The 144,179-nt window shown below is 34.0% G+C and overlaps 2 protein-coding genes and 2 pseudogenes across 7 annotated transcripts; 1 reads left to right on the top strand and 3 right to left on the bottom strand.

Moving 5' to 3' along the window:
* Window positions 1–3,006: 3,006 nt before the first annotated feature.
* PSMA8 (proteasome 20S subunit alpha 8) lies at window positions 3,007–31,569 on the bottom strand. Its single transcript, XM_016160073.2, has 7 exons — window positions 31,392–31,569; window positions 23,847–23,973; window positions 18,405–18,529; window positions 15,341–15,463; window positions 5,776–5,895; window positions 5,598–5,660; window positions 3,007–3,576 (listed from the first exon to the last, which is right to left on the bottom strand). The coding sequence occupies exons 1-7, from the start codon at window positions 31,491–31,493 to the stop codon at window positions 3,484–3,486; spliced, it is 753 nt and encodes a 250-aa protein (XP_016015559.1). The 5' UTR covers window positions 31,494–31,569; the 3' UTR covers window positions 3,007–3,483.
* Window positions 31,570–45,722: 14,153 nt separating this feature from the next.
* SS18 (SS18 subunit of BAF chromatin remodeling complex) lies at window positions 45,723–112,945 on the top strand. 6 transcript variants are annotated; one of them, XM_016160088.2, is made up of 11 exons: window positions 45,723–45,831; window positions 48,979–49,055; window positions 55,820–55,904; window positions 78,418–78,571; window positions 81,917–82,138; window positions 92,535–92,702; window positions 93,363–93,467; window positions 96,191–96,283; window positions 96,994–97,116; window positions 99,342–99,475; window positions 111,208–112,087. In XM_016160088.2, the coding sequence occupies exons 2-11, from the start codon at window positions 48,979–48,981 to the stop codon at window positions 111,232–111,234; spliced, it is 1,188 nt and encodes a 395-aa protein (XP_016015574.1). In that variant the 5' UTR covers window positions 45,723–45,831; the 3' UTR covers window positions 111,235–112,087. The 6 variants fall into 6 exon arrangements, with proteins under 6 accessions (XP_016015574.1, XP_016015573.1, XP_016015578.1 ...); XM_016160087.2 differs by lacking the exon at window positions 45,723–45,831 and adding an exon at window positions 46,124–46,430 and having other exon boundaries at window positions 111,208–112,945; XM_016160089.2 differs by lacking the exon at window positions 45,723–45,831 and adding an exon at window positions 46,936–47,053.
* Window positions 75,646–76,180, bottom strand: LOC107518426 (annotated as a pseudogene).
* Window positions 112,946–123,517: 10,572 nt separating the features above from the next.
* On the bottom strand, window positions 123,518–123,636 carry LOC118610214 (annotated as a pseudogene).
* Window positions 123,637–144,179: the final 20,543 nt, after the last annotated feature.

Genomic DNA, 144,179 nt, shown 5'->3' with positions numbered 1-144,179 from the left:
GCTTAGATTTCCAAAATAAAACAAAGCAATAAATAGTCAGAATCTCATATCCGTTACAGAAGAATAAAGCCAGTGAGATATAAAAGCTCCTGCATCTCATGAAAGAGCTTTGGGAGGGAGATTTAGGCAAAATGTGTCCATTTTGATGGTGGCAAAGCACTGTATCAGCACCATGGACATAAATTAAATAATGTGTTTCATGACAATTGTTAAGAGAATTAAATGAATTAATATTTGTAAAGAACACAGAACAGTGGCATGTAGTAAGCACTATATGAGTACTTGTTAAATAAGAATAAGGAGTAGAATTATAACCATATCATTTGGATGATGTATCACTATTTCCCCTAGATAAGAAATATGAGATCCATACAAGTAAACTATGGTACAGAAGAGAGTCTTTAACATTATATCTATTTATAGCCAAATCCATCTAGAGGTATAGGATGTAGTATTCTCAGATAAGAGGTAAAAACTGACATAGGGAACTATCACCCCTTCTTTTGTTTATTGATACGCAAAATGGATCTTATTTCTTTTTTACAAAATCTGGTGCATACACTACATTTACTAGGGATGATTTAAATAAGTTACTCCAGCAACCATTAACAATATGTTCCATATTAAATTCACAGAATGTAAAGGAAATATACTTTTCATTATTCATATAACTTGTAAGAATGGGCTCAACAATTTGGTAGTATAACTTCTTTTAAGACTAGTCCATATCTTATTCATTTCTGGTATCTGGCAAAAAGAGAATGTTCAACCAGGGATGAGTGGTAGTAAGGGAATGACACTTCAAATTCCTGCACCTACAGAAGGTATTCCAGGACCATATTATGTTGCGTAACAATAAATTCCTCTCTTCCTGAAGTTCCCCATTTTTATTAACCAGAGTCTGAATCTAGTCTCAGGGGCCCTGCATGAAATACATATTCATTGACTATATGATATCTTCCCATCACTACAATGTTTAACAAGGGCCAAAAAGATTAGGAAATTGACTTCTACATTAAATGAGAGATTAGACTGTAGATGCTCCTTGACTTAAGGATGGGGTATGGCCCAACAAGCCATCATAAATTGAAAACACTGTAAGTCAAAAGTGCTTTTAATACACTACCCTACCGAACATCATAGCTTAGCCTATTCTACCTTAAACATGCTTAGAACATTTACATTAGCCTACAGTTTGGGCAAAATCATCTAGCACCATAAAAATGATGCAAAGTATTGGTTTACTCTCATGGTTGCATGCCTGATTGGGAGCTGTGGCTCACTGCCATTCCCCAGCATTACAAGGCAGTATTGTAATATATATCACTAGCCTGAGGAAAGATCAAAATTCAGAATTCTAAAGTATAGTTTCTATTGAATGTGTATCATTATCATACCACTGTAAAGTTGAAAATCATTAAGTTGCACAATCATAAGTAAGTTGGGAACCATCTGAAGATGATTTGTCTTCCCCCTTTATCTCATTATCTAATATTTGCAACTATCTGTAACTTAACAGCTCAACAAGCATGTATTAAGTTCTTAACAAGAGGCAAGTTGTGGAAATAATGAGAGATACGGGTCTGAGTCTGGCTTCCTGAGGAGCAAGTTTCGTGGGGAAGATAGACACAGAGGTTCACAGACCTAATCCCAATTGTGATTATAATTATTTGGGTTTAATATCTGCCTTCTCATAAAACAGTAATGAGAACCAAAACTGAGCTTACTCTTTATTACTATATCCCTAGCATCAAACAGTGTCTGCTCCTGAAAGCACTTAAAATTTGTTTAAAAAAGTAGATCAGATAATTTCAATAGAGTATAATCAGTGCCAAGAAAGAGGTATATGCAAGATACTAAGCCATGTATTGAGAATATCAAAGATTCACAATGGGTTCATGGCAGTACAGTAGGATAATGCAAACATTCTACCTCTCCTGTGTCGTATGCGTATGCATGAAGACAGATATCTTCAGTGGGAGCTGACCTAAAGTGCTAAAATTTTGTTTAGTAAGCCTTCTGCTTGGGAAGTACTTTGCTTCTGACTAACTAAACAGGGTCAGGAGGTGATTGGGATCAAGTATTTGGCTTTGATTGTAAAACAGGTTGGGTATGGGGAGCCATGAAATTCCATGATTCCAATGAAACAAGAAAGCAAGTCGGGGCATATTTGGAGTGGAATACAGATTATATATTCCTCCCTAGAAAATGCCCTACAGTCTTTATGTTAGAGGAAGTTAAATGCAGAACCAGAAGGCCACAGGAATTTGGCCCATGATGAACACCAGTAAGATGGCCCTGTAAGATCTTTATACCTCTTAAAATTCTGACTGCTCTTTCTTTTGTTCTTGCTTCACAGCACTACAACCACCAATGGCTTAGAGCTTATGATAGCTGCTTCTTTGCTAAACTGATTCTTTTCTTTCCCATCTCCTTTGACCTTTTCATTCCTCTGCAAAAATTCAATCTCTCTCCTCTCTGTTTTCAAAAAGGACATTAAAAAGAGGACAAAGCTGTAAAATAATAAGGTATATGGACTTTTGTTTTTATACCTATCAGTATCCTTTACTTTCAAAAATATAACTTTATCACAGACATTAAGCACATTATTTCTGGGGCCTTTTGGATTAAACACGCTCTGTGAGCAGGGATCATTTCAGTATTTTTGTTCCTCTCAAAAGCCTAGTATAATGCATATTGTAAAATGCACTCCAGATTTATGATGGAACATGTAACAAATCTAAGACACTGTACATACTTAAGATAAAATAAAAATAAAAACTGAGAATTACATGTATTCTCTCCTTATTTTCATAAAGTACCCTGCTCAGATGACCTTATAAGCTGTTACCATTTATTTTAACTGCCTTTTTGAATAAGGCCTTTAATATTGTTCTATGAACAAAATGATATACTATAATTTATAAAATGAAAAAGGTAAAATAAAGCTAATATAATATTTAAAAATGAAGAGAAAAGACAAAATTTCAACAATTAACACAAGGATGTTTTCATCATTCATTTAGAAATGCAACTCAGTATTATGTTGTTTATTTTCAAATAGGTATCTCTCTACCTGACAGTCAATACTCAAATGTCACGAAATTTTTTAAAATTTAATAAAGCCAGGAAAATAAACATTTGGGAAAAAAATTAAAGTTTTTTTCTTAATTAAATTTTTCATATATGAAGAAAAGTAACATACTGGGCAACAAGTTATAAAGTATAGTCTCGGGCTTATGTGGAATTATGAATGCTTTTAACAACAAATGGATCTGCCAGAACTTAACAACAACTGAAATCTTTTTAAAAAATCTTCATATTAGTGTATGTTTGTCCATGTAATAGACTGAAGACAACCATAAATCTAGTATTCTCAAAACAGTATATAACTAATAAAAGTAATGCCACAAATCAACTTATTTCCTTTAATTCTAAGGAGTACAATAAAACATTAAAAGCTCCCAGTTTTCATACTAAGAATTAGGCAGTCTTCTTTGATTTTTTCTTCTCTGCTTCTTCCTTTTCCTTTTCTATTGCACTTACTTGTAATTCAATTTCTTTGGCACTAAACATCTGAAAAGAAAAAATTTAAAAAAACAAGTTACAATTATGCCAATAATTTCTAAATATTTACAATATTAAGGAACTATTATATCTTATAAATTCCTATTTTCTATTTATAACTTTATATTTTATAACTTCAAATATATAATAAAATGTTTCAAAAGATTCAAAAGCAACACAGTTGAACTATTATGGACAAAAACAGAACTCTATGCCATTTCTACCATCTTTGTGCTAAAAAAGAAAGCAGGGCAAAATGTGATATTACATTACATATCCTACATAAGGATATAACTCTGAAAACATTTTAATGCAAGTCATTCAGTTCATGAGCAAGTAAGTCATTACTGAACTCCTCCTACCTTAACCCCACTGTATGATCAGATAGAGTTTGACTATTTTATCAGCTCACAGACTAGCCAAAAAGGTTTGGGAAAAGATGATTTGCACTGCTTTATTTATAACTCCTCACTAAGTACAAAGCAAAAAGTTATTTTATTTAAATCAATTTTATTTTATTTTAATTCAAAAATGGGAGCAAATTACTCAAGATCATACTGTTAAACAAATGGATCTGCCAGAACTTAAATCAAGGTCTATCCAATTCCAAAGCATGCGTTTTATTCACCATTCTGAAATATCATGTAAAAGGATGGGATAACTTTGCCGCCTAGAAACATACCGTCCTACCAATCGTAAGGAAAAACAGTTGTCCAACTGGGTGTGTGTATGTCTATCCAGAGGGGTGTGTGTGAGTGATGAGGCTGGAGAGCTGACTCTGTCCTCAGTGGTTTTGTGTTCCTGTGGTATTGATACATCTGTCTCTGGGCCCTTGGCAGCAGGGATGACAACCCAGCCCAGTTCCAATCTCCACACTCTGTGCTCAGCATCCTGGTTATTTATGTGGGGTCATATAGGGGAAGACCCACTACCCTGTCCCTATTTCTCATATTTACTGAAACTTTGCTGCTGTCCCATGCTCATGTCTGCATCCATTGGTTAATAATAAAATATGGGAATGTGGTATCAAAATGACGATAGTAACAAACCCCCTCTGAAACAAAAACAAAAACAAAAAAAACCCACTGTTCCACACAGCACTGATTTCAACACTTCTCCTTGAAATATTTTTCTTAAAACAAAAGAAAAGGTATATGTAAAATAATCCTTCCTAGCATATTTTTTATGTAGTTTCCCATGCTTTGAGTGCTTTTGTACATTCAGCTAAAGAAAGCTAGTTGGCAAACTACACTGTAAAGTTCTACCTAATGAACAATAGTGAATCGCTTTTCAAATGTTCTTTAGCCAATGAGTCCTCTATCATAATATTCAAAACAATTTATCACATCGTTCTAAACAATCTATTTTGTGGTCCAGCAGTTTTAACCCGTAATGACTGACAAAAGGTATACAAATAATAGGGTTAGATTTGCCACAAAGAAATATGGTAACGTTATCACACTTGGTATTAAAATTTAAGTCTTAACATGGGCTCAAGGCACTTTTAAGTGAAAAGTTGAGAAAATAGATGAAAACCACTAGGCAGACAAGAATGGGTGGAGGTTTTCTGACATAATGGAGGGTAACATGTTAGAAGCCTGGAGGGCCCACAATTATATAAATGGCAGTTGAATGACATCATCTAGATTTCAGAAGATTTAAAAAATACTGTAAGAGTAACTGCTCTCTATGTCATGCCAGGAATGAACCTCCATAGGGAATTGACTATACTGAACCCATGAAGGACTGACTCAGTAGGGGTTCCTACTTCTAAGAACGCATACATGGGGTAGGTCTGAATACAGATCTCAGCACCTCTAGATCTTCATGAAGGGCTAGGGATAAGTCACTACTTGCCTTAAGCACATACAAATTAGTGACTATTAGCCTACAGAAACAAAACAGAATTTGTCACAGTTGCTAAGGGATGTTTACGGCTTATAATGAAGATTCAAAGGTGACAGCATTTTAACTTTTGTCAAAATACTTTATGCTACACATTATTTTTTCCTATTTGGTTGATGACTTACCTTCAAAGGTTGGTTTCTTCTTATTATAGCAAGTTCAATGTTTTTTCCACCAGACTGTACAACCTAATGCAGAACAAGTGCAATACTAAAATTACTTCAGGAAATTTTTTTGTCTTAATAAGCAACTGAGAAAAATAACCACCATGCTTTTCAGAATATACTTTATTAGATCACTTACTTCCAGCAAAGCTCTTATTGCTAATTTGATAGCTTCACTGTCATTTGCTATAGCATCTTCTGTGTAATTCTTTTCTAGAAATTCTCGGACAGTTTTAGCACTTCGACCTATTGCATTTGCCTTGAAAAATAGAAGATAACTATTAATATCACTGCAACATAAAGAAATTTATGGTTTCTAAGTGAAATGTAAAGGTTTACAGTTTACTATTTCTTAGCATAATTACTAAATGAAAATTGTAGGTTCGAAAAGTTAGCAAAAATTTCAGCAGCTCATTTGTAGTGATGGCATGACTTATTTTCAAATATACCAATGCTTTACCCTGGCCAATACTTTCTATTGCTTTAATAGCTCCCAAGTTCTTGACAGCCAGAAGAGACTGAAAGAGTTGAAACTCTGAAAGATGAAGAGAGGAAAGGAGGTGTAATTTGCAATATGGTGCAAAAAAGAAGAGAGAAAAAAGAACATCAATATGAAGAGGAAAGATGCTTACATAAATAGGACTGTACATCATTTTCTTAGAACTCAGAATAAAGTATACTAGTTATTAATTCATTATCTTCTTTGATTCTATAAGCAAGAAGGGCTTCTTCTGTTCCATTCACCATTTTTCTACTTTCTTTATAATTTTTCATCAAATGAAAGAAAAAGGCAAACAGACTTCTTTGGCTGCATGACTATAGGTAGTATATGGAATGTTCTTTCTAATTCAGTCTGAAATCCAGACTAGTACTAGTGATGATAATAGTAATGTACATTAACAGATCACTTATGTGCCAGCCACTTATGTTAAACATCTTACATGGATTATTTCATCTAACCATTCCAAAAACATTCACCAGATGTCTGTAGCATCCCCTAACCCAGCTATAACCACCAAACATGTCTCTAGATATTGCCAAATGTCCCTTAGGGGGACAAAATCACCCCTATTTGTGAACTACTGGCTTAAGTAATCTTGCTCAAGATCACATAGGGGATAAATAGAAGAGCTGAGCTTTCCAACCAAGTAGACTGAATCGGTGATCCAAGCTTTGAACCCTATACGCTATGCAGCCATGTGCCCCTTTGCTATGATGATCCTCAAAAAGAACCAACAGAAAGGGCCATCCTCTCACTGAAGGATCCTGGCATTAAATGAGGAATGTCTCTGTTCTAGCTGGTCAGTATTATGATTGTAGGAAAGAGATCTCAAAGGAGATGTTTAGGATGTGAGCAAATCTTTTGTACTACATGAGAGTACCTTGTTCTTCTACTTCCCAGAACTTTTTCTATGCCTTTATATTTCAGAGGATTAAAATAAGTAGCTGTGAAATTTTAAATTAGATTTTGTCGCCTTGAAATTTCACTAAGATCAAAGGTAAAGCCTTCAGACTGGCATGACTTTGGAGTTTATTAGCTACTAGTTTTGGGGGATAACTAACTGGTTGCTGCACAGGGATAAGGTGTGGTTTATCCAAAAAGTCTTACTGAGACCTTAAAAGTCACCTTGTAAATTCCTGGTAACTTTCCTATCCATTTCTTCCAATTGCTGATGTCAAAATTCTTTAACTCTTACCTAACTGCCTGGTTTCCTAAAATCTAGCTGCTTCTCACCACACTCATTTCCCTACCCTCCCTCTAAACCCATCATCCACCCCAGTTCACTTCAACAGATTCTGATGATTTTTCAATGTTTTTCCTTCCTGCCTGTCTAGATCAATGCTGATTTTCTTTGGCCAAGAATACTAACTGCCAATCCCAATATCCATTCTTCCTTTGTGACAGAAATCTAGGCTATATGCCTGCTGAAAAATATCACTTCACAGACTCTATTATGAAAAGAAATGTACGAGTGGAAATAAAGGACTGGAACTTCTTGGAATCTTTGCTATCTGGATTTCAGATATGTTGGCTGGTCTTCTGAATGTTGACCCATTTGATTTCTAAAACAGCAAATAATTATACTCATTAACTTCACTACAAATATCATCAAAGAAGTCTTTAAGTACTGAGAACTTGTTGAGCTAATTGTGGCAAATATATATTTTCCAAAATTTAGTTTTTGTCATAAAGTTCGAATTTTATCATTGGTAACAAACACTACCAGTTATTTCCTTCAGGTAAAAGGCTTGGATCACTCATTTTTGAGATGTCCTTCCAAATTTCCAAGTCTAAATAACCATAGTTATTCTGTCCATTGTTCTATCAAGTGAAAATAAAGTTCCATGAAAAATGGGCTAGTTCAGCTTGCAATTCAAATAGTCACGTAACTGTTTTCTTCAAAACAACTGTACCTGCGTAGATGTGCTTTCATATAGCATACTTCCATTTCATAACACAGAATATTCAAAGATGAATACTAAAGAATGGAGGATTTTAATAATTTTTAATCAAGATATTATTGACCATATAACATTATATTAATTCCAGGCATACAACATGATTCAATATCTGTATATTGTGATATTTTGTGAAATGATAACCATGGTAAGTCTAGTTAGCATTCATCACCACAGTTACAAGTTTTTTTCTTGTGACAGAAGTTGGGATTTAATAAAATTATTAATTTGTACTGTTTCATCAAAGACAACTTATATGAAAGTTGAATTTATTAATTTATTGCAAATGCACGATGGTAAAGAATATGATGAGTGCTAATAAAGTTGAGTGCAGTTTTATTCACCATTGCTCTTACACTATTAGTGCAAATGTTCACACAGTACATCATGGACCAGGGGTTTGAAGACTACACTTTGAGATCTCCAGCTTTATACTACATATTCTATTTGGCTACATTCTGTAAGCTTATACAGCTAAGAAATTCCTATATAGTATGGATTCCACACAGACCTACTTGGAAGTTTATAACATTGCAGCTTTTTAAATTAAAATGATGGGTTCCAAATCTGGCAGGTCAACAAAGTCATCTGAGAAGAAGTCCTGAATCAACAAAGTCACTTGGCTGGCTTCTTTTCTCTTAGTTTTAACTTAAACATCGCTTCCTTAGACATGTCCCCCCTATACCCAGTCTAAAGCAGCTCCCTCCTGTGCTCGAGAACATAATCCAGAAGCTTGGTTTCATCATTACACTTACCTCTACTAATGCCAAACTGAACAAAGAAAATTGTAGGTTGTAGAATGATATATAATGATATACAATATGATACTAATTATATGAAAATTTAAAATATGCAAAAAAGTCCTCATTATTTATGGATACTTCTGTGTGCAGTAAAAGTGTAAAGTTATGCATAGGAAAGATAAATATCAAATTTAGGTTTCCTGGAGCAGGTAGAAGGAGATGTAGTAGGAGGGAAATGAGATTAAAAGGATACACAAAAGCTTCAATTACACACAAGCTAGTGGTTACACAGATGTTTTAAATATTACTTTCGTTAATCTGTAACATTTCACTTAAAAAAAAAAGTTATCCAGAGAGGGGCTGAAAAATGCCATAGATGGTAGAGGCTCTGTTCATCCCTCTGGCAACCAAATCAGAGTTGTGACGGAAACAGGAGCAGCAGCAAGAAAAAATCGCCTGGAATCTAGATGAACAAGCCATACAAGTAGGGAGAAATCACCCTGCAAAGGTAGAAGGCAGGATGGACGGGGTGAGGACGCAGGGCTGCCTGGTCTTGAGTGGTTGAGTGAGACGGAGGCTCACTCAGGCAGCTACAGACGCCTCTTAAAGTGGCCGTGTCCATGGGCAGATTTTCGCAGTAACGGACCTGCTTTGCTCTAATCTCATGCCCTACCACTGCCTCCCTCATTCACTCTGCTCCTTCCATCCCCTGCCACCCCTAAAACACATCAAGAAGCCACATTTCAGAGTATTAGTACCTGCAGTTCTGTCTGGAATGCCCTTCCCCAGATTCACACTTTGCTCCCCTCACATCTTTCAGGTTTCTGCTTAAGCACTCTTCTTCCTGACTACCCTCTATAAAATTACACCTCGTCTCCTATACTCCCCTCACCACCCCCTTAGCTGATTTTATATTTCTCTAGAGTAGTACCTCCAACATTTTAATGTATGCAAAAATTATATGGGGATCTTGTTAAAAGAGACTCTGATTCAGAAGGTCTAGTAGGACCTGATATTCTGCATTTGTAGTAAGCTCCGGTGATACTAATGCTGCTGGTTCTTGACCCACACCTTGAATGGCATGTGTTACTATCACAATCTAACATATATTTACTTGTCTTTCTGTCATCTCTAGAATGTAAGTTCTGAGATTACACATTGTTTTAGTCACTGCTATTCTTAGTGTCTAGAAGAGTGCCTAGCACATATTTAGAGCTTAATACCATTGTTGAATGAATGAATCATATAGTACTGCCAATTTCAAGAAACAAAAAACAAAAAACAAAATCAAACAAAACCTTTCTTGAACCCAAATTCTCCTCCAGTTACTGTTACATGCCTCCTAACTTGTTTGCCTCCTATCCTACCCTACAATCGATTCTCAATACGGCAGCGAGAGAGATACTTTAAAAACATAAATCAGAGCAATTTATTCCAGTGTGCAAAAACCTCAAATGAGTTTCTACATCATTCTATCTAATAACCCAAGTCCTATCTATGGCATTGAGACCCTACCTCTGTTACTTTACCCCTTACCACTATCTTTCTTGACTTGCTATAGCATAGTCATGTGCTCCTGCACAGAGCTCTAGCTCTAATAGCTTCCTTGATATTTCATAAGCATGGAACATACTTTGCCTTGGGATTTCACTCTTATTGTTTTCTTTGTTTGGAATACCATAGAAATAACTACTAAGCATGCTCCTTCATTTTCTTCAGGCTTCTATTCAAATGTCACCATTGCAAAGGTGCTTTCCCTGACCATCTTACTTACCAATCACTCTTTATCCTTCTAACCTTGTTCTTTCCCTCCATCCCACAGGACTTATGTTTTATATACACCATCTACACATATTTTTGTCTATTGAGTTCACCTCTATATCCCCAGAATCTAGAACAGTATTTGCTATATGATAGGAATTCAATATTTGTAGGCTGAATATTTGTTAAATGATGGATTGTTTATATATTTTATTTTATAACTTGTGATGGTAAATTACCTTTGGGAATCCTGAACTATAATATACCTTAGTGCAGAGATATTATCAACTCCCAAGCTTTCTGCTCTGGTACTCAGCTCCTTCTTCATTTCTGGCCCTTTAGGATTTTCCATCTTTCTTATGAGTTCAGCTATTCATTAAAAGAATCTTAATGATCATTCTTGCATTCTAGGTGTTTATAGCAGGAGAATTTTTAGTTAATGTAATATGAGAAACCCCAGAACTTGTTACTTAAAGTAAAAAATATTTTCTGCAATGTGAAAATGTGTAAAGAAAAAATTTTTCAGAAAGGGTGTCTTCTCACAACAACTGATCTAGATACTACTGGAACATGTGGCAACCTGCAAGGCTGGCTGAATTCATGGGACTCTCTGTCATGGAAGGGTCAGCAGTATGCCTTCACTGAAAGAGACTCTTACTATGGATGTGAGTTTTTCTTTCCTATACCAAGTGCTTCTGTAAGTCCACCATCTGTGAGCTTGCTGAATGCTTTTTCACTATCATGGTATCCTACGAAACATTTCTAGTGATCAAGGAACTGATTGTGAGGAACTGAGAGAAGGCTTATGCCCATGGGATTCACTGGTCTTATCATGTTCACTATCACCCTGAAATAGAAATATGGAATAGCCTACTGAAGACTCATGTATAGCACCTGCTGGGTAACATCTTATGGGGTTAGGTTTCTGTTCTACAAGATCCTGTATGTGCCCTAAAAGAGAAAGCAGTAACTAATTTCTCTCAGAGCCAAAACTCTAGGAATCAAGAGATAGATGTCTCAATACCCATAATGGCCCACTAATAAAATTTTTACTTGTCACTACTAAATGTATAATTTAAAGGTTCTAGTTTCCAAAGTGGGGGAAAGGAGGGAGAAAAGGCAATGTTCTACCAGGGTATAGAACAATAATTTTACTGAACTAGAAGCCGAGACTGCCTCGTGGCCATTTTGAACTCCTCATAGCCTTGAAGCAATAGGCAAAAAAAGGGTTACTATAATGATGGTGTAATTATTCTGATTATCAAGAGAAATAAAGTTACTGTTATCAGTGGGACCAGGGAAGAGATGTCTAGAACTCAAGGAATTTTCTGGCGATCTCTTTTAGTATCACCATGCGAAGAGAAAAAAGTTAATGGAAGACTCTATAATATATTAAAGCCGGATCGTTAATGTTAAAAAAAAAAGTTTGTGTCATGTGACAGCTAAAGAATCCTAACAAACCAAAATGCTAGTATCAGCTATTTCTATTATCATTTCTATAACAGGTAATGTGGCCACAGCTTATATTTTTAACTTTCTATTCCTACTTCCTATGTCACATCTTTTAAAACTGTAACCTAGCACTGCAAAGTATTGTCACCACACTAGTCTATAGCTGTGTCCCCAATAACCCATTGTACCATTTTATCAGGCAACTTGACATAGTAGGTCAGAGTAAAAAACAAAACATAGAAACAAATAAACAAAAAAAGGAAAAGCAAAACATTATCTCATGGCTAAAGTGCTACAGTTTCCCTCAAACAGAAATAAAACCAGATTTGATTCTACCTTTCAAGACTGGATATCAGAATTTATATAACACATATAGAGAATCATTTGGCCTAAGGGAGGTAGCATGCTGTACTGGAAAGAGCACAGGACTAATATGCAGTATATACTGAGTTCTAATTCCAGTTTTGCTATTAACTAGTGATATGAACATTAAAAAAATCACTAAACTCTCAAGTCTCACCATATACATAAAATAGGTTTCTAAGTGAAATTCTTTCTAAATGTGATTTTTAAAAAGTGTTATAATCTGAATATAAGACCTGAAACAATAAAATGCATAGAAGAAAACATAGGAACTAAACTTAAGGGCCTTAGACTTAAAGAGGATTTTATGAATTTGACTTCAAAAGCAAGGGAAATAAAAGCTAAAGTAAATGAATGGGACCAAATCAAATCAAAAAGCTTCAGATCAGCAAAAGAAATTATCAACAAGGTAAAGAGACAACCATCCAAATGGGAAACTATATTTGCAAGCAAAGCCACCAGTAAAGGGCTAATATCCAAAATATACGAAGAACTCATACAACTTAATGCAACAAAAAACAATCCAATCAAAAAATGGGCAGAGGACCTGAACAGACACTTCTCCCTAGAGGACATACGAATGGCCAAAAAATATTTGAAAAGATGCTCAACATCACTATTAGGGAAATGCAAATCAAAACCACAATGAGATACCATCTCACACCTGAATAGCTATAATCAACAGGACAAGTAATAACAAATGCTGGAGAGGATGTGGAGGAAAAAGAACCCTCAAACACTACTGGTGAGACTGCGAATTGGTACAGCCACTATGGGAAACAGTATGGAGGTTCCTTAAAATAACTAAGAATTGATCTACCATATAATCCAGCAATCCCTCTACTGGGTATTTACCCCAAAGACTTAAAAATCCAAAAAGATATTTGCACGCCGATGTTCATAGCAGCATTATTCACAGTGACCAAGACATGGAAGCAACCGAAGTGTCCTACGATAGATGATTGGCTAAAGAAGCTGTGATGCATACATACAATGGAATATTACTCAGCCATAAGAAGAGATGAAATACTGCCATTTACGACAACATGGATGGACCTTGAGATAATCATGCTGAGGGAAATAAACCAGACAGAAAAAGTTGAGAATCACGTGATATCACTTATATGTGGGATATAAACCTAAAAGCAACAAATGAATAGGACAAACAAACAGAGACTCATGGACATGGACTATAGACTAGTGGTCACCAGAGCACAGGGTGTAGGGGAGGAGGGAAGAAGTAGACGGGGTAAAGAGGGTCAAATATATGGTAGCTGAAGGAAACTGGACTTCGGGTGGTAAACACACAATAGAATATTCAGATGTCACATTACAATGTACACCTGAAAATTACATAATTGTATTAACCAATTTTACCCCCATAAACGCAATTTTTTTAAAGTTAAAAAAATAAAAACAAAAAGCTTTATAAATACTTCTTTCAACCAAAATCTTACAAGAAAGTGCAATATGTAATATAAAGTGCAATATGTAAAATAATGATAATGGGCGTATGTGTGCGTGCAGGCAGGCACACTGTTCACCTCTTCCCCACCTCTACTACATCACCTTCAAAAACACCACAGCAGAGCAGTTTTAGACCTAGATGATAAATAAAATTCCCAACAATTTAAAAATTTCATAATTTTCATAACTAATTGATGTTGAAATAAAAAATGCTTCTTTGTGTGACCCCAGAGAGCAACTAAATTAAAACAGAAAATTATGTAAACTTGGAAATTGTGATGTTATAAAATTTAAATGAAGGATAATGATGTAATGATAAATGCAAACAGAAGATGGCAGACTTCAAAATATTTAGACAAAGTCAGTGTAGTAATGTGTTTTGTTTAGGGTGCAGATTTGGAGGCACAAGAAATCCAGCCTATGTAAAAGATTTCTAACTGGAGGACAAAGTCTGGTAACTGCAGCAGGTAAATTCATAGCTTCTGATTACTACCAAGTAGACTGTTGAGGTAGTTTAAAAGAAGATGTGCAGCTAACACAAGTACTCCCTTCTCTTTGGTAAGAATATAATCCATTGTTGTACTGGCTTGGTTAATTAATTGGTTTCTAAAATGGTATCTAATGAGTATGGTCAGCTCAGATCAAATCCTTTAGTTATCACAAAGATCAAGTCAATATTTCTCAAGAAATTTATTTGGAGCTTAATAATAGTAAAATAAACGCATCATAAAGTTATTTCAAAGCCTAAGTATTTAAACTTTTAATAAAGTCAAAATCACTTAGATTCTGTGGTATAGTCGTATTCTTATATATGAAAATATACAAAAATTCACTTTTGGAAACTGTAGTTTCACTAGGCCTTAGACTTTTGTATTAGATTTGAGTGCACCATTAAACAAAGTTCATAGCTGGGTACTGAAACAAAAATAACGACTTATCCAAAAAACACACTATATTCTGGGAATTATATGGTGATAATTGCAATGTACTGATACATTAAGTTAAGAATAACTTCATAGTTGGGAGTGCTCTGACTCTTCTAGAATGGATGTTGCATTGAAGATTTCAGTATGGGATTTAAAAGCTCATTTAATTCTTTATTAAAAGCAGAAAGACTACATCTATTCAAAGTAAGCACCTATATGATGCAGTATTAATATGGAAGAATGAATGATGAATAGGAACTGGATATTTCTTTTATTTGGCCATTTATATACTTAGGATTGTCCCATCTTTTCAAACATACGGAAATACCTTGTTATTAATCAATCAAAGTGTTTCTCTATTCATCAAAAATCATCATAATAGCTGACTAGCTAAATGGTTACAGAAAGTTTCTACCAATCATCAATATTTTAATGTAACAAAATTTTTGTCATGTCTTTGAAAGCAATAAAGCATTAACAGTAAATAAATTTATTCAATTTCTTTTATTATGTTAAAAAATTCATGACTCACCTTCCAAGCATGGTAAGTACCAGAGGGATCGGTCTGATATAATCTTGGGATTCCATCATCATCAAAGCCTACAATTAAGGCAGAAATACCAAAAGGTCTTCGTCCATTGCTCTGAGTGTATTTCTGAAAAATAAAATGTTTTCATAACTACTTTCTGTATAAGGCCATAAAAAAGGATAATACCGTTATATATCAAATAACAAATTATAATAGCAAATAAAAGTATTCTTGCCAAAATGATCTTCTTTATTGATTCTTATTCTATATATCTTAAAGATCCTCTTCCTGATTTCTGGACTAACCTCAAGTCCATGTTGAAATTTTTAAGAAATTAATGTACAGTCTATAAAATAAAATCATAAGTTTTCTTTTTTTTGGTCTTAAAATTTTCTTGCTGCTTTATGTACATTTTGGTAGTATAACTAGATTGCAATCTTTTTAATACAGCAGAACAGTGTGTGTTACACCACTTTGGTTCCCAGAAAAGCTGACTTCAATGTGCTGTACTCTGGAAGTACTCCTTGGTTTACATTGGAAGACACCATAATTGTTACTATTATCATCAAGTATTCTTACTTGATATTATTATTACCGAGTATATTCTGTTCACTATATACTAAGTTATTGCTACATAAAACCCAACAAAGACATTTCTTTCAGTTCTAGAACAAGGAAACCTTTGTTTCGCTTAAAGAAAAAGCAATGCTTTTTCCTCATAGACAACAGGACACTGAAAACCAATCGTATTTCTTTTGACTTCAGTGCCAGGAACTTCCTGGATTTGTGCTCCAGGGAGTGAAATTCACACTAATTCTGAGATTGGTACCCTTAGAAGCTGTGCAAAGAGGCAAAACTGACAGAAAACTCAAGACCACATTTACAGGCAGCTTTAGGAACTGTATATAACTTTGTGGCTTGAAACAGCTTTACATTAGCTTTCTTCCTGGACTTGTCTATGTATCATGTTTATTTTTTTATTTTCACATTTTATTATATATGTATTTTTATAAACTTCTTTAAATTATGAATGCAAGTAACTGAGCTATGCAAACATAAATAAACTCTTAAAAATAGACTTTATATCTTAATTTCTCTGTATATTATAATGTTCCTAGATCACAAAGAATAAGTAGGTGCTTTGTAAATATACCTTAGAAGAGAGACCCTTTTACTTTATTTGCTTAATCAACCATTTTTTTTAATGAAAAAGTAATATATGCACAGGGTTAAAATAATTTAGAAGTACCAAACGTATATCTAAAACATCTCTTTTTGTCCCTGAACCCAGGACCCTCCCCAGTGGCAATTTTATTGTTACAGATTTAAAATATATATTTCTATAAATGTTCTATGCATAACCTTTATATTTCTAGAAGAAAACCTGAAAACCACAATTGAGAACCTTGTATACACAATGCACTACACTTTGTTTTGTGGGGGATACCTTTATAACCTCTGAGAAAATCAACTAAAAAAAAAATAAGAACAATATAAAAATGTTGGACTTTTCTGCAGCATGAATTAAATTTTTTAAATGGGGCAATTTTTTATAAGTATGTAATTTAAAACTTTAATATTTAGAATAGACAGTCTATAAAAAAATCTCTATATGGACAAATGGTAAAATCCATGCCAGAAAGAGTTCTAAATGTTTTTAATGTATTAAATCATTTAATCCAACTTAACAGAATAGGTATGACTATAATGCTCATTTTATAAATAAGAAAATCAAGGTAAAACAGGCTAACTAGTTTGCCCAAAGCACTAAAAAGTAGCAAGGTCAGGATTCAAACCCCAAAATTCTGGCTCCTAGGGGGACATTCTTAACCACTGGAATGCCTATTGAAAGGAAAAATAGTTTATGCTAGCAGAAATTAAAATAACAAAATAACGTGGAAAAAATCAACTTCACTACTAATTATAAAATACAAATTAAAACAACTATACAGCACTATGTTACACTTATTTGCAAAATAAAAGAAAAATAAAAAATCCAATGCTGATGATCCTTTAGGGATACATTTATACATTGTTGGTTGCACAATAAAAATTGGTTCAATCTTTGCAGAAAGTAATTTACCTACATATAACAAGAGTCTTAAAACCAATTACAACCTCTAATCTAACAATTCCATACTGAAAATTAATGTAACAAGATAATTCAAAAAAGAAAAATAAAAGCTGGGACAAAAAATAATGTTATCGAAGTAGCAAACTGAGAGAGAGAGAGAGAATGAGAGAGAGAGAGACAGACAGACAGACACACACACACACACACACAAACATAACAGACTGGTGGGGGCGGGGCGGGGAGGGAGAGAGAATGAATATGAGAAAACGAAAGAAACTGAGAACAACCTAAATAATTACCAGACAGCACTAGAAGCAGTATTACAGGCATACCTCGGAGATATTGCAGGTTGGGTTCCAGACCACTACAATAAAGAGTGTCACATTGAAGTGAGTCACAATCTTTTTGCTGGTGTAGGGTGTATGATCTTGCTTTCAATTTGTAATAAACACATCTGTGAAGCGCAATAAAGCGAAGTGCAATAAAATGAGGTATGCCTATATAATTAGTAAGAATAAGTATAAAGACTGTTGACATATATAAGAAATACATAAAATAGTAATAAATGAAAAAATACTTGTATACATTATGATTATACTAAATGTCAAACCACATATCTACTCATGGATTCAGAAGTCACATCTAAACCTAATCAGTTGTTTTGGTTTGTAGGTGAAAGAATCATGGGTATAAACTCTAAAAAACAGTTCTCATTATCTCCAGAAGTAAAGAAATCCCCTTAAATGATTAGATTTATTGCTCTTTCAAATTTTAATATAATTCTCAGAACTGATACTGATTTGAGATTCCTAGTGATGAAGTCAATCCATTCTACTGGAGGTAAGAGTGTGAATATGAAATAAATGTGAAAAAGAATAAAGAATTTAGTATATATAATAGACTAAATGATTAACGTGATTGTAGTATTTCCATGATTGGATCCATAGCGATAAAGGAAAAAACCTGAAGAAATCTGTTGGAATACTGGCTTACCTGCTTTAAGGTTGCTATGAAGCGAGTTATATATTCTACAGTGACTGGGTCCTCCACTGTAAGTTTATGACTCTGGCACTCCACACGGGCTCTGTTTATCACTACTCTGGCATCAGCAGTCAGTCCTATAAAAGTCATTGACACATTACAAAAAACACCTTATTTTCCTTGTCAAAGGTTTTTAGCTACCATAAAATCTTTCTTATAATGTCCTTTGTTTTTCACAATATATGTCCATTATAAAGAATTCGTAAAATAGAGTGTCACTCATCTGCCATTCTGATTTATTTCCTTCAGGACTTAATTTGATGCATTCTTATTTTAAAAAAATGGCTTTCAAGAATAATAGTTAAATATTAATATTAAACTATTTCCCAAAGATTAAAGTGGTTTAATTCACAGTAGCTGGGCAGGTTATTGTGATTTAAATATTTTTTAAAAGTCTCTGTAGTCCTATTTTTTAAAACTTTTTGGGGGAGGATATCAATGGCAGACTGTTCAAAGATTGATGGCCTATCCTGATTCAAAAACTAATATACTATTACCTAAATGATGAAGCTGGATTTTGTTTTATGAAAAAAAAATCAAATTTCATTCAATGTGACTATGACATCACTTCTCAGCATTTTCTCTAATATTACGGGTTAGGGAATCAAGAATGTTAAAACAGAAAAAGAAAACTTTTGTCAGTCTTACTTTTGTCATACCAAATATCCTGTAATTCCCAAAACTTCTATAAGGAAATAAATGTTTCTATTTTTTAAAAAATTGGCGAAAAACTTAAACAGATGCAATGATTGCAAACATTTCTATCAAAGACTTCATGGACATTTTGTTTCTTTCCCCGCTCTCTTAATGCCACATTGCCCAAAAAATTCATTCACAAAGTCTCTGAAACAGCCATTTCTCATATAACCATTAGTCTTTTGCAGTCACATACTCTTGTTCCCCTTCCACATCATTTTATATCAGGTTTCTACACACCTGGAAGAATTTCTAGTCCCCGAAGATGGTTAATTGTAGTCAACAACAAAAAAATTGTCAGAATATGTCACTGTTAAGAAGCAACCTAACACTCATGGGTAGAGTGTAAATTACAATCAGATAGTTAAAGGAGGAGAAACTGATTTCCCTTCTCTGTGAATGTTACCTGAGAGAAAGAAATGGGAGGAGATTGATTTGGCCTATCTTGTGAATTAAAAGCTTCATTCAAAATATGATCAGAAAGGAGAGTATTTCCCTTTTACAATGTAAATATGACCCCCAAATGATGGAAACATAAAAAATATCACACTCAGATAGTAATATAAGTCATTAAAAGAAAATTAGTGATAAATTTGCCAAATCATATGAGTAACATAGTTCTGTGTATTTATCTGTTTTTAACTGAAATATAGCAATTATACTAATCAATATTAAATAGCTAGGAAAAAGAGGACAAATTCTATTTAAAGAGAGCAATGAAATTTTCCATCTCACTTTGTTTATAAATAAGCCATTATACAGAAGAAATGAGTCCATCATCTAGTGCTTTTAACTTTATACCAAAACTTTAACTTGCAGATACTATCATAATGTCAAATTTCTACTATTAAGTGGAATTCCACATGCTACATGAAATAATTGTCTTTTTAAAATTCTTTGATTTTTTTCCTAAGGGCTGTTTTCCAAACATTTAAAGCACACTATAACAACGACAAAATATGATTTTTTTTTCAAAATGAAACTATTTCTAATATGTGCCCATTATAAAATATTCCAACAGAGGAAATAAGAGGTACTAGCTAATTCCAAAATATATAAACAAAACTGTTATCATTTATATTCTTTAGCAACCTATTTTTAATATATATTATGGATACGTGTCAATACATACAGATCTTATTGCCTCCTTTTTTACCTGCCACTAAATAATAATGATGATGATAATGATGGTGGTGATGATAATGAACTAATAAGAGTAGTGGTAACAGTAATATTTTTTAAACACTCACATATGCCAGACCTTGTTTTAAATGCTTCTTACGTATCAACTCACTTAATCCTTGTAATAAATCAATAAGGTAGATACTATCATTAACCTCATGTTACAGATGACTAAACTGAGGCAAAGAGCATTAAGTACCTTGCCCAGTCACAGGTGTAATGGATATGGAGTCTGTCATAGAATCCAGTTGGTATGATTCCAGAACTCATATTTTTAAGCAATTGCATGGATGTACTATGATTTATTATACCAATTCCCCAATAATAGACATTTAGTATTTTCTATTTTCAAAAATTAATTAACATGTAAGGGGAATATTAGTAAATACTTATTTTACTCTGCTAAAAGTTATATACATTTAAAAATTATCTTTATGTTAAAGTCAGAAAGGTATATGTACCAGAGATTACAGCATTCTATCATTTATATTAACATGGTTCCTTTTTTAAAAAAATTTTTATCATAGTAAAATACATATAAAATAAAATTTACCATTTTAACCATTTTTAAATGTACAGGTCAATGGAATTAAGTATATTTGCACTGCTGGGCAATCATCACCATCCATCTCTAGGACTTTTTATCTTTCCAAACTGAAACTTTGAATGTATGAAACAACAGCTTCTCATTCCCTCTGCCTCCAACTCCCTTTGCAACTGCCATTCTGCTTGGTGTCTTTATGAATCTGACTACTCTAGGTATCTCACATAAGTAGAATCACATAGTAATTGTCCTACTGTGACTATTTCACTTAGCATAATGTCTTCAAAGTGGACATTCTTGACTTATTCCTGATTTTAAGAGAAAAAGCTTTCAGTCTTTCACCATTGCGTATGAGTATTGAGTATGATGTGCACTGTGGGTTTTCATATATGGCCTTTATTACATTGAGGTTATTTTCTTCTACTCCCAGTCTGTTGAATTTTTTTTTTTAATCCTCAAAGGCTGTTAAAGTTTGTAAAATTCTTTTTATACATCAATTGAGATGATCATGTAGTTTTCCTCTTCATTTTATTATAATGTGGTATATTACAGTGATTTTCATTTGTTGAACTATCCTTGCACTCCAGGAATAAATCTCTTAGTCACAGAGTATAATCCCCTTAAATATGCTGGAATATGGTTTGCTAGTATTTTGTTGAGGATTTTTACATCAATTTTTATAAGAGATATTGAACTATAGTTTTCTTGTAGTATCTCTGTCTGGTTTTGGTATCAGGGTAATGTTGGCCTCATGGATTAAGTTTGAAAGTATTCCTTCTTTTTAGACTTTTTGGAAGAGTTTCAGAAGGATTATTAACTCTTCTTTAAATGTTTGGTAGAATTCACCAGTGAAAACATCTAGTCCTGAAATTTCCCTTGTTGAAAGGTGTTTGATTACTGATTTATTCCTTATTTATTATACATCTGTTGAGATTTTCTATTTCTTTTTGAGTAACTTCAAATAATTTATACTCTTCAAGGACTTTCTCAGTTTATTCTGGGCTATCTCATTTGTTGGTGTATGACTATTCATAGTACTCTCTTATAACTCTTTTTATTTCTGTTAACATCATTAGTAGCATTTCTGATTTTAGTCAAGCCCTTGTCATTTCTGATTTTAGTCAAGCCTTCTTTCATTCTCCATCCATCTGACTAAAGGTTTATCAATTTTGTTGATCTTTTCAAAGAACCAGTTCTTGGGTTTGTTGATTTTTCTCTATTGTTTTTCTATTCTCTATTTTATATTATCTCTGCTCTAATCTTTATTATCTCCTTCCTTCTGCCAGTTTTGGGTTTAGTTTGTTCTTATTTTTCTAATTCCTAAGAAGAAAAGTTAAGTTGTTGAAATTAAATCTTTTTTAATATAAGCATTTATTGCTATATATTTTCCTGTTATCACTGATTTTGGTGTATCCCATATACTGTGCATGTTGTTTTCTCATTTTCATTTGTCTCCAGATATGCTCTAATTTCTCGTGATTTTTTTATTTGACCCATGGATTTACTAAGAGTATTGTTTAATTTCCACATATTTATGGATTTTTCAATTTTCCTTCTGCTGTTGATTTCTAATTTTATTCCATTTAATTAGAAATGATACTTGGTATGATTTTAACCTTTTAAACTTTATTAAGATTTGTTTTGTGGCACAATAATTCCTTTTTTAAGACAGTAAGATAAATGTTATTTTTTGGTCAATAAGGTTTTTTAACTTCAATATAAAATTCTGATTAAAAAATGAACAAAACAAAAACACCAAAACAAGAAACATGTCTTGCTTGCTTTACAGATGCAAATAAGTACATGAAATGATGTTCAACATCATTACCCATGAGGCAAATGCAAGTTAAACCCACAATGAGATATCACTATACACCTATACAGATGTCTAAAATAGAAAATAATAACAACATCAAATGCTACTGAGGATGCAGAGAAAATGATCATTCATATACTGCTAGTAGAAATGTAAAACAGTATAACCGCTTTGGAAAACAATTTGGCAGTTTTTTATATAACAAAGCATGCATTATCATCTGACCCAGCAATTATATTCTTTAGCATTTACCCCTGAACAATAAAAACCTATGTTCACATAAAAACTTGTACACGAAAGTTCACACCAACTTTATTTATAATAGGAAAAACTGGAAATCATCCCAATGTCTTTCAGCGGGTGAAGGACACTGTACGATGGCGTACTATTTAGCATTAAAAAGCAACATATTATTGATATATGCAGTAGCTTGGATGAATTACAATGGTACTATGTTGAATGAAAAAAAAAGCCAATATGAATCGGTTATATACCATATGATTCTATTCATATAGTAGTCTCAAAATGGCAAAATTATAGAGATGGAGAACAGATTAGTGGTTGCCAGAGGTTAGTGTTGTGGAGGAGGAATAGCATGGATAGTGGTAATGTAAGAGTTGTGTATCTTGATTACGTTGATGGCTACAGGAATCTAAACGTGTGGTAAGTCTAATAAAACTACACACACACACACACACACACACACACACACACACAAATGAGTGCATGTAAACTGGTGAAATCTGAATAAACTCTGTGGCTTGTAACAATGTCAGTTTACCGGTTTTTGAAGACGTTACCATTGGGGAAAACTGGGTAATGGGTAAAGGAGACTACTCTATTTTCTTGTAATTTTCCAATATCTAAAATTATATCAAAATAAAAAGTTTAAAAATAAAACAACTACCTAAAGTTATAATTAAGGTAATATAACATATACCTTCTAACATTTATGTTCTATCAAAGCTAACTATCAGAAATCCTGGTTTGCAGAGTTATGATTTTCCAGAAAAGATAAGGTATATTTTGCATTTAATAAGAAATGTAGTATAACTCCATATGTTGTATAAATACAGCACAACAGCTGTAGAGAAGCCAAATGTGTTACCCTACTACACCAAGTTACTCTGTATCATTATTGTAGGTCCATAAGTACCTGCAAAAGCCATGCAGACATGGTCATCAAGAGCACAAATTTTCCTCACAGTTCTTTCATCTTGAAGCTTGGCAACAGATTTTTTTTCTACGCCAAGTACAACTATATCAGTACCTCGAATTCCAACCTGTCAAGTCATTTAAAAAACATAATTAGTTGTCAGTGTTAACATTAAATCTAATTATTCTAAAACATGACTTATAGGAAAAGGCTTTTCCTTAAAATCCAATAAAAGTGAAAAAGTACACTTTTAAGGAAACCACTGCATAGGTCCAGGCTTAGTTTAAGTCCATTCCCCAAAATGGAAGCAAAAAAGAAATATAGGTAGAAATTAAATGTTGAAACTACATGAGCATCCAAATCTCGTAAAATACACCTGAAGATTTGCAATCTAATTATAGAACCATTTAAACCAAAATGAAAGAAGATGCTGGGAATCCATGTAGATTCCTTATAGAACGGGCAGTACTAGTACTGGTGGAAGTAGAAATAGTACAGAAAGTTAAACAGATAACATTCTGAAATCTCTCTCATGTATCTCACAATTTGGAGGAACAGGAATTGGGGTCATAAGCAGCCAAGATAAAGACCAAAGGCCCTCACCCTAGGTCACAGTCTCAAATCAAACACAAATATAACAAAAAGAATCACTACTGCTCTTCCCTCTAGCACTTCCCTTGGTAAGGAAATGGAAAAAAATCTGAAGAATAATGTCCAAGGGTAGTAGTTCCCAAACAGGGACTTCTGGGGAAACATGCCACATTCTCAGGGGTTCAAGAATAATTTATGAGAATTTTAATTCTGTATTACAATGGTAATCTAAATATTGTGATATTGGTATTTGTGTTTGTGATTGCCTTGTGGCCAAATGTGATATTAATACTGTTTTATGCAGAATAACTATGCAAAAAGGTATGTTCTGAATTAGCATTCTGGAAGTAAAACTAAATAACAGATTAAATATAGAACTAGACTTGAGTTTACATTTTTCAATTAAATAAAACATAAACTATTAAGGCTTTTGCTCTAATCGTTCCCTCACTTCATTCAAGTCTGTCAGTTTATTCAAGAGGCCTTCCCTAACTATCCTATCTAAAACCAGCAAACCCTCCCTCCACAACTCACTCTCACCTAATAGGCATATGTTGAATTTCATACCCTACAGGGAACATGCCTTCTTATTAAATCATGGAACATTATAACAATTAACATATATTAGGACTCAAAGAAAATTTCAGTATTTTCCCCAAATTGAAACAAATCAAATTCATTGATCACAAGACAACATAATAATTTTTTTATAACTCTCACCTAAACAAATTTTGACTTAATAAAGAAATTATACCTGTCAACAGGCTGGTTCATTAGAGTGCCTCTGAACACAGGCACCACAGGTAGCCAGGGAGTTGTGTGAGGAGCTGACTTTCGGAGGGTTATGTTACAGGCAACAGGCACATCCCATCCCTGAGATGGTGGGGCATGGAAGGAGGAGAGAAGGAAAGGAGGGAGATTTACCTGACTGGCCTCAGCCAGAGGCTAGGAAATGCAAGCTGTGAAAGCCCTGGGGGGAGTTGCACCCCTAAAACAACCCCCCACCTCAATCCCTGCTTCCATCACCTACAGCCCCAGTGGGCTACCCATTTTCCTCCTAGTTCATCTACCACCCCATTACCTATGTGGATGACTCAAATTCAACACATTTTGTATATACAATTTTTTTCTTTTCAAAAAACAAAACTGCCAACACATGCAATCTAGAAAATGTTTATAATGAAAATTCTAATATCAAAGTCTTTTGTATGTTGACAAAATTATGTTCAGAAGAAAATTCATAATCTCATGTTATAAAATGAAATAAAAACTGAAAGTTTATTCAAGAAATTCATAATGGAATAAAAATATTTAAACTAAGTTTAAGGAAAGAAATAAGGAAAAAACAGAAATTAATGATTCAGGAGAAAACAAAAAAAAATGATGAATAATATCAAAAGATAGTTTTTAAAAGAAATAATTTTAAAGGATGCCTGTTAGCATAGCCAAAAGGCAGAAAGAGTAAAAAAATATATATATATATGTATATGTGTGTATATATACATGTATATATATAATCAAGTGAGAAAAAGGAACTTAAAAATTAGAACCCTAAATTAAGAAATTCCAAAACCTGACCAAAAAGAATGACAAACTAGAATAATTAAAAATTGCCCATACTGACTCAAGAAAAGAAACTCAGTCTTACTAACGAACATCAGATAATTTCAGAAAAGAACTATTCTTCAAAAACAAGTGTCAGAAGGTTCATGAATGAATTCTTTCTAATCTTCTGTTATGGGTAATTCCTATGCTATTTAAATTATTCTATGGTATAGATCAAAATGGAAATGTTCCTCTTTTTTAGGAGAGCTATGCAACAATGTTAAAATCTGACAAATACAACACTTTCTAAATAAAGGAAAATACCAAGGATTTTCACTTAGCAAAGCTGATGCTAAAAATTCAAAACAAGATATTTACAAATAGAATCCAGAATTATAAAAAAATAGCAACATATTACAAATGAGTATGGTTTATTCCAGGAATTTTAGAAACATCAATAAAAGCAAATATTTTAATATAAATGTCGTAGCGGATAGTAGAGAACTGTTATTCTTGGCCTTCTGATCTTTAGGTGGGGCTGTAATGCAAATCAGTCTATCTAAATTGTAAATCCTTAAAGTTTTACTGGAAATGTTTGGAAAACAGGATAATTCTGTCATACACAGAGCTTGGTATTTGGAGCCTAGGGCTATTTAGGAGTCATCACTTAGAGAGGTCTTGTCTGCCAGTGAAAGTAACAGGGCAAGAGAAGAAGGGATGCAGAGGGAGAGGAAGGGAGAGAAAGAGAGATACACACAGAGAGACACATCAGTTCTGCTGACATCATTTAAGATCTGAGCAGCCACTGAATTGAGCCTAAAAGCAAGGTTTACCCTTGCTCCCTTTGGGTACTTGATTCAGTAGATTCACTTTTTTGCTTAAATTATTGAGCTGTATTTCTGATGCTTGAAACTTTCATAGTCCTAAGTAAAACAATTCCATAGTAAAAATAAAATGATAAAAGCTACAAAGGCATTTGATAAATTCAATATCCACACCTAATTTAAAAACAGCACTAGAAAAGCAAAGGAACAAAATGTTCAGTCACCATCTCTTTGTAACCTAATCTCTGAAGTAACATCCCATCAGTTTTGCCTATACTATCTCTTAGAAGTGAATAACTAGGTTCTGCCCACATCCGGGGGAAGGTTTACACAAGGGCATGAACACCAGAAGATGGGGATCACTGGAGGCCATTATAGAGGGTGCATACTACAGTTCCCATAAGCATCTCAATCTCAATAAGTCCAAACCTCGGGTATCATCCCCTCACACTTAGTGCTTCATATTCCCCAGAAAATGGCAGTGCCACTTTGTTGGTGAAATCCAGAAATTGAAGCATTATCTCTGATTTCTCCTTCTTCAATACCTCCTTCTTTCCTTTCCCTATCTCCACAACACCATCCAAATAATCATCAAATTGTATAAACTCTACTGCTAAAGTTTCTCTGAATTCTGCCTTTTCATTTTGGCTCCAACCTTAGTAAAAATGACTAGCATCTTTCATCTGGACTACTTTCATAGACTCCTATGTGATCTCCCTGCTTCCAGTCTTAATCTCATCCATCTGAGATTCTTTTAAAAATAAAAATATGAAAAAAAACAAACAAACAGGAAAATCTGAATGTGGCATTCTTCTACTTAAAATCTGTATTAATAAGGACCATATCTCACTAGGTTTACAAGACAGCACACAGCTGGACTTGGGACAGAAGGATCTAGGGACTGTAATATTTACTCTTAATGCAGAGGATTTCTTTAAACAGAAAAATAGATGGCCACCGGCAACATGGACTCACATTCTAACAGTCTCCCAGGGAAAAAAGCTACCAAAATCTCTAGTTAGAAAAGCCCTAAGAATTGATTTATATTGGCTATTTTGAATCACATATTCATCATTACGGCCAGGATAGAAACTTATGATTCTACCTGGGTCATGTGAGTACCTCTGTGATTGCACAAATTCAGTCTGTTACTAGAAAGACAACACCAATAATCTAGAGAATGACAATAACCACATCAAAATTCTTCAAAGGATCTAATTCTCTTAAAGGCATTCCATGATCTGGCCCATTTCTAGCTTCATCTTGTCCAATTTTTCCATTGCTTTAGCAATTCTGAATATAGCTGCCCTTTACTGCTTGGTTTCCCCACATGCCATTTCCTTTGTCTAAAATATTCTTCCTTCTTTCCCCTTCCACTTTTTTTACCTGGTTATCTTTCCTCTCTCAGGTGTCTCCTTAAACATTACTTCCTCAGGGAGACCTCTCTAACACCTAGAGTTCCCATAATGCCACATACTCTCACCATTATACTACTAATTTATGCCTTGTTGTTTGATCATCTAACGTTACTGCTAGATAGTAAGCTCTCTGAGGATAGGGATGGAGTCTCTTTTCTCATTGTGAAACCCTAGGGTCCAGTACCACCTTTGGCAGATGTAGGTGTTCAATAAAAATGTCTTGAAATAATAAATGAATGTGCTGGAAGAACCACAGACAAATTGAAGAAAAAAGAGAAAACAAAGGGATAGTAAATAATAATAGCTACCATTTATTAAGTACTTGGCGTGAAGCAGACACTGCACAAGATACTTAACATGTATTATTACCTCATTCAATTGTCGCATGAACCCTATGAAGCATGTGCTATTTTAATGCCTATTTTACTGTTAAAGGAACTGAAGCTTAGAGAAGTCAGCTGCCTTACATGATACATACCTGAGTTCCACATTCATGATAATGATAGCTAATTAATACATGAATATTTATTGAATAAACTGAATGATACAATGAAGAGAGCAGAGGCTTTGGAACTAGAAAAATTTAAATGTGAATAGAAGCACCATCATTTTCTAGCTGGGTACCTCCAGCAAGTTATGAAAGCTCTGAATTGTAGATTCAACATACGTAAAAGGAGATTAAATACTGTTTTTAACATGATGTACATAAAATATTGGTATAAAATAAGTATTCCTTAAATGTTAATTCACTTCCTTCCTAGCCCTTCCACTGTATATCATGTAGTAGAAATAGAAATTACACCATCTAGATTCTCAAAGATTTTAATATCTAGTTGGTGTGAGAAGACTATTAAATATACCTGAAATTAAAGACAATATGAGGCCAAACAGTAAATACCGTACAATGCTCTGTTACAGATTATAAATTCAGTTGAAGAGAAATCCCTATGACTAAAGTGGATCAGAGATGGCTTTGTGAAGGAGAAATGTGTGCAGAGGATAAGTAAAGATGGAGAATGGCAGAAAGAAAGGTATTTTCTCCTCTTCCCATCTACAAGGCCAGAAGGATATATTAGTGAAACCATGAAGCTGCTTCCTTAATTAAAGAAGATAGATAAGGATTATGGAAGACACTGATGGCCAGACTGTGGAGCTCAGATCTGATAACATAGGAAATATGGAGCCGACAGCAGTTTAGGGTCAGGGAAAGGACAGAATGAGGAATGATAATACATCTTTTTCTTGAGAACATCATGAAGGATACATTTTTTTCCCCAAGAATAAAGGTATTACCGCTCCAAAATGTTATTCAAAGATAGTTTTCATTTGTAGAAAAGGGAACTAAGGCAAAAAGAAAACAGGTCACTTGCCTCACCTCATGCTGTAAGAAAATCACCAAGAAGGAGGTAAAATCCAAGGCCTCTAATTGTGGCCCATAAAACTTTTTGTATTACTAAATAATATCATATTCACATACTGGTCAAAACTGGTTAACCTTGGCTTATTTATAACTCATATCAAATATCATTTATAGAAAGAATATTTTAATTCTTTGACATATTTTATAAACGAGTGCCATTATAAATTCTACCATATATAAAAGTTCATAGCACGCTCAAGGAAACAATGAATAACTCCATACAAATGTGCAAATTATAATTTCAGAACCCTAAAACAGAACTGTCTCATCCTTCCAATGTATCTTTAAAAATGCCCGGTATAGATATTTTTATATCCTTACCCTTTTACAGCTCATTACAAAGGAACTATCAATCAGTTCTATAGCATTCTTAAAACATTTTAAATGAGCCAATGTGGCTTCTTATTATACCCCAGTCTTCTCCCATTACTCCCTTTATTTTAGGCTCTAAAACTTGGGCATTATTTTCTAACCATATGCTTCATGCCATGCTGGGGATTATATAACTTTTTGTTTTTATCAAAATGGTACCCTTTTGGTTTAAGCTATATTGGGCTTTTCTTAAATTTACAATTCTAAAAAAATTACTTACAAAACAGAAGCAAAACTAGTGGGCGCCATTAAATAGAAAAATACTTTAAAAAATAAGATTCTTTCTAGTGTTTTCTTTTACCACTTTTCATTTGATAGATTTATAATAAAAGTGAATTATTTCCTTCCATAACTAAGTTGGTATGGAAAGTGAGAGAAAATACAGACACTGTTACACTTGGAAATGCACTGCGTATTCCCATAACTAGTGTCTCAATTTCCAAAATGCACAACATGTTCATGAAATTTGAGATCTAAACAATAGGATCTTTCTGAATTCAAAGCCTAGGACTCAGAAGGTTTGGGACAATTGATCTTTGGTCACCAGGGCACTTTTGTCCTTTTTAATTTTTATAAATCATTGTTATTAAATATAACTAAAATTTGGCAGGGGTATTACTGCTACCCTGAGTAAAAGTTTTTCAGAAATGTGTATGGGTAAATTTAAAGTAGGATATAATCTCTCAAAGAATTTCAGTATTATTTAAAAACTTAAAAAAAAAAAAAAAAAACAGTGGCAAAACAGTGCAGATGCTTGAGGCTTAGAACCTCTAAAAGGCACCCAAATATTTGGGCGCAAATATCAGGACCACTATTTTAACAAGTGAAAATGATCAGTGGGTTAGCTGTTTTAACTGTTTCCTCGCCAACAAGGATTTAACTTTACATTGACTTAGGAACAGGAATGATTAATTTTTTACTTTATATTATAATTATGATTAAACAACAGCTCTGTACCCGGAGCAGCTTACTTTTCCATCCCTATGTGAATTCCTAAGGAAGTGGACCGCGTGCATTCATGTAGGCTGTTAGAGGTTGAAAGAGATCTTTTCTTTCCTTATTTCAGAAAGTTAATATCTTTTCTAGAGTCAAGACTGACAAAACACACGCATGCACGCACGCACCCACATTTTGTGCCTGAGGCTATCGTTATACAAAGGCAGCTGCACAACAGAAACCTACGGAACCTATTAACTTTTACTCCGCCACTTCCAGCCCAAATTTCGGAAACATTATTTCCCTCAATAAAAGGAACGAAGCAATTTTCACAAATGGGTGACTCTCTTCCCTGTCCCCCCTATATTGAGTAGACTGGATCAGCGGGGTAAGGAAGGCCTGAGGCCAGGCGGGCGTGGTCAAGAAGTTGCCCGCTCACCGCTGTGGATCCTTTCTTCACAGCTTCCTGGGCATATTCCACTTGGAAGAGGTGTCCGTCCGGGGAGAAAACAGTGATTGCACGGTCATACCGAGACGCCATCGCTCAAGGCTGCGGTGTTTCCCACTCTCGTCGGATGCTACCACAGCAGAGGCCGATCGAGGGGCCGGCTCCTGTGGCCACGTGCTACCCGGAAGTGCTTGATCGGGACCCTCGGGAGGCCACCCGGAAGAGTACCCGCGCACTTTCTCCCACGAGCTGCCGGGAAGTCCTCGAGCCCACGGCTCCAGCTTCTACTAAGTCTTCCTGCTCTCCTACCTGTGAGTGCAGGGTGGCAGAATTCTTCCACTACTGCTAGTGCTGGGGGCATATTTTCCAGTTTCTCACTAAGGTGTTGCCCCCAGGGATGGTGGTAGATTATTATGGTTATAAAAATGACGTCAAAGAGTAGGGTTTAACGTAGAGAACTTCAAGGAGCAGATTCCTGCTTCCCGTCCCCAAACCTGCGATAAGCTAAATTTTAACCTCTTCCTTTGGCTTCAAATTCTACATTTCCTTCTCTCTTCCATTACCTTACGTCATTTCAACTCAAGGAAAGACATTATAATCTACAAAATAGTGGTGTTTTCTGCCTTGTGATAAAAATACAGAAAATGAGCAAATAGTTCTTTAAATAGAGCAAAGAGTCCATCAAACGAATGCTAATGACAGGAATTAAGATAATACGATTGAAATCAAAGGAATGTTTTAAAAGCCCAAAGTATGCTACTTTAAAAAATAAATGCAAATTTAATTGTAGTGGAAAGCTGACCAACTACAGCATTACTACCTGAGAAACAGCTCTTGTCTCTTTGTTCTTATCGGTAAAAATGGGAATATTTAAAAATTAGTAACGAAATATTTGTTCTGAGGTTTAGATATGTTTATAGGCATAAATAACTTAAAATGGTGCCTAGCAAGTAGTAAAAGCCAGGTAAGTTTAGTATCATTACTTTCCATGTATTGTTTAATATATGTTTATATGTTGTTTGCCATTGGGGAGGACCTTAAACTTGATGAAACCAATTTAACTAAAAAAGAAAAAGGAATAATTATTTACAAAAGAGAAAAATTCAATTCCCTCTATTACTTAAATCTGAATTTTAGATGACTACTGAAAGCACTTTGTATATACCTCCATCTTTTTTAATATTAGAAACTCTTGAAAAACTTGGTTCTTCTGAGAAAAATAGGGATTCCTAGTCAAAATAATTCACTTTGGTTACTGTACAATATTATGATAAATCAACATTTGCAAGAAACTTATTTAAGAGGTATTGTGTTCTTGTTAAGCATAATTTCTTTTTGTTTTGAAATAATTATAGATCATAGGAAATTCCAAAAATAGCACAGAGAAGTTCCCTGTACCCTTCACCTAATTTCCTCTAATGCTAATATCTTACTAACTATAGTATAACAACAAAACCACAAAATGACATTGATACAATTCACAAAGCTTATTCAAATTTTGATAGTTTTATGTGCAGTTCTATGCAATTTATCATGTATAGATTGGCATAACCAGTGCCACAGTCAAGATACAGAACTGCCCCATGACCAGTTACAGTCACACCAATGTCTCCCATAACCCTGGAAACCACTAATCTGCTCTCCATCTCTAAAATTTTGTTATTTCAAAATTTTTTGTAATCTTAAAAGTTCTCACTGCAAGAAAAAAAAATTTGTAAGTATGTATGGTGATGGATGTTAACCAGACTTATAGTGGTGATCATTTTGCCATGTATATGTTATTTGTCAATTATATCTCAATACAAAATTTTATGTAAATGGTGTCATACAGTACGTAGATCTTTTGTGATTTTTTATTTTAAAATGTAAATACATAGGAAATTACAGTGACAGTACAGAGTGGTCCCTTGTACTCTTCGCTCAGTATACCCAATTTGTTACATCTCATATAGCTATAGTACAATATCAAAACCATGAAATGGACATTGGTATAAAATATAAGTTTAGCTTTGATTGAAAGGCATTTTGAAAGTGTTATGAAAGTATTATAACATATACTTCAGAAATATAATATTGACAAGGATTAACACATTCAAGATTCACATTGACAATACAATTCAACAGTGCGGCTTTGAGTGAGTATATTTCATTTCACTAAAACTTAATTCCCTGACCTGTAAAATGAGGTTAATAATACCTAATTCACAGGTTGTTGTGAAGAACACAATGAAATAATGTATTACTGCATCTAAGGCAGTGCCCAACACTTGAAAAATAAGCATTTGAAAATGTTAACTATTGTTATTAATCACTGACTTAACTAAAAAGTTAGAATTATTCTAAGAGAAATTTGTAAGAGTTAAAAGAGCATGAGCCCATTTATATATTTTTAAAATGTTTAAGTGTACAAATATATGTTTCTAAATCTATAGAGAAAAGAGTAGAAGGATATATACCAAGTTGGCAAAAGTGGTTTTCTTTGTAGCAGGCCAAGGATTTGAAAGAGAATGGTGAGAAATTAAAGTTTTAAATTTTATATGTACATATGTATTGTTTTAAGATTTTTACAGCAAGCATAGCTTGTATATATACTTACCCAATAAAAGCAATATCAAGAAACAGTTTAAGGTCTAGAGGCTTTCAGAAATGGCAGTCTTGATGGTTTAAGCCAAATTTCCTATTGAGAACCACTAAAATACGGGACAAAATATATTTTTAAAATATATATGCTTAGTCCAGATAGCTAAGAAGGTACAAGGATTTGTGATATCAAGATTCAGAATGGAAGGAAAACTCATAGGGGTAAGCCTAGCTTTTTTCCCTTGAGGTATTTAATGCCTACTCCCAATGCCTCACATAGAGAAGTGAAACAGACCTTTGATAGACAAAGAATGGGAGTTCAAAGCTTATCAAGGCATGGAGGACATGGGAAACACCTAAGCTTTTGTTTGGGACCCACTGGACCACAACCCAGAAGTAACAGTGAACCAGAAATAGACGTGTTCTCACAGGGGCTAGCACAAGGTTTTGAATCTTCTCAATCCATAATTGGAATAAAGCAGTGTTTCTCAAACTGTGATCCAAAAACCATTCAAGGGATTCACAATGTCAAAACTATAGTGATAAAGCTAAAACAGTAGTTGCCCTTTCATTGTATAGACATTTATATTGACAGTGCAAAAGAAGCGGGTAAAACTACTGGAACCTTAGCGTGAATCAAGGCACTAGTACCAAATGGTACTAGTACACATTATATTCTTTACCACACTGAGCACTGATGGAAAAAAAATGCCAATTTCATTTTAGAATGTCATTGAATAAACAATAAATTGTTGATTTTATTAAATCTTGACTCTTGAGTACCCATCCTTCTAATATTCAGAATGATAAAGTGGGAAGTACACATAAGGCACATCTGCTGCCTTCAAAGAAAGATGGTTAGCTTGGAAAAAAGCACTTTTATAGATGTTTTAGTTGCTAACTGAACCAGCCTCCTTTGTTGTGGAACACCATTCATACTTGAAAGAATGAATGACACATAGTGGTTATATAGAGTTAATTATTTGGGCAGACATTTCTTAAAAATGAACAAAATTAGCCTGTTTGTTAAGAAAAGCAACAGATAGTATATGTTTCCAAAGATAAAATTCAAGCTGAAAAATAGAATTTTGGAAGACTTGTATCCATCACCTTGAACTTGATACTTCTCTATAATTGAAGACTTTACTAATGAGATTGGTGTTGATATTAAAATGTGATCTTTTATATAGTACTACATTTGGAAGATGCATAACTCAATGAACCAGAATTTTCCAGTGACCAAAGCATGATACGCAATCATGCTTAAGTAAAAGAGACATTCTTTATTTTTATTTTTCAATTAGTTGACATTCAATATTATTTTTATTAGTTACAGGTGTGCAGCATGGTGGTTAAACATTTATATCATTTATGAAGTGATCCCTCCAAATAGTCTAGTAACCACCAGGCACTATATGTAGTTATAACAGTATTATTGATTAAATTCCCTGTGGTGTATTTCACATCCCCGTGACTATTTTTTGTAACTACCAATTTGTACTTAATCCCTTCACCTTTTTACTCAGCCCCCCAACCATTAATTTGTTCTCTGTAACTATGAGTTTGTTTCTGTTTTGTTTGTCTATTTATTTTGTACTTTAGAACCCACATATAAGTGAGATCATATGGTATTTGTTTTTCTCTGACTTATTTCACTTAGCATAATACCCTCTAGGTCTGTCCATGTTGGTGCAAATGGTAAAATTTCAATTTTTTTATGGCTGAGTAATATTCTACTATATATGTGTACTAAAGCTTCTTTATCTAGTCATCTGTTGATGGGCAGTTAGGTTGCTTCCATATCTTGTCTTCTGTAAATAGTGCTGCAGTGAACATAGGGGTGCATATATCTTTTCTAATTGGTGTTTTGGTTTTCTTTGAATAAATACCCAGAAGTGGAATTGCTAGTCAAAAGGTAGTTCTATTTTAAATTTTTTGAGAAATTTCCAAATTTTTCCATAGTGGCTGTATCAATTTAGAATCCCACCAACGGTGTACAAGGGTTTCCTTTTCTCCACATCCTTGCCAACACTTGTTTTTTGACTTATTGATGACATGTATGAGGTGATATTTCATTGTGGTTTTAATTTGCATTTCTTTGATTATTAGTGACTTTGAGAGTCTTTTCATATGTCTATTGGCTACCTGTATGTATGTCCTCTTTAGAGAAATGCCTATTTAGGTCCTCTGCCCATTCGTTAGTTGGAATTTTTTTTTTTTTTTTTGGTGTTAACTTGTATGAATTCTTTATAAATTTTGGATATTAACCCCTTATCACTGGCAAATATTTTGTCCCGTTCAGTAGGTTGTCTTTTTGTTTCGATGGTTTCCTTTGCTGTACAAAACCTTTTAGTTTGATGTAGTCTCATGTGTATATTTTTTATTTTGTTTCCCTTGCCTGAGGAGAGGTATCAGAAAAAAAATATTACTAAGAGCAGTGTCAGAGAGTTTACTGCTTATGTGTTCTCCTAGGAGTTTTATGGTTTCAGGTCTTACATTTAAGTCTTTAATCCATTTTGAGTTTATTCTTATATACAGTATAAGAAGGTGGTTGGTCCAGTTTTATTTTTTCTGTCTGGTTTTTCTAATACCATTAATCGAATTGACTGTCTTAACCATTGTATATTCTTGCCTCTTTTGTCATAGATTAAATGACCATATAAATATGGATTTTTTTTCTGGGCTCTCTATTCTGTTCCATTGATCAATGTATCAGTTTTTATGCCAGTAATGTGCTGTTTTGATTACTGCAGCCTTGTAGTAGAGTTTGATGCTAGGTAGTGTGATACCTCAAACTTTGTTCTTTTTTCAAGATTACTATGCTATTTGGGGTCTTTTATGGTTCCATATACATTTTAGGATTATTTGTTCTAGTTCTGTGAAAAGTGCCGTTGGCATTTTGATAGAGATTGCATTGAATCTATAGATTGCTTTGAGTAGTATGGACATTTTAATGATGTTAATTATTCAAAAGAGACATTCAAATTGTTACATAAACCAATGGATTTTAATGTAACAAAGTATTAATTGTTCATCAATATTTTAGATTACAAGTTTCAACTAACTTCAAGAAACTACCACTTTTTGAGTATCAGTCTAGTATCAAAGAGTAGCCAATGATTGAAATCACTGAATGATTGATATGAAGTGATCTTAAAAGGCTATAAAAACACTACTCTATTTTCCAATACATACCTTTGTGAGTTTTTTCCCTGTTTCAAACAAAATAACACATTGCAACAGTTTGAATGTAGCAGCAGATATGAGAATCCAGCTGTATTCTAGTAAACCAGACATTAAATCTCATTCTTCTAATTATTTTAAAATTTGGAAAGTGTAGGTTTATAATAGACATATATGAAATGCATCAATATGTAATGAGTTAATATTTTCAAATGCATTAATTAGTAAAATGTTTTAATTTCTAATATAGTAAATATTGATAAATATAACCCACATAAGCAAAAACTTTTTGAGGTCTTCAATTATTTGTAAGAGGATAAAGTGTTTCTAAGGCCAAAAAGTTGGGAAGTACTGGAATAAAGCATTGCTAGTGTGTCTAGATGATTAGATGCTTGCCAAAACAAAAGTGAATCCCCTGTAGAGTAAGAAAATATCATGCAGAACCTCAGGTAATTGTTGCAGTTTTTCATGTGCAATATCCTGTGCTCAGTTAAAATGAACTATGCACACAAAGTAAATGGTGTGAACAAAGAATAAGGGAAACAATAGTCATTGGGAACAGGCTAATATAAAATTTAGATAATGGAGTCATCAAATGCAGATTTTCAAAACAAATAAGGGATTAAATACAATATCAAGATTTTCAGCAGGGACTAGAACTATCAATAAAACACTTACTGGAAGTTGTAGAAATGAAAACTATGTTTATTGAGATTGATAACTCAGTAAATGGATTAAATCCGTTGTCAGTAAATTAGACCTAGTTGAAGAGAGAAGTAGGGAAGTAGAAGATGATTAAATTACATACATACATACATACAATCTCTTTATCAAAGCAGAAACGCTTGGCCCAAGGTTAGCATCGCTTGTGAACCCTATGAAACATTTAAGAAAAAAATAACATCAAACTTACATAAACTCATCACAGAACTAGAAAGACTGCTTTCATACTCGTTTTATGAAGTAGCATAACTTTAAGAACAAGTCTTTGTGTGGACTATATATTTTCATTTCTTTGGATAAAGGGATTATAACCAAGAGTACAATGATAAGTATATGTTTATATATACCTATCATATGATAGGCATATGTTTATATATACCTATCATGTGATAAGTATATGTTTATGTATACCTATCATATATAAGTATATGTTTAACTTTATAATAAGTTAGTTGTTTTCTAGAGTAGTTGTATTATTTTGCACTTCTGCTAGCAATGTGTGAATGTCCCAGTTGTTTCACATAACTCTCCAAAACTTAATGATGTTACTCTTTTTGATTTAGCTATTTAATGAACACAGAGTGGTTTCTCAGTGTGGCTCTCTGCCCCCCCCCCCAGCTTTATTGAAATATAATAGACAATTAATTGCTCATATTTACATTGTACAATTCAATGAGTTCTTTTTCAATTCCAGTTGGCATACAGTATTAGTTTCAGTTGTACAGCATAATGATTAGAGATCTATATAACTCACAAAGCGATCACCCCCACTAAATCTAGTACCCCTCTTCCAACTATATATTACAACATTATTAACTATTTTCCTTATGCTACACTTTATAGCTCCATGTCTATTTTGTAACTATCCATTTATACTTTTTAATTTCTTTGTCTTTTTTCACTGTCTCCCCCCACCCCCAAACTCCCTCTCATATAGTAGTCCTCAAAATATTCTCTGTATCTGAGTTTGTTTTGTTTTTGTCATCGTTGTTGTTGTTTGTTTTGTTCTTAGGTTCCACATGTATGTGAAATCATATGATTTGTCTTTCTCTATCTGACTAACTTCATTCAGTGCAATACTCTCTAAGTACATCAAGGCAATATCTTTTCCCATCTCTTCCTCTTAGCCTCTGTGTGTCTTTTAATCCGAAGTGGGTGTCTCATAGGAAACATATTTAGGGGTCTTATATTCTTATCTATTCAGCCACCCTATCTTTTGGTTGGAGCACATAATTCTTTTCCATTTTAGGCACTTGTTGATAGGAATCTAGTTATTACCATTCTTTATTCCTATTTTCGATACATGATTTTTATTTTTAAAGAAATCCTTCTAACATTTCTGTAATACTGGCTTGGTGGTGATAAATTCCTTTAGCTTCTTTTTGTCTAGGAAGCTCTTTATCTGTCCACCGACTTTAAACAATAGCTTTACTGGATAAAGTATTCTTGGTTATAAATCCTGGGTTTTCACCATGTTAAATATTTTGTGTCAAGTCCTTCTAACCTGCATAGTTTCTTTTGAGAAATCAGTTGCCAGTCTAATGGGTGCTCTCTTATAGTTAACTAACTGCTTTTCTCTCACTGCTTTTAAAATTCTCTGTCTTTACCTTTTTGCATTTTTATTATGATGTGTCTTGACGTGGGCCTCTTTGGGTTCATCTTTCCCAGGACCCTTTGAGCTTCCTGGGGTTGTATTTCCTTCACCAGGTTAGGGAAGTATTCCATCATCATTTCTTCAAATAGCTCTACAACTTCTTGTTCCCCTTCAGCTACTCCTATGACCTGGATGTTTTACATTTAATTTTGTCCCATAGGCTTCTTAAATTATTATTATAGTCTTGGCTTCTTTATTCTTGCCATTCTGATTGGGCGTCCTTGATGTCCTCATCCTTTATATCAGGGGTTCAACCCTCTTTATCTACTCTGTTGATTTCCTCTAATAATGTGTTTTTCATTTTTGACTGGTTCCCTTTTATAATTTCCATTTCCATTTTTATGGTTTTAATCTCTTTGTTAAAGTTCTCACTGAGTTCATCTATAGTCCTAAGTTCATTGAGCATCTTTATAAGTGGTGTTTTGAACTATGCATCTATTAGATTGCTTGACTCCATTATTCCTGGATCTCTGTTCTGTTCTCTCATGTGATTTCTGCTTCTTTATCTTCCCATTTTGGCTTCTTTCTGTGTCTGTTTCTAGGTACTAAGCAAAGCTTCTAATTCCCCCAGTCTTATTAGCATGGCTTTGTGTAGTAGGTCTCCAGTGGCATAGTCCTGAGAGGGGTTCAGCTGCAGGCCAAGTTTAGCCCCAGTCTGTGCCCCTCCCAGCCATCTGTTAAGATTGAGCAAGCAATCCACAGATGCTGTGCTTATAGTTGCCTCAAAAAGCTATGCCAGAAACCAAGGCCAACTGCCACCTGTGTGAGTCTCGGAGTTGGCTCAGTAAAACACACCAGACTACAGAGGATACGACTGGGTGTGGCTTGGGTGGGCTGAGAATTAGGGGAGGCGGAGTTTCAGGGAATCTTCTGGGCTGAGCTACCTCTGTCATCCAGTTTGATGACATTTCAGCTATGGCGGCACTATGTTTGCACACTGGGATGGGGTAAGGATCACCAGAGGAACAATGGATACCTCCAGCACTTCTGCCTGGGAGAAAGCCTCACCTTCAGCCATCGCTCCAACAACTCAGTGTCCTCCTGTAAGTCCCTGGTGTCCCCTGACCTGGTGACCAGCTGACATGGTGCTGGTGCTTAGAGAGAGTAGGTTCGTCACCACAAAAGTCTAATTGTGGACACAGCCCCTTTAAGAGGCATCTGGAGCTGCCAGCTGCTGCTGCCGTAGCCTCTCTCCCACTCAGCGGCTGGGGACTGGGCAGCCTTGGGTCTTTGCCCCCTCCTACCTTCTACTGTTGCAGGTTGATTAATTATTTTTCTCCCTAGTTGTAGTGTTTTTGTTCATCCAGATCCCAGGTGACTCTGCCTGCTGTTTTCTGTGTTTCTGTCCCAATTTTGATGTGGTCACAGGAGGGGATGAACAAAGCCTCTATCATCTATGCCATTTTTAGGTGACTCCCTCAATGTGGCTTTAATTTGGATTTCTATAATGATTAATGATGGAGGGAAACTTTTCATGTATTTATTTCATGTACTTCTATATCATCATGAAGTATCTTTAAATCTTTTGTCCATTTTTGTTACTAGGTTGTTTGAATTATAAGAGTTCTTTATATTTTCTGGATATAAGTTCTTTATTTTCATGTTTCATGAGTTTATATGTTTTCTCCTAGGCTATGTCTTGATGTCTCATTTTCTTACAATGCTTTCGAAGAGAAGAGTTTTTAATTTTAATGAAAACTAATTTATCCAATTTTCTTTTATGCTTCTTGCTTTTTGTCTCGTATCTAAGAAACATTTGCTTAACTCAAGGTCATGAAGGTTTTCTATTTATTTTTTATTTTGCAGAAGTTTTAAAGTTTTACTTTTACATTTAGGTTTAAAATCTTTTTCAAGTTAACTTTTGTGTGTACGCGAGGAAAAGATCAAAGTTCAATTTTAAAAACACGGATATCTAGCTGTTCCAAAACAACCCTTTTTGTGTTGAATTATCTTAGCATCTATATTAGTTTTCCTATGGGACCATAATAAAGTACTATCTTGTGGCTTAAAAGGACAGAAATTTCTTTTCTCACAATTCTGGAGGCCACAAGGCTGATATCATGTTGTCAATGGGACTGTTCTATAATATCATTCTTTTTCTTTTAAGAAAATGTATAATGTGATTGTTAGGTTAGTTTAATATATATTTGAACAGTAGTTTGTAACATATTGGATAACTTATCAGTATTTTAATGCACATTGCCTAATTCAACCATAAATGTTAGATGGGGAAAAAAAACACTATCAGTTTCTTATTGCTGCTCTAACAAGTTATGACAAATGTAATGGTTTAAATCAATACAAATTTATTATCTTACAGTTTTGGAGGTCGGATATCCAAAATGGGCTTCACTGTACTATAATTAGGGTTTTTAGCAGAATGGTGTTCCTTCTGGAGGCTCTAGGGGAAAATTTATTCCCTTGCCTTTTTCAGCTTCTAGAAGCCATCCACATTCCTTGGCTCATGACCCCCTTCCATCTTCAAAGCCAGCAGTAGCCAGTCAAGTCTTTGTCAAGATGCCATCTCTTCGATTATGACTCTTTAACTTCAGTGTTCCTCATTTGTGATCACTGTGGGCTCAGATGACCCAAGTTAATCTTCATAGTTTAAGGTCAGCATATTAACCATCTCAATTCTATCTGGAAACTTAATTCCACTTGGCCATGTATCTATCACACTCACAGGTTTTGCAGGTTGAGAGGTGGTCATCTTTGTGAGGATGAAATTATTCTGCCTTCTACACCTATTTGTAAGAAAATTAGTTAATACTTTGTAACGATTAATAGAGAAATTAAATTTTGAAGCCGTTCAAGAACAGTTATATTCTTTTACTAAAGGTAGAGTAACTGCATATCATGCACAAGGTCAGAGAACATGCTAAATTGGAAAAAGATTACTTGATCTTTAAATTGTAGCCAGAAAACTTCCCAAGGGTAAACTGTACTATCAAGTACTTTTGACCACTTCTAGTCTTGAAGCATATATTTTTCTCATTAGATTATTAAGAACCAATCTTATTCTTCTTTAGTAATTTACAATATCCATATGTGTTTTTACATATTTTACATGTTAAAATTTGGGACAGTATTAAAGAATCTAATGTAAGATAATCACTTAGCATAATGTCTGCGCATAATGAATGCTAAATAAAGAAACATTATTTCTAATAGCCTTTTAAATAGGGAAGCTGTTTTACAGTAAGGCAAATTAAATATAGAAATGTCTTGTTCAGTATAATGCATAGGTGGAAGAACTGGCAACTCCAAACATGTGCATTTGTCACAGGGAGTTAAGGTTGCATAGAGCTTCACATAGAAACTAATTTTTTTTTTAAACAAAGTAATACTTTTCTATAACATTAAATCCCCAAATATAATTGATTCAGCCTCTCTTTAATTCATTCAATGTTTGATATTATAAGAAAAGATAGAAATGCCCTAAGTAGGCTTTGTTATAGTCTACTTTGAATAAAATATTCTGGAGAACTGAAAATAAAGTATTACATGGAGAATTGGGAAAGATGATTTGTTCTTTCTTAGAATAATGCTTATATACATAGGTGTACACTGTTCTCATTATAGTTTTGAAATCTATGGAAGTCACAACTCAAAATGACTCATCAAATGCCATGGAGAATATTTTGAAAGGTATTACCTGAGGAGTTTTGCTCTGAGCCCAATTATAAGCAGACAGGCTTGGTATATGCCTTCCCAAAGTATTCTAAGAATTTATGGTGGTACAGGGGCTTAAAATATCAGCAAATTTGATAGTACATATACTCTATTACTTATAAAACAATATATAGTAAAGTAATGCTGATATGAAAGTAATCTCAATTATCTACACATGCATATGTTTTTTGTGGGTTAAAATAATTTTTAATGCCATAATTATAGTTTCACTAAATATTAAGCATATTCCTGAAACACTTCACTTTATTGGTTTGGTAAAATATATTTACGGAATACAAACAAACTCATGTAAAAGAAATTAAAAATTGAAACATTTGAAAATCGAACATGGACCATTTTTTATTACTTTTTTGGGGTTAAATGTGTATATTCATTAGTGTGAATAATCAAGAATTAATTGTTCATGCAGATATTTCATTTAGTCTGTCATTGTATATGTTTTTCTATTAGGATTATTCTAAAAAAACCTTTTACCACTTCCTTATGTGACCTCAATTTGTTCTTCAGATGCCTCAGTCCAGAGCAGTCTAAATAATGGGACTGATTTTTCTGGTTGAGTAGATGGTTGCCTGGGTAGCTCTTTTTTTACGTTCCCAGAGTAATTTGTCAGACTTAGGCCAACTTCCCACCTTTATTCTCCACTTCCTCTTTAACTAAATACTGGGGTCTCTTAATTCCTTTCCTCCAAAGTTTGCTACCACTCAGTCTGTATCTTAGGATTCCTTTCAAAACTAATGAAATGAGGCAGGATTTACTAGGTGCCCTTAACTATCTTTTCCTTAAGTCAGGGCTCTTATAGTTACAAAGACTCCAAAATTCTAGGTTGGTGTGGCTGCAGTCTTCCCCCTCATCCTTTGAATTTTCTACTTTTCCAAGCTGTATTTACCAAGGAAGGGTCCCTTTAAAATGAATTCTCTTAGGGAGATGATTTGTATTTTTGGCTGGACCTTTACTCTAGTGCTTCCCAATCAATTTCATGTGATGGTCACATAGAAAATAATGGTATATTTATGGCAAACATGGTATGACAGAAAAAACTGGTTATCTATTTCTAGAGCTCGTCAGTACCCTAGGCCCTACTCTGCTACTCTGAAGAATAAACAAACACCTTGGGCTGACCTGTTATCTATTTTTAGTTGATTTCCTTTTCTATTTTGGGGAGCTGTAATTTAAACAAAGAAAGTTTCCTCCTGGGTACCTCCTTGGAATAGAAGGCCCTTTGGCATTTAAAAAATATTTTTTTTTGTTGGACTAGAGAAATTCAGGCAACTGTTCCTACTGGTTCATGTTGCTCTTTAAGAGTTGGTTAGAACTGGAGCAGTAGGACTGTTTTTCATTTTTCCTACTGAAATATTGTTCTTAACTACTTAGGTGCCTTTATGTAAACATCAAAACAATAAAGGCCAGGTGTTGGACAGACAGTGTGAGTGGTGGACAAGACTTAGTTTCTGAGTACAATAGTTCTTCCAATTTGATGTGATTACATTAAATCTAATTATACTAGAGTTTTCTTTCAAGGCTTAGTGAAAGACAGTAATTAAATTCATAAGAATAACTACTATTATTAGGAGTATAAATTCTCTTCCCTTTATTCTTAGGATGGCTTGATTTTTTTCATTAGGTCTCTATTTAAATATAACAGAAGACTTCCCATCCTAACTCAGGTGAGTGCCCCTTGTTTATTAGTCCTTCTTAGAACTTTATGTATATATTTGTTTACTTGATTCTAATCTGTCAGCCCTATCAGAATATGTTCCTTGAGAGCATTTCCAATGTCCAGCTTGTTCAGTTGTATGTATGTAGTGCCTAGCATGAAGCCTAGAACATAGAATGCATCCTGATGTGATGAATCTCATGACCTTTTCATGAAAAACATTTATTTGAAACAAAAACTTTATGCATTTTTAAATTTTTTCCAGTTTATTTATAAATAAACTGAGGGATTGATTTTGAGCCTATTAATGTTGGGTGACATTTTATATAAATTTTTCCTTTATTATATGAAAGTCTAAATTTACAAGATAATTTCAAAAACAGCATCAACACATTACCCACGTTTGCCCATGCCATGTTCTTTACATAATTCGAGAGCTTTGATTCTTTTTTTTCCTCATACTGATTTCGAGCCTGGCAGCTTGGGCCTAATTTACAAGGCACTAAGTATGTAACTAGAAAAGCAAAGAGTGTGGGTGCCTTATTTCAAAACTTAATTCTAAAGATCCAAGTCAGACGAAATTGACCACACATTTCTACTATGGATTTGCCCTAAGAAGCGAACTCCTCTCATCTGGCTCTCTAGCCAAGTTGGCCGACTGCCCTTGAGTATAGAACACAGACTTCGTTTCCCGATTTGGGGTTAGGCTCACTTTCCAATTGTTAGGGACAACTGAGTGTGCGTGCGAAACTGTGGACTCAGAAGTGCGCATTGGGGGCGTAGCCGAGCCATTTAAACCAGCGAATCCGCGCTCACCTAGTCCTTCCACCTCTGCCTCATCTCGGTAGATGCTCCAGGGCTTTGCACGGATTCCCTGGTCCCGACCTTCCTTATCCCCTCTCCGGTGCGCGCGGACGAGACAGGGCGGCTAGTTCTCAGGAGAGGTGAGGATAAAGTTGGAAAAACTGACCTACGTCAAGAGCAGAGCTCCAAAACGCAGTTGAAGGGACGCTTAGCGCGCCGGGGAGGGAGGCAAGTTGCACCCGCGTGAAAGAGGCGGGCCGGCTCGGGCCGCTCGCATTTCCTGTGACAGGGGCTGCCCCAGCCTCTCCCTCTCCCGCGGCGGCGGGACCATTTCCTGAATCGCTGAAGCGGAGGGAGGACTGGGCGCGGCCTTACCATTAGCGCAAAGGGACGGGGGTGGGGCCAAGAAAGGAGAGGCTGAGGGACGAGAGGTCGACCTGGAACAGGGAATTCCACGGGGGCTTTGGTTTTCAAATAACACACCAAAAGAAGACGAGTACGGGCCAGAGTTCCTTCTTTAGGCCAGGCTGGTCCGCTGTTTGTTCGGCCTTGGAGCATCCCCCCTCCTTGCTTTCCTGAGGTGGTTCAGCCCGAGAGGCCGGCGTCTTTCCCCCAGTTTGCTGTTCACCCGGAGCGCTCCTGACTTGCCGATAGTGGTGACGGCGGCAACATGTCTGTAGCGTTCGCGGCCCCGAGGCAGCGAGGCAAGGGGGAGATCACTCCCGCCGCGATTCAGAAGGTGAAACCTCGCGGAGACGGGGATGCCAGGCCCATTCCGCCTTCGGGAGAGACCCCAGGGTCTGGGCCAAGAGTCGGTCGGGCCAGGGGCGGAGGTGGGCCTGCTGGGAGGCGGCGGTGTGTGGGGACCCGAGCCACTAGCTGTGCCTGAGTGGGTGGCGGAAGACGGCGAACCGGTTCCCTCATCAAGCCCTTCGCGCGTTGGGGCTTTTTCCTTTAGGCACAAAAGCTCAAGTAACCGCCGTTGGATTTCTCTAGGGATGGGGCGGCGGGGTGCGTGCGCTGGCGGTGGCGACAGCGCGAGGAAGGGCTGTTTGTCGGAGCCGGCGCCCTCCGCGGCCCCGCGCGTCGCTCCGGAGTTACTTTGGGTCGCCCCGCCCAGCGCGCCGTGGCTGCTTGGTGCAGACCCGACCTCAGGTCGCGCGCGAGGCGGAGGGGAAGTCGCCGCCTTCCGCTGCGCTGCAAACTCCGGCCGAGTTGGGGAGCTCCCAGGAGAACTTGGGGAACGCTGCAGGAAGCCTTAGTAGGATCAGAGGGGAAGGAGAGCAAGAGTCTTGTGGATTTGGGGTTACCCTTGGAGTCCCCTTCATCATTGAGCTCTGCGTCCAGGCTGAGGCTACAGTGGTGAGCTATGGTCCCTGCCTTTGTGGAGCTTACAGTCTAGTGGTAGAGACAGTCTGATAAATACTAATTGCAGAAGTCGTGATAAATACACGGAAAGTGTGTCCCTTTTAGAGGGCAGTGATGTCTCTCCTTGCTGTTACTACCCGTTAGGGACACAAAGCTTTATTGTCCTCCACACCTTGCTGCCTACGAGGAATGCAGCATTCTGAGTTTTACTTAGTCAGACTTTGAAAAGTTACTTGCTAAATTTTGCAGTTTACCTTAAATATTTCGGTTTTGTTTTATGCACTGGAGCAGGGATGAAAATTGAAGTCAACTTTTAGTATTACTCATGGGCACTATTGAATGCCCAATAGATTACATTAACCAGCTTCTGTTTACTGTCAGGTTGTTTGTAGTGTGGCATTTGACATTTGCTTAACTTGCCTTATTTTATGAACAAACCTGCCTGGCAGTGCCTGGGTATGCCGTGTTTTCATATAGCACGTAGGGCTAAGTGTGCGGCCTGACAAACTGCTCCAGCTACACACCCGCAAAACATGTTCGTGGTGGAGGAGTGGGGGTGGGATTCACTTTTTATTTTTTGGCTGTAGGAAAGTCCTGAGTTTTTTTTTTTTTTTTTTTTCCCCTACAGGGTTTACTTACATCTTAAGATATTTCTCATGGGTGATTAATTCAGGAGCTGAACAATTAATTTTCATCCTCAGATGAGAAGGGAAAATGGATTCCAAATTAAGTGCCTCATTCCACAGTGGGAGGGATTGATTTTAGATAGGAGACATATTCTAACAATGAAGTTTGTTAGGCTGAGGAATCTGCTGAGAAGATATTTTGAAATTGTGACATCAGACTAATGCATTTTAAGGACAAATTTTTGGACATCCAGTAATTAAAAAATAACCTCTTTCTGGAAGTGCATGTTAATATTTTTTCCAGCAAGTGAAGATTATGATTCATTTGCAGTCCCATCAAATTGGAAAAACTAGTACACTCAGAAACAGTGTTGTCCACCACTCACACTGTCTGTCCAACACCTGGCTTTTATCATTGTCTCGATGTTTACATAAAGGTACCTAAGTAGTTACATTAACTAAATTACAAAGATAGGGTGATTATGATATTCTACTTCATGCTTTCATTGAATCCTGGAAGGGTGGGACAGGACCAGGAGGAACAATTACTTCTGTGCTTTGATTTTACAGATAAATCTGATCCTCTGAAATCTTAAAGTGGTTTGCATAGGGTAGCAAAGCTGGCACTAAAGGTAACTGGCCTTTTAATTGCTATATCAGTACTCTTCCTCAATGCCACTTTTTCTAGGTGAATTGCTTTAAATTGTTATAAGATGATATGTGATAAATGGATGTTTTTGTTTTTAAACTTTTGGAACAAATTATAAGGTAAACTCAAAGTCTGCAATAAATATTATACATACATAGAAGTTACTGTATTCGATATTAGATATTTGAAGAATCATAAAACCATACTGTATAAAACTTGGAAACTAGCCAGCTATTTCCTCAGGCCTCCTGAGCTGAAGTTTTCATGCATTTACTTCATTCTGGATAAGGACAATTTTTCTTTACTACTAAGAAGCATTAGAGTGATACACGGCCAACTTAGACTCAACTTTAGGTATTAAAAGACTAAAGCTTCTTTTACAGGTAGCAGAGGTAATCAAGTGTTTGAATATGAAAGAAACTCCAGATTTTTCCTTCAGGACTATAGGTAATAACTCGGAGAATAATTAGAAAAGAGTTATTAAAAATTATTAATTAAACATGTCATAATTCCAGAGGTGTAAAATAAAACTTAAAAGACGGTGGATTCAGTTTCTGTATAAACGTTTCTAGAAATCTGAAGAATTTTTAAAAATTTTACTTGTTATACTAGATTTGTAATAAACTTTTCTAATTTTATTTCAGATGTTGGATGAAAATAACCATCTTATTCAGTGTATAATGGACTATCAGAATAAAGGAAAAACCACAGAGTGTTCTCAGTAAGATTGATATTAATTTATTTTTATTTTTTGCGTTGGCTAACTTTTTAGTTTTTAATAACAACTGTATTTAGATATAATTCACAACTATACAATTCACCCATTTTAAAGTGTATAATTCAAGGGTTTTGGAATATTCATAGAGTTGTACTACCATCACTTCAATTTCAGAGCATTTTCATTATCCCCAAAAGAAAATGTGGTCTCTTTTGACTGACTTCTTTTACTTAGCGTATTTTCAAGATTTATCCATGTTGAAGCATGTATCAGCACATTGTTTTTTATTGCTAATCTTCCATTCTGTAGCTACACCACATTTTATCCATCAGTGATGGACATTTGGTTGGTTTTTACTTCTAGGCTATTAGGAATAATGCTACTATAAATATTAGTGTGCACTTTATTGTGTGACTTCTTGATTTTTACAAAAGAAAAATTTATTCTCTGGGATGGAGTGTGTATTATTTTTTTCTTATACTTCCTATCCTGCATTATAAAATAATGACTTTGAACTCTATATAGTCTGATTTGTGGAAAAGTTAGATCTTCACATATGTAGGAAATTTAGTTACATCCATATATGTGATTGAGAAAACAAAGCTCATATCTAATAAATAGAGAATTATTAATTTGAGATGATATGTCTGAAGAAAACAGGATCCCTTAGTCGAATCTGATGGAGTGGAACAAGTTGAATATTCTATCAAAAGTCTAGGACAGCATCATTCAGTAGAAATATATTGTGAGCCACATATATAGTTTACATTTGTTAGTAGATACATTAAGCAAATAAAAAGAAACAGTAGTAATTAATATATTTTAACTTAATTCCAAAATAATATCATTTAATTATGTAATCAATATAAAATATTAATGAGATAGTGTACATTCTTTTGTTTCATACTAAGTCTTTAAAGTCCGTTATGCATCTTATTCTAATAATACAGTTTTGGACTAGTCATATTTCACTGTGTCTAGTGGTTACTGTTTGGACAACATAGTTCTAGAATATTTTATTCTTACCATCATTTGGGGGCACATCTGTCTTTTAATTGCTTTTAATCTCACTGCTCTGTTCTCAAGTATATCAGGTATTGCATTTAGTTGTTATAAGTGTTGAGTATACTTGAATCTCGAACTGATCTTCATTTTTCTGTTATCTTTCATGATGTTGACATTGTTGAAGAGTACAGAGTGGTTATTTTGTGGAATGTCTCTCATTTTGTACTTGACTAATGTTGCCCCTCAATTAGATTTCCATTATGCACTTTTGGGAGAAGTATCGCAGATGTGATGTTGTGTCTTTCTCAGTGCATCATCAAGTAGCCGTATGATTTGTCCCTGTGTTTGTCCAGTATGTGATAACTTCAGTTATTTAGTTAACATGGTGCATGCCAGTTTCTCTGCTGTAAAGTTGCCTTTTTTTTTAATTTATAATTCCTATGTATCTTGTTGGAGAGATAACTTGAGATATACATGTGCTGTTTCTTATTCCTTCACACATGATTTTAGCATCCACCAAATGGTTCTGACTGAAACAGTTATTGCTGTGGTGGTTGCCAAGTGGTAACTAAATCCACCATTCCTTCTATTTATTTGCAATCCTACTGTAGGAAAGAAATTTTCCATTTTTTGCCCCCATTTATTCATTCATTTATTTATATCCGAATGGACTTGGGATATCTTATTATATTCTCCAGGTTATAATTTGTTATTCTGTTATTTTCTTTCTCAAATTGTCCCTGATGTTGGTCACTGGGAGCTCCTCAAGCTGGCTTTTTGGTAATGTCTCCATTATTTTTTGAGACTTTTCTCATTTTTTTGCACCACAAAACATTCTAGGCTTATCTTACACTTTTTCCTGCCTCAATTTGGAATCTCCAGGTTTTTCAAGCCCTGGTTTGTTCTTTCTTCTTGTTTTATTTATTTTTTTTTTTTTGGAGAATGATATTTAGAAACTCAGATCTGAGTCCTAGGATATTTTATTTTCATATAGCACATTTTGCATTTTATATGACCATTTTCATTTTTTTATGTATATTGTTTCTTTGATGAATCTTAGTCTTTATATTTGAAAACATTCTTTTAAAAAATTAACTGTTTAAATTAACTGTTTAAAAAACTTCCTTAGTTTGACCAAGGAGACTCATCAGTGATAAGGAGATCACTATCTCAAGTTACCCATATGATGGTAAAAGTTTAGAGGTTCTGATTAAAATTATTTTCACTTGTAGCTTTTAAACCCCTAGATAGAACCAAGTGGTTTTGTGGCATAGGACTGGCTCATTAAGGACCCAGCAGTACCTGGCATGGGTAGGAAATACACAGATGTACAAGCAACTTTTCCAACTTGAGTCCACAGAAGTTTATATTGTTTCATTCTTTATATTCTCAGACTTTTTTGGTATGTATGATCATTTCCCACATTTTCTGCATATTAAAATAGATTTCATTCTCTCACATATTTGGTACGAATGGGGCTTAAATTGATTCAGGTAGAATCTTAAATTATGCACTTTCTGACCGATTTCACTTCATTCTTAGAATTCATTAGTTCTTTCTTTTCTCAAGTTGTCAGGATTGATTAGTGACTGAAGAGACAGTTCTTTCCGCCTTAAATGTTTTTGTTTCCTGTTATAGGAGAAGTAAAAGGAAAATAAAGAGAAACATCAGTAAATGACAGCCATCTGGGAATTCATAGTTCAATTTTAATTAATTCCTTAAGATGAGATCACTTTGCCTGAAATTTTTTTTAATTGAAAATAAATTTCTTTTTATGAAGCAGAATATGAATACTAGAAAATTTGAAAACAGACACATAAAAATGAGATAGTGAATACTGTAATATCGCCATCCAAACATTTTTCACTGGTGACACCTTTGTATATATTGTTTTCTGTGTTCTGTGTTCTTATCTGCATGTACACCCTCATATATTACACTCATCATATAAGTCAGTGAATCAGGTGTGGAGTTCACATGTACAGATTCTCTTTCCTTTAAATTCTAACATGTATGTGAAAATGTATGCTCTTTTGTAGTATTTGGTTTGAGCATTTTCTAAATTAATCTATATGTTTGCTTAAATTAGCCTTTATTTTTGTATTTGAAATTGAATGCATCTATTTCAGAGTGTGCTATCAACAGTTCTCAAGCAAAAAGTTTGTATTTTTCATAATATAAAGCAGTATAGTTTTAAATCCCTAGTTAAGAGCTTTTATTCTATAAATTGTATTCCTGTGGTCTTATAAATACAATCATTATAGCTTTTAGGTAAAGTTTTTTTAAAATCTGACTGGATTCATTTTTTAAATTATATCAATAAATTTAATAGTGGTTATTTTACATTACTCAATGTAGTTGATATAGTGGCTCTTAATGGAATATTTGGGAAGTGAACGACCTCTCATTTAATAGGTTAATAATGATGAGTGTTTTGGAATCGTCAAACATAAAATGTTGAATTTGTTTTATATCTGCACTTAGCTTATAGACTTGATTTTATTTTATTAATGTAGACTTTTAGAAATCAATACATTAGAAAAGTTAACTTTCATTGACAAATATAATACTATTTATACAATAAACAGGTTTCTCAGGAAGATGTTTCTTTAATTGTAGAAGAATCTACTTTTCATTATCAATTCAGTAGTCTCAGCTAAAGCCAGATTTTTCTAGAATATTTGCTTATTTATTTTTAGATGACATATATAATGTACACAAACTTATAAAAATATGGGTATATAGTATTTTCATTAATATTCATTTGAGCCTTGAGTAACCTTGTGCTGTAAAAATAATGTCGCTTTATACAAAATAAAAACCACTGACATTAGAAAAGGCCAGTTAAAAATGATTATTTTTACTGACTACCTTACATTAGGTAAAAAGATCTCAGGCTATTGGGACAATTGGAGAAATTTGAATGGGTAGTGGTCTGGGTGGTAATATCAATATTAATTTTTTCATTTTGATGGTTGTACAGGTGGTATATAAGGGAATGTCCTTATTTTGGGGATATCGACACTGAAGCAGTAGTAATGGGGTATTAGGTCTGTAACCCACTCAGATGGTTTTGGAGAAAAGTGTGTGTGTGCTTGCATGCATGTGTATATGTGTATATGTGTTTAAGATGGAATAAGACAAATGTGGTAAAATGCTAATGATTGGGGAGTGTGGGAGAAAGATTTGGGTGTTTTTTATATTCTTGAAACTAAGTTTGAAATTGTTTCAAACTTAAAAAGTTAAGATGTTTGGGGAGATGGCTTAAAATTAAAGTACTCAAAAAAAAAAAATGCTGTATTTGTAAATGTTTAAAACTGCAAAGGGCTTCGAAATCACTCTGACTCCCATTATTTTACAAATGAAGCCTTATTTTACAAATGGGGCAGATTAGATTTAATAATATTTTAACATTGGCTTATTAAGTATTAATTGGCATAACTAAAAGTTTTTCTTAAAGGGTCATGAGTAAGCCATAGTCTCTTAGTTAGGTTTGGTATTTCTATTTTTGATAGGGTGGTCAGCAAATCTTATATCTGAGTATAATAGTACGACCATACTAATACTCAGAAAAGAGAAGGGAAACAAAGAGAAGACTTTGAAATGGGTTGTATGTTTTTATTAAAATGACTGATTGGTTTTAAAAAATAGCAAGATCATAGAACCCTGTATCTTAAATTCTCTCCACTACCTCTATAGCAGGAATCCTTGTGCTGTGGACTGGTACTGGTCCATGGCCTGTTAGGAACCTGGCCGCACAGCAGGAGGTGAGTGACAGGCAAACTAGGAAGCTTCATTTGGATCTGCAGCCACTCCCCAGCTCTAGCATCACTGCCTCAGCTCCACCTCAGATCATCAGGCATTAGATTCTCATAGGAGCATTGGTCCCTGGCGCCAAAAAGGTTGTGGACTGCCGCTGTATAGAAATAATTAAATAGTTTTAGCTAGTGGTGCCTATTAGTGCTATCTGAAGAATTCTGACAACACAATTAACCATTATGTATAATTCAGTACAATATAATAAGTCTTAGTCCTTGTTTATTAAAGGATCACTGTAACAAACAATACATCTGGTCTGATGGAGTAACAACATAGTAGATATATGAGGAGGAGCATTAAGATCATAGACTTTTTTTTAAACAAAAAGGGAAACTGGAAAGTGTCGGATGTCTATTACTTTGTGGTAATGCTATCATGGGTGTTTATATATGTCCAAATTCATTAAATTGTACACACTAAATATGTATGGTTCTTTGTATATTAGTTATACCTAAAAAAAGAACATAAGCTTATTTGTGAGGAAACTTTAAGGTTAATGAGATACAATTTTTTTCCATCTAATAAGAAAAAGTAACAAGCCCAATCCCATCTGATCTTGGAAGCCAAACAGGGTCTGGCCTGGTTAGTACTTGGATGAGAGACCACCTAGGAAGACCAGGTGCTGCAGGCATAAAAAATAAAAAATTGTAAGCTGACAAGGTCCTTGCAATCTATGATGTCAACCAAGGATTGCCTTGCCTTTAAAAGAAAAAAAAAAAGAGTAGTAAAACCAGCTTTTTTTAATAGGAAAGAAATAATGCAGCAAAGAATTTAGTAGGGTTCCTTTTATGGTGTTTGGTTTAGAAAATTAATTCATCTGGGATGTATGTTAGATGACTTTATGTAGCTGAATAAAGTTCTTTTGACTTATTTTTATTAATTTATATTTAATATTTCTTAGTAAATGAAATTCTGAAATAGCCTAACAGTTTGATGTAAGATTTAAGTGTTGAGGGTTTACATACACTAGTAATTTAACCACTACTAGTTTTAATCTGGTATTGTCTTAACTAATTTTTAAAATTATGAAGAGAGGTTTAACAAAACTAATTCTCATAAGCAAGATCACTATAAACATGTTTAACCACTTCACTCCAATAATGAGAATCTGCTTTATTTTTTAAAGTTAATCCTTCATGGTGCCGGTATCCTATTATTTCCTGAATCTCTGTGTGTTAGCATGTGTATACATATATATGTGTGTGTGTGCCTATATGCACACATGTATGTGTATATATATAGACATACTTACATGTATAGTTTACATTTTCTTGTTGTAATTGGAGACACCTATTCGTTGTCTTCTCTATATGCTGAGTCCTAATAGACAAGAGGTATAACCACAGCAGGCCTAAATTGTTGGTCACTACTGCAAGAGTTTGAAGGAAAAAAATGTGATTGCCACCTCCTTTCTGACATTTTAGCAGAGCATGTCGACTGTTCATGGGTTTGAGATTTTTGGCAACATGAAAATGGCAGAGGGGAAGTAATAAGCATATCAGTTGCATTGAATTACTTCATTCTAGACCTCTTTTTTAAAAAGCATATGTACTATATGGGAACCAGCACTTATCTCAGTTACTCCATTTATTAAGCTGTGTAATCCTGTACAAGTTACTAACCTATTTAAACCTGTTTCCTCATCTGTAAAATGGAGAAAACAAGAACTTTTACCTAATAGTGTTGATTTGAGGATTAAAGGAAATATATAAGTATATAAACCTAACTATAACAATATCTAGCACATGGTCATACCTCGGAGTTTATCTTTGAATGTATTATTTGGAATTATTTTGCAGAGGAATTAGGAAAAAATGAAGTGCTGTTGCTGTTCAGGTAACAAATCTTACTAAACTTGAGAAATGATTAGAATACTGTTCATATTTAAACAGATAGGAAGAAAATTATTTTTTAATGTTGATATTTGTTTTTTTTTTTAATAGGTATCAGCAGATGTTGCATACAAACTTGGTCTATCTTGCTACAATAGCAGACTCTAATCAAAATATGCAGTCTCTTTTACCAGCAGTAAGTACTTTTAAAATAGTGTGAAGTAGACAGTCTTTATAGAGTTATATGGTGTAACACATTTTTGTTTAGTGATTTTTGAGATTTGTTTAGTAAATCCTGACCTCCTCTGAGAACATGAAGGTATTCACCTATATGATCTAAAAGCTTTAATGTTTCGCTTTCATATTTAATTTGAATTAGTTCATCTAGAATTTTTTTCCTTTCTTGAGGAAATTGTATCCATTTATCCATTCACCCACATACCCATCCAACCTACCTACCTATTTAGTTATTTATTTTAATCTGTAATTACACAAATAATTTATGAATAAATCTGTAGTATTTCACAACAAATTCTAGACATTTTATAAGTTTAACGAAAAATACTTCAATATATATCTTCATCAGATAAGGACCATTAACCCACGCAACAAATTTAACCAAAATTTCTTAATGTCTTATAATTCCTAGGCTGTTTCTAATTTTCACTGATTATCTAAAAAAAGTCCCAATCTTTTAGAGATTGTTTGCCAAACAAGGCCCACATGTTGCATTGGTTTATATGTATCTTGATTCTTTTTAAATCTTTATCAGTTTATTTTTCTAGTGTCCATTTATTTGTTGAAAAAACTTGGTCATATATTTTGCAGAATTTCTCACATTCTGGATTTGGCTGATTATGTATCCTCATGGTCCTCTAACATGATTATCCATCTCATCTCTTACTTCCTATAAACTAATAATTAGATGGAGAGATTTGATTAGAGTTAGGTTTAGTTTTCTAAGTATTTCATTGATGGTGCTATGTATTGCCTATTGTTTCACATCAGGAGGAACATGTTTGATTGTTCCATTTTTAGTAATGGAAGATCTATATTTAAGGTTTTTATATTTTTGATGTGTTTAAATTTATTGAGGTTATTCTTTGATACACAGATTATCTCATCTTTGTGTATCAAAGAATAACCTCTTCATTTGGCTCCTGTGTCCTTCTGATATGATTCTAGTATTCTTGTATAGCTTCTTACTTTCAGGATTTGGGAGAGATACCAGGTTGATTATATTTTCTGCCTCAGAATGATTCTGCCCCAGCTGTTTTTTCAAGCATTCCTTTTTCAGTGAGAATTGATATTTAGAGACTGTAATTTGGATGTTTGGAACATTTCATTATTACTGGGTTTTCATTGTTTCTTAGGTATTTTCAGTGGACAGAAATAGTAAACACATTTTTTAGAAAAAGCAATAAAATATTGAATTAGTGATAGTTCCCCTTCAGGAAAGGTTTTTAACATAGCTTTGATTTTATGTATTAGTATCTCTTCTGTCTTACTCTAAAAATTTTGGTAACTTAATGACATTATTATAGTTGTTTATTTGCTATACTACTATGTATAAAAAGTAATTTCAATATAACAATACCAAGTTTACTACTAATAAGATGCTTGTCCTCAAGATATATCCCACTAAGGATATATAATCAATAAATTTTGTTTTTAATTTGAAGTAATTCTTTATGTGATTATTGCCATGAACTTGGTTACCATCTAGATAGAATTTATTTTTGTGAATAGTGTGAGGCATAGGTTCACTTTCATTTATTTCCATATAGATAGTTCTCTGTCCCAACTTTATAGGAAAAACAAAATAAAAATATGTTTACTTTGTCACGCCATCTACATCCTGTATCAGGTGTCCATATATGTGTGAGTCTGTGTTTTATCTCTCTATTCTGTTCCACTGGTCTGTTTTTATAAATTCCATTGTCTTGTCACAGTAGTCATAAAATAATCTTGATGCATATTAGAGAACTTCTTTATTCCTTTTTTTTTTTTTCAGAATATCTTGGCTATTGGTGCTTTGCTTTTCCATATACACTTAAATTTCAACATGTCCAACATAATCGTATTGTGATTTTCATTGAGATTACCTGACTCTCTCAATCTGGGGAGAACTGACATTTTTATAATATTGAGTCTTCCAAATCATGTTCATTGCCTATATTTTCTCTGCAGAGGATTTGCACATCTCTCATTGGACTTACTGCTAAGTACTTCATACTTTTCGAGGAAATTTTAAATGAAGTCTTTGTTTTTTTTTAAGTTTTCTAACTGTGATTGCTGTTTATATGGAAATGTAATCGATTCTGCATTTCACAGCCTAATTTCACAACTCTTATTTCTGACAATTTTTTCTGTAGATACTTTCAGTTTTCTATGTTCACGAACATATCATTTGTGGATAATTGGTTTTATTTCTTTCTTGCCAATCCTTACACCTTTTATTTCTTTCTCTTGCCTTACTTCTCTGGCTAGGACCTCCAGTACATTCCTGAATAGAAGTGGTGATAGAGGACATCTTTATCTTGTTCCTGATCACAAAGGGAAAATTTTCACTGTTTGACCATTAAGTATGATGTTTGCTGTAGTTTTTTTGTAGGTAACCTTTTTATCAGATTAAGGAAGTTCCCTTGTGTTTCTGTTGTGTTAAGTAAGAGTTTATATCTTCAATGGATGTTAAAATTTATTAAGTACTTTTATGGCATCTAATGAGATGATCATATTTTTCTTTTTTAATCTGTTAATGTGGTGAATTATATTAGTTTACTTTTTAATGCTGAATCAATCTTGCATTCTTATGATTAACCTACTTTTTCATGACCTATTTGGTCATGGTCCTTTTTTAAATTTTTTTTGTCATGGTCTTTTAAAAAAAATTGTTATCAGTTTGTTAAAATTTTAATCAAGATTTTTATGTCTGTTTATGAGTAATGAACCTTTAATGTTCCTTTCTTATAATGCCTGTATCTGGTTTTTATTTTGAGGTTATGCTAGCTTCATAAAATGAGCTGGAAAATTTTACTACTTTTTATCTGGAAGAATTTGCATTGTAGAGCTGTTCTTTCTTAAATGATTGGTATAATTCTTTAGAAAAGCCAATCTGGATCTGGATTTTCCTTTGTGAGAATGCTTTTACTTAATTTTGTTAGTAGTTATGTGACAGTTTATATATTTCTGTGTTTTATGAGTTGTCTTTTTTGGTAAATTTTGCTTTTTAGCATTTTATCTAAATTTTCAAATTTATTGGCATAAAGTTCATGAAATCTTACTTTTCTAATGTCTTCAGGATATGTGGTGATATATTTTTCTCCTTATAACATAGTTTATTTTTGCCTCTCTTTTAAAATATTTTTTTGTTCACTCTTTCTGGGTGTTTGTCATATTTTTAAGAAGTCTTCAAAGAATCAGTTTTTGGTTTTGTTCTTAGTTGCAGCATTTCTCAAGTTTTTGTTCTTAGAATCTCATTACACTTAAAAATTATTGAGGACTCCAAATAGCTTTACATGGGCTATGTATTTGATTTATTTGTAAATTTCTTAGTTTTTAAATTAAATATTTTAATTTAAAAATTGAGAAAAATTTTAAGATATTTATTCTTTTAAAATGAACAATAATAAACCCATTGTGTGTTAATATAAATAACATTCTTTAAAGGAAAAATATATCTTTTAGAACAAATTTAGTGGGATATAAATCACAATAATTTTGCAAATTTCCTTTAAATGTGTTACTTAATAGAAAACAGCTGTATTCTCATATACTTTTGAATTCAATCCAGCATAATATATTTTAGTTGAAGTAAAATAAAATCTAGTCACACAGCTATGAAGTTGGAAAAGGGAAGAATGTTTTAATAGCCTTTTCAGGTTGTTTTGGATAATCTTGATAGTTCAGCGAATCTCAACAAGTGATTTTTTAAAGGTCAGTTTCAATAGGAAATCTGAAACTGTATTACATGTTTCTTAACTCTGGTACATTGGTCTGTCTTGCATTTCGAATGGGCCTTTTGCTCATACATACTTTTGTAACATCAAGTTTTGGTCATTGAGAAAATATAAGATTATTGAGTTATGCACATCTACTAAATATTGACATATTTCATTATATGATACCCTAAACCACATTTGTTGAAATCACCACCAGTCTCATCAGTAAACTCATTTAAGTTTTGGGATACTGTGAAACTTAAGGCAGCAGATGTAAGTTTTCCAAGTTCTCAATTCTTGCTTGAAAAGTTGAATTTGATCATTGATAAATGATCAAATGCTGTTAGTTGTTTTCCAGGCTATGTTCATTTTTAAGAAAATGTCTGCCAAATATCTAAACCTGGGTAAGTATAGTTTATCTAGCAATTGTTCTTTTACGTAAAAATGGCATTCCATGAAAACAGTGCCTAGCTCAGCGAGCAGCTCAATCACAATGTGCTTTTTATCTTATTTTGATTTGCAACATATGCTTATAATGTTTTCATTTTGTAAAACAGAATATTTAACTTAACATGGAGCACTTAATCAACAGGTAATTTTAGTGCTTCAGCAAACATTCTTAAGTGAAATGACTTATTTTTAAACTACTAGTCTGTGGCAGTCAATAATATAATTTTTAGTAGAGTTTGGTGCCTTGACTCATGCTAAGGTTCCAGCAGTTATCTACTTTTTTGCTTTTGCACCATCATTATAAAATCAACAAAGCATAAAGGGCAGACATCATCTTAGTATTGTTATGGAAATATTTTTGAGCTTTTGGACCTCTTAAGAGTCTTGAGAACCACATTTTATGAACCATTGCTCTTTTGTAAGTTTTTGGTTATAATTAGTTTCTGATCTTGTTACTATTTCCTTTTCCTTTCTTTTGGTGTATTCTGTTGTTCTTTTTCTGAGTTTTGAGATGAAAGCCTACATAATCCTTCCATACCGATATATGCATTTAAGGGTAGACATTTCCCTTTAATCATAGTTCGGGTATGTAGTATATTCATATTTTTTCAGTTTCAAATATTTTCTAATTTCCATAGCTATTTCTTTATACGTGAGTTGATACATATATATCTTTGTTTCTAAACATAGAAAATGTCATTTTCTTAATTGCGTTGTCATTAGATAACATTTTGCATGATATCGTTTCTTTGGAATTCTTTGAGATTTGTTTTATGGTACAGCATATGGTAGTCTTTACAAATGTTCCATGTATACTAAGAAAGAATGTATATTTGTTAGCTTCTGAGTACAGACTCCTGTTTATGTTTATTGGGTCAAGTGTGGTAATCTTTGATTTTTTTTCCAACCATTCTGATGTCTTGTTTGTCCTGTCAATTATTGAGAGGTATATGTTTAAAATATCCTAGTATAATTGTGGATTGACTCTTTTCCCTTGTAACTTTTTCAAGTTTTTGCTTACTACATTTTGAGGCATGTTAGTAGATGCATGTATATTTAGAAACATTATGGCTTTCTGGTTCTTTGTAACTTTTGTCATTATAAAAACAATCCCTTTTTATCTTTAATAATACTTTTGGTCCCTATGTGTACTTATATTAGTGTAATCAGCTTTCTTTAGTGTTTGCATGGTATATCCACCTTTTCATTTCCATGTGTTAGAGAAATGGGTCTTTGAGCAGCAAGTAGATTTTTTAAAAATGCAGTCTAGCAAGCTTGATCTTTTAATTGGAACGTTAAATTCATTTATAATGAATCACTCATATATCTGAGTTTAAACTTACTGTCATACAGTGTACTTTTTCTTTATGCTTTTTATTTTTTTCTTTGCAAATTTAGAAATACTTATAATTATATACTTGTTATTCTCTTAGTGTTTCCTGTGCAGTTTGCAGAATGCATCACCAGACAATTCAAGGACCTTTAGATACTTATTTCCATTCATTTCCTCAATGACATATTTGTTGTCACACATTTTAAATCTCTAGATGTTGACCCACAACTGTCCTTTTTTTAAGTTAGTATTCATTAGAGTTATCATCATTGTTACTTGTTCTGATGTTTTTTTATTTTTCCCTTCATTATAATCTTTGTTATCAGATCATTTTTTTCCCTCTTTGAAGAACATATTTTAATATTTTCTTTTAACACTGGTTTGCTGGTGACAAATACCTTTAGGTTTATTTGTTACGTTTTTCTTTTTCAGTTTTCTTTTTTTTTTTTTTTTTTTTTGAGATTTGAAAATGCCTTTATCTCATCATTCTTAAAGGATGTTTTTGCCAGGGACAGATTCTAGGTTGGCAGGTCAGTCAGCACATTAAATTCATCATTCTGTCTTTCTGGCATTTATCTATTGAAAATATGGTTGTCAGTGTGAGTGTTACTATTTTGAAGGTAACCTATTTTCTTTGACTGCTTTGAAGATTTTTTGATTTGTGTAGTTTTCTGCAGTTTCACTATAATACTGTAGGTTTGATTTTTATTTTTAAAATTTTTTTTATCCTGCTTGATCCTTGTTGTGATTTCTGAAATCAATCTGTGGATTGATATCTTTAATCAGTTTTGGGAAATTCTCTATTGATTTTCCAGATTGGCTAACATTCACACAGCCAAGTTTGGGCCTATCTCTCTGGATTTTTTCCATCTCCTGGATCTCGCTTGGCCTGATGATTTTAACTACTTTGTCTGCTCATTCATATCTTCCGACATTTAAAAAATATTTTTTCCAGCTTTTTTTCTTGTCCTCAGTGGAGGGTTGTTTGTCCTACTTTGCTGTTATCCTAGGTGATTCTTTTAAGTATTAGAATTTAAGTATTAAGAATTAAGATTCTTTTAAGTGTTCTGTTTTGCTGTCCATAGAATATTAATTTTATGGCTTCTCAAATACGACTTTCTTTGGAGAGAGAACATACACAGAATGACTGCTATTTATTGGGTCCATTCAATACTTTATTTTATACTTATGACCCTTTAAAATATTAGTCCCTTTCTGTGATTGAGGAAAGCAATTCTCAGTTTAATTAATGTGCCTAAGGGCTTGTAGTTGATAAGTGGTAGCATGGGATTTGAACCTAGGTCTTACTGAAAGCAGTTTGTGCAATATGTTATCAAGTGGTGTTGCTACTAGGATGGAATAGAAATAAAAGCCTTGACTCATTTGCTTTTAAGTTTGTGTATCAGGGTGGAACTTGGCTAGTCTTTACAGAACTTGAATCTAAAATTTACGAATGCCGCAGTGTCTTAATTTGTTTTATTGTGTTGTTTTGGAAGTGAATGCCTTAATCATTTTTTAAAATCTTGTTTAGCATTATTGCTGTATCTACATGTTAAGTTAAAAAAATTAAATGAGCAGGTTTGCTTATAATTTGGGGAATAAACTATAGGTTTAAGTGGTAAGTTAAGAATTTAGCTTATATCACTATAGTGACCTGTAACTCAGTGATTCTTAACCTTTTTTTCTGTTCTAGCACACCTGCAAGATATGACACATTCTCAACATGTTCTCATTAGTAAAATACCTCATTAGTCAGGGATTCTCAGGTCAGAACGTTAAGTGTAGAGAGGGGAACATTTCCCTCTAGAGATTCTTACAAGAATCTTGTGGGAGGTTGGGAAAGGGGTGTAGTTTACAAAATGTGTTCAGGAGATTCGCCATCCCTTCTGCATCCCTTGTACCCAACCAATTGAAATTCTCTAATTTATACTATACAAACTGTGGATTTTGTCAGTTCATCTTGATTTGAAATATGTCTCCATAAAATGTAGAAATGTCTAATATAGCTTTTCAAATATGTTCCATATCTCTTTAGCTTTTATAAAGGACATAAAAATGTTGGGTTAGATCATGTATCTTGAGATTTAGTTACCCATTTCTCTTGCCCTTTCTCAGGAAGGTGGTAATTCTAGAGATGCCAATGTGGTTAAATTGAGCTTACCATAGAAATTCATTATATACAGAATCTTTAATTCAGAATTTACTATTCGATTCTCACTTGTTCTTAAGTTACAAACTCTTACTGAATTTTTTGTATGTTTATTATAGAATTTATATTTCTCCCTATAGATCAAATGAGACAGTAGAAATTACTATTTAGATGGTAAGAACCATCACAAAGGAGAGAGACTCATTTCATTACAAATCTACCATTATTTCACTCATTTACCATTGAGTCACCATTGTATATCATATTTTACTAATGAATATAAGTATTGACATTCATTTATTTCGAAATAGAATTTTTGCCTCTTAATATTTAATTTAAAAATGTATGGTCAAATTATCCTTTAAAAAATGGATATTTTGAGGGTGAAGTTGCTTGGGAAGCTGAGTTAACTAATGAAGAGGAGTTTCAAAAAGAATAGAAATATATTCTTATAGTAAGGGGAACCAAAAAAGAAAAGGGTTAGAGGTGGGAAAAATCAACTAGAAAGAAAACAATTGGATTGGAAGTAAAACAAAAAGTAAGATGAATTTGGTGAAACTAGATTAACAATATGTAATGAATACAATCAATCACAAAAGGGAGAATATACTAGTTACTAACTGTAGTTTTGAGAAATTTTGACCCTGACAAAAGAACTATGTTTTAGGATAATTTTACTAAAGTTTTCCAGAGTGGAAATATAGGGAGTTTTTCCCTTTATTTAGCCCGATGTGAGAATTGGAAATGTGCTCATAATTATATATAGGTTCAATGTTCAGTTTTTTCTCATGTCCTTCAAAAAGATTTATATATCTATAGTAATATTTCATGTGTTTGAAACTAGGCTAGATCTAGGAAGCTTCTCCTATTTGAAAGAAAGTTAATTTAAAAGCAGGAATAAATGGAAAAAGACCTATAAGAAGAAAAATAACTTATAAAGCCATCACACTAATATATAGACATTTTACTTCTTAGTTTGGGCCCTGTGTATTATTACAGAAGCATTACAGGTATACCTAGGAGATAATGTGGGTTTGATTGCAGACTACTGCAATAAAGGGAGTATTGCAATCAAGCGAATATCACAGTCAAGCAAATATTGCAGTAAAGCAAGTCACACAAATATTTTGGTTTTCCAATGTCTATAAAAGTTATGTATACACTATACTGTAGTCTAAGTGTGCAATAGCAATATGTCTAAAAAACAATGTACATATCTTAATTTAAAAATACTTTATTGCTAAAGAATGCTGTCATCTGAGCCTTCAGCAGCTCAGCCTTGTTGGAGAGTCTTGTAAAACATGCAATACCTGAGAAGCCCAGTAAATTGAAGTTCAACAAAATGAGGTACTTGTCTTTAAGTTCGTAACAGAAACTGTTCTTAAACTTGTACATATTGTAACAAGTTTGTTTATTCAATTTTAAGTCCATAGCTGAGAAGCAGTAAATTAGAAATGTGAGAGAATGTATTCAATAGGCAGGCATACATATAAGCATGTTGTCTGACAGCAAAGGTGACATGAAAGGAGCCTGAATATTTATAAAAAGCTGATATAATTCAAAATGTGAATTGCTCCTTTAATATATATCTGTAGGGCCCTATTTTCCTTGGTAAACCTTGGAGGCATCATTCGAATATTGCTTCTTGTAGTTGGTATTTACTTTCTAAAACAACAAACTATTGACATTATTATCATCATGAATGAGGAACAATTATTTGTACAAATAGAAGACTATGCAAGTCTTCTCAAACGTTGAAGGAATTGCAATTCTGAGTTTTAGTCTAATATCAGTTATTGTTCATTTATTTTTGTTGTCTGCTAAGTTTTAGCATATATGAAGTGGTATGCACCAATGGTTTAGGAAAGAATTATGAGAGAACAATTTAAATCATGGAAAATTTTTATTCATTAATTTAATTTTGGGGGGAAAAACTTGGGGAGGAAGTAGTCTTTCTATTGTAATAGTTTATTTTAAGGTTTATAGTCTGGACATATTTCTACAGAATTAAAAATTTTAGAGCTGGAAAGAACCTGGATAATTACGTATCTAGTGGTTTTTTACGTTGGCTGTATGTTTTAAAAGTTTCTTAGGTGATTCTAATGTGCAGCTAGGTACTGAGGACCTTACATTTCTGTGCTTTTTAAAATGGAGTATTTAGTAATGTTCTGAGGATATATAAAACTTCAGGAAAATATTGTGTACCATGAACTATTTTTACAGTGTGAGAAAGTTAATATTATGTTATGAGGATTAAGTAAAACAGTTTACAGTGTCTAGCATGTAGGAGGTACTCAGTAAATATTGAGGACAATGAAGATGAAGGTAGTACACAATTAGAAAGTATAAATGAAAAGAGAAATCAGATTCCAGAGTATTTGAAGCAAGACTAGCAGGATTCAATTACTGAATACATATGAAGAGTAAGGGAAAGAAAGAGTTTGGAGATTTGACTGATAGTGATGTCATTCACTGAGATTGAATGTATAGTATATCTCAATTTAAAAGGAAGGCTGAAAGCCGACTGGAATTGCTTATTTTCTTTCACTTAATTCATTATAAGTTTAAATTTTTTAAAAAATCCCTAATTTAATTAGATTTACTTGTTGAATTTTATATTTATTAAAGATAATTTTTATTCAATAGATGTGTACAAAGAAAAGTCTTGACTATTAATAAAAATTGTTTATAGTAAGTAGGTTTTATGTATTTTTCATTTTCTAAATTGTATCTTTTTGGCAATGCCATACGTGATGTGCTGACTAACATTTGGGCAGTACTTGATTAGCATTGCAGTATACAAGCTTCAGTAAAAATGATAATTTTATCTTCAGGTTTGGTGACTGCTGGCAAAGCATATGTTAAGGTACTTCAATGACTAAAATTTGGTATTATAGAATTTACTGTTTACAGATATGATCCAAGTGAAGTGAAGGAACATATGCTTAGCACTAACTTAGGTCTAGGAAGGCAAATATATAATACTGATGGGGCTTTTGGAACTATTGCTATTCTTGGTTGACCAATCAGGGGTCTTTCATTTGGATTTATGGAAGTTATCTCTATCAGCCATTGATAGTATTGTATATATTTCTCTCCTATTTTTACTAATAATTTATTTCTAATTTATTTCTGTGGATCATTTTTGTTCCTCCTTGTGAAGAACTGTGTTAATGACAGTTATACTAACCTCAGTTAAATAGATAAAGGATTATAAACTAAAAATTATATTTTACAGTGTTATTTTTATATTTTAAAGAAGCATTGAAGACAACTTTATGGTCAGAATTATTTTTAGTTTTACAGTAAATCATTTGAATTTGAGAGTTCATTTACTTATTTACTAAATATTAAGTGCCTAGTATGTGACAGGCACTAGTTAATTAAATTTTGAAACATCACTGAACAAAACACATATTCCTGCTCTCTTGGGTTTTATATTTTAGCAAGCAAGGCAGGCATAATAAATAATTAAATCATATAGCTTGTTAGAAGATGATAAGAGCTATGGAAAAAGAAAAAGTAGAGCAGGAAGAGGTGTATTGAGAATACCAGAGGCAGGGGATGGAATTTATAACATGAAATAGAGTGGTCAGGGCAGATCTCATTGATAGTTGACATTTGAACAAAGACTTGAGTTGTAATGTGTTTGAGGCAGAGGAAACAAGCAGTGGGAAGGTGCCGAAGTACAGCTTTGCCAGCTTGTTTGAGGGGCAACATGAAGGTAATTGTGGCTGGAACAGAATGAGGTACGGAAGTTGGACAGATCTTGTAGGCTGTTGTAAGAACTTTTGTTTTTATTGTGAAATTGGAAGCTCTTGGAAGATTTTGAGTAGAAGAGTGATCGATATATTTTAACAAGCTTATCTGATTAGTTACTGTGTGGAAAATTTACTATAGATGTGCATGGATCCAAGAGGAGAATCAGTTATGAAGCTATTATAATAATCAACATGAGAGATTAGTGGCTTGTACCAATGTGGTGGCAGAGGATTGGTGGTAGAAGTGGTCAAATTTAACACTTGCTGAAAAATACAAGAAACTTATAATAATTTAACTATTTATCCCATCTTTTGTGTTAGTCTTCTTATATATTTTATACTTCCGTGTATGTTTAAATCATATGTCATTGTTACTATTATTTAAATATCAGTATTAATTTATATTTACCTACATATTTACCTTTTCATTCCTTTCTATTAATTTCTCTAGTTCTGTGCTTTAACTGTAGTCAATTTTCTTTAGCTTGATGGATTCCCTTTACTTGTAATAAGTTCTCTCTTTCAACTTTTGTTCATCTGAAACTATTTTTCATACTCATCTGGGGAATATTTTCTTTTAGTATAGAACTCCAGGTTGGTTTGTTTTTATTTTTTTTTTGTCTTAGCATTTTTATTTTTATCTTTTTTTTTTTTCAGTTTTTTTTGGGTGACTTGGTCTTTTTTTTAATAAAGTTTATTATGGTAACATTGGATAATGCAATTGTATAATTTTCAGGGTACATTATAATTTTACATCTGTATAATCTATTGTGTGCTTACCACCCAAAATCCAGTTTCTTTTGGCTACTATATATTTGATACACTTTACTCACTTCACCCTTCCCCTACCTTGTTATATTCAACCCCCTTTACCCTGTCTACCTCCCGTCTCCTCCCTGACCCTTTCTACTAGTCTATAGTCCATGTCCATGAGTCTCTGTTTGTTTGTCCTGTTCATTTGTTGCTTTTAGTTTTATATCCCACATATAAGTGATATCATATGATTTTCAACTTTTTCTATCTGGCTTATTTTGCTTAGCTAGATTATCTCGAGGTCCATCCATGTTGTCACAAACGGCAGTATTTTATCACTTCTTAATGCCTGAGTAATATTCCATTGTATATATGTACCATGGCTTCTTCAGCCAATCATCTATCATAGGATCTTTGGTTGCTTCCATGTCCTGGCCTCTGTGAATAATGCTGTTATGAACATCGATGCGCAAATATCTTTTTGGATATACATTTTCAAGACTTTGGGGTAAATACCCAGTAGAAGGATTGCTGGATCATATGGTAGATCAATTCTTAGTTTTTTGAGGAACCTCCATACCGCTTCCATAGTGGCTATACCAATTTGCAGTCTCACCAGCAGTGTCTGAGGGTTCCTTTTTTCTTGCATCTCCTCCAACATTTGTTATTTCTTGTCCTATTGATTATAGGTATTCTAACAGGTATCTCATTGTGGTTTTGAGAAGTGTCTGTTCAGGTCTCCTGCCCATATTTTGATTGGATTGTTTGTTTCTTGTTGTTACTGAGTTGTATGAGTTCTTGGTATAGTTTGGATATTAGGCCCTTATCAGAGGCGTTGCTTGCAAATATATTTTCCCATTCAGATAATTGTCTCTTAATCTTGTTGACGATTTCTTTTGCTGAGCAGAAGCTTTTTAGTTTGATATAGTACCATTAATTTATTTTAGTTTTTAGTTCCCTCTCTTTTAAGGTCAAATTCATGAAGTCCTCTTTAAGTCTAAGGTCCTTGAGTTGAGTTCCTATGTTTTCTTCTATGCATTTTATTATTTAAGGACTTATATTCATTCAGATGCCTAATCCATTTTGAGTTAATTTTGGTGTGTGGTGATAGACAACAGTCTAGTTTCATTCTTTTGCAGGTGGCTTTCCAGTTTTCCCAGCACCATTTATTGAAGAGGTTTTCCTTTCTCCACTGTATGTTTTTGGCTTTTTTGTTGAAAATTATTTGTCCATAAAAACATGGGTTTACTTCTGGACTCTCGATTCTGTTCCACTGGCCCATGTGTCTGTTTTTCTGCCCATACCATGCTGTTTTAATTACTGTCGCTTTGTAGTATAATTTGAAGTCAGGTAGAGTGATGCCTGCAGCCTCATTCTTTTTTCTCAGGATGGCTTTTGCAATTTGAGTCTTTTGTATTGGTATTTCCATACAAATCTGATGATTTTTTTGTTCAATTTCTTTAAAAAATGCCGATGGGATTTTGATGGGGATTGCATTAAATATGTATAATGCTTTACGTGGTATGGTCATTTTAACTGTATTGATTCTTCCATTTCTTTGTATCTTCTTCAATTTCTTTTAATAGGGTCTTGTAGTTTTCATTATATAGGTCCTTCACATGTTTCGTTAAATTTATTCCTAGATATTTGATTCTTTTTGTTGCAATTGCAAAAGGAATTATTTTTTCCACTTCTTTTTCTGACACTTCGTTATTAAGAGTATAGGAACGCTATGGACTTTTGAACATTGATTTTGTATCTAGAAACTTTACCGTATTTGCTTATTGCTTCTAGTAGTGTTCTTGTGGAGTCTTTAGGGTTTTCTATATTGTCATCCACAAATAGTGACAGTTTGACTTCTTCGTTTTCTATTTGGATGCCTTTAATATATTTCTCTTGCCTGATTGCACTTGCTAGGACCTCCAATGTTATATTGAATGAGTGGTGATAATGGACAGGCTTGCCTTGTTCCTGATCTTAGAGGGAAGGTTTTTAGTTTTTCACCATTAAATATAATGTTGGCTGAGGGTTTGTCAAAATGGCCTTTATTATGTTAAGGTACTTTCTTTCATTCTGTACCGATTTTGTTAAGTATTTTGATCATAAATGGATGCTGGATCTTGTTGAAGGCTTTTTCTGCATATGTCGATATGATCATATGATTCTTATTTTTTAATTTGTTTATGTGGTGTATCATATTCATCGATTTGCTTATGTTGAACCATCCCTGTACCCCTGGGATGAAGCCCATTTGATCATGGTGTATAATCTTTTTACTATGTTGCTGTATTTGGTTCACTAGTATCTTATTTAGGATTTTTGCATCTGTGTTCATGAGAGATATTGGTCTGTAGTTTTCTTTTTTTGCATTATCCTTTCCAGGTTTCAGTATCAGAGTTATATAGGCCTCATAAAATGAGTTGGGAAGTGTTGCCTTCTCTTTGATTTTTGGAGAGTTTGAGAGAATAGGTATTAAATCTTCTTCGAATGTTTGGTAGAATTCACTATTGAAGCCATCTGGTCCTGGACTTCTACTTTTTGTTAGTTTTTTGATGATTGTTTAAATTTCCATACTGCTGATCAGTCTATTTAGATTTTCCAGATCTTCTTGATTCACTCTAGGAAGATTGTAGTTTTCTAAGTACTGGTCCATTTCTTCTAGGTTATTAAATTTAGTGTTATATACTTTTTCATCGTATTGCATGATCCTTTGTAGTTCTGCAATGTCAGTTATAATTTCCCCTCTTTCATCCCTGATTTTGTTTATTTGTGTCTTTTATTTTTTTTCTTTAGTGAGTCTAGCCAAGGGTTTGCCAATTTTATTAACCTTCTCAAAGAAACAGCTCTTTGTTGCATTTAATTTTTCTATTGTTTTTGTATGTTTTTAATTTCATTTATTTCTGCTCTAATTTTGATTATTTCTTTCCTTCTTCTGTTCTTCCTGTTCTCGTTTTTTAAGGTGAAGTGTTAGGTTGTTTATTTGGGCTTGCTCTCATTTTTGGAGATAGGCCTGTTATGATATGAACTTTCCTCTTATGACCACTTTTGCTGTGTCCCAAAAGTTTTGATATGTTGTACTATCATTAGCATTCGTTTCTATGTATCTCTTGATCTCTCTTTTTCTTTCCTTTCTGACTCAGTTGTTCTTCAGTAGCATGTTGTTCAATCTCCATGTATTCATGGTTCTTGCTGATTTCTTTTTGCAGTTGATCTCTAGTTTTATAGCATTATGCACAGAGAATATGGTCGGTATGATTTCAACCCTCTTATATTTGTTGAGGCTTCTCTGTGTCCCAGTATATGATTGAATCTTGAAAATGTTCCATGTGTACTAGAGAAGAATGTGTAACCAGCTGTTTTGGGATGGAAGGCTCTGTAAATGTCAGTTATGTCCAGTTGGTCTGATGTGCCATTTAAGGATGTTTTTTTCCTTATTGATTTCCTGTTTGGATGATCTCTCCATACCTGACAGGGGGATATTTAGGTTCCTTCCCTATGATAGTGTTTTGTTCTGTTTCTCTCTAGTTCTGTTAATAATTGCTTTACATATTTCGGGCTCCCTGATTGGGAGCATAGATATTACTAAGTGTTGGTTATGTCGTCTTGGTGCATGATTCCCTTTATCATTATGAAGTGTCCCTCAGTATCTTTCTTTACCTTTTTTATTTTGAAGTCTATTTCATCTGATATTAGTATCGCTACTCTTGCTTTTCTCTGAATGCCGTTTGCTTAAAATATCATTTTCAACCCTTTCACTTAGAGTCTATATTTCTTTGGAACTGAGTTGTGTCTCCTGGAGGCAGCATATGGTTGGGTTTCATTTTTTGATCCATTCTGCAACTCTGTACCTTTTTATTTGTGAGTTCAGTCCATTAACACTTAAGGGTGATTATTGAAATACGAGGTCTTCTTATAACCATTTTATCTTTTCCTTTCTGGTAGATCGGTGTTTCCGTTGCTTCCTGTTCTTGTGTTTCTGTTTTCTTTATTTTGGATGGCTCTCGTGGGTTTTCCCTGTGGTCCTTCTTGTTTTATGTTTTATACTTCAGTTCTGAATCTTCTGTGTGTGGTTACCATTACAAATATATAAAGGATAGTTTTGTATTTATATGTATATGTGTGTGTGTGTGTATATATATGTATGTGTGTATATATATATGTATATATATTCATCCATTTCTTCTGTGCGTGCTTTATCTCCATTTCCCTTTACAAATTTGGATCTTTGAATCCTCTTTTCAGTTACTGTTATCTCAGTTTGTCCCTACATATGCCAAACGTTCATTACTATCTTGCTATAGCAGTTCTCTTATTATTTAAGCTTATAATGCCCTGTTCTTAGTAAGTGTTGCATTCCTCTGCTTCTATTTGCCTGATATTCACCATACTCCTAATTATGAATTTTTTTTGGTCATTTTGTTTTAGGCGAACCCTTTCAATATTTTCTGTAGTGCAGGCCTCATATTGGAGAATTCCCTTAATTTTTGTATGTCTGTAAAGGTCGTATTTTTCCTTCATCTCTAAAGCAGAGCTTTAGTTGGATACATTATTCTAGGTTGGTAGGTCCTTTTATTTAATAGTTTAAATATTTGATTCCATTCCTTTCTGGCTTGTAAGGTTTGCGTTGAGAAGTCCAAGGATAATCTAATGGGTTTTCCTTTATATATTTCCATTTTCTTCTCCTTGGCTGTCCTGATAATTCTGTTTTTGTTGTTGATTTTTGACAATTTTAATACAGTGTGTCTTAGTGAAGGCCTTTCTAGGTTGAGATAATTGGATGTTCTGTTGACTTCTTGAATTCCAAGTTCCAGCTCATTCCTTAGATTTGGGAAATTCTCATCAACTATTTGTCTGAAAATGCTTTCTAGTCCCTGCTCCTTTTCCTCACCTTTGATAATGCACATTATTCTTGTTTCCTCTCCTGATGGTATCAGCTAGCTTTTGAATTTCTCTTTCATTATTTTTCATTTTTCAATTTCTCTCTTTTTTCTTCCGATTTATTTCTAGATTTCTGTCTTCAATATTACTGATCCTTAATCCTTTCCCTCATTTGGTCAACTCTATTTCCCAAGCTTGCTATTTCATTTTTCAATTCTTGCAGTGTTTTTTTTTTTTTTTTTTTTTTTTTTTAATCTTCAGAAGGTTTATTTGGGTCTTTTTTTAGGGTTTCAATCTCCTTATTCTGCTCATCTAGTTTTTTCAATTCCTGAAATTGTTAATATGACTGGTTTTGGAATTAACTGAGTTTTTTCAGGAGTACCATCCTGAATTCTCTTTTAAGTTGCATATTTCTATGTCTGTAAGCTTATTTTCTGGAGAGTTTTCTCTTTATTTCTGAGATGCCTTGTCGCCTTGGTTGTTCATGGTGTTCAATGGACTATTTCTCCACCTGGGCATTAATGGAAGTGTATTCTGCTCCCCCACTCCCCCACCCCCGAAAGATTTATTATATAAAGGTCTGTCTTTAGCCTGTTTCAAAGAAGTCCCTTTTCTTTTGGTTTCCAGTAGATGGCTTCTAAGCCTCTTGGATCCCTGCTTTATACAAAGCTTTATAATGCCTTTTTATTTTCTGATAGATATTTAATCACGCTCACTACCCTCAGTTTCAGTCCCTGTTAGCAACAGTTTTGATAGCATTTGCTCAGATTTCCCTGGGGATCATTGGTGATCGGTCTCGGAGTGTGTGTGGGGAGGGGCCCTCTAGGTTGGGTTTGGGGGCTAAGCTCAGCCTCAGCTTTGCAACTGTAGTGGGTAAAAATCAACTGTTATTTCCCTGCCGCCCTGTCCTGCTTCTCTGCTTTCTGTCCTGATGACTGGGCCCTGCCACTAGCTGTGTGGAATTCACAACTCTCCCAGGAAGGGCTGTTCAGGGAAGTCTCTGCACCTTCTCCCCTCCCTCTTCTTGTACAGGGAGCTCCAGCGGTTGAAAGAGGCAGATTATTTATTTCTCCCAGTCTACCTCCTCCCCGCCCCACACCCCCCACACACACCCAGGGTTCTAACTTGTGGTAGCTCATATGCGCAGATCCCACACTCAGACATGCTGGTGTGCAGTTGGGTGTTTTTTGTTGAGTTTTAGATATTCAGCTTATGGTTGTTTCAAGGGGAGAGATCTGGAGACGTCTCTCACTCTACCACGTATCCGAAATCTATGTCTTAGCATTTTTTAAATGTAATTTTATTATATTGTTACCATTGTTTCCGATAAAAGAAAATTAGTGGTTAATCTTATTGCAATTACCCTGAAGGTAATGCATTTATTTTCACTGGTGACTTTTAAGATTTTTCTCTTTGACTTTGGGTTTTAGAACTTTGACTCTGACGTGTCGAGGTATGTTTTTTTTCATATGCTGGGTTTTATAGAACTTAAGACATTTGGTAGAGACTCATGTCTTTTGTTAACTTTGGAAAATTCTTTACCAGTATTCTTCAAATATAACATACGTTTAATTTTCTGTACTTTTGTAACTCAAGTTAGAGATGTGTTGGACCTTTTCACCATGTACATGTCTTTACACTTTTTAACCCTTTATACATACAATTCTTTGGTTTTTAGTGTATCCAAAGTTCTGTGCAACTATCACCACTATACAGAATTCTAAAACATTTCCATCACCCCCAAAAGAAACCTAATAATTATTGAAAATCATTCCCAATTCTCCCCTCTGCCCATTGCCTGGCAACAACTAATCAATTTTTTGTCTCTCTGAATTTATCTATTCTGTACATTTTATATAAATTGAATTATATAATGTGTGGCTTTTCGAATCTGACTTATTTAACATAGTGTTTTCAAGGTTTATCTGTGTCGTAGTTTGTATCATGTAGTATGTGTCAGTACTTTATTCTATTATGTGGATGAATGATAGTCTACTGAATGGATATACCACATTTTGTTTATCCAATCATATGTGGTTGGACATTTTTTTCCCCTTTTTAACTGTTATGATTAATGCTTTTATGAACATTTATGTACAGGTTTTGTGTGACTGTATATATTTAATTCTCTTGGGTCTATACCAGGAGTGGAATAGTTAAGTCATATGATAACTCTTTGTATAACTTTTTGAGGAACTGCCAAATTGTTGTCCACAGTGGCTATACTCTTTTACAATCTTATTAGCGTATATGAGAATTTCATTTCCTCTGAATTCTTGCCAATACTTGTTACTTGTAGTTTTTTAAAAAATTATTATTACCATCCTAATGGGTGTTGGCCATTCTTGTTTTTTTGGATGCCTTGTAGTTTTTCTCTTTGAAATAGCTTTATTTGATTAGATACATACTATATTCAAACAAACCACCCACTCTAGAAATAGTAGGTTGTGCCTTTTCTTAGAGCCCCCAGAAACATCTAAATTGAGCCTTTGGGAGACAGTTCCTTCCCCAGAGAGGAGAGTAAAAGAGAGAGAGAGGGGGAGAGAAACCTTTAGATTCCTTGGGGTTTTGGCCAGCCTCATCTGTAGCCACATACTCCACCTTGCCTTAAACCTTGGTTCCAGCTTCTTGGGTCCAGGAAGAAGCCTTAGTCTAGTACAGATCTAAACCAGTCAGTCAGAATCCATCTTCTGCAAAGAATTAAGGAAAGCTTGCCACTCTTTTGGGTAAAAATTCTTATAGCCATTGATCTCATTCTGAATCTGTTTCTGTGTCTTGATAGTTATTTCTCTTGTCTTGGGCCATAACCTTATAGTACTCCCCATGGTTCTGCACGTAGGTAGCATACCTAGGCTATGAGATTCCGAGATAGTGCATTTCCTTACTTTTCTGGGAGGCCTTCTACCTCCAGGTCATTCAGCACATAGGACTTCTGCTGGAGTTCCTGAGGCCTCTCATCTATGTCCACATTTACTCTTACTGAGGAGCACTGCCTTGTTGGGGTCTATGTAGCTAACCCCATGTTGACCAGGTTCTGCCACACTGATTTGGCGTGGTCCCAGGCATGCCATATGTTGAAGCACTTGATCTGCGGTACTGCCTTTGGTCTAGCTTTCTGGTTAAGAGCTTCTGGTTAGAATTGTAACCGAACTACTGCCTCTGCTTCTTCCCTTTGGCCTTGGGCACCAACTGCTCTGAACACCACATGGGCAGCTCTGACTCTGCACCTCGCTCTTTCAGCACATGTAGCCAACTCCTGCATGTTCATGTGTGACCTGGCAGGCTTTTTGGGATATGTAGTCCTCTCTGTAGTTATACAGTGCTGATTACTATGAATCACCTTGTAATTTTTAATTGGATGCCAGACATTATGAATGAACAATTATTATAGGGGCTCCACTTCGTGTTATTTTCCTCCAAAGTATTAAATTTTACTTTGGTAGGTGAAGCACTGTGAGATCACCTTGAGCCTGTTGACAGTTGACTATAAGACTTGTTAGGGTTGATCTATTTCAGTTTTGACCTTACTCTAAGGAGAGGCTTTTCTGAAGTCTCAATAGAGAGCTTGATTTATGAAAACCTTTCTAACTTGGTGGGACTTATACTCCAGTCTTTGTTTTCCTAGCACTGGGCAGAAGCTGAAATCTCTACTCAGCTCTTTTGCTTCCTATCTGCTGTTTTCTCGAATTTTCCCTCTCTTAGTGGTTCTTTCTCTCTTGGGCTTTGTTCTTTAGTTTACAGCTCTCTGGTAGCCAAAAACTCTGTCTTCGCTGTCTGTCCAGTAGAACTGCCACTTTATACTTGGACTTTATTCTCCTGTTATACAGCAAAGTCAAGGAAGGAGCCAAGGTGATTGTGGAGCAGATCTTCTATGCTTCTCCTTATAACTCTTTCTGTTCCTTTTGTGTACATTGCTCTTTAGTGTTTTCAAACAGATTTTACATTTGTCTATTCACAGGAGGGTTAGTTTGATACAATCTACTCTTATTCTGAGGACCACGAATATGATCCTATTGAGAGTAATGAGAGTATGAATATTCAATAGAAAATTTGGACACAAATATAGGAGAAACGATTTTTATAGTCAAACAAGAGAGTAAAGTCAGCCATGTTTGAAGGGTGATAAATAAAGGATAATTTAAAATAAGATATGTGACACCAAGTTGATGTTTAGTAACTTTTTTGAAAACTGAACAAAGTCATTAGATGTTTAATGAATACAAATTACATAAAAAATTTAAGGTGAGAATTGAAAAGAAGATATTTAATAAAGAGCAATTAATATCTGGATTTAGTAGTGAAGAAATTAAGATTATGAATTTTAAATGGGTGTTATTAAAGTAGAACTTTATTATTTATGTAAATGTTAGTGATTACTAAATGGTTGGAGATCTGAGTGTTTACCTGTAATGGTTAAAAAGCATTGTTTATCTGTTTACTGTGTTAGAGAGGACTGTGTTCACAATATTTAGATGGTACAGACACAACTAACCAGCCATCTACAAATGTGGGAGAAAGAGAATGACCGAAGTTATAGGACTAGACATTATGTTTAGAACATAGAGAAGTAGGGAAGGCAGAAATAGCTATAAAGAGTAATACTTTCCTATCCTCCTGCAGGCTTAAAAATGGGGGTTTGGAAAGAAACTAACCATTTGCTTTCTTCACGAAAATATCTCCAAGAAGGGAACCAGGCAGGTGTTGCAGACCACCTTGTATCTGTGTTTTTCCTTTTGCCCTTTTATGAACTCTCAAGGTTAGTCAGTGATTTTCTTCACACTTTCATTAGGAAGTTTGCCAAAGGCATCCTTTTGAGGCAGCTGTCTCTGTACCCTTGGAGGCCATCAGTAATGTTTCCGATCTATAGGAGCATTCGGTAGAGAAATGTTAGGCTGAGCTGAGTCTTCAGGATTTAAAATATTCCTCCACAAAATCACTTTTTTATCCCTTAGACAGTATAAAATATATTACATTTTAGGGCTTCTGATACTTTAATTAAATTTTTTGTTATCATGTCTTTTCAGGTAAATTCTATCATTGTGAATATATCCAAATATATTAATAATGAAAGGAGACTTAATTTTTAAAATGTAATTTAAATAACAATGAACACATTAGAAATCTTTATGTAAATGAAAATTCTTTTTGTATAGAATGTTAAAATTTTAATTTTCATTGAGATTTTATAAGGTAAAATATACTTTTATTATGTTTTTTTGGTCTAAGGTGGTCAGGTGATATATTTTTGCTAATGATCTTGTGAAGTTTTGAGGGCATATTAAATATGATGTTAATAAGTCCATGATTAAAATGCATTAAAAGAAATTGACATGCATTTGTGTTTTTGTTCCTCATTTAATAATATAAGCAACTGTTATCCCATATGCAACTTTAATATATTAGTCTAACTATTTATGTTGTTTTACTAAACTGTCTTCTTTCAGCCACCCACACAGAATATGCCTATGGGTCCTGGAGGGATGAATCAGAGCGGCCCTCCCCCACCTCCACGCTCTCACAGCATGCCTTCAGATGGAATGGTAGGTGGGGGTCCTCCTGCACCACACATGCAGAACCAGATGAACGGCCAGATGCCTGGTAAGTTTTTCTCCTCTAAGACATTAACACCAGAGTTGCTTAGCAACTGAAACGACATGGGGGCTCAAGGGATACTAGATTGTTGATGACAAAACTGCTTTGAATGCCCCCGAGTACAAGCTCTCTTAGAGTTTGTTAGCTACAGAGCTACGTGACCTGTATTCAGTGTTTATCAGGCTGCCCTTGGGCTTTGATGTAGCTGACACACAGCATTCCTCTGATGAACAGAACTGGCTAAATTTAGTCTGTCTGAAACGATGCAGTACAGCTGGCTTTAGAAGCTTTTTGGGGGAAAAAAGGCATTGTGCCATAGCCTAAGAATTAAAATCTGTTTATAAAAAGGTATTATAACATTTCCTTGAGTTTTGTATTTAAAAATGTATTGGTCTCAAACAGTATTGCTGGAAAAACACAGAAGGGAAAGAAACAAAACAGTCTCTAAAGTGCTAACGTATTTAATATTTTCTCATTAATACTACTGGAGCTGAGTATAGATTTGTATGAATACAAATGTTTGTAACATAACATAAATATGGAAATTGATAATAAAGCAAAATTAAAAGCTGAAAAATGTCAACAATTCCCTTTACTATTTTATCCATTTTAAGTTTAGAGCCACTGAAAATACTTTTCAGGCCATTGGATGCTTATTTAGTTGCCTTTTGTTCGTTTTAATTTTTAATCTGAAAAGTATCTTTAAACTGCTTTGGTTTTGTAACAGCCGCAACCCATACCCATAATTTTTTGGTGGGATATTTTCTACATTTAATGTGAGCATATTTTTACTTTGTAAAGACAAAGGTTATTTTCATTAACAAAAAGAATTTTACAAATAGCAATCATGAAAGTAAATTAAAATAGTGCAATTTATTTTTTAAATTTGTAATTAGCATCCTTAAGAAAGTGTCATCTTAGCCAATTGTGCTGGTTGGTAGAATTGGTGTCCAAGGACAATGGGTGCAGACAATGAAGCAAAAGAGAGCACAGAGCAAAAGAGGCCAGGAAGCCTGTTTTATAGAAGATTAATGTGTGATTGATCAGGTAGAAGGGCCATGCTATTGTGGTTATCTTCTGTTTCCTATTAAAGCTTGCCGCAGTCAGTGGCCCACACTGTTCTGGAGGTAGGAATAAAGCCATAATTACTTGTCAGGTTGTAGTCAGGAGAACTCTTCTTGCTGAATCCATATGTAGCTCATTAGAATACAGTGTTTGTAGATCTGAGAGGATGGTGCTCATGCAAATTAGCAAGTTAGAAGTTTTGTGATTTTTTATTTTTATGGTGGTACCTTTAATTAGGATTTTAACTTAACTTCTCTGTATAACATTCAAGCCTAAGGCTGAAGAAGCAGTTTAGCAGCATTATAACTATTGTTAACATGACATTTTGGTTTTTGTGTAAGGCCATTTGGAATAGTTTATATTCTTTATGAGCCAGAGATTTTCAACCAGTTATAACCTGGGTTGTCCAAAATACTGTAGCGCTTCCAAAACAATTTATAGAGCATTAGCTGTAGGAGAAATTGCAAATCCAGCTACATATATTTTCTTTATTTAATAAGTCTTTTATAACATTCAGCCAAGTTATATGTATACAAATTTAAATCTAAGCTCTTTATTTATTATTTTATAGTTCTGTTTATAGTATTTTATAATCTAAGTCGCAGAGCTATTTATATGCTGTTTAATCTTCGTTAGATAACCTGTCAACCTCCTTTTTAAAAAAGTTTAATCGATTAAAAAAAAAAAAAAAAGACCAGATAGTATATGCCTATGGCACCAAATCAAAAGGTACCAAAAGATATCCAGCCTCTACCTCTCTAGACACTTCATTTCATTCCTCAATGTCTAGTTATCCTTCCACAGATGTTCTCTGTATATAAAACCTTCTTTTTTTAAAAACAAAATCGTAGTATATGTTAGATAGTATACCATTTTTTTCTCCTCTTAAAGGTATGTCTTGGAGACCATGAATATATAAAGATGTATTTTGGAGACTACTCTTTCTTTTGGTGATTGTATTACAATCTTTTTATGGATGCCTCTAATTTATTTGGTTACTTTATGATAGAAATATAGGTTATTTCTGGTCTTTTGGTATTAAGAATTCTGCTGTCACAAATATACCTATAAAATATACATAAATGAACAAGTAAATAATGCACACAATTTTGCATATATACACACATGCACACAAAAACATGTTTATTTATAGGATAAATTCCCAGAACTGAAATTGCTAGGTTAAACGTGTATTCTTTTTCACCTATGATAGTCATTGCCAAATTGCTGTACATAAAAATAGTACTTATTTATATATTCCCTGAACAGTGTATAAAAGTGCTTCTTCATAATACAGTTGGATCAAAACTTTTGATCTTTACAAATATGAAATATGAAATATGGGCCTCATACTTTTAATTTGTCTTTTTATATTATAAGCAAAGCAAGCAGTCTTCTCATGTTTTTATGACCTCTTGTAGTTTTTTATGTGAACTGGTCATTCATGTCTTTTGCCTTTTACTGCTGGTTGTCTTTAACCTACATTATACGTTAAGGAACTAGTTTGGTCTGTGATATGTCTTGTAACTAATTTTTCCCAGTTTATTTTTTTATTACTTAATTTTGTTTTTGTTTTGTTTTGTTTTGGTTTTAGTCTTCAAATTTTTTATCTAGTTAATCAGTCTTTATCAGTCTTTATGGCTCTGGATTTTCTGGCATACTTAAGAAGGCCCTTCCACTCCAAGATTATTTTAAAAATTTTCCTTTCTGAAATTCTCTCTTATGGTTTCTTTTTTAATGTTTAATATTTTTATTCATCCGGAATTAGTTTTAGTGGCAATAATATAGTAGGGATCCAACTTGTCTTTCCAGATGACTACTCAGTTGTCACAACACCATTTATTGAATTATCTTTCTTTTGACCACTGATGCTTAATATCACCTCTATTACTATTCACTAAATTATGCATTTGGGTCTGTATTTAGACTTTGGGTGCATTGATCTGTTAATCTATTTATGCACTTATGCTACACACTTTTAAGTACTCCAGCTTTGTATTTTTGTTGTCTAATAAAGCTAGTCCTCCCTCATTACTCTTTAGAATGTTCCTGGCTTTTCAAAAGCATTAGTTTCTTTAATCCATAAAATGTGAATAATAACATTCACCTCACAGTATTTGCTATCATTCATGTAAAGCATTTTCTTTATTTGCTATCGATTGAATATTCAAGTTACTGTTTGGTATTACTATTATGGTAATGCAAAAAAAAAAAAACCCTTTTAAGGTATTTCTGTGTAAATCATCTGTTTTAACTTATATTTTGGTTCTGATCACTTTCTTCAAGGGCCTAACCATATGCCTATGCAGGGACCTGGACCCAATCAACTCAATATGACAAACAGTTCCATGAACATGCCTTCAAGTAGCCATGGATCCATGGGCGGTTACAACCATTCCGTGCCATCATCACAGAGCATGCCAGTCCAGAATCAGATGACAATGAGTCAAGGGCAACAAATGGGAAACTATGGCCCCAGACCAAATATGAATATGCAACCAAATCAAGGTAAATACGCTTTATATTATTCTTGATTAGAATGCTGTGTCAGCCTTTGAAAATAAAACAAATTTTCAAGTTGTTAGCTGATGCAAAAAATAAAAGTCTGAAATGAGCAACAGTTATACCTATAAAAAGGAATGTTGAGTTTTAAACCAGCTTAAATAATTTTTTTTTTTTTTTTTTTGTCTTCGGTCATTGCTACCCTGAACAAGCCTGAACCTGTCTGATCTTGGATGCTAAGCAGGGTCAGGCCTGGTTAGTACTTGGATGGGAGACTACCTAGGAAGAATGGCTGCTGTAGGCATAAAAAATTAAAAAATAAGGGATTGTAAGCTGACAGGGAAGGGCCTTACAATCTGTGAGGTCAACCAAGGGTTAAAAATAATAATAATAATAATAATAATTTTTTTACATTTAGAAATTAAATTGCCTTTAATTTAGCTTTTTGAGCTTATTTATGTTTATGATTTTTGAACATTTGGTTTAGAGCAAGTACAACCCCTTACAGAACATCTACTCTGTGGTTCCTTTTACTTACTAAGGATAGATTATTTTATATGAATTTCCTTTGATTTATGTGGATGTTTTCTGATGTTGTGTTTCACCATTGAAAGGTAACTGTAACATAACATGTTATTAGAATGTTTAGTTAGAGGTGTTTCTATTTTCTTATAGTGGAGTGGTTTGAAGTTTATTACCAACCTCAGAGAATCAAATTATCATGTTTCTCTTTTAAATATTCTTGTGAATAATAACTAAAAACCAATAAGTGGCGCTCTATTCTGCTAATTGCCTGTTAAAACATTTGGCAATTTGCCAGCTTAATGCTACTTCAATTATAAAATGAAACATTAAGAGTATAAGATATATTTAATGTATTAGCAATAAAATTTTCTAGATTTTGTTTATGAAAAAGAAATCACTACAGTGAACCCAGATAAAGGAAGTTAATGTTAATCCATTGATAATTATTTATGAAATAATATATTCTGTTTTAAATCTTAATACAGATATTTTCTATAATTTTGATGATATACACTGAAAAAAAGGGAGATAATAGAATAAGTTGTCAGTGAATGTAGCTTCACAAAACTGATGCTTACTTCATTTTTTTCTCCAAAAGTTTTTTAGTGCTCGTGATGAAATATATATATATATATGTATTTTTTATTAGGTCGATTAAAGATTCAAAACAATAGCAAGAGCTAGTCTGTGCTAGATCAGAATGAAGTTCACTGTCTCTCTGTATAGTTGATTACAAGGAGAGAATGCAAGAAAATTAATAATTCAAACAGCAACTATAGTAATGATGGCATACTTCTTAGAAACTGTAGTTAAAAGTTAGTGTGTACACAAAATGGATGTTGCTACAGCATAGTTTGATATGACATCATAAGATTTGAAGAAGAAAAAATTAATGCTTGTAGCAATGTGCATGTAGAAAATAGTTACTATTTTTGGAGAAAGAAATTGAGGTATATAGGAACTTTTCATTCTAAACTTAGGGACCAACTATTTTTTTAAATGCCATATTTTTGTACTGATATATAGGTTTTCCTTTTACTATAGTAGTTATATTATTTTTTGCTTTTTTCTCATAACTTAAAAATTTTATAGTAGAAAGTAGACTATACAAAAAAGGACTATGTAGGAATCTGATTTAAAGAAATAAAAGTTACTTTCAAAAGAAAAACTAAGATAGAAATAAATGAAACTTTTAATGTTTTATAAATATCTTCAGAACAAATAAAAAACTTTCATTAAATTTTGATATTTCAGAAACAACACCAAAGAAAATTAAAATTATGAAAAGAAGAAGAAAATTGTACTGGGTTCTAGCAATAGCCACTTTCTTAATCATATGAATTTCCTGTGAAAATATTGTAATTTATGTACCTATTGGATAAAAAATTTGTTTAGCTTGATGAAAGTTTTAACATTTGGAAAACATTTTCTTAGTTTACAAAAATGAGCTACATATTTTATGTTAAAATTTTTCTGTTTTGATAAACAGGTGGAAGAAATTAGAAGAGACTGCATTGTAAATGTAATCCTTAAAAAGCATAGAAAATACCAAAATTTAATAAAAGGAAACACTTTAGACTTTTGAAAATTTCTCTTAGCATTTATTGAGATATTATTAACTGTTCTTTCAGTTAGAAACAATATGGATATCTTTTAGTTATCTCCCTATTTCTACATACATATCTATGTCAAGAGATAGTAGAAAAATATTAAAACTAATTACCATTTTTAATAATGGGAATCATTTTTATTAGTCAAGGAAAATAAATATTTGTGAGATTTCTTAGATTAAGCCTCTATCAAGTGACAAAAAATGGGAAAAGGCTAATCCTGAGACTTTTGATTTAAAAAATTAAATGATTTCACTCATACAGAATCTAAAGAACAAAAATAACAAATTCATCAAAAACAGACCCACAAATGTAGTGGACAATTTGGTGATGGACAGAGGGGAGGGTGGGGGGGGGGCTGGCAGAATGAGGTGAAGGGTTAAAGAAGTACAAATTAGTAGTTGATCACGGGGTTGGGTAGCACGGTATAGGGAATGCAGTTAGTATTAATATAATGGCTAGGTGGAGGGTCACGGGAGGGAGGAAGTAATTGGGAGTATTGTTTTATGAACTATATAGATGTCTAACAAATGTACTGTATACTTCAAACTAATTTAAATAAATAAACTTTTAAAAGGAACAATTAAATGACAATTTAATTATTATATTAATAGTTTTAATTATTTAAGTGACATATTTGGGAACTTTAACTGGTGATGTGATAGTTTTTTAAAAAGCATTGCAGGTCAAAGTCCAGACGCATTCTCTAAATTTTCTTTCTCAACTTTGAAAATGAAATTAAGGGGAAAAAAACATAACTCGTCTAAAAATCTTAATGTAATTTGTGAATCTGAAGTTAATCCTAGGGACAAATATTTCATACATCTACAATTTATCACTTTGATTGTTTTTAAGAAGTGAAAAGAGTATTCTGCTTATTTATACTGTTAGTTCCAGTATAATAAGGCACATTGTGTACCAGTACACTCATCTCTCTACACTTAAATTGGTAAATGTATCCAGTATTGCTAGTATGGCAGGTTTCTATTTGTTATAGTTTTAGAGATGTGCAAGTTTTAGGGATGTGTACATTGTAGTTCAGACCAGATGTTTTATTTATACATTTAATCATTATTGCTATATTAGATGAGTTTTTCAAGTTTGTAAATTTTTTCCCCAGTGATGACTTTTTTTGGTTATAAAAATAACTAATATTTAATATAAACAGGAAAATGCAAAAGAGGATAGAGCATAAAATAAAAAAATCATCTATAATCTTGTTCTATAAGTTTTAAATTACTCCATAGACAAGATCGGTCTACTTATATAAAGTTAAATATCCTGTACTTAGGCTCTTTGTAGCAGCAGTTTGAGTACATGTAATTACATAATTATTTGTAAGTATCTGCTTAGTTATTTTTCACTAGACTGTAAGTTCTGTGAAGTCAGGAATTGTGTCTTGTTTTGTTCATCACTACTTTTTTCAGTTTATTGACTGATAGATTAGCAAGATTTCCTCCTTGCCTTAACAAATTAGAAAACTAGAATCCTTCTCTGTGGTATTGTCACCCATCAGCTGCTATTCCAGGAATTAACCAAAGAAGGAACTGTCGGTTACTGTCAGAAGAGATGATTTTTAGTTATACCAAAACATTTTGTGTTTGGGAGACAAAATCCAGTTGTGTTTCTATTTAACAAATTATAAACTCAATTTCATTATGATTTATTTAAAAAAAATAAATTTGAAAAAAATTTGAAACAATTACAGGTGTATAGGAAGTTGCAAAGGTAGTACAGAGATCCTATGTGTCCTCCCTCTATCCATCTTCAATGCCTGGCAAGCACTGTTACTCTTCTCTTCATTTCTATAATTTTGTCATTTTCAAAATGTTATATAAATGGAATCATACAGTATGTGATGTCAGATTAGCTTTTATGAAAATTTATTTATTTTAGTTTCAGTACATTGGTTAGACATCTATATGATTCATAAAATGATCCCACAATTGCTCCCTTCCTCCCCTGACCCTCCACCTAGCCATCATATTAATGCTAACTGCATTCCCTGTGCCGTGCTTCCCATCCCCGTGACCAATTATCAACTACTAATTTGTACTTCTTTAACCCTTTACCCCATTCTCCCAGTCCCCTCAACCCCCTCCCCTCTGTCCATCACCAAATTGTCCACTACATTTGTGAGTCTGTTTTTGATGAGTTAGTTCTTTTTGTTCTTTAGATTCTGTGTGTAAGTGAAATCATATAGTGTTTACCTTTCTCTGTCTAACTTAAATACCTTCTAGTTCCATCAGAAGTCCATCAAAGCAGTGTCTTTTTCCATCCCCTTTTAGTCTGTGTGTGTTTTTTAATCCGAAGTGAGTTTCATATGAGCAACATGAAGGGGTCTTGTTTTCTTTTCCATTCATCCACTCTTTTAGTTGGAGCACTTAATTCTTTTCCATTTGAGGTACTTATTGATAGGAATGTAGTTGTTATCATTCTTTATTCCTGATTTTGATACGTGTTTGTTCTTCTTAAAGAAGTCCCTCCAACATTTCCTGTAATATGGCTTGGAGGAGATAAATTCCTTCAGCTTATTTTTGCTTGAGAAGCTCTTTATCTGTCTTTCAACTATAAATGATAGCTTTGCTGGATGAATTATTCTTGGTTGTAGATCCTGGGTCTTCATCATGTCAAATATTTTTTGCCAAGCTCTTCTGTCCTGCATAGTTTCTTTTGAGAAATCAGCTGCCAGTCTTACAGGTATTCCTTATAAGTAACTATCTGTTTTTCTCTTGCCGCTTTTAATATTCTCTCTTCGTATTTAACCTTTGGCATTTTAATTATGATGTGTCTTGGTGTGCTCCTCTTTGGATCCCTGATTTTTGAAATTGTCTGAGCTTCCAGGAGTTTTATGTCCATTTCCTTCACCGGGTTAGGGAAGTTTTCCATCATTGTTTCTTCAAACAACTATTCAACATCTTGATTTTCTTCAGTCACACTGATCAGATGGATATTTGGACCCTTAATAGTGTCCCATATGCTCCTTAAATTATTTTTATAGTCTTTGCATCTTATCTCTTGCCATTCTTGGCTTTTTTGTCCTCTAGATAGGGCATTTGGTCCTTTATTCACTCTGATTATTCTTTTGTTTATTCCCTTTAGTATACTTCTCATCTCAGATAATGTGTTCTTTATTTCAGACTGGTTCCATTTTATAATTTCCGTTTTTATGTTTTTTATCTTTTTGTTGAAGTTCTCACTGAATAAAACCAAAAATTAATTGAGCATCTTTATAACCAGTGTTTTGAACTCTGCATCTGTTAGATTACTTGACTCCATTATATCTGGATTTCTGTTCTATTCTCTCAAGTGGTTTCTGCTTCTTTGTCTTCCCATTTTGGCTGCCTTTCCATGTTCGTTTCTATGTACTAAGCAAAGCTCCTAAGTCTCCCAGTCTTATTATTAATGTGGATTTGTGAAGTAGGTGTCCAGTGGCACAGTCCTGATAGGGGTTCAGCTACAGGCCAAACTTAGCCCAAGCCTCTACCCCTCCAAGGCTGCCTGTTAAGATTCAGTAAACAATCCACAGACACTGTACTTATAGTTGCTTCAAAAGGCCACACCGGAAACCGAGGCCAGCTGACTCCACTAGTGTGACTCTAGGTGCTGCTCAGCAAGAGCACTTGACTCGCTGAGGATATACCTGGATGTGATTTGGATGGAGCCATGAGTTGGGGGAGGTGGGGTTTCAGGGAATCCTCTGGGCGGTGTCAGGTGGTTCATAACTTCTCAGCTTTCATGCCAAATGACACCAGACTATACATTCTAATGTAGCCCACCTTCATGGCTTTCTCCTTGAACAAGGTAGAATCTTTACTTTCACAGCAGATTGTCACTTGTACCACAAAACCTAGAGGTTTTGGAGTTCTACAGTAGATGTTTACTAGTGCCTTTGATTTTGAGTTAATATTATATAGTATAATTGAAACTCTCTCTCTCTCTCTGTATAGTCTTTTATTTTGCTAAATTCATTAAGCCCCAACACATCTCTTTTCTAATTTTCAATTATCAGAAAACTAAATATATAATCTGTATTCCAGACTAGTTTGTAGAGATGCTTATGATGTAAAATTATACCCTTGAGATGCAGGATTTCTTAACTTAATTCTTTGTTATGGGACTTGTCCTATGCATAGTGAAATATTTAGCAATATTTCTGTCCGGTACCTGCTAGGTGGCAGTAACCAGTTGTAGCAACTAAAAATATCTCCAGACTTTGCTACATGTTTTTTAGGGGACTGCCCACCATTGAAAAACCACAGTTTTAGGAAATGGTTAACATGAGGAACTACATTTAAGGATGGTCTGTGTTACTAAAGAAAAAAAGGACAGTAACAAAAAGTTATATTATTATATTTTAATACTTTTTAATCATGAGAATTTTTCTAAAACTTTCATGTTATAAAAACGTTCATATTATAATAAACTATTACTCTTTTTACTATTGAAAATTTGTCAGGCTTCTATTTTTTCATTGATTGATTGGAAATTTGGCTTAGTTTGTCCTAGTGATTTATACTAAGCTTCTAGAGTTTTCTTAGTGACTCGGCGTATTCTTTTATTCTTGGTTTTGTGTCTAAACATCTTACTATGAACTATTTAAAATTTGATGAGGACAGTTGTATGTTTTTGGTAAGTAAAGAGTCCCATTCATTTTAAACAGCTGTTTGATAGGTAGTGGGCTAGCCAATTGAGTTTGCTGGAATACAGAGATTTTTTTTCTTACAAAAAAATTATTAGTAATAATTCAGGTAAGAGTTGTAAATGGTTTACTTTGAAATTGAATGGTTAAGGAATAACCATAGTAAATGCAAACAGTAGATGATAGGCTTGGGGAGGCTATTTATGCAGTTTCATAGTCTAATTCTAACAGATATAGGTGGAGTGAAGAAATTACTTGTATTTTAAGATTTTTATTTTAAAGTGATAAAGTTGTATAGAACTGTTTTCTAGGATATTACATGGGAGAAATACGATTTGACTTTGGAGAGGAGGCACACATCCTGGTTAGGAGTATGGCTTTAGAGTTCTCACCATTTACTAGTTATGCAACTTTAGGTAATATTCTTGATGCCAACCCTTAAATTTTCTTACCTATAGAGTGAAGTTGATGATAATACTCCTGTTTCATAGGATTCAGGGGAGGATAAAAGACATAAAGCTCTTAGCTTAGTAAGCCTGGCCATAATAAGTGCTCATTAACCATTAACTGTCATTTTCAACCTTTATTTAAAATAATTCATAGATTAATAATATGATTTATAGAGTTTTGATGTGTCGGTTTACATCTGAAGGTGTGGATATATATGCATATGTGTATGTATATATGTATGTAGAATTAAAAAAATATAATTCCGAATTCTACAGATCTACAGATTAATTAAAACTTAATGTTATCTTTATTGCTGAGTCTTAAAAAAGTCTTCTTTTGACCAATAACTTAATATACAACTAAGTATAATACGTCTCACTGGAACAAAGAATTCCAGCAATATAAAATATGGTGTTTTGAGAATATTTTACATATGTTTAAGATAGAGGATATTGCTTCCGTAGAATATCAGGGTATAAAACTCAAAATGGAAAGAAATATTGAGATCATAACATATGTTATGTGTCTTTTCTAAACACTTTTACAAAAATATTGTAGATAATTAAGATACTAGCAGTATCTTTGCATATGTAATATCATACTTTAGCATCAAAATTATTTATGTATTAGATGAAGAATAACCTTTAAGTGTATAGTAATGTGTGATGTTATTGTTTGTAGAAAATGGTTATAATAAGACTCATTTGTAATCCTCACTCTATAGTACAGATTTTTAGAACTTATTTTGATGTAACATTTTGAGATTTTGCTCTCTTATTTTCATTAGTATATCAAAGGATAATATACATTTGCCAGCGTAGTATATTGCATTATCATAAGAGAAATAATATGCTTCCTAAACAATGAGAATTGAAGTTGTAATTTTTTTTCCATAGATAAGGCTTCAGGGAAAAAGATGAAAAGCATTGTGTTCTAGCACTGCTATCCTTCTCCATTCTCTGTGGTTTTAGGCTTGATCCTGAATGATGTTGAGGATCCTTAGAGGGAGGGAAGTGACAGAGAATAAAGGAAGGGTGGTAATTGAGCTCTTTGGGATTGGAACTGCTGACAGTCCCAAAAGATAAAGAGCACAAGTGGCATGATCTTTTCTATCTAGGGCTTCAGCTAGAAGTACTTTTCTCCTTTAGAGCAAAGCTTAGAATTTTGTTGTTATTGTACCCTTTTGGATCCTGCTCTCCCTCCCCACCCCCCCGCCTGAGCCATTATGTTTTTACTTTCTTCCTCCTTTATTTTTAATTTTGATTCCAGTGCATACATGCTTTAGTTTTATAGTTAAATTCTATTAAGATAAGAGGTCTTTAATCAGTATAGGAGAAGAAAGACACCTTCATTTATTGTAAATTAATCACAGATGCCCAAGCATACTGCTTATTAAATTATGAATGCTAGTGTTCAATACTTTATTATATAAAAATACATTTTAAAAATTGTAACCTTATATTAGTGTTCTGGAACATTTTTGTTGCAGAATTTGCCTCTAACTACTAAATTTCTTATAGCATAAGTAGAATATACATGTGCTTTGAAATCAAATTTGAGTTTAGTCTGATTCTCAGCTGATACATATTAGCTATATGATTTTGATCTTTGGATTACTTAGCTAAAACCTTAAAAATTAGCTGTGGTAGTTTTTAATGGTTTACATGAAATAAATATTGAAAGTGTGTCTGGAAGTGGTAAACTTTTCTTCCCTTCCATTCTCCACTGAGCCACCTTATCCCTACTGTTAAGAGTTTATTTCTTTGTTGAAAGAAAAATTCCAGAGTAACCTTGAAAGGCTTATATTGAGGAAAGGGAAAATTAAGAGGGAAAGGGAATTTGAAAAATAAAACAGAAGAAATGGAATAGGAAAAAAAGTTAACTCTGATAAAGTTATTAAATTAAGAGGGAAAAGGGAATTTGAAAAATAAAACAGAAGAAAGGGAATAGGAAAAAAAGTTAACTCTGATAAAGTACTTCTATAGATAATACAGTTCTTCAAGAAGAGTTGAATTCCATTTACATTGTTGCTGCTATTGTAGGTCATTAATATCAAGAGGTGAATATGTTTTGTTTTGAATTTTTATTTAAATAATTAAAGAATGAGCTTTTGGCTCATTTGGGCATTTTTGCCTGTAAAACTTTTCCAGGCTCTAGTCCTTTGCCTTTTGTACTTCTTAAATTGTCCCAAAGGCAGTAAAAGCTATGTAAGCAGTAAACTGGAGAATGACTCATATACTTCTGAGACAGTAATGGTTGTAATGGTAGAATGAGGAGTTCCCCATATCATAACTTGGCCCAGTGAATCTTTGAGGAGCTGCTTACATTATTAGATGGTAACACAGAACTTTATGGCTATTGTTGATTATTTTATGTGGTATATTTTTACTGTTCCAGTATGATACTATAGCAGTGGTAATTTGGCTACTTCAGTATTGCTCACTTTGGAAAATGTGTGGTTCTGATTTCTGAATGTATGTATAGCTTATTGCAGTTCTTTGCCTAGGTGTTTTTGATGGTGTATGTTAGAATTTATTAAGAAGCACTACAGCAGCCCTTTGACTTCAGAAAGACCTTTTTAGTTTATTAACCTTAAGTTGGGGCTCTTTAAATTTTGTCTAAAATAAAAGTTTATGAAGTTCCATGTCTAGGTATATTTATAAATATTTGTATATAATTTCTGTATCTACCATTATGTAATGAGTAACATTGAAAAAAGAGAAAAAATCGATATCCAGAAATTAGATTTCTTTCTCTTGGTTTGATTACTGATTTTCTGTGTGGTTTGTGTAATTTACTTTGTTTTGTTGTATTTTTTGTGTGTAACATAGGATTCTGTCTTTTCTAGAAAGGTTGTACAGATAAATATTATATAGCACATAATGAAAAATACATACATTCAGGGTGGTCATATATTATACTCACTTTTTTAAAAAAAATTACTAGAATATCACTCCAGTGGATTTCCAATCAACTACCATGGATCAGTTGTTTTTCCTTGTTTTCAGATTAGGCCTGTGGACTTTAATTCAAAGATTTGTTTTTGTTACTTGAAGTCAATTTTTATTATAATATATATTTGGGGGATTATGTGATTTAAAAAATGTTATATTTCTCCTCAGATGTTAAAATTATAATAAAAAAATCATATGCATAATGTTTTGTATGTTTTCAGGTCCAATGATGCATCAGCAGCCTCCTTCTCAACAATACAATATGCCACAAGGAGGTGGGCAGCATTACCAAGGCCAGCAGCCACCTATGGGAATGATGGGTCAAGTTAACCAGGGCAATCATATGATGGGTCAGAGACAGATTCCTCCCTATAGACCACCTCAACAGGGTAAGATTCCATTTGGAAAATTTCCTGCTTAATATAAATAACAGTAGTTGAAAGGTTTTATACATTTTAATGAACTTTTTATCTCATCAAGGTCAGGGCTTTTTGTTCTTGATTTTTTTTCCCTTAAATTATGTATATATTTTTTTCCTAAAAGATAGTGGATATAGTAGATACAGAGGGTCACAAATTGGATAGGAGCTTCCTGATATATAACTTTTTTCCAGAAAAAAGTTACATAGCAAAATTTTGTATCAACAGCTAATTTACAGCAGAAAATACTGTTTTATTTTTGAGACAGTACTAAATATACGGTCAAAAACAAACCCTAATTTCATACTGCTCAAATATAAAAATAAAAAGGAAATTAATTTTCTACCAGTTTGGCCTTCTTTTTAAGAAGTTAGTTTTTGTTTTTTTGAGTTGATATTGTTTGATATTGCATGTGTGATCTTAACATTAATTTTTGTGAAAATGTGGTGTGTGGTGTTGGCTGTGTGTTTATGTATGTGCATAGAAGAATAGTTGAAAGTATACGAAATGCCAGAGCATGGGAGGGGAATCTACAGCTGAGAAATAATCTCTTATAGAATGTCAGATTAGAAAGCCTTTGATGACCTAGAGAACAAATTGTTTACGTCTTGACTGATTGTGGTTTTTCAGGCCCACCACAGCAGTACTCAGGCCAGGAAGACTATTATGGGGACCAATACAGTCATGGTGGACAAGGTCCTCCAGAAGGCATGAACCAGCAGTATTACCCTGATGGTAATCTCTCCTAATGTTAACTTTCCCATTTTCTATCCCTGCCCAATATTAATGTAGATAGCTATTCAGAACATTTTAATGTGGATGAAGAAACTAATAGTTTCTTCTAAGTTTAGAACACTTTAGTAATCTAAAGCACCAAAGATACCATTAGTTTATAATCTTGATTTCAAAGTATATTTTGTTTAGATATTCCATGTTAGTACCATCAGGAGTCACGTTCTGTCACTGGAATCCTTTCTTAGATAAAAGAGGATTCTTTTATATTTGGAATTGTTCATTTGAACCAAAGCCATTGTTACCGATTTACTTTTTAAAATAACAGCATATATATAAAGAGATAATTTGCATACCATAAAGTTCACCTATTGGTTTACTTTTATGCATTGTATAAATACATAGAATTTCTTGAGTTTTTCCCCCATGTTTAATCATTTTAGTTAATGTTTCATACATCTGAAAGAACTAGGATTTGTATATATTAGCATTTGCATTTGGGAAAGGTTTGGAGGCTAAATTTATTCATAATATAGTTGCATATAGAGTCAGTAGAATAGGAATGGTATTTGGAAACCAGATTTTAATTTTAGGTATTTAGTGTACTGGTATATTTTTTTTAGTAGGAAAGTGGCTTGTGAAAAAGTGGTCAGTGAAAATGTGCTGCACTTAGTAACAATCTAAACATCCATGGAAGCTTTTACTGTACAGTTCATTTCTTTTCAGTTTTTCTGTATGTTTGAAAAATTTATTATACAATGGTGAAGAAAAAAGAATCCAAACTTATAAAACTGATTAGTTATCACATTACAAAATGATTTGTCTTGTTATGAAAGGATTTGCCAGTCTTCATTTATATAGTTAAGCTCCTTTTGTATATTTGAGGTAAACTATTTAACAGAGAAACTTAGGGAATCTAAGAATTTAAAGCTAAGGTATTGGGACTGTTGACTAGAAGTTAATGTAAGCTAGTAAGAACATGTAGTTTGGTGATTTAAAAATCATTTTGCCTGCCATTTTTCATTATTGTACAAAGCATAAAGGTACATCGGTATAAGGACATTAGTTTTAATGCAGAGGCTCTGCCTGTAGAGGCAGACCAAACACTTAAAAAAATTTTTCATACAATAATTATTAGTTATAGTGATGATGTGTATGGATAATTCTGGTTAGAAAACAACTTTTTTTAATATCAGGTTTTCTTGTCACAAGTAGATATTAAGATTTTTTTTTTAATGAAAAATTTCAGTAAGTTTATAGACTATAAGTATTTTATAAAAGTGAAATCTAGGTTAAATGTTATGTATTAGAAGTCTGCTGAATAGAAATGATTGGTTTAATTTTTAAAATACATTTTAAGTAATTTAGTTGAATTTGACACTTATTTTGGTCCTGAGAATTTCTTGAAATGTAAAATTTGTATTGTTGTAAATAGGATCTTTCTATTCAAAATAGATATGTTATTTTTGTAAATATCAGAACTCTAAAGTTACTATAAATAATTCATCTTATTATATCGGGATTTAAAAATTTAAATGGTATAATTTTTGCATAGATGTGTATCAGTATATTTGACATTTACGTATTCTATTTATAACAATAATTAATTTTCTTAGACTGCATTGGATATTTCCTTATTATGTTTAGATATTTATGCCAGTAAATATGTAGATTAGGAATTGGCAAACTTTTTTCTGTAAAGGGCCAGAGAGTAAATATGTTAGTCTTTGTGTGCCATCTGGTCTTGGTCTCAACTAACAAACTCTTGTTGTAGCATGAAAACAGCTATCAAAAATATGAGTGGGCATGACTGTGTTCCAGTAAAACTTTTTTCGAAAACAGGTCACTGGCCGTATTTAGACTGCAGGCCGTAGTTTGCCAACCGTTAATGTAGATATTTATGAAATGGTTTGGAAACACTGGACTTAATCATAACAGTATTCCTCCTGCCTTAATTAAGCATTCTTCTAAAACAGAGTTCAGATTTTAGCTAACTGAAAGGTTATTTCTTATATTTTCTTTGTGCAATTCAATTAAAAAGACTAGAGTATTGATTTTCATTCAAGTTCAGTCAACTCGCAGGTGAAATTTATCATGTCTTAAAGCTTAACACTTAATTTTATGGAGGTGTATGTTGTATTACTCTAGAAATAGTTTCTAAAGGCTTCTAGGATGGCAGCATTAAGCATTATGTTTTTGGTTCTGAAAATACTTCAAGATACATATATTTTATTCAAGTAAATAGAATGTGAAAAATTTATTTCCGTTTTTAAACTTATGGAACTCTTTTATATTTTACATTGTTTAGCATATGCTGTGGAATTGGCGACCAACAGAACAGGTGTTTGACAAAATATGATAATTGTTTCCTTTGTTCATTCTAATTTAATTCCAGTTATTTACATGTGAAAGGCCTAAATACGTTCATTCTCTTAAAAAAAAATGGAAGATAAAGTTTTCTTTCCCCCTCGATGAGAATTATCAGAGTTAAGACAAAGTGTAATGTTTCTAAAACTACTGTTTTTTGCTTTTAAAAAGATTTGCACGTTATCTCGATATGAAAACAATCACTTTGGTAAATATTTGGCTAATGCAATTGAAATTATTTTTTATGTATTTCCATTTCTTTTTCTTTTTTTCAGTTTTATCTGAAAGTTTAAATATATTTAGGGTTTTCACTCAGTGGCCATTAACGTTTCTTCCTGTCTCTTGTCGAATTGATGTAGGTCATAATGATTACGGTTATCAGCAACCGTCGTATCCTGAACAAGGCTACGATAGGCCTTATGAGGATTCCTCACAACATTACTACGAAGGAGGTATCTATATACCTTCACACACATACACATATATATCCCCTCCTACAGGAACAAAAATCCTTGCATAAGACAACTTCTACCCGTGCAAAGCTCTTGTAGAATAATAGTTTGCTGGCTGTCTTGAAATTACAGGGAGTCCAGAACAATCAAAATAATTTCCTTACAAATATTTAAAATGTATAACCATGACTTGCCATTTCTAACAACAATAAAAAGACTAAAACATTTAAAAATAATTTTTTCCTCAGTGGAAATTTTCTATTTGAACCTAAATCCATTGATCCAATTTTTTTTTCTTGTGTGTGTTTACATATGTATAATTTCACATATAAGTATAGTGCCTTTAGGAAACAGCTTGCTGATCTTGTGTAGCTAGTGTGTGCTCTTGTAGCTGTCTTTAATTTTGTCTTTTTTATTTTATTTAGCATAGTCATGATCTTATGACTGTGATGTTCCAGTAAATGTAATGCTCGTATGGCAGAGACGCTGAAAATGCTGCAGTTCAACCTTGCAAAATTGGCTTTAACTGCAGTTTGTTTGGCCGAAATCCTTCTGTTTGGTTTGAGTTTTTTCCTTGTTTTGTTAACTTTTAAAAATCAATATGGCATTTTATTTTGTTCTTGTGTTGTTAGCTATGCATCTTAGAGAAAAAGATTAATTAAGCAGACTTCTCAGGTCTTTTTCCTCCCTTTTCTCCAATTATCCTATAGGAAATTCACAGTATGGCCAACAGCAAGATGCTTACCAAGGACCACCTCCTCAACAGGGATATCCACCCCAGCAGCAGCAGTACCCAGGGCAGCAAGGCTATCCGGGACAGCAGCAGGGCTACGGTAATACCCTACTGCGGTTTATTTTTGTCTCCCCAAAAACATGGTGATTAATGTTTCTAAATATGGAAGTGGATATTTATCATTTTTAATAAGTCACAATTTTAGCTTAGTCTATTATTAGTGTTTATTTAAAATGTTCTTAGGTAAACTGTTAATTCATTTAAAAACAAACTATAGATGGTTCATTGACTAAAGATAGGCCATGTTGTCATATCAAAGACAAGAAACATGAATTCTTAAACCTATTTTGTAATCATGACCAGCCAGTAGTTATGTGTGCACTTGGAAAACTGATGAATTGGGTGATTATTAACCATATCTACATAATCCGCTTAGCAAATTTGTTTTTAAAACTAATGACTCTTACTGTGTAAAATAACATTGATTTTTAAAGTAAAAATGTTGTCTGTTCGGAATGCATAAAGAAAATTTTTTTTCATTCTGTAGTTAAATAGCAACATACACATCCACAGGGGTATATTTATTGCAGCTATGTATCCTTACAGAATTTGAGAGATTTTTAGCCATATTTTTCTGCTATATACTCACTTTAATATCTACTAGCCAGATAGCTGACTTCAAATAACTATTTCATAAAGAGTGGGGAATCAAGGCCTGATATCTCAGTCTTAAATTTCAGGCTACTATAACTACTTTAGATATAGGAAAATATGATTTTAATGGAAGAGAAGTAGCTGTTTATTAATTTGACATCATCTCTTGCTAACCATGGTTTCTTTCATACATGAGTAATGTCTTATTATTTTAATTCATTGATTTAAGCTGTGCTATTACTGTGGCAATTCTCTCTACTTGTGATAACAAATCTAAGAACCAATATCAGGCTAAAAATTCTCTTGTGCCTTCAACGTGTGCTTTGAAATTCAATCAGATATTGGGAGTCAGGCATTTTCTTCAAAATGATAAGTTCTAGTTCCCTAATTCCAGATGACTTTAGAAATAGTCCATGGATTTCTTGTTTTTAGAAAGAGACTTTCTTCTCAAATTACATTTCCATTTAATGACCACTGAATATTTGTACTTTGAATAGAGTATTTTGGTTTTACTATATTTACATGGAAACAAATATATAGCTAAATCAACTGAATTAATTGATTTAAGAGAAATACTGTTTTCAGTGGGAAGAGAGAATAAAAAGGTTATTTTTGGTTTAAGTATCTTAACATTGTTTTGTTACATATCAGAAATCATAAGGGAGAAGTTCCCATTTTGTTTATCCATAGACTTCAGTTATCAAACTTTATTCTAATAGAAAATTTAGTTTTAATAATTGAATCTATAGTAATTAAATAAAATAATAGGTTAATGTAATTTATTTAAGCTTGAAAATTTATTTTCTGTCACTTTTCTGCAATTAATATTTTTTTGACAGGTTTTGAATGGCTGTGATAAAAAACATAAGTATCAAAGTTTCTCAGCTTATGCTTTATAAAACATGCATTATAATAGACAATAGTAGAGTTTGTGAAACAGACATATTTGCTTTTGGCAAGGCAGATTAGTCTCTTGACATTTCTGATATTTGAAATAATTCATTTTTATTGATTAAGTATTAAAAATGATTGGTATGCAGAATATAACTTTTGAATCAAATTTTTCCACATGCAACCTTGGCTTTTTAAGTTGTCTTCAGTTTCTGTTTGAAAATATCGTGATAATAAGTTTGTCAGTGCAGAGCATAAAGCATTCTTTTGGTGATTGCAAATATAAATCTAGAATTTACATGTAAAATCATTCTTTTTGATTCTTTTGGTGATTGCAAGTATAAATCTAGAGTCATACAGCTGTAAATATCAATGATTTCCAAACTTTATTCAGAAATTGCTTCAGTATTTTAATTTGAATCTGCTTCATGCCCTTTCTTTTACCTCTTGTTTATACTACAATAGTAGAGATGAATTTTCTTAATATGAAATTAAGCCAACTCTCTTTTACTCATCTGGACATAAAAATTTTAATGGCTAATGCATTATACAATAGTTACACTGAATCAAAGCTTCTGGCACATAGTGGTATCCTTACAATATTTTTACTCTTATTATAACCTTCGGAATTTATTTTAAAATGCATTTTAGAAAAACAAGATACCAAACTACCCGTTTTAGTTTAGATATAAAAATATAACATCTAGTTTTAATTTTTTTCTAGTGTTCTAGGGATTTAGGTTTTCAGCTGGGCTCTTGTTTATGTTAATTATTTTGCAGGTCCTTCACAAGGTGGTCCAGGTCCTCAGTATTCTAACTACCCACAGGGACAAGGTCAGCAGTATGGGGGGTATAGACCCACACAGCCTGGACCACCACAGCCACCACAGCAGAGGCCTTATGGATATGATCAGGTAAGTTATTTGGCCAACTGTGTGATTGCCCCCATTGTTTGCTTATTCTTAATTAGGTTAAATATTTTTTTCACTTGAAGGCTCATTTTTCCCACCTCCTGTTCATAAATACATGAGATGACAACAAAAACTATTTTAAGTCTTTTTCATAGAGTGCTAGCACAGTGGATCATAATTGCTATAATATGTAAAACATGCCTTATCTCTAGGCACCAGTATTCATTCCTAGTAATTCATTCATATTTTATATTCTCTCTTTCCTCCCCTCTCCTCACCCCCCACTAGCTTCCTCCCTCCCTCCCTCCCTCTCCTTTACCGCCAGGCATACTTCTTTTAGCTATTCCAAACATCATTCCCTGTTCTAAAGCCCCTAATTTCTTTGATCTCGCTCATATTTATTGCTGAAGTCTGCATTGACTGACCCACTGAGATGTGGAGTCCATCTGTGTCAGTGCTCTTAATAGCTCTCTTCTTTACTTCATTATGTCCACTACACTTTCTTCACCTCTGTGATGTCCTTTCTCTTTAAATTCATACTTACTGCTTATCTCTGTTGCCTCCTTCCATACACATATCTGTTATCTCAGATCTTAATAATCTTCCCTGTTATCTTTCCTTCTATCTTCAAACATGTACAGGTGTATCTCATCCTCTTTCCTTCTATCTTCAAACATGTACAGGTGTATCTCATCCTAAGACAACTATATTTTCTTAAACCTAGTGTTTATTTAAGTTCCTTGTTTTCAGCAGTAAATGTTTCGGACTTAATATTCTGTGCCACAGTCATTCTTTTGTGAATCTTCTCATACATGCTCTATAATGAAATGATTTATATTGGCAATTTCTTTAGATTGATTTCAGGTTTGTTTAATGATTTTCTGGTGAGGATAATCTGGTCTGTTCACCACTTAAGCTTCCTAAAGTAGGTTATTGTTTTGTAAGTTAGAGTTCCAGGGCCAGTGTAAATGATGTGGTTTAAAGAACAACTCATTTGCAGTGCTAATTAGAAATCAAGACATGAACAAGTTTGGTATCAACATTCTCTCAAACTTTTAACTCCTTTGTACTGACACTTCCTATTTAAGTGATAAAGATAAAGAGATATAAGAGACAAACTACAAGGTTAAGGACAGTTGACTAATATTTTAAAATATACTGGAACTAAAAAGATTAGGCAGAAAATTTATCTAAATTTTAAAAGTAAAATAAGTCTTGGCTAGTGAGTATTTAAGGGCAAGTATTTAAGGGCAAGGTTCTTGAGAAGATAACATTTAGACTCATTCTAATCCATAAGTTAACTTTTCAAAAAGTGAGATTTGGGTCATTTGTTTCCTCGTTGAACAACTATTATTTTCCGTGTGTACTGAACACTGTATAAGGTCCTAGATAAGTAAAACAGGCATGGTTCCCATGACTCATGGAAGAATTTACTGACTTGAATTTACTTTAGTATTTAACACGTGTTCTTATTTTCATGATTTTCTTTAGCTTCTCTGTTAGTTACTATGCTATTTTGTTTCTCTTAATTTCTAGTGATTCCTTTATGCTTATCTTTCTTTTACCCAAATATCAATTTTTGGCTCAGTGTCATTCTTAGTCTCTATATTTACCCTGTCTTATATTTTTAGTATTCTTAGCTCACCCTTCTAAACCCAACTTCAGCTCCATTTTTTTTACCTGTGTATAGAACATCTCTCTTTGGGTGTTTTGCCATTCTCCTCAACTTCAGCATGTTGTGGCATAAACTGACCATTTTCTAAATCAGCGTATTCTAAATCCTTTATACTTAACACCATTAAATAAATGTTTCTTGAGCAACATTTATATGCCAAGTACTTAAGACTGGGGTATGCTGGGAACTAAGATTGACATGGACTCTACCTTTGTGAATGTAAGTCTAGATGGGGTTCAGATAAATGAGTAGGTGACATAATATAGTGTGACTTGGAGTACTTCGATGAGGAAAAGACTAGATTTTTTGTGGAAGGGGCTTCTAACCCAGAGGTAGAGAAAAATGTTCCTTGAGAAGTATTAGATAAGTACGAGGGCTAAGGATGTGTACGTATTAGCTGGTTAGACATAGAGGAGGGAGAAGGGTTTTCTAGTCAGAAGTACATTCACAAAGGACTGCTGTTGACATATATCGTTCAATAAAGCAGAAGCATGAAGAAGAAGAGGCAAGACTAGAGAGAGAAATTGGTTTTAGATTAGGAGGATTCTTAAAAGCCATATACGGGACTTGATAAACATGATATATGATACACAATTGACCCTTGAACAACAAGATTTGAACTGCACAGGTCCACTTATATGTGGATTTTTTTCAATTGATTGTAGTTCAGATGACCCATATAGTTCAAACCTGTCTCGAACTACGTGATTGGTAATCTGCCTGTGTGGAGGGCCAACTGTAGTTACATACAGATTTTCAACTGAGCAGGTCAGCACTCTAAACCCTTTATTTTTAAAGTGTCAATCATACTTTAATTGTTATAATTATTCCACCCCTTAACATTCTTAGGAATTTTAGACTATACTGTAGACCCATAATGTTTGGGTAATTGCGAGCCACATCTGCTTTCTCATTAGAAAAAAACTGAGGAGGGGGCTGTTTTAGCTATTCTAGAATCAGTGGTCTCTCCACATTTGTTTTGTGTTTCACCTTACCTGTAGCCCCCAAGTCAAACACCTGTTGGTCTCTTCATTTCAGGGAAAGTAGCCCACTTCTTCAAGATGGTTAAGGCAATGGAAAACCAAAACAGATTCTTAAACTCAACAGTAATGTAATTATAACAGTGATCAAGACAGATGAATCTTATAGCAGTATGCAGTATGAATTAAAAGAGTGGGGAAATTGAGAGAGAAAGCCTTGTTAAGGGGCCGTTGTTTCTCTACCATTCTTTTCCATCTCAGTAAACAGCACCTCATTTCTTCTAATTCCTCAGGTTAAAAACTTGAGTCATTCTTGATGCCTCTCTTTTTTGCAAATCAAATATCTCAGCAAACAGCAAATACCATATCTTCCTTTAAAATTATATTCAGTAACTATTTTTCACAACCTCCTGCTCTTACCCAAGTCAAAGTCACAGTTGTCATTCACTTGGATTAGTACAGTAGTATCTTCCTTCCTGGTCTTCTTGCTTTCATTCTGGGTCCTCTGCAGGGTATGCTCCCAGAATGATCTTTTAAAAACATTTGTCAGATTATGCTGCCCCTCTGCATAAAACCCTGTGGTGACTTAAACTTACTCACAGTATAAGCGAGACCTCATAATGGCTTTACATGACTTGTGGCCCTGCCTTCTACCCCACCACCTCATCTCTATATTTATATCCCAGCTACTCATGCCTTCATTTACTGTGTTTCAGTCACATTGTCATGAATGCAAGCATGTTTCTACCTCAGTACCTTCTGTTCCCTCTTCTTGAAATTTTTCTCCTTCACCGTTTATCTAAAATAAAATAGTAACACTCTCCATTGCCTCACTCTATTTCCCTTTCCTTCTTAATATGTTTAAACAGCTTTATTAAATTACAACTGACATACAATACACTGTACATATTAAAAGTGTGCAATTTGATATATTTTGACATGTACATATACTTGTGAAGTCATCATCAAAATCAAAACAGTGAAATATCCATCATTTCCAAAAATTTCCTTATGCCCCTTTGAAATTGTCCTCACTACCAAACTTTCCCTAGGGAACCACTAATCTATTTTCTTTCACTATAGATTAGTTACCATGTCTCAGAATTTCTTTTATATAAATGGAATCATATAGTATGTTGTCTTTTTTTGGTCTGGCTTTAACTCCGCATAATTCTCTTGATGTTTATTATTGTATGTACCAATTACTTTTTATTGCTGAATAATATTCCATTATTGTATGACTATACCACAATTTATTTATCCTTTGAACTAAAGATAGAAGTTTGGGTTTCCAGTTTGGGGCATTTACAGATAAAGTGTTAAGAACATTTGTGTATAAATCTCTGCTTTCATTTTTCTTGAATAAATACCTAGGAGTAGAAAGGTCGGATCATATAGTAGGTATATGTTTAGCTTATTAAGAAACTGCCAAATTGTTTTCCAACTTGATTGTACCATTTTACATTCCCACTAGTAGTGTATGAGAATTTCAGTTCTCCCCATCCTTACCAACACTTGGCGTGGTCAGTCCTTTAAATTTTATCTGTTCTGATACTTAGAGAGTGATATTTCATTGTGCTTTTAGTTTGCATGTCCCTAAGGACTAAAGATGTTGACCATTTTCTCATGTGTGTATTATCTTTTCTGAAATGACCTTTCAAACTTTTTGTTCATGTTTAAATTTGCTTCTTGATTTTTTTTACTATTGAGTATTGAGATCTTTATAGATTCTATATACAAGTTCTTTGTCAGGTACATGATTTGCAAATTTTTTGTTTTACCTTGCTTTAGGATTCTCTTAACACTCTCTTTTGAAGAGAGGAATGTTAAAATTTTGAAGTCCAGGTTATCAAGTTTTTCTTTTATGGGTATATAATTCTAGGTTGACAGTTGTTTTTTTTTCTTCCCTTTCAGCACTTTAATGATGTGACTCTACTATTTTTTCATTTATATTATTTTTAAGGAAACATCTGTCACTTTTATCTTTCCTCTCTGGTAGTGTATCTTTTCTCTAGCTGCTTTTAAGATTTTTTCCTCTATCAAATTATTTAACAGAAAATTTCCCTTGCTTAGATTGTGTTTAGATATTCGATTAGAGATGCCTTGGTGTAGTTTTCTTCATTTTTCGTATACTTGGCTTTCGTATAGCGTCTTGGATTTGTGGCTTTATAGTTCACATCAAATTTGAAAAAATTCTGACTAAATATACCCCTTTCTCTGCTCTTCAGACCCCAATTACATGTGTATGGGTCTGCTTAAAGTTGTGTTATAGTTAAGTGATCCTCTTCATTTTTTTTTTTATTCTTTTTTTCTGTCTTTTATTTTAGGTAGTTGCTCTTGCTGTGTCTTGAAGTTCACTAATCTTTCTTGTTCATTGTCTAAATTGCTTTTAATCCAGTTCCAGGTAATTTTCATTGCAGACATATTTTTCATCTTTGATTTAGATCTTTTTTATATCTTTCATGCCTTTCCCTAAATCTTGAACATATGGCGTACAAGTATGATACAGTTTTGCTATCCTTTCTGTTAATTCTAACATATGGGTCAGTTTTTTTTTTCTTCTCATTATCATTCATATTTCCCTCATCCTTTGTAGTCATGATAATCTTTGATTGGATGTCAGACATTGTAACTATTTTACTTTGTTGGGTGATAGATATATTTGTGTTTTTAGAAATAGTCTTGGGCTTTGTTTTGTGATCCAGTTAAATAATTTAAAAACAACTTGATCTTTGGGGGATTGCTTTTAATATTTGTTAGGCAGGAACAGAGCAGTGTTTTGTCCTGTGTTAAATATTCTCACTACTACTAAGGATGGACTCTTGATTACTTAGCTCAATGCCCTTGAATTACGAGTTTTTCAGTCTAGGTGATAGGAATAAACACTAATTCTGTTCATATATGAGTGCCAGGTATTGTTTCCTGTACTCCTTTTGGGTGTTTCTTTTTTCAAACTTGGTATTTTTCTTGCATGTATTTGTATATAGGTACTTTGCTGAACAGAATACTTTAATTGCCATGGAAAACCTGTGTTCTTAGTCATTCTTTTATCACCTTAACCCCTGGGAATCTCTGACCTTTTTACTGTCTCCATATTTCCTTTTTTTCAACTTGTTATATACTTGGAATAATGTAGTATATAGCCTTTTCAGATTGGCTTTTCACTTAATAATATGCTTTTAAGGTCTTTTTGTGGTTTCATAGCAAATTTCTTTTTAGTGCTAAATAATATTCCATTGATTGGATGTCCCACAGTTTGTTTATACATTCATTTATTGAAAGACATCTTTGTTGCTTTCAAGTTTTGATAATTATTAAGAAAGCTGCTGTAAACCTCTGTGTACAGATTTTTCATCTTATTTGGATAAATACTAAGGAGCACGATTGCTGGATTGTATGGTAAGAGTATATTTAGTTTTAGGAGAAACTGCCGAACTGTGTTTTGTAATAGCTGTACCATTTTGCATTCTCACCAGCAATAAATGAGAGTTCCTGTCACTCCATATTCTTGCTAGCATTTGGTGGTGTCAATGTTCTGGGTTTTAGCTCTTTTAATAGATGTGCAGTGGTTATCTCATTCTAATTTGCATTCCCTAATGACATATCATGTGATCATCTTTTCATATGCTTATTTACTATTTTTCTATCTTCTTTGGTGAGGTGTCTTTTGAGGTTTTGGCCCATTTTTTATTTTATCTTATTTTTTTATTTTTAAAAATTAATTATTTTTTAATTGAAGAAATGATTTAAATTTTTTCCCCCATCTCCCTCTCCCCTCCCCCTTCCCTCCGATAACCACCGGTCCCTTGTCCATGTCCACGAGTCTCTGTTTGTCCTGTTCATTTGTTGCGTTTAGGTTTTTATCCCACATATAAGTGATATCATGTGATTATTCAACTTTTTCTGTCTGCCTTGTTCACTTAGTATGATTATTTCAAGGTCCATCCATGTTGTCGCAAATGGCAGTATTTCATCTCTTCTTATGTCTGAGTAATATTCCTTTGTATATATGTACCACAACTTCTTTAGCCAGTCATCTATTGTAGGACACTTTGGTTGCTTCCATGTCCTGGCCACTGTGAATAATGCTGCTATGAACATTGGTGTACAAACATCTTTTCGGATATGGGTTTTCAAGTCTTTGGGGTAAATACCCAGTAGAAGGATTGCTGAATCATATGGTAGATCAGTTATTAGGTTTTTGAAGAACCTCCATACCACTTTCTATAGTGGATGTACCAATTTGCAGTCCCTTGGTCCATTTTAAAAATTGGGTTGTTTTGTTTCCTTATGGTTGAGTTTTAAGAGTTCTTTGTATATTTTGGATACCAGTTCTTTTTCATATGTGTCTTTTGCAAATATTATCTTCTTAGCTTGTCTTTTCATTCTCTTGACATTATCCTTTGCAGAGTAGAGAATTTTAATTTTAAGTTCAGCTTATCAGTTATTTCCTTCAGAGATCATGCCTTTGATATTGTATCCAAAAAGTCATCAGCAAGCTCAAGGTCAGTTAGGTGTTTTCCTATGTTGTCTTCTAGGAGTTTTATACTTTTATATTTTACATTTAAGTCAATGATCTATTTTGAGTTAATTTTTATTAAGGGTGTAAGGTCTGTGTCTAGATTCATTTTTTTGCATGTGGATGTCCAGTTCTAGCATCATTTGTTGAAAGGACTTTACTTGCTTTATTGTACTACCTTTGCTTATGTGTCAAAGATCAGCTGATTATATTTATGTGGGTCTATTCATTTATCCTATTTATCTATCCTTTCACCAATACCACACTGTCTTGATTGCTTTAGCTTTAATGTAAGTTTTGAAGTTGGATAGTGTCAGTTCTCTAGTTTTGTTCTTCTTCAATATTGTGTGACTATGCTGGGTCTTCCGCCTCTCCATATAAACTTTAGAATCACATTTTGTTAATATCCAGAAAATAACTTGGCTGGGATTCTAAATGAGTTTATGTTGACTCTTGAGATCAACTTGGGACATTATTGATATTATTGATTTTTCTATACATGAACATGGAATATCTCTCCATTTATTTAGTTTTTGATTTCTTCTATCAGTTTTGTTTTTCTTCATATAGATCTTACATATTTGTAATTAGATTTATACTTAGGTATTTCATTTTGGGGGTGCTAATGGTATTGTATTCTTAATTTCAAATTCTACTTGTTCATTGCTGGTATATAGGAAAATTATTGACTTTTGTATGTTAACCGTTATCCTGCAACTTTGCTTATTGGTTTCAGGAGTTTTTTTGTTGCTATTGTTGATTTTTTGGCATCTTCTTCCTAGATGATCACGTGATCTGTGAAGTGAGATAGTTTTATTTTTTCCTTCCCAATCTGTGTACCTTTATTTCCTTTTCTTATTGCATAAACTAGGAATTCCAGTAAAGTGTTGTAAAGGAGTGGTGAGAGGGTGTATCCTTGCCTTGTTCCTGATCTTAGTGGGAAAATTTCATTAAATGTGATGTGGATGCTTTAACTTTTGAGCAGAGCATGTATCTCCATATGACATTATGTAGTTATTATTATCATTCCTTCTTCTCTTAGAATGTCAGCTTTTTAAAAACATCACTGTATCTGTTTTTATCACCTAGTAGAAAATATCAAGTAATCAGTAAATATTGGTAAATAAATGAAATCTTAAGAGAATAAATAAGTAAATAAGGCCTTTACTTCCTAGATTTGAATGAATGGTAATTATAGTAAATTGGAGAAAGAAACCCCTAAAAAGTATTATGACCGAATAATTTTAAGACTTTCATATTATTAGGTAAATGAAAAAGAAATTTAAAGGTTGGCGTCGATCAGGTTTCTGTTCTAGGGAATCTTCTCATTCCATATACTCAGTCTTATTTACTCACGTGGTTTCAGTTTGCCATGCTGTTGACTCCCAAATCTATTTCTAGTCTAACTCCCTCTTCTGAAAGTCAGATGCCTAACTGGACATCTCCACTATTTAAGTCTTCCTCCCTCTCTCCACTTAATAAAATACAAAATCTTGTTAATCGTCGTTCCTTAAACAACCTATCCACTTCTTCTAACATCTTACATTAGTTTAGACTGTTAACATCTAGTTTCATCATGGAAGGATCCTCCCATGCTGTCTTTTTGCTTCTTTTCCATTCATTCTTAACACTTTGGTTAGGGGAGTTTTGTAGTTAAAAAAAAAAAAATTAAAGAAGCAGAGAGAGAGAGAGAGAGAGAGAGAAGCTGAGGCTTAGAGAGTTGTAGTGATTTACCTAAGAGGACCAGAGCTACAAAATGGTAGAACTGGATGGCAAATTCTAAGTGACTAGAGTCTCTAGTAACTAGAGCCTGATTCATTAAACCATGCTGCCTCCAGTAATATCAGTGAGTACTTGAGTAGTTTGCAGAGCATTTTCCTATTTTTCTTCATGAATAACTCTTTGAGGTAGGGATTATAATTACCCTTGTTAGTTAGATGTGAAAATTGAGAAACGAAGGTTAGGTAACTTGCTGAAGGACAAGAAGCTATTAAGTGGTGGAGTTATTAGTAGAAATTGTTTGCTGGCTCTAAAACCCATGCTTTCTTTTTAACCCTGGAATTTGCCAATGGTTGCAGATGTACAGTAATCTTTTTGGGGCTTGCCATGATTTGCTTTGGTCCTAGCATTGTGATCAGTGTGGGTCAAATTACTCAAATTCTCAGTGCCTCAATTCTTTTTATATAAAATGGAAGTAATATTTGCTCTGTAGGTTAAAGATGGACACAAAGCACTTATTATAGTGTCTGACACATGGTGAGGTCTTAATTAATTGAGATATATTAAGAGTCAGCTACTGTTAATATGAGCCAGACTTCTTATTTCAGTTACTTTAAGCTCCGTGTTACCAAACAAGTAATATCTTCTACTCCTCATTATTCTAGATTATTCTCTTGTATTATCCACTTCCCTAAGCATTCTATACTGATTTTTTTTCTCCATTCCTTTACTTTAGCTATTCCAAAGAAAAATTGCCATTTTTTCTTTTCTCTACTACTAAATTTTACTACTCTTTTAATGCTCCCACATTCTCTGAAATATTTTTGTAATTACCTTTTCTTTACTGAACTCTTATAGAACTTTTGTTGTGTAATTGTCCTTTATTTATAAGTCTGACCTTCCGTTTTTTAAGTTTATTATGGTGATTAACATAATATTTGGTCAATAAATGTTTATAATCACTTGAATATAATACTTGGCATACATTATTGAAGAAGTCTTATGTGTCAAGCATTCTTCAATATCTGGGCCATAAAGATAGATAAGACCTAGTCTCTCCTCTCAAGTAATTGATAATACAGTAGATAAATTATAACATATAGCAGAGCAGTTTTTAACCTCTCTTCTGCTTTCATATTATTCATAATATGTGCAACTCACTGTCATTAATATCACATTGTATACATTCATTAGGGGAGCATTTCCCTCCAGAATTGAGATTTGCTTATATATACTTTTTAAAATAATTTTTATAAAAGCCCTTTTTCATGTCCTCTTTTTATTCATTTCTAAGAAACAAAAGAGGTGAGAATTAATGTAGCCATGAATGGAAAGGAAATTGAGATCCAGAAATGGAAATGTTACAGCCCCATCTTATAGTTGAAGAAACTGAGTCTCAAGCTTTGTTAGACTGAAATAGAACGTTAACAATAGAGTTAGGACCTAGACAGCTTTAGTATTTAGGTCATCTAACACTTGAATAATAAGCTCCTGCATGCTAAGTATTGACTTATATTTCTTATTTGAAATGTTATATTATAGGGATCTTTGAACAAATACAAAAAAGAGTATCATATTAATTGCTATGCACCCACCAACCAACATCAACAATTATCAACCTTTTGCCAATGCTGTTTTACGTATCTCCTACACTATTTTTTTTTCTTTTCAGAGTATTTTAAAGGAAATCCTAGATTTGATATTCTGCCACCAGTATTTTAAGATGAGCATTGACTTTAAATTTTGCTGATTATAAACTACATTAATATTTTTTAAATATCTTTGTTCTATTTTTAGTGCATTAATGAATCCAGTAGACATATTGTGGCATTCAGCAAATTTTGAAGTATATCAACTTCTATGGAAATTTAAACTTTTAGGGTACTGATATTTCCTATGGTACAGGGGTATTTCAACTTTAGAATACTTTGTTGGAATAAAGTGATTTACAGGAGGAAATTTAACCAAAGGAAACAATTACCTGATTATATGCTTTCCAGTGAGTACTGGTTTTAGAAAATAGATCCTTTAATGAGCATCTATTTTTAAAATATTTAAGAAAGTTTTGTTATATAGTTTCAAACATGTTTTTCTACCTTTTTTCTGTTTTAGAGGAATAGCTGTTCATTCTCTTTCCCAAAAGCAAAACTTAACAGCTGTATACTAGACATTATTTACCTCCCTTGTAGAATCTTACTACTTCATCACCTCTTTGATATCTGTACTATCTTTTTCTTTCCTGTCCTGTCAGCCTATAGGCTTTTAAGTCTACTTTATTAAAAGCAAGACAAACAATTTTCCTTGATTTTATGTACCTTCTGCCTATCCGAATACCTCTCCTGAAACTTTATTGGCCTCAGGAAAAGGCTCAATTTTTTTTGTATGGATAGGAAGATCTTTTCCCTTTATCTCCCAGATGTCTTTCCATCCTTGCCATGTATCCCAAATACCCTTGATGTTAATTCATAGTAGTAGCCATTATAAGCTAAATAGTCACAAATTTGTTATACTAGCATAATTTATGTACTAATATATGCTACACCAGAATTGAGGACCAGAACTTCTCATTCATTCTTGTTCAATTCAGTTCAACAAAATTTACAAAACATTAAAATTTTCCACTACATAATAGGTACTGTTCTATGCTCAAAGACTCTGAAATCCATTTGCAATTAAATGTAATATCAGAAGACATTACAGACATACTGTACACATAACAATTTTTGTTGTAGATGCAGTTGCTTTTGTAGCATGGCAATGTTAAGATTTATTTGTAATTTCTTGTGTCAAACTATTGTGATCAAACTATTATATAATCATATTTTAAAATTTTATCTTTTAGGGACAGTATGGAAATTACCAGCAGTGAAAAAGTACTTACATTCCAATAGCCAGTATCTATTAGCAGCCATATTGTCACCTCAACACTGTGGACACCTCCTTGTGAAGAGATCCTTCCATTCCATCTAGTTTTTGGAAAAACCTTGTGGATAAGTGGCTGTTTCATCCATAAGCAGCCTTTGTGGCTTAGTTGTAACAGGCTTAGTAGCTCAAAAATACTCTTAATTTCACATTTCTACTCTAGATGGCAACATTGGACAGAAAATACGACATAACCAATTTGCAATGATTTCGGAACTGTTTCAAATGGACTGTTACAGACTGAAAGGTGTGAACAGCTTAGTATGTTTATGAAAGTTAAGGGAATTTAATACTTTTCCACAGATTCTTTTGTAAGGGGAAGAGGGAAATGTACACTTTTTACAGCAGCAATATTTTGTATATTATGTTTATTTCATGTGGTAAATATGCAAGGCGGAACACTACGCATTGGACAGAATCATAATTCCTCTCTTAATGTGGATTGTAGCATGGTGGATGCTTGATTGTGTTGGTTTCAGTATGGTGTACTATAAAGATAAAGGTGAGGGAGAAGACCATATGTCCACTGTTAATGTTCTTAAGAGGAAATTAAGATCCCTTTTATCTGTTAGATAATCAAGGGCACTGTGATACAGTTTTGAGTAAAATGACATTTTTTTAAAGCTTTCCAGTTTTGTGGAGTATAACCTTTTTTATAAAGATCATTTATAATACAATTTTAAAATGTGAGGCAATAAGAATTACTTCATGTTGGATTTAAAGAATCTTGGTAACAGTTTCATGTAAATGAAATGGTAATGTCTCCTAAAATAGCAATAAACTGAAAATGGAAGTGTTAATTTTACCTTGTTTGAGTAATCAGGGAACTTGGTAAGTGATAGCAGAACATTTTATAAATGATATCAAAGAAGTCAGCATTGATCCAGTAATTTTACTTTTTAACAATAGAAGGTTAATTGGTTTATATAATAGAATAGTTCAGGAGACTTAGAGAAACTTTTCTTTCAACTTTCTTAACTGGAAATAATAACATTTATAAAGGGACACTTAAGTTTTTCCCTTTTTTTATGTTGGTAAATGTAAACAGATGTTTAGGAAAATGCTTATTGACGAAGTTTATTATGATTTGTATTAAAAGCATAGAGATAACAGTCTAAATCACTGTTTATTAGCATATTTAATCATATTCGAGACTGTTCTGTGCCTGATTATTTTAGCTTAATTCAGGGATATTGCGTTGGGCAGAAAATCATGCATCGAGAAGTTTATAACCACAATTATTTAAACATAATCTGAAAACATCTAGCCCAAAGGTAAGTTGCTTTTGTCATCACAGTTGCCTATTCTTTATAATTGAATTGGTTTTTCCCACTTCTAACTGGAAACAAAGCAGAAGGGGTGCCATTAATTTGAATAAGCAAAACATAACTGTTCTTAACATCCTGTAATCAAAAGGAGGAATTTCAGTGTGTGTCTGTGTGTGTATGAGAGTGTGTGTGTTTCAAGGTCAGAAGAGGTTTTTTCCCCAACTTTTTTAGTAGAAAATGGACATCAAATTTGAACAGATAAAGCATGGACAGCCTTATTGAGATTGAAATGCTTATAGGTTCTGTGCCAATTTTCCACCACTTGTGTACTTTGTTGCTATTTAAAACTATATCAACTCTAACAGAAGAATAAATTATTTGTGATTTGAATTTTCTCATTTGTTTCTTTAAATTAGATCTCTTTGACTCTTTTGTTTTGTCTGGAGACTATGCTGTGGGTTTTTTATATAAGTTAGTCCAGTATAAGCAGACTATATTTGTATTCTAGGACTTTATCAAAATTCTCTTGCCATGCCCAAGTTAATTAGAATTAACTGTTCAGTAATCAACATGTTGTGTGGGTTGTTTGTTACAGAGTTCTTTCTCTCAAAATGAAGTCCATGAGGCTATAATCAAGATGACTGAATTAGATAAATGAGTTGAGACAAAATTGTACTGAACCCAACCTGGTGTAGATACGTTATCTCATTTGAAATAAGCTCAACTGACATTAAGAAATAATTTGTCTTCCCGACCCATCTTCTGTTGTCTTATTCTCCTTTTAATGGAAACTAAAATTGCAATTTTAATAAGCAGAATTTCCTCCAGGACTTTCTTCCTGGAGACTAGTGCATTTGCAAGGTTTAATTGTTTTATAACAGTCTTATTTCGTAAAAGTTTTTAATTGGTGATGACAAAAATTACCTTACTCCTTTGATACCTAGTAAGAAGAATTTTACCAGTAGCTTTCTACCAAGTTTTACATTCCCATGTAGACAATATATATGGTAAAGCTGAAGTTTTTATTTTGTTAAAATGTTTATTATTATAATAAATATGTCATAACATACCATAAAATTCCAGATGCAAAATATTACTAGGAAAACTACAGGATGATTATTGATCAATATTTAAAAATATTTAACTGTGCTAGCTCAGTTGTTTGAGAATGTTAGTATAATTTTTATAGAGTTGTGACTCAGTTTTGTTTTTGTTTTTAATTTTTTAATGGAGTTTTCAAACATACACCAAAGTGGAGAGAATGGCATATATATTAAGCCCCATGTGCCCAGTAACCAAATTTATCCGCTTAGCAACTCATGGCCAATCTTGTGTTGTATATACACTGACCCACAAATTGAAGCATAATACTATGTCCTTTAATTATTCTGTAAGTATCTCTAAAAGACAAATACTCTTTTAAAGAACCCTTGGTACTCAAAGATTCTTCCTGTGTCTCAGATTTTGTATTTTCAGTGTTAACAGTGAATTAGAAACCATCTCAGAAATTGTATGAATAAATCACTTCCTATTCTTTCATTTTAAATAGTCATACATGTTAAATAATTAAGACATTGGCAAAAATAGATTATACAGAAAGTGAACATTCTCCATAATTTCATCTCTTAAAGTGACAATTATTAAAAGGATTGTTAAATTTCTTCTAACTTTATTTTGCACATATAAGCCAACATATAGTTATTGTTTTGTCTTTTGAAACAAAAGTGGAATTATACTAGCAGTGCTATTGGCAAGTTATTTTTTTTCCATAACTTAGAAATATCTTAAATGCTCTATATTCTTGTATTTCTAATTTTTTTACTACTGCAAAGACAAAGCTTTCATAAGCTATTTGGCAAGATTTTATTTTGGTATGCTCATTAGTGTATGTCTATACAGTAAATTTCTAAATTGTTAGGTGTAAGGCTATGTACATTTTTAAAAATGTCTCCCTAAAAGTCATATTCTTGTCAACACCATATCATTAGTCATGTTAATTCTTGCAATTCTGGTAGACTTTTAGGAACATGCTATCTCAGAATTTAATTTGAATCGCATTTGATTAATTCGTAAGTGCGAGCATCTTTTGAAAAGCTTAATGACACTCTATTTTTTTCCTCTGAAATGCCTTTGTCCATTTTTCTATTGGGATGTTTGTTGTGTAAGCAATAGAGGAAATAATATAAAGACATGTACACAAATATATGTATAATTATGTAGTTTTCTCTATACATTAATCTTCATTCTCTATTTTATCTCTTCAGTCTGTTCATTATTTTTTAACTTTGGCTAAGATGTGTTTCACTGTATTAAAGTTTTAAGATTTTTATATAGTTAATTTCATAGCTTATTGCAAGCTTCCTAACTTTCAAATGTTTAAAAATATTCTCATATTTATTTCTGTTCTAAAATTTGTTGTACATAGTATAGAGTATTAGCTCTGTTCTTTGGATAAACAGTTTCACATTTATTGAATAAACTAATGATGTGAGATGTCACCTTATTCTGTTTATTTAAAAGATTAATTATAGTCAAGGCATATTGGATTTATGCTATTTCAAAGACTAGTTATATTCTTGTAAGTATAACTCCATATAATTGGCATAAAGTTGTGTTTTTTTCCTTTTAGCAAGGTGTTTTTTATTAGATAAGAGTTAACTGCCAGGGTATAAACAATGACTGGCTTCTTAAGAGAGAATTACTGAAATGTGTTTTTATATAAAATGACTAGAACATCTTGGAGATTTTTACTTTAAGTTTTAAAGCTCTCTACTTTTTTGTGTCCTTGTAATGATCTCCATAGCTGCCCAAAGTATCTTGTTTTGATTACAACCACAAAATTAAATCAATACCAAAATTTTTTTTTTATTGTTTAAAATGCTAAGTTTCAGAAATAGACAATGTAGTATAATTTTCATTAATTCAATAAAGACCTATAAATAGAGTGATCGTGTAATTTATTGCTTAATTTGGGAAACTTGAGAATGAGAGAGGGATATACACACACAAATGTACATATATACATATACATGCCTATATAAGTTCATGTGTATTATATAATTATGTATATGTGTGGATAAATGTACATTTTTTTTGTTTGTTTTTTGTTTTGAATTTTATCTTTTTCCTGTTAGGGAGCCATAATTTAAGAACTTAGATATGTGAGTGATGCATTTATGTTTAGGCCGTAATCTTTAGCTATGAAAATATATTTTAATGTACTGTTTCTCATGAAACAGTACAAAAGTGATAATTATTTGAAGTTAAAATAAATAAAATAATTCTGAATATTCTGAGAGGTTTTTGTTATTTTTAATCTCTTAGGGAATATTGGTTATTTCCAAATATTGTTCTCTTTTAAGAATAATCCCCAAGTTTTGAGTGAGCACATCACTTACCTAGCGACTCCATTTAACAGCCTTCTTTGCAGTGAGGTTTAGTCGTGTGACTTCAGGTTCAGCCAGCGGGCTGTGAGCTGGAGTGATGTATGCAGCTGCTAAATCACATCCTTTAAAATGTGCTCCATTTTCTGTTTTCCGTTTTCCAATGGCTGGAACATGATGTATTATTGGTGAGCTTTGGCTTTGCAGGTGGAGAAATACCCTAGAGAATGGCAGTACAACTAGATAGAATCAAAAGTCTTCTGAATGGCCTCATGAAGTCCACTCTTCTACTCCCCTATCAGCTTGGACTTTGACATGAGAGAAATAATACTTCTATTTTATTAAGGTCTTTGTTACAGCAGCAAAGCTTGAACTTTGCTGTTAGGGTCATGTAGTGAAGTGTCAGTTCATATTCTGTGTGGAATCATAGTGTTTAGGAATGATAGATTAATGTGTGTGTGATGTACTTCATAATCATTTATTTCATATTTCTAACTAATGAAGTAGAACAAAATTCTTTATATTTCCTTTAAGATCATCCTTGTTTTCTATTATTTGAATGAATTGGATACTGTATTTAGTAGCAATCTATTTAATTTAAAATATTGGTAAATATATATTTAAGAGTTACCATCTTTTTGGTATCTGTACAGTTAAAGTTTTTATAAATAGCAAGTTTTCTAAGTACTTATTTTTAGACTTAGGACTTCATAAAATCTCTTAGGCTTTTAACTTAATTTTGTTCTTCGGAGTTTTTTCTCTACTGCTTGCTTTTTCCATAAAGTTTTCTGACTTTAACCATATGAAGTGTGTACTTTGATTATAGTTTCTTTGCCAACTTTACTTTTGGAAAAGAAAGATGTACTAAAAGCATTTTGATTTTACACCTATAGTGGCTTTTAATATTCAGTTTAGGGAAATATAAAGAATTTTATATCTACAGGAGGTATAACTATATTAGCTAGGGAAGGGTATTTTGGAATAATGATTGTTTTCCATATAGTATTAAATGCACATCATCAATTTTTAAAAAACTTTTTAGGACTCCTGATATCAGTGGTTCAAAATACTGTTTAGAGCTATCAAGGATTTTATCTTCTATCAATATGACTATACTAGGGAATTATTTCTGTTAATGCTTAGTAAATTAAGAACAAGGAAGTGTGGTTGTGGCTTCTTTTCAGTACTAATATCATTCTATCCATAGAAGTCCTATTTCCTGTTCAGTAATTTCAGTATTCCATTCTTTCCCAAGATCTCGCTTCGCAGCAAGCTTTCATACTTCAGGCTCTACATGTTAGTGCTCAATCCTCATTCCCACATAAACACAACCATTTTGAAAACATGAACTGATATTAATTACCCCCTTGGCACCAAAAAGTCAGGATTTCCTGATGCGGCACGCTAATGTAAAATGCATTAGTGCAAACGCTGGCTCCAAGGGGTAATACTCTCTAAATAAACACAGCAATGTTTTTCTTTATTCACGATTCTCAGGCTATTCTGAAAGTCATTCATCCTCCATACCCCTCCCCCAAAAGCATTTTGAGTTTTAATAAGTTACAACTGGATTTCATAAGGAATTGAATTCCAAGCTGCAAATCAGTGGCACTTAACTCTTTGGTTCTTTGAAATAAAATCTACCTAAATGTTCTGATCAATAAATGGCTTTGCACCATAATGTGCAGTATGTGTTGGAAGATAACAGTTTATATTTAATCATGGATATCACTAAAATATGTCATTTTGACTTAAAAATTTCTTTGGAAACAGTGAACAAGAAGGTTAGTCACTTAAAGCCAGAAAGAATGTGTATAGTTTTGGTTTTTTGTTGTTTTTGGTTTGTCTTGGTTTGCGCGAGCACACGAGCATGCGCGTGTGTCAATACTCCATGTAGACTTCTGGTCAAGAAGGCAGTATTTCATGCTTTGATGTACCCTCTCCAAGCAAATGCTACTACTATTAGAAAAAACAAAAAAGTGAACCAAACCAAAGATAGCCAGGCTCAAACAAGGTGAGCATAACTGTGGAGCAAACATGTAAATTGGTGAGTGAGGCTGAAACCATGGGTCTTCTGAGTTCCAAGTCAAGAAGATAGTAGTGGTTCTTGAGAAATTGGCTCCTACAAAATAATAGAAACTAAAAATATTATAAAAGATCAGTCAGATATTGGAGCCAGATTTACTGCTTGAAATCAGGGCTACAACATAATTCTTCACCCACTATTCCCTTTTATAAAATAAGACTTTGAAAGCTTGCTGCTGACCGTTACCTAAGATCTTGTTTTGAGGAAGCTGAGCATAATGCTAAAAAATACATATTTAGCCTCTTGATCTGGAGTTGAATCAAGGTAGTCTGTAACTTGGTAATTACAGGTCTAAAGTATTCCTAGAATAGTCATTGTAGGGAAGAAGTTCTCAAAGATTTGGTTCTGGATTTGGTGTAAGGGTCCAGGGGTACAAGTGGAAGTCCAAAAGGAAGGAAGAAGGGTGGAGAAGAGAAAAAACAAAGTGAAGTAAAACCCCCAACTTTTAATAAGCCTGTGAACTAAATTTTCAAAATACATCAGGAAAAACACAACAGAACATGTATTCTGACCATATAAAATTAATTTTATGGAACAGTCTCATATTTTAAAATATTAATGCTTAGACTGTACAAGGAAACAAATTTACTCATATATCCTCAGGTAGATAATGAAATTATAAAACAATTAGCATTAAATTATAAAAATTATTGAGAAATCTTACAAGAAAAATAGTCATTAAAATAAGCTCAATTAGTGTAAACTGTAGGCACAGTTGAAGAGGACATTTGTAAATTAGATAGTCTGAGAAATTGTCTCATACTAGAGCACAAAGAAACAACAGGATTAAAAAAATTATGTAAAAGTGAATGCGGAGTTTTAATAAGGTATCTCCAGAAAAAAGAGAATGGAGGATTAATAGAAAAGCAATACATTAAAAAAATAATAAAAGCTGACAGTTTTTTACAGTTGAATCAATGAATACTCAGATTGTAAATTTACCCGAAGTCCAGTCAGGGCAAAGAAAAATGAATCCATGGTCAGATACATTATAATAGTGTTTAGAAAGAAAAATTTACATGAGAGAAAAAGTATATTACCTATAAAGAAGTAAAATTTAGACAATTTTCTGCAATAAAAAAAGATAGGATTCAGGTACTGAGGGAAAAATAAGTCAATCAAAGTGTTAAAACAGCTAAACTATAATGCTGTAATGAAGGCAAAGTAAAAAATTTTTAGGATTACAAAGACCAAGAGCATATCATCCATTGAAGATGTACTTCAATAAAAATGAAAATAATCCAGATGCAGAAAATAATAGAGGTTACATAATATTCATCAAAATTATTAATAATAGGTAACATCTTTTCTGGGTGCAAAGAAAAGGTAAAGTTAAATGTGATAGGTTGATTGCATTCATGACCTCAGTTCTTTACCCCTCTCTGAGTTCCTGCCCCTTTGCCATGTAATTTTGCAGTTCCTCTCACTGAAGAGGCAGAGTTAGTTTTCCTGCCCCTTGATTCTGAGTTTGGCTATGTAATTTCCTTGGCCAGTGGGATGTTAGCAGATATGATTCATATAGGATCTTGTAAAAGCACTGGTGTAGTTCTGCTTCTACTCTGCCTCAGTGTTTGCCATAGAAATCTGCCCAGGCTGAACTGAAGGGGTGTGAGACACATGAGCAAAACCAAATCAGAACAATTGACACTGGCCAACTTCCAACCAAGATCAGTAGACTATAGCCAACCAGCCAGCTGACCACAGGTGCATAAGCAAGTATAGCCAAGGTGATCTAGGCTCTGCAGACCCTTAAGCTAAATGTTTATTGTATGTCACTGGTTTTTGAATTTTTGTTATAAATAGGTAGCTGATAATAGTGAGATAAAAGATAGGAATCATGATAAATGAATTGATAAAGCATGCTAAGGGACATTCATGCTCCGAATAGACTAAAAAGCTTGACTTTTTTTGGGAAAAAATTCAGGCAGGGTTGTTAGAGTAATGTTAAAAGTATAAGAAATCTAAGAGTCAACATTAAAACACAAATATGCAGTTTATAAATTTAAAGCCAGAAAAGAGGGCGGGAGAGGAAAAAGAAGAAACAGAGAAAATATGCAAATCCAGTGGAGGGAAGTAATGAAGGAAGAAAAGTAACAAATCACAGAAGAAAATGATAGAGAAAGCTAAATATATCAGTAGTAACAATAAACAGGTTAAGCTTATTTATTAAAAGACAAATTGGGGGAAAACTATATTCTTATTAAGAGACTACTAAAAAATTAACAAAAGAAGTAGATACAGGTGTGCTAAAGTAGAATTTAAAGCCAAAATATTAATAGGAATAAAGAAGGATTCTAAGTAAAATAGAAACACCATTTAAGGCATAAATGGTATATAGAAAGCAAAAACAACATTACAAGCAAAAATGTAAAACTCCGAAACCATGGCAGAAAGATTTTAATCTACTTATAGCAGAAACTTGACTCAAATAGACAACAGTAAGAGTATAGAAGTGTTCTATCCAATAGAAGTATAATATCATCCCCATATGTAATTTAAAAATTTCTAGTAGCTACATTAAAAATGTAGAAACAACTATTTTAACGTTTTAACCCACTATGTCCAAAATGCTATTTCAACATATGTAAAAATTTGAGACATTTTACATTTTTTTTTAATAGTAAGTCTTAGAAATCTAGTTTGTACTTCACAGTACATCACTAGTCATATTTCAAGTGCTTAGTAGCCACAGCTGGTCACTAACTACTATGTGATACTATGTTGGTTGCATGCAGAAAATGTTATAGATAAAAATAGAATCCTGTACCTGTCAGCATACATTCTTTCAAGTACAGGTAACATTTACAAAAATTGACCTTGTACTGATTTACAAAAGTCTAATCATATTTTAGAGAATCTGTGTATAAATCACTTTCTCTAACAGCAGTACATGTATTGAGAACTTTAAAAAATTAATAAACAACTTGTGGTTAAAGAGAAAATCAGTGGAAATTTAAAAAGTTAGAACTGAGCTACAATAAAAGTTCTCAAATCAAAACTTGTGAGATGCTGATATAATAGTTCTTAGAAGTTAATAGCCTTAAATGCATTTATATAAAAACAAAAAAGATGGAAGATGAATTTAAGTCAGTAATACTGATGAAGAAGACAAAATTAAACACAGATAAGGCAATATAAGGAAGGATTTGGAAGAGACTAATAAAGAAAATAGCATAAATTAACAACAAAAAAAAGCAGAGGATCACCAAAAAACCAAATCTATTTTTAAATAAAAGCAATAAATTGACCAAATATAAAATATTAAGACACAAGAAGTTTTAGGAAGAGAAAGAAGGTTATTACTATAAATGTGCTGTGTATTCCAAATTTTGTTAAAAGTGTACCATAAAAGAGCTGTATTAGCAAGCCTGATTATAAACCACATTTTGCCACACCTATTTATATTATTTAATAGTAATATAAATAGGTGTGGCAAAATGTGGTTTCTGGCCTTTTAAGGAGCTATGGCTAGATTTAGGAATCAACTCTTTAATCAATTGTAGCTCATTTATGAATTTCCTCATGACCCAAAGGGAGGGAGACATTGTCAGCTCCCTGAAGGCAGGGACTTCATTTTTGTCTACTGCTGGTCACTCAATGTCTAATTAATGCCTAATATGTAATGAGTTCCATAAATATTGTTTGAAAGAAAGTATATGAGGAATGTTGTTTACAAATTAGGATGTATGCAGAAATTTAGGATTTATATATGATAAATGAAGTAATAAAACAGATGGGTTAGAGGTTAAAGTCAGAGACAACACAGATCCATAATCCTGACCCATACTGAGGTCATCTGGTTGCCAAATCTGTCCTGACCTACGGTGATATTATTTATAGTCTGTCTTTATCTGACTCAGATTCCCCTGGAGGTGCCATGTCACATCTTGTATGTATATGCATACATCTGGCCCTAGAAGTTTCAGATAAGAGATTATGAACCTATATGAATGTTTACAATTAAGCTCTGTAATAGAAGAATATATTTCATATTTAAATAGGCCAGGGGAGGTTTGCCTGGTCATACTGGTGATTTATTTATGAATTATAGCATTGCAATTATTTTATGGTTATAAAATAGTAAGCATAGCTAACATTTCCTCTTGACAAAAAATAAAAAATAAAAAAATATTCTCCTTGGGGGAGTATATTTTTGTGGGAATGCAGATGGATGAATGATGACATTGATGACAACATCCTTCTCTTTATTTTGGTCTCTGTTATCCTCTGTTCTGTGCCCAGAGCTAAACTATTAGGATTCTACAGCTTGCTAGGAAAACATGTGTTAATTTGCTCCTTCACCAATCTAGCCAACTATATGGTACATATAACCATATTCCCATCATGAACTTACTTTGACTTTCCCCTCTTCACACCTCCCGTAGCCTTGGTCGCATGCCCATTTTATGTTAACAATGCTCCTTCTATTTCCCTTCCTCTGTATTACCCTCCCCAAACATTATGCTACATTCCAAGTGGCTTTCCTTACTGTATAATATTCACTCAACCATGTTCAATCAGGCTGCCTGTTAAACCTGTTTCCTTTACTAACATTTCATGACTTCTAAACATTTCCAAATTCCTTACATGAGGGGTGATAGACTTCTGTACTGGCATGTGTAATTATTAGTAATAATTTTTCTTCTATGAAAAATAAATAGCAAGAGCTCCTTGGTAAGCATCTGTGGGATCTGTATACTCATATTTGGGCTGATGCATTAATAAGTTTGCTACAGTGGAGAAAGGAAGATGTAAGAAAATTCAGGCTGAAAAGAATAGTACATGTTATATCACTTCGTATTTGAAAACTCAAATCTAAATTATCTCCAGAAGAAATACTACCTCTTAGGTTAAACTAAATATACTGTATTTCATCTAATCTAATCACATCACTTTAACTGCTCCATTTATGCCCTTAAGATGGGTATTGGGAAAGAGTCTTAGCTGCTTCCTTAGCAAACTGTAATTATATGGGCTAGCACCTTATTTTGAGTGTGTTTTGGACCTCAGCCTAGAGTAAGACTAAAAGGTCCCACTTAAATACACTAGATTTCTAACTTCTCTAGAGTGCTTAGCAAAAATGAATTCTCAATAAATGTTGAACAAGTGAACAAGTGAATTCACAAATGAATGGATAATTTTCATTCCTTGTGATCTCCTCTTGGTATCATTTCACACTGTTGACCACCTCCTCTTACGTCGCTTGTCTCCCTTGGTGCCTCCGACATCCCTCTGCAGCCTCCATTTCTACTTCACCAGCTATTTCTCATCTCCCCATGCTCACTTTTTACTGCCTGCCCTTTAAATATTGGTTTCCTCCAGGATTTCATTCTCACTACCTTCCCTTAACCTTATTAAATATATATTCATTGGTGGAATTTGATCAATATCTCCGGTTTGACTACCACCTATACACTTAATGTCCCAGCTGAAACCTCTGCAGCCAGCTTGTGCCAGCTCATGAGAACCAATTTTTTTTTTTTTTTTTTTTTACACCTACAGCACCCGGTGTTCCTAGGTGGTCTCCCATGCAAGTACTAATCAGGCCCAACCCTGCTTAGCTTCCGAGATCAGACAGGATTGGGTGTGTTCAGCGTGACATGGCCGTAGACCATGAAAGCCAATTTTTAAATTCTGAAGAATTTCATGAGCTAGTTGCTAAACCCAGCCATTATTAAAATTGTGTAAATTTATAATTAAATAAATTATGTTATAAACAAAGGTAATAATACTTAAACCTCATTACTTTCTAACAGTTTTGCTATATTTTTCTAATTATCAATGCTTACGAGATATGTTTATTATATTTGTATGCTGAAAATACTGTTGATCTTTGAACAACATGGGTTTGAACTGTGAGGTTACTTATGTGGACTTTTTTTCAATAAATACTATAAATTATTTCTCATGATTTTAATATTTTCTCTAGCTGACTTTATTTAGGAATACAGTATACAATACATACAACATATAAAATCTGTGTTAATTTACTTTTTATATTATCACTAAGGCTTCTAGTCAACAGTAACCATCCCCGGCCCCCCCCCCCCCCCACACACACACACACTGAACAACCCTTTCTTCTTAGATGTAATCATTGTTAAAATTCTGGTACATACAGAAGCACATATGGAATTTACAGGTATACGTAAATATATATATATAAATATTATACATAACATTATGGTCTTTAATCTGCCCCCTTTCAGTCAATAATATATATTGAGTATTTTAACATGATTAGTTTTCCTTTTTTTCATAGCTACGTAATATTCTGTGGTATAGAAGCACCATTACTTATTGAGAAAATTCCCCATTGATGAGTATTTAAATAGATTCTATTTCTGTTATTATAAACAATGGAACAATGAACATTCTATGTATAGTTTTTGTACTTAGCTAATTATTTTAAATACCTAGAAGTGGAATTACTAGGTCGAAAGGTATATTTTTAATATCAGTTAACTACTGATACACTTTGCCAGACAGCTTTCAAAAAATTTGCATAAATTTACTCCTTAGGCAATAGTGTCAAAGAAATAGTGCTTATTTCTTTACCAACACAGAGCTTTATCAATATTTCTATCTGATTAGTTAAGGTTATATTTTAAGACACGATTTTTAATAATCTTGGTGATAAAAGATGAAAACTTACACCAGGACTATTGACACTGCGCATGGAAAATATCCTCTAGGTAGTTGAATTCAAAGTGTGTTTAATAATTAACTTCCCGAGGGCCTCTGATGAGTTTATTGAGTTGATTAGGATGGTATGGAAGTCTTGAAGCTGCTGCTTTCATTCCTCATTTAGTTTGAAACTCTCAAAATGCATGTATATGAAATTCGCCTCTATGGTTGGAGGCAGTAACTTGGTTGAAACCTTTTAAAGAAGAGTTTACTTGTGATTTGCAGAATGACACTCTCAAATCTTTCAGTATGTGAGGAAGGCTTCTCAAAGAAGCTAAGCTCTCCATATTCTAGAGCCATTATAAAGTTCTTTAAGTTTAAAAAGAAATATGCCTTAGATTTTTTTTATCAGTAAGAATAGCTTAGTGTCAGCTATTAGAATTACATATCCATAAGTGAAAATATATATTTAGATGAAAAGGAAATTTAAAACATGATTATAACAAATATTTTGTTAAAAGTTTGTGTTTCTGTATCTCAGGTTCATCTTGATCTCTGTCTCTGGACTATTTTTCTTGAATTTTTTTTGGTATGTGACTTTGAAACAAAATGTGATTTGAATTCTTGGGTTCAGTTCTTCACCTTTCTTGCATTCACATCTTCGCTGGATCCTCATGACATGGATGGAGTGTACTTTCCTGCTCATTGACTTCGAGCTTACCAATATTTCTTGTTTTGACTACCAGAATGAGGTGGAAGTTTTAGTTTTGAGTATAGAGGTATGAGGTAAATATGCCTTGGTTATCTCAATGGTTCAAGGAGAATGAAAGACATGTGGAGCAGATCTAGTCTTGTAGGTGAAGCAAAACCATCCCAACTGATTCATAGAACAATGAAAACAAGTACTTATTGTGTGTGTCATTAGTCTTCATGGTTGCTTGTTATGCACCATTTTTTTGGCAGTAGCTAACTGATACACTTTTTAAAAGTCCTTGGTGCTCCCATAATGTCTCCACTGATTTTTAAATTTGGTATACTTGACTCTAATATGTTTTATATTTGATGCTTATGGTCTTTATTTTGTACAAGGTTTTCTTAGTCAAATCACAGTCCAAGAGAAAATTCACCCAACTTTGTTTCCTCAGATACTGGTGGAAAAAAAAAAAAAAAACCCCTCAATTTTATGTTTCTCAAATCCCAATTTAATTGTCAATAAACTTTGCCTGTCCTTTTTAATTCTATACTAGGGTCATAACAATGAGAAATGGATACTAAAGTTCTTAAAATGTTTCCTTTTTGCATTCAGTTTTCAAAATTCTCTTTATGACATTCAGGTCTGAAAGGTTAAAAATAACTGTACCTCCAGAGATGATTTTTGAGCTGTTTTCTTCCTTGGGATCCTCTTAGCTTTTCCCACCCAAACTGGGTTGTCATCCTTGCCTAATTTAAAATCTCCCAGATCCAGTGCTGTACAATAATCAAAGAGATCTCTGCCACCAGATAATCCCAGCAGCCACACATTATATTCTCTGGTCTGATTCTGCATAAATTTGATTTTATATACTCTATTGTAATAATTTATTAACTTGATAAAATCTGCTGACTCCTCATGGAAAATATTCTGTTTATATTTTATTTTTCTGCAGCTTTCTTTTTATAGCCTTTATTATTGAGTATTTACATGAGAATAGGGCCTTTGTTTTTTAAAAGTTCATCTGTGCCTGCTGTTTATTTTCTCCCCTGAAGTCACAGCCCTCTGTTTGTGACATACATCGTGCTTTTCATATTGAAAGCACTCAATGAACCCTGAATAATTAATCTACCCATCGTGTCTGTCTGTGAGTTATGTAGGCGAGTTGAATTAGCCTCATTTTTTTAGGCAGGGCAACCCTGAGAGATATAGAGGATGGTGACTTGAGGATGTCCAAGCTCAAGTGTAAAGTCCTTGTATCTCTTATACTAGATGAAGCTCCTCTCCTTGGCAACATTTATTTTTGCTTGGGTATCATCATGTATATCATGTCTGTTTTTCTGTGCAACATTTCCCAAGGAAAGATATATCACTGGGAAAGGAGAAGTGAACAATAGATGGCAAAACTTCACAAATAAATACTCGCTTCAAGTATTTCTCGGGGGAATGGTTGCTCAATTTGTTGGTAAAGTTGGAGCAGTGGCTGTATGTAACAGTATGTTGACATTGATTAAGGGGTAAGTTCTGACTTGGAGCCTTACATGTTATCTATCTCTGGGCCACAACTTTGGGGTTAGTTGGCAAATAACAAAGTGAATCATGCATAGAAGAGCCGGTATTTTCCTGTTAACCATTAAACTAGCTTGATTTATTCAGGTTCTTTTGATTGTTGTGCCCAGATAATGTTAAGAACTTGCTTACTGATTAGTGATCAACTGCTGTGATGTCTAAACCAAAACAAAATTTTTTAAATGTGTGGAGTAGTTTTAATACTCAATTTGGTTTTTCAGAAAAAGATGAATCATTTGGTTCATATAGATCAATGTTCAGGACCATGGGCAATGGGATGAGAGTGTCCCATGCTTTCCTCCCCTCTGCAATGTTCTCCATAGCTTTTTATTTCTCCCCTTCCCCTTGATATAGTCCTATTGAATCCTTTAAGAACCCTCTCAAATGCAACAACCTCTGTCTCTCAACTGATATTTTTCTTTAGAATCTACATTATATTTTGTTTGAAGCTCTCTTATGTAAGTTATCACTGCCTACTGTCTTACCCTATTGAATTATCCATTTCTTGGGGGCCAGGACTGTAATTAATTCACCTTCATATCCTCTGAAGGCTTAGGATTCCAGTGGTATTCTTCTATTCTTACCTTTTGAATAGCGTTCAATGCTAAAGTAATTAATGAAATGTAATATATATATATATATATATATATATATGTATACACACACACACACACACACACACACACACACACACACACATATATATCTCCTTCCCCAGTTGAGTTCCACTTGGATGGGGAATCTAGCATCAGAGTAAACCCCATGAGGAAAAACAAATGCTAACAAATAGTTGTTATAATAGTTCTGTTATTAGAGCTTATCTAAACCAAATAAAGGTCACAGTTTTTGTAGTTCATGTAGTAGAAACTCCAAAAACAGTTTCAATTTTCAAAAAGGTTAGATTACCTTACTAAGATATTAGAGTCTGTAAATGGAAGCTCTGCTTGAGTGTCATCTGTAGGGAGAGCATGTTCTCATATGCATTCAAAAATTAATTCCACTGCTATTCACCAATTTTTAGGAATCTGGAAATAATATGCCTGTTGGCTATTTGTGTTAGAACAGATGTAAAATTAGTCAGTCGAGCTAATAGTACCAGGTCTGCTTTGGCCAGTAAAATATTTAAAAATTGTTCCCCAAAACAACTATTAAAAAAAGCCTCCAAATCACATTATTAGTAAGCCCAAATAGTATCGTATTTAGTCATGTGTTCCTAATGAATCATGAGCCTTCTCCAGGAAACAGGTTAATTTTTTCTCCATAACTCGTATTTCCTGGAAGGCAATTTTCTTGCCCACCGCGTCAGTATCTTCTGGGAAGGCATCTGACCTGGAAAGAAGAGACAGCAGGAGATGGCTCTGCTGAATGCTTGAGAACACAGATGCACCCTGTTAGTCCTGGTATTTGAAGTAATATACCCCTAATTCTCTTCTACTTCCCCTACTCTTTTGCTGTTAACGTAAAAATGGAGATAACTTATTTCAATAAATATTCTTGATTCCTAATCATCTTCCAAGATTGAGCTATACTGGGAAGTTGTTAATTAAACAGTTTGATGAGAATCATATCTACAGTTTATGAATGGATTAAGGAAACCAAGACCTTTATACTATAAAAAACAATGTTAATAGCATTCGACTTTGAGTAGAGGACCTCAGCTTGAGTCCAAGCCTCAGCATTTTCAGACCAATTCTACCTAACACCCAGGAAATATAAATATTGAACATGCAAACAGCTCTACTGCTTTGTGGCAGTTATCCAGAACTCTCCCTGTTTGGTGTATGTTCACATTCTCCCAAACATCCTATTTTTCTACCTTGTTCCACCCTTAACTTAGCATTTTTAGAACCTAGATTCAAACTGACCTTACTGCAATTCAAACTCACTTCACTTTTAGCCTCTTTCAGCTAAGTTTACCCAGCCCTAGCGCCGACCCTTGGTGATCGAGTTCCCACCCTGGCTTACCTAAGACCCTGTGAAGATAGGGGTTACATGCAAACTCTCAGAGCTTCACGCCTCCTCATGTGTAGAATGTAGCCTAAAATCTATCTCATGTGGTTTTGTGACATTAAAGCACCATGTTAGCTCAATTTTATTAAATAAACTTATTGAGCAATGCACTGGGCACTGGGATCTGCAGATGAATAAGTAATAGTTTTCTATAGAAGTCAGGGCTTATGGAAGAACAGAAAGGAAGTTATGGGAATAGGGGATCGCTCAATGGAGTATCAGTTTATCAGCTTGAGTAGGAGAGAAGGTGCATCTAAAAGGGTTCCAAAAGAAGGTCACTTGAGCTGAGTTTCAAAGCATATTTTGGAATTAGATAAATGAGGAAATAAGGTAAGAACCTTCGAGGCAAAGGGAACAGATAGATGTTAAGAAGCAATGGCCATACCAGAGAGAACTGGTCTCTGTGGTCCTCAGCAAGTGGCTTAACCTCTGTGAGCTTTAGTTACCAAAACTAAAAACAAGTGGTGAGGTGGGCCTTATTTATGATCATGGAGCTGTATATTGGATGTTAGTTATTTCTTCTTGTAACTGTATGTGAAATTTGCTTTGGAGAAACCACCCATTTCTCATCTTTGGGTGAGCCTCACGAAACAGAGTTCATTCCCAACTTCAAGGGGAGGCTTGTGTCTTGGGTCTGGGCCACACTCAGTGCCTTGCATTCTCCCTCTGGCAATCATTGGTTCAAGAATGGGCACATGGGGACTAGCAAGACTCAGTTTTGAGACTGAGCTTGCTCTTTTTTTCTTGGAAGGCTTAAATCTATGGTAATATTGGGCTAGAACTTCCACAACCATCTAAATCGCACAGAGATGCCAACATAAGGAAAATGGAACTCAAAAGTGGGAAAAGGAAAACTGGACCCCAGAGTTCTTGCTATTATCCCAGTGAGCTCAAGCCTGACACCAGTTTTACCCCTGTATTCTACTAGTATGAATCAAATCTCATTTATGTATAAGACAGTTTTGGTCAAGGTTTCTGTCCCTTACTGTGAAAACAGAAGTTCAGTCTAAGATAAGCTGTTTTGAGGACTGAATGAGATAATATATTAAAAGTGCCTGGTACCATGTTTGACCCATAACAGGCCTCAAGAAATGCTAACTCCTGTTATGAGCAAAGGCCAGAATGCTGAGAGCATGCTGTGCGTTTGGGAAATTGCTGGTAAGTTGCTATGGCGGGGATGAATTATACACATGGGGAAGTGGCAGGACAGGAGCTGGGCCCACGAGCAGTAAAAGCCATATAGTATGGCTTTACCACAGTAGAGTTGGAACTTCATCTTTAAGCAGTTTCAAGAGAGATGAGAACCATAATGAAAAAAGACAGGACGCTATGAGGGCACCCGAGCACCCAACACAGTCTGTAGGGTGAGGAAAAGCTCTCCTGAGTACGTGGCATTTTAGCTGAAGGATGAGTAGAGAGTTGGGAACGACCTTCTGACGTTGTGGAGAATTGAATTAAAGTGATGTAAGACCCACCAGCATGAGGGAGAGATTTTTTTCCCCCCAGTTATATTCTCAAACTCTATAAGAGCATTTAGCTGCTTAGCATAAAGTAGATGCTTAAATATTTTTGAATGAATGCTCTGTGAGTGGTAGTAGCAGGGACAACTTTTAGAAAGTGTCTTAGTTTGAGTTGCTATAGCAGAATATCATAGATCGGTTGTCTTATAAACAATAGAAATTTATTTCTTGCAGTTGTGGAGGCTGAGAAGTCCAAATTCAAGGTGTTGACATTCTATTTCTGGGGAGAGCCTGCTTCCTGATTCAGGGGCAGCTGTCTTCTTGCTGTGTCCTTGTATAGGGAAGGAGTGGGGGAGCTCCCTGGGGTCTCTTTTATAAAGGTGCTAATCTAATTCATAAGAGCTGTATCATCACAACCTAAACCACCCCCCCCCTCCCCAAAGGCCCCACCTCAGAATACCATCACATTGAGAGTTTGGTTTGAACATGAATTTTGAGGGGACACAGACATGCAGTCTATAGCAGGAGAGAAATTTCAAGAAATAACTCAGGCAAGAAATAATAAAGACCCAAACTGAGGTGGGGAACAAAAAGGGTTGGTATGGATTTAATAGGTATCGATAGGGTAGATTTGGTAAATCTTAGTGACTGGGATAATAATGAAAATAGCTTCAACTTATTGAGCAGCTATTGTGTTCTAGACTCAGAGTAAAGATAAGATGCTTTATATAGTTAGCTCAGTTCACCAGACCATGTCTTCCAGAGTGTATGCAACTTATTGTGTTCACTGTAGAATCCTAGTGTTTAGCATAGTACGCGATACGTTTCTTTTTGTAAAACGATTAAATGAGCCCTTATAACAATTCTTAAAAGTAAATATTGTTATTAAACAACAGATGTATCCATTTTACATTTGAGAAAGTTAAGGCTCAAACAGCTTAATTCATTTGCCCAGATTTGGGCCCAGGTTTGGTCTGCCCCTAAAGCCTTTGCTTTTCCACCCTTGTTTGCTCACTACTCTCATATAAAAGTAGTTTAAGGGTGAAAGGGAGGTCCAAGGTTTTTAATTTAGTTGACTTGGGCATATAGTGAAGAGGAAAGGTGGGGAGAACCAGTTAGTTCTGGGCATGCGGAATGTGAGGGGCTGTGAGACATCAATTGGAGATGATAAATGAGCTAGTAGAAATAAAAGTGAGATTTAGAGGTAAGAGCTGAGCTGGAGACAGACATTTAGGAGTCACTGACTATAGGTGGTAGCCTGAGCCCTGAATATCCCAGCACTTAAAGGACAAGCAAAGGCAGCTGTTTGAGGAGTGGCCAGAGAGGGGAGACAGTGGTGCCTCAGAAGCAAACAGGGCAAGACTCTCTAAGTGAAGTGAGCATCCAATTCCAGCTTATGGAGAAGGAAGAAAGAGAGGGAAGGAGTGGTTGGGGGCAGAGAGAGAGGGAGGGGAGAGAGAGAGAGAGAGAGAGAGAGAGAGAGAGAGAGAGAGAGAGAGAGAGAGAGAGAGAATGGGTGGGGAAGAAAGGGAAAGGAAGGAAAATGAAAAATTGTCCATTTGGAGTTAGCAATTGTATGAGAAGAATTTCACTGCTGTAGTGTGGCATGGTAGGGACAGAATTCAGACTGCGGGAGTTGGAGAGGGAGCGTGTTGAGAAAATAAAGGTGCATATTTGTCACATAAGAAGCTTGACTAATTACTTCCAGTAAAGTGTAGAGTTCAGGAAATGCATTTTCTCCCTCTTAAAACTTTTCTATAGAGACAAAAGCAGGTTAAAGAAATATTACGTACAGGCTCAATCCTATGAGGCTGAGTTTAGGAGAAAAGTGAATATGGGAGTGTGAACTTTACACTGATAATGTAGTTGCGAGAATGTGTTTATATGTATGTTATTTATGGATTTGTATTTATTTGTTTATTCAACAAATATTTATTGAGTGTCTTTCCTGTGCTAAACACTATTCTAGGAACTGAGGATGCAGGAGTGAGCAGAAATATCAAAAATCCCTTTCTTCATAGCACCTACCTTCTAGTGATGTGTTTGTGGTGTGAGTGTGTGTGTGTGTGTGCAGTGGCTCTGGAGAAAAGAAAGCAGAGAAGGAAGGTAGGGGCTTGGGGGTAGAGGCGTTGCAATTTTAAATAGGCAGAGAAGTTCTCTCTGAGAAGGTGGCAATTGAGTGACCTACAAGAGGTGAGGGAGTGAGCCATCATGAGTCTGCTAAAGAGTATTTTAGGCAGAGGGAACATAATCATATGAATAGCTCAGAATTTTTTTTTTTTTTTAACATTAGCTACCAGAGCCATTTCCTCTCTTTTTGAGTCACTCTGCAGAACCAACACAGGATGGTGAGTATGAAGCATTCTAACAATAAATAGTTCTACTGAGAGGAACATGTTGTTGAGGCCACTTAGTTATTTCTTCCTCTAGTCAAGTATATGGGCCTTGTGGGGTCTGTGCATAAGACAGAGAGAGAGAGAGAGAAAGAGAGAGAGAGAGAGAGAGAGAGAGAGAGAGAGAGAGAGAGAGACACCCTGAAGAGGTTAGGATAGCAACTGTTGATGCTAGTGAAATTCAATATATCAATTTTCCCTTCATCTTTATGTGTAAATTTACAATGATGTTTCACTAAGTATAGACAAGTTCATTTTGCCTTTGCACAGAACCAGTTTATGAAGGAAACGTTACAGATCATCTTTTTGTATTTGCTAAATCTGGACCTAATTCCATTTTCAAGAAGTTGTGTTTGCAGAAATAAGGCATATGGAAATGAACAAATAATGAAAAACAGAATATAACAAACCCCTGAAGTCCTAGAGAATTAAAACTCTGTCAGAATTATTTATAAAATGTGCACCAATATTTAAAAATATTTACAATTTTCTCTATGATTTATAAAATCTGGTGCAACCCAAACATACTTAGTAGTTCCATGAGACCCAAAATATGTTTCTGAAATTCTGTGCCCAACTCCAATGCAGTGCAAAAATCCCCATATGGCGGTATCATAATCTCAACGCGCAAAAGTCTTTGTAACTAGAGTCCTTTAGGATTACCTAGAAGAAAAGCTGAATTTTGCGAGTAACTGGATTAGTCTCTAGTAAGTCTAAGTAGAGATGAATATCCAATTTCCTATGACTCAGTGAAGTAGATGCAAGGTAGAGAGTCAAGAACAAATTTGGGGTTAGTAGGGATGAAAGAGTCTGGATTGCACAAAAATCAATGTGGGGAAGAAAAGCCGATGAAGATCATAAGGTTCTTTGAAATGCAAAGGGGTAGCTCAACACTAAACAGTCAAGTGTGACTTATTAAGGTTGGAGTGAAGTAGCATCAGCTCAAGCTTTCAAAGTTCTCCAGTATATAGCAGTGCCGGGAGGAACACCGCAGACGGATTTCGGTATATGTCCTCCATCACACATCTCTCATGCCCGCGATCCACTTAGATGGTAGAACCACAGTGCCATCCGTCTGTACTCCTTTGAAACAGGAATCTCACATTCAAGCGTCCCTTTTAAATGGTGGCTACAAGAGCCAACTCTTGCTGCTAGCACAAGGTCTCACAAGGCTGTTAATCAAGTACTGATAGCTACTGTTCCGTGCTGGATGCATACCAATTAGAGAGCTGGGGCGACCTGAGGAATGGAGAGGAAAGAGCAGTGGGAGACTGGCTTTGTTGTTTTGGGGAGGGGTTGCCAAAAAAATATTACCTGGGGCACCAGTGCTCTTCTCGCCAACCCTGAGGGGCGACTGATGCGAATGGCAAGCTAATTTACAAAGTATAAAGTAGGCGATGTATCAGAAGCATCATATTATTATTAATAAGGTTTGTTTTTCTAGACAGTGATGGCTGAATCTTATTTGTTTTTGGTTTTAGAATCAGGCAGCGTTTGTCTGAACTTTGTCATTCTGTTTGCATTTTCTCTTATGGTTATCTCCTGAAAGAGGTTGTGCAAAGCTCCAGGGAAACTTAGAAGGAAAGGTTCTGGAAACAAACAAACAAAAAAAACCTTACCATATATGAAAGAGAAGAATTTACTCAGGAATGTTTAGAAAAATAGAATGAAGTTTTCTTCCAAGTTAAAGAACATCTCAGTGGGAACACAGTCCAAATTGGAGCAGGTAGCTTAAACCAGTAGGGCTTTTATCAAAACGAGATTTTATTTGTTCATGTATGTCTCTCTACTCAGCCAATGGCATACAAATTCAGTGTTCAGTGCGGGGAGTTGGCCTCTTGAGTGCCCCCTCTGTCTTGTGCAAGTTCCGGTGTGGTATCAGAAGTCTCTCGGCACCTTTGGATGCATCTTGGGGGCAGAGATTCTCAATGTGATCATATGGTTTTAAGACAGCTACTCTATCAGAACCAACTACATACTTGGGACGAGAGAAAGAAAAACATATTTTCCCCCAGTTTATTTTAGAGTTGTCTTTCACTGTCCCAGAGTGCTAAGAGCACTGCGTGGAGCTGCTCAGAAATCCTGATTAGGTCCTGTAGTGCTAAGCACATAGAGTTTCAAGAGGCTGAGAAATTGTTACCATTAGAAGTAGTATGAAAAATGGTCCATGTGGGGGGAGGACAAAATTAAACCGAGATGACTAAGAAACATATTAACTAAAATTATGTTTGATTTGCTATCAAGAGCCCTCTCTTGTAGATGCTTGGGAGAGTGCCTCCGTGGGGAGTTGAAAAGTGTTCACGACCTCTTCTGAATTGATAGTGCTCCCAGGGCTGATGTGAACAGTTTAGGAGTAGGGAGAGCCATGGAGACCTTTCAATTAGCTAGGAGGCCCTTGTGATGGATTTGAGAAGAACAGGCTTGAAGAAATAAGAAAAAAAATAATTTAGCTGCAAGAGTTATTCCTTTGTTCTTTTCTTCCTTGCAAATAGTAGGCGCTGAATAGATATTGATTGAATAAAGGAATGTTTATTCTAATATATTAAAATACTATGCAATTTGAAACCAAGTAGTGGATCTGGCCAGATGTTGTTTTTCAGATGACAAGAAACACTTTACCCTGTGTGAAAATAGAGTTAAAAAACAGCTTTGCAGAAATTTCCCTTGGATTTGAGCTTATTGGCTCATTATTTGCTCAAGTGAGTCATGATCTTGAGATTGTGGAAGCCATAGCAATACTGAAATTGCCAAGTAGAAATAAAAGCAAACCCTATGTAACAAAATCTTGGTTTGAACAGTCATGGAGACAGCTGACAAGCAAGTACATTTGAAGGAGGAGAAGAATCTACAAAGGCTGCTTCCTTTGTAGGTACAGAGCAGACCTTGGCTTTTTGGTTGATATTCTAGTTACCATAGAGATTGATTGGACTTTGCTATCCTTAAATCTTTTTTGTATCTGTCTGAACTCATGCAGTGGACCTCTTGTAGCCAGGTTTGTGGTTTTGTTATCTTTTTCTTAAAGATCATTAGAGTGTATATACCCTCATGTACCGATGTTCTTTGTAACCTTCCAGCAGTATCACAAAGAATGGGAAATACTGTTCCACTTCTGTTGATAGTATAGAGTGAAAACATGGGAGGGCCCTCATAGAAGGCCTTTGGAATCATTCTAGGGAGGACACATTCCTTATTGGTCATATCTATAAAGGACAAATGTCACTTTACAAAGAGTTTCCTTTTGCATAAAGACTATCAGATCAAAGCCGGTTAAACCCAGACAAGTGAAGAAAGAAGCAGAGAAATACCTGTAGAAGAAAATCTGGAAGAAGAGAAAACTTCATACACTTGAGCTGCCAAGTTGCAGCAGATTGTGAGATCAGGGGAGACTCATGTGTCAGGCATGGGGAAAAAAGCAATCCATCCTAACAGCTATTCAGGTGTAGAAAGATCAGTCTAAGGACTAAACTGAAAATGTATAGCATCGATGTCTTGTCAACGTTTCCATGAGGATCTCGGTGAAAGCAGCTCTTCTAAAAAGAAGAAGGGGATTCAATCCTCTAGACCAGTGGTACTTGGGAAGATTTCATGGAAGCTGTCAAAATGGAGCGTGACTTTTGGGAGTTCAGCCACATCGCAAAAGTCAAAGACATGATTGACAAGTGGGAAAGTAGAGAAAAGAGGCGACTGTCCTGTAACTTAAAGGCTTGGTGGATTTGTGTGCCTGAAAACAGGTAGGATGCAAAGGATCTAGATCAGGGCTCCTCAAACCTAAATATGTGAATGAATCATATGAGGTTCTTGTTAAAATGTAGATTTTGATTTAGTAGGCCTCAGAGAGGGCTAAGAGTTTGCATTTCCAACAAGCTCCCAAACTGCTCAGAAAACTGTTTCAAAGATCATACCTTGAGTAGCAAAGGGCTAGTACCAAAGACCAACACTTGAGTAGCTAGTAGCAAGGGGCTGGGCCATTATGTCTTAGTTTGGTCAACATAAATTGTTGTCAAAGAAGAGTTTAGCATCATTATATGTTTAAATTTCATTAGGTAATTAGTTACCATGTTTTAATTGTTAATATTCTAAGTATACTGGATTATATGTTGCTTAAGCCGCTTTTGTATCAATGTCCTATTCAGACTACCAACAATTTATGTTTTTTTGGTTGTTGGAATTTGATCATCACCCTCCAGATGGTATTATGCAGGGAAAACTCTGAGAAGTGTCATTACCTTTATCTAATTCTAACTGCAACAGGATGTACTAGGACTCTTTTCTTCTCCTTTCTTTCTCTTGATTTTTTTTTTTTAACCACTACCGAGTCCATGGATCTCAGCCAAATCCCTGGAAATAATCCAGACCTACACATTTTTCTTGCCTATTACAACTGAAACAGTAGTAGCAAAACAGAAATAGCTCTATTTACTAAAACATTTTCTCCCTACAATTTAAGATTACAACTGGCATGCCAAATCAATATTAGGGACATGTTTAATACACTTAGGTATTTTGGGGGTGGGGAATAGAAATAACACCTTTTATTTCAGAATCATTTTGAAAGGAGCTGACTTTATATGCTGAATAGAGATCTCAGCCCATAATCTTGGGTTCCTGAGCACACAGCACCAGTTTAGCTTCTAATTTACTCTCGGGTGACTTAATGGTATTGCTTAATTATAACAGTTGCAAGTTCCATTCCCCAAAATATATCACAGGCAGCCAAACATCTGCGGGGTTTTGTAGAAGGGAGGATGCCAAAATGAAATGCTCATTTTTTGTATTATTTTTCTTTTATTAGTTTTTAATACATATATGTAATAAACAAGATGAGCAAGACAACACTTAAATATGCACCAATGGTAATCAAATGTAAGATATTAAGTTGCAAAAATGCCCATTCTATGGAAAGGAATATGCTCCTCGGGAGAATCTAGGCTGTGACAAGGGACATTTTAAAATAACATTAACTTTTCAGTCTGGAAAAAAAGTAGGAAGACTTTTCAACATGGGAAGTACAGATCAGAGCTGGAAAAAAACCCTGCAGAATGTATTGAATGCTAGCAAAAAATTTGTTTTTCTGTGAAGAGGAGGGCTAACTGCTGACTAATTGAAACACCTTCATCACTCAACCTATCTTCAAAATACGTTATAGAAATATAAGTTGGAGTCAACAAACTCAGAAAGTTAAAAATGAGATTAGCTCTGGTTTGCCTCGAGCTTATGAGTGACAAATAATAATTAAAATAACCTGTTATTTTTTTCCAATAAGAGTTGTTTTCAAGACAAACACACAATACATAAATATCATTTCTAGAAATTAAAATTATATCTTATTTGGCAAAGTAATGAATAGCATAATTTTACATCTACAATAGTTTTAAAAAATATTTTAGAGCCAGCTTTCAAATTTTGTTATACCAAGATATTCTCCATCATTAGAAAACATGTACATATTTCTAAATTGTCTAGGTCTAAGAAGAGTATTCTTTACTATAATGCCTGAAAAATGCTAACAAATAAAACTTTAAATTTCACCAATGACTCATCTCCCTTGTGCAAGTGTATTTGTGTAAATTTAAAAAGAGAAAAAGGAAGAAAAGTACAAAATATAAAAAAAATAGCCAATTAAAAAAATTGCTTCTGTATATGCTCAGCAGGGATCTGGTAAAAATTAAGCTGGGGCTAATGAAGCTCCAAGCCCCTGCATAAGCCACAGAGGGAGGAAGACTGAATATTGCCTGCTATGAGGCAAACTGCTTAAGAAGCTCTGCTAAAGTCTCACTGAAACCAACTTAGCAAACTCTCCTGTCCCCAGCCTTTATGAAGATCATCTCCAATCAGACAATATTGCTGCCGCCACGGAACTAGGTGTGACTCCAGTGCATGCTTACCGCTTAGTCACCTCCGTGAGATGTTAATTTGAAAATCAAGGGAGCCTGGTAAGTGGGTCTTATTAAACAATCTAGGGCTCTAGGCTCCCATCGATGCCCAGGTGGGTGCTAAGCATACAGATGGCTCATTATAAGACTCACCCATTCCCTTTGCTGAATCCAGCTTTGTATTTATTTTTTTTTCAAACCAGGCAGCTTCCAGTAAAACAGGGTTTTTGGTGCCCTGCCTTTCCGTGCCTTGTGACCATGTTCAGGCCCGTCCTAGAGGATTCTCAGAATGTCCTACCATAGGAGTCCCCCAGGCCTGGCCGCTCTGAAGCTGGAGCTCCTGCTGAAGCCTCACTGCCACCAGATCTATGCCTGTGTTCTGTTCCCTCTGGGTGGTGTTTGTAGACTTGTTTGCTAATTTCAGATCTACCACTCAAAGCAGGAACCTCAGTGATGAGGGGAGTGAATATATTTTCTTCGAAGTACACGTCTATTTTTCCATGGAGCAGGACATTAGCGCAGTTATTCAGCATATATTTGTAAGATTTAAGGCTGTAAAAACTGTAAGCAGTGTGACAGTGGCAGTAATAAAATTGCCGGGAATCCAGAGACCTGTGTTTCCGCCCCAGCTTAGCACTAACGAGCTATGTTGTCTTGGACAAGTGACTTAATTCAACCAACATTTATGGAGTTGCTAGTACAGACCAAGACAACTAGGGTGATAAGAAAGTGAGAGCTATCAAGCGGCTTTTGAACTGCTGTTGATCAGAGTTTTGTTTCCCTGAGGACCATCCCCTCCCCCCGCCCCCGCCAAAACAAAACAAAACAAAACAAAACAAAACAAAACAACAAAACATTTTCTAGAAGCTCAATACAGAAACAGGTAAAAATCGAACTGTTCTGTTTGAAGCTGGAGTGGAAAGTTCTGAGCTTGTGCTCAGTCTCCACCTTGTTCCTGTTGGCAACTCTGAGGCATGACTTTGGAATTCCACGTTTCCAGAATTTGAAAAGAATTGAACTTGATGATATCTACAGATGCCTTTGACATTGCCAGCTTTAACATTCTCCAACTGTCTATGTGTCTCACCACTGTGGAATTACTAGGGTTCTGTTGGAGCCAGTTCTTCCTGACTTCCCCCAAATATGTCATGCTACTCTTTTAAGAACTGTGGGCACCAGGTAGAACTGTGGACAGTATAAGAGGAATTAATGATAAGTTTTACCCAGAAACAATTTAAAACTTTCATGTGATAGAAGAAAAGGGAACACAATAAATAACATTTAAAAAAAAACTGGTAAACTAGAAAAAATATTTGCAATTTATATGATTAAGAATGAGTGTATTTATTTAAGAAACTTTGTAAATCAATATTAAAAAGATAAATCCAAGTAGAGAAAAAGGCCAATAAAAGAGTAAGCAATATATCAAATAATAATCACAAATGGATAAAGATTAGTCAAATTCAGAATGAGACTTCTGGTGATATAAAATTTTTCATGGTAAGATACCATTTTTAATTTTTCAGATAAGTGAAATTTAAGAAAAATGCCAATTCCTGTTTCTGGTAAGGACATTAAAGAAAGGGCACTCATAAACACTGCTAGTGTTTGTTCCTTCTGGAGAGTAACCTTCAAAATATGTATGCTCTGTCACTGTACAATTCTAAGATTTTGTCATTAGAAATCAATCAGAAACATACTCAGAGATGCAAAGATGTATAAGCATATTTATTGCAGTACCGAGATATTGGTAGAACAAATAAAAACTAGAAACAATCTAAAATTTTAACAATATGAGAATGGTGATATGTATATGTCGCTAAACTGTTACGACAGAATTAATGATACATTTCATATAGTGCTTTAAAATTAAGTGAAAGAATAATAATTGACTGGAAAGAACTTGATGCACATAAAATATATATGTATATAACGATGCCAGTTTTGAAAAACAAACGTGTGTACATGTATTTTGTAATTTTACAAATGTAAAAAAATAAAATATCCAGCCGAGTGCAGTCCCCACTGAAATGAAGGGGACTGCACTCAGCTGGATATTTGTGTTGTTATGTTGACTTTACTTCTAACTAGTTGCATGATTTGGGGGCAACATCTCTTCTTTTGGTCTCAGTTTTCTCATTTCTAAAGTGGGTATTTCTCATTTCTAAAACGTAGGCTGAATAATGACCCCCAAAGATATCAAGTCCTAATCCGTGGAAACTTAAATGGGGAAAGGGTCTTGGTAAATACAATTAATTTGAGGATTTTGGGATAGAGAGATTATTCTAAATTTAGTCATAAGTATCCTTATAAGAGGGAGTCAGAGGAGGATGTCTCACAGAGTAGGAAGAGGCACTGTGTCCATGGAGACAGAGATGATAGTGATGCAGCCACAAGCTAAGGAATGCTGGCAGCCACCAGAAGTGGAAAAAGGTGAGGAATGGAGTCTCTCTTAGAGCTTGTGGACAGAGCAAAGAATGGCCAACACCTACGTTTTGGCCCAGTGATACTGATTTCAGATTTACAATCTCCAGAACTGTGAAAAAAAGGTTTTCTTTTGCTTTAAACTGCTGTTTTTGTGGTGATTTGTTACAGCAGCCATAAGAAACTGAACACAGGCAGTTTGAAATAAATTATTCCTAAAATCTATTTTGTTCTAAAAGTTTTAGAATCATATAATTTGCCTTTTAAGATGGACAGAAACTAAAGGATAAATACTTCCATGCAATAATTTGGGTGAAATAGGTTCTTCCCCTGTTACATGTTTCCTCTTTCTTTTACAATAGAAGTGAAGGAAATTAAATATTACAAATATAAACTTATCTATGGAAGGTAGCAAATAGTTTTTATTAGCTTATTTTATAGAGAATCAAATTTTGCTGTGTAATTATAATGAGTTGTGAGGGCAACTTTATTTGTAGTGACTTATAGACCATGTTTAGCTTCCATCTACAACATGAAAGATGTAGGCTGAAGTCATAAACCTGGATATGACACTTTTAACACCTTCACTAGAATTTTGTGTTATGATAGGAAGTTGCAGGCACACTAATATTGGTGTACAAATGTGACATGTGTTTTCCCTCCTTTCAGATTTACCTGTACATGTAATATTTCATCCAAAAATATTGTATTAAAACAGTATAAGCTAAATGACTACTACCACATTTCAAATCCTGGCTTTGTCACATTTTAATGTATTTTAAATTATCTCAATAGGTATTTCAAAAGTATTAAGAATAGGATGTTAAAAAGCATGATCAGTTCTGGCTGAGGTTACAAGACAACAAGTGCCAGCTACCTCCAAATTCCATACCACCAAGGTGGAAATTATGATGGAGTTGTCTGAGAACTGGTTTTGTAACTTTTAGTTGATTACCCATCTCCAGCTTATAAAAACTGTTGGAGAGACTTAGAGGAGAAAAGAAACTTTGCAGCAAGTTTAGTAAAGATTCTATGAGTCCAAAGGGAGAGGAAGAAGGGGAGTTTACTCTCATCTCATACCTAGGGAAAGATACTTCAACAGGGGTGACACTGTTTCTTTACTGAATGGGAGATAATGGCTACTGGGTAGGGAACAGCCTGCACACTCAGGATTTGGGAAACAACAAATGTCTGATGGTTTCTCTGCAACCAGTTTGGGCTGAAAAAGAGAAAGAACTGGTGTGGGATCGTCCACGGTCCTGCCCTAACAGTCTACCTGAAGGAGTGAGGAGGCCTTGGCCAGAAGATAATGGAGGAGTATAGCCAGATGGTAGAGACTGAGGGAGGAGGTGTAAGCTCCCAGCCTAAGACAATTTCTTCTCCAGGATATGGGAATTGCAGGCAAGAGATCTATTGTCCAAGAACACACTGCAGAACCCATGAGAGTCCACTACGCACGTCTTCCAGAAGGCAGTTTCATACCTGATTGCTCTTGCCCCTTCTCCTCTCCCATACCCCTCCGACCCTGACAGGGCTGAAGCTTTAGCTAGACCTAATTTGGGTGTGGTGGGAAGAGATAGTGCTGGTAGAATAAATAAAGAAGTCAATCGTGTTTATTTTGCTACTATTGACATCCAGCCTGTGTCACACCTAGCTGCAGAAGGGAAGAATACTTAACTTTGAGCATAGTTGGAAAATTTGACAAGTATCAGTGGTTGAACATTTTATTAATGAACTGAGACTGGGGGACTAGAGTCACTACAGGAACTTTTGTTACCTAAGTGTATTGTGAAAAGCTATGAAACATGCCTTATACAAGGAGGTGGGAAAAACTAGCTCCAGACAGGGCTGATTTAAAGGACAGTGGGGGACAAATATAGTTGCTCTATGACAACTGGTCCTATTGGTTGAAATGAATAGTTTTACTTAAAACATTAGTTTGTTAATAATTAATAGATCCCCCCTTTTTTAAGTCTAGAAAGGGTATTGCAAAAGTGAACAATAATTGTATTAAATTCTTAAACCTTCTGAGTTTAAGACTATGTTTAATAAATGGTTGCATATGTTATTGTAGAAGAAGTAATCAAGGTAATTTGAGAACATGCTATAGAAAAATCTCATTTTAGGTTACAGATTACATTCTCTCAGGTTAAAACTTTTCAAATCAACTAGTAGATGAGTCTTTTTAAAGCTTCATCTGGGTCACATTAGCCATATTGGAGTCATATGAAGATGAAAAAAACACACTTTTTTCCCCCTAAGAAGAATGCTCTCACCTTTTTGAGCTTATATAACTTAAAAAGGCTGACGCCATAAACTTAAAAACTGAATGTGAGTAAAGTTCTCACTGAGCAAGGAAAACGAAGTTGAATTAGGAAAAAAAAAAAAACAGTTTTATATTTTTTAGATTGGAATATTAAAAATTTAAGCCTGTGTCCAGACATTTAGACAATTTATGACAACGCATGAATGGCGTTTTAGAGATACTCAGGTAAGGCTAAACCGAGGCACCATTTGCATGAACTTTTTGTTCTCTACTGAGTTTTTGTACTCACAAAGTTAAATGCAAATATTTATGTTAATAAAATGTTTATATTAGGAAACAAAGCACTTTGATTTGGAATTTCACTGAAGTTGAGGAAAATAGAACTGGTAATGTAGCCATATTATTCATATTTTATGATGAGTTCCTCTTATTTTGGTCTGGAGGTCTTTATCTAAGGGAATGATAAAGCCGACCCATTCTCCTAGACATTAATGTAAAATCTAGGGACATTAAAAAAGATCATATTATTAAGTTTCTGAGCAAATCACTAATATTAAATACATAAAGTATAACCCAGGAGGCGTATGCTTTTCTTGGTTTTACCACTGGATTTTGCAGACTGTCTGGGGCCATTACTTGACTTCTTTGTTTCAGATACACTCATTTGCATTGATATTTTTTCCTGTTCTGTGGTTTGGAGCTAAAATAAAAGGGAGAGTGAATCTTATTCTTCAGAAGGAGGGATCCATTGATTGGTATAAAGGAGGACTGAAGCACTCTTACATGTTCTTAAAAAACCATTTGTTAAAGCAACCACCCACTGGACCCAAGCCTGGGACCCA

The sequence above is a fragment of the Rousettus aegyptiacus genome, unplaced genomic scaffold, assembly GCF_014176215.1.
Source record: "Rousettus aegyptiacus isolate mRouAeg1 unplaced genomic scaffold, mRouAeg1.p scaffold_m13_p_12, whole genome shotgun sequence".
In the NCBI taxonomy this organism is placed as follows: Eukaryota; Metazoa; Chordata; class Mammalia; order Chiroptera; family Pteropodidae; genus Rousettus; species Rousettus aegyptiacus.
The sequence above is the reverse complement of the archived record's forward strand: the minus strand, read 5'-3'. Positions and strand labels throughout refer to the sequence as shown.

Bases quoted from the DNA above. Each gene is read 5' to 3' on its own strand.
- PSMA8 (XM_016160073.2), bottom strand. From the start codon at position 31,493: ATGGCGTCTCGGTATGACCGTGCAATCACTGTTTTCTCCCCGGACGGA. The intron at 15,464-18,404 runs GTAAGCCAGTAT...TTTATTTTTCAG, and splicing joins TCATAGCAACCTTAAAGCAG to AAATACACTCAGAGCAATGG. The intron at 5,661-5,775 runs GTAAGTGATCTA...GTTCTGCATTAG, and splicing joins CAATAAGAGCTTTGCTGGAA to GTTGTACAGTCTGGTGGAAA.
- SS18 (XM_016160087.2), top strand. From the start codon at position 46,362: ATGTCTGTAGCGTTCGCGGCCCCGAGGCAGCGAGGCAAGGGGGAGATC. The intron at 82,139-92,534 runs GTAAATACGCTT...GTATGTTTTCAG, and splicing joins GAATATGCAACCAAATCAAG to GTCCAATGATGCATCAGCAG. The intron at 99,476-111,207 runs GTAAGTTATTTG...TTTATCTTTTAG, and splicing joins GGCCTTATGGATATGATCAG to GGACAGTATGGAAATTACCA.